Here is a 127,213-nt window from a genome sequence, read left to right as displayed (position 1 = left end):
TGACGTTTTTTATGACTTTTGGAGGTCTAAAAAAATTTTGACTTTTTTTGTCCGATTTTGACGCCATACTATACTATGACGTTTTTTATGACATTTTGAGGTCGAAAAATTTTTTGACTTTTTTACCCGAAAAAAACGCCTTACTATACTATGACGTTTTTTACGACATTTTGAGGTCGAAAATTTTTTTGACTTTTTGTGCCCGAAAAAAACGCCTTACTATACTATGACGTTTTTTATGACATTTTGAGGTCGAAAAAAATGTTGACTTTTTTTGCCCGAAAAAAAGGCCTTACTATACTATGACGTTTTTTATGACATTTCGAGGTCGAAAAAAATTTTGACTTTTTTTGCCCGAAAAAAACGCCTTACTATACTATGACGTTTTTTATGACTTTTGGAGGTCGAAAAAAAATTTGACTTTTTTTGGCCGAAAAAAACGCCTTACTATACTATGACGTTTTTTATGACTTTTGGAGGTCTAAAAAAATTTTGACTTTTTTTGCCCGAAAAAAAGGCCTTACTATACTATGACGTTTTTTATGACTTTTGGAGGTCGAAAAAAATGTTGACTTTTTTTGCCCGAAAAAAACGCCTTACTATACTATGACGTTTTTTATGACTTTTGGAGGTCGAAAATTTTTTTGACTTTTTTTGGCCGATTTTGACGCCATACTATACTATGACGTTTTTTATGACATTTCGAGGTCGAAAAAATTTTTTACTTTTTTTGCCCAAAAAAAAGGCCTTACTATACTATGACGTTTTTTCTGACTTTTGGAGGTCGAAAAAATTTTTGACTTTTTTTGCCCGAAAAAAACGCCTTACTATACTATGACGTTTTTTATGACATTTTGAGGTCGAAAAATTTTTTGACTTTTTTACCCGAAAAAAACGCCTTACTATACTATGACGTTTTTTACGACATTTTGAGGCTGAAAATTTTTTTGACTTTTTGTGCCCGAAAAAAACGCCTTACTATACTATGACGTTTTTTATGACATTTTGAGGTCGAAAAAAATGTTGACTTTTTTTGCCCGAAAAAAAGGCCTTACTATACTATGACGTTTTTTATGACATTTCGAGGTCTAAAAAAATTTTGACTTTTTTTGCCCGAAAAAAACGCCTTACTATACTATGACGTTTTTTATGACTTTTGGAGGTCGAAAATTTTTTTGACTTTTTTTGGCCGAAAAAAACGCCTTACTATACTATGACGTTTTTTATGACTTTTGGAGGTCGAAAAAAATTTTGACTTTTTTTGTCCGATTTTGACGCCATACTATACTATGACGTTTTTTATGACATTTCGAGGTCGAAAAAATTTTTGACTTTTTTTGCCCCAAAAAAACGCCTTACTATACTATGACGTTTTTTATGACATTTTGAGGTCGAAAAAAATTTTTACTTTTTTTGTCCGATTTTGACGCCATACTATACTATGACGTTTTTTATGACATTTCGAGGTCGAAAAAATTTTTGACTTTTTTTGCCCGAAAAAAAGGCCTTACTATACTATGACGTTTTTTATGACATTTCGAGGTCTAAAAAAATTTTGACTTTTTTTGCCCGAAAAAAACGCCTTACTATACTATGACGTTTTTTATGACTTTTGGAGGTCGAAAAAAATTTTGACTTTTTTTGGCCGATTTTGACGCCTTACTATACTATGACGTTTTTTATGACTTTTGGAGGTCGAAAAAAATTTTGACTTTTTTTGCCAGAAAAAAACGCCTTACAATACTATGACGTTTTTTATGACTTTTGGAGGTCGAAAAAAAATTTGACTTTTTTTGCCCGAAAAAAAACGCCTTACTATACTATGACGTTTTTTATGACTTTTGGAGGTCGAAAATTTTTTTGACTTTTTTTGGCCGATTTTGACGCCTTACTATACTATGACGTTTTTTATGACTTTTGGAGGTCGAAAAAAATTTTGACTTTTTTTGTCCGATTTTGACGCCATACTATACTATGACGTTTTTTATGACATTTTGAGGTCGAAAAAATTTTTGACTTTTTTTGCCCGAAAAAAACGCCTTTCTATACTATGACGTTTTTTTATGACATTACGAGGTCTAAAAAAATTTTGAATTTTTTTGCCCGAAAAAAAAACGCCTTACTATACTATGACGTTTTTTATGAGTTTTGGAGGTCGAAAAAAATTTTGACTTTTTTTGTCCGATTTTGACGCCATACTATACTATGACGTTTTTTATGACTTTTGGAGGTCGAAAAAAATTTTGACTTTTTTTGCCCGAAAAAAACGCCTTACTATACTATGACGTTTTTTATGACTTTTGGAGGTCGAAAAAAATTTAGACTTTTTGTGCCCGAAAAAAACGCCTTACTATACTATGACGTTTTTTATGACTTTTGGAGGTCGAAAAAAATTTTGACTTTTTTTGCCAGAAAAAAACGCCTTACTATACTATGACGTTTTTTATGACTTTTGGAGGTCTAAAAAAATTTTGACTTTTTTTGGCCGAAAAAAACGCCTTACTATACTATGACGTTTTTTATGAGTTTTGGAGGTCGAAAAAAATTTTGACTTTTTTTGGCCGATTTTGACGCCATACTATACTATGACGTTTTTTATGACATTTCGACGTCTAAAAAAATTTTGACTTTTTTTGCCCGAAAAAAAGGCCTTACTATACTATGACGTTTTTTCTGACTTTTGGAGGTCGAAAAAAATTTTGACTTTTTTTGGCCGAAAAAAACGCCTTACTATACTATGACGTTTTTTCTGACTTTTGGAGGTCTAAAAAAATTTTGACTTTTTTTGTCCGATTTTGACGCCATACTATACTATGACGTTTTTTATGACATTTTGAGGTCGAAAAATTTTTTGACTTTTTTACCCGAAAAAAACGCCTTACCTATACTATGACGTTTTTTACGACATTTTGAGGCTGAAAATTTTTTTGACTTTTTGTGCCCGAAAAAAACGCCTTACTATACTATGACGTTTTTTATGACATTTTGAGGTCGAAAAAAATGTTGACTTTTTTTGCCCGAAAAAAAGGCCTTACTATACTATGACGTTTTTTATGACATTTCGAGGTCTAAAAAATTTTTGACTTTTTTTGCCCGAAAAAAAGGCCTTACTATACTATGACGTTTTTTATGACTTTTGGAGGTCGAAAAAAATTTTGACTTTTTTTGCCCGAAAAAAACGCCTTACTATACTATGACGTTTTTTATGAGTTTTGGAGGTCGAAAAAATTTTTGACTTTTTTTGGCCGATTTTGACGCCATACTATACTATGACGTTTTTTATGACATTTCGAGGTCTAAAAAAATTTTGACTTTTTTTGCCCGAAAAAAACGCCTTACTATACTATGACGTTTTTTATGACTTTTGGAGCTCGAAAAAATTTTTGACTTTTTTTGGCCGATTTTGACGCCATACTATACTATGACGTTTTTTATGACATTTCGAGGTCTAAAAAAATTTTGACTTTTTTTGGCTGAAAAAAACGCCTTACTATACTATGACGTTTTTTATGACTTTTGGAGGTCGAAAAAAATTTTGACTTTTTTTGTCCGATTTTGACGCCATACTATACTATGACGTTTTTTTATGACATTCTGAGGTCGAAAAAATTTTTGACTTTTTTACCCGAAAAAAACGCCTTACTATACTATGACGTTTTTTATGACTTTTGGAGGTCGAAAAAAATTTTTACTTTTTTTGTCCGATTTTGACGCCATACTATACTATGACGTTTTTTATGACATTCTGAGGTCGAAAATTTTTTTGACTTTTTTACCCGAAAAAAACGCCTTACTATACTATGACGTTTTTTACGACATTTTGAGGCTGAAAATTTTTGACTTTTTGTGCCCGAAAAAAACGCCTTACTATACTATGACGTTTTTTATGACATTTCGAGGTCTAAAAAAATTTTGACTTTTTTTGTCCGATTTTGACGCCATACTATACTATGACGTTTTTTATGACATTTCGAGGTCGAAAAAATTTTTGACTTTTTTTGCCCCAAAAAAACGCCTTACTATACTATGACGTTTTTTATGACATTTTGAGGTCGAAAAAAATTTTTACTTTTTTTGTCCGATTTTGACGCCATACTATACTATGACGTTTTTTATGACATTTTGAGGTCGAAAAAATTTTTGACTTTTTTTGCCCGAAAAAAAGGCCTTACTATACTATGACGTTTTTTATGACATTTCGAGGTCTAAAAAAATTTTGACTTTTTTTGCCCGAAAAAAACGCCTTACTATACTATGACGTTTTTTATGACTTTTGGAGGTCGAAAAAAATTTAGACTTTTTTTGGCCGAAAAAAAGGCCTTACTATACTATGACGTTTTTTATGACATTTTGAGGTCGAAAAATTTTTTGACTTTTTTTGGCCGAAAAAAAGGCCTTACTATACTATGACGTTTTTTATGACATTTTGAGGTCGAAAAATTTTTTGACTTTTTTTGGCCGAAAAAAACGCCTTACTATACTATGAAGTTTTTTATGACTTTTGGAGGTCTAAAAAAATTTTGACTTTTTTTGTCCGATTTTGACGCCATACTATACTATGACGTTTTTTATGACATTTCGAGGTCGAAAAAATTTTTGACTTTTTTTGCCCCAAAAAAACGCCTTACTATACTATGACGTTTTTTATGACATTTTGAGGTTGAAAAAAATTTTTACTTTTTTTGTCCGATTTTGACGCCATACTATACTATGACGTTTTTTATGACATTTCGAGGTCGAAAAAATTTTTGACTTTTTTTGCCCGAAAAAAAGGCCTTACTATACTATGACGTTTTTTATGACATTTCGAGGTCTAAAAAAATTTTGACTTTTTTTACCCGAAAAAAACGCCTTACTATACTATGACGTTTTTTATGACTTTTGGAGGTCGAAAAAAATTTTGACTTTTTTTGGCCGAAAAAAACGCCTTACTATACTATGACGTTTTTTATGACTTTTGGAGGTCGAAAAAAATTTTGACTTTTTTTGCCAGAAAAAAACGCCTTACAATACTATGACGTTTTTTATGAGTTTTGGAGGTCGAAAAAAAATTTGACTTTTTTTGCCCGAAAAAAAACGCCTTACTATACTATGACGTTTTTTATGACTTTTGGAGGTCGAAAAATTTTTTGACTTTTTTTGGCCGATTTTGACGCCTTACTATACTATGACGTTTTTTATGACTTTTGGAGGTCGAAAAAAATTTTGACTTTTTTTGTCCGATTTTGACGCCATACTATACTATGACGTTTTTTATGACATTTTGAGGTCGAAAAAATTTTTGACTTTTTTTTCCCGAAAAAAACGCCTTTCTATACTATGACGTTTTTTTATGACATTACGAGGTCTAAAAAAATTTTGAATTTTTTTGCCCGAAAAAAAAACGCCTTACTATACTATGACGTTTTTTATGAGTTTTGGAGGTCGAAAAAAATTTTGACTTTTTTTGTCCGATTTTGACGCCATACTATACTATGACGTTTTTTATGACTTTTGGAGGTCGAAAAAAATTTTGACTTTTTTTGCCCGAAAAAAACGCCTTACTATACTATGACGTTTTTTATGACTTTTGGAGGTCGAAAAAAATTTAGACTTTTTGTGCCCGAAAAAAACGCCTTACTATACTATGACGTTTTTTATGAGTTTTGGAGGTCGAAAAAAATTTTGACTTTTTTTGCCAGAAAAAAACGCCTTACTATACTATGACGTTTTTTATGACTTTTGGAGGTCGAAAAAAATTTGGACTTTTTTTGCCCGAAAAAAACGCCTTACTATACTATGACGTTTTTTATGAGTTTTGGAGGTCGAAAAAAATTTTGACTTTTTTTGGCCGATTTTGACGCCATACTATACTATGACGTTTTTTATGACATTTCGAGGTCTAAAAAAATTTTGACTTTTTTTGCCCGAAAAAAACGCCTTACTATACTATGACGTTTTTTATGACTTTTGGAGGTCGAAAAAAATTTTGACTTTTTTTGTCCGATTTTGACGCCATACTATACTATGACGTTTTTTATGACATTTTGAGGTCGAAAAATTTTTTGACTTTTTTACCCGAAAAAAACGCCTTACTATACTATGACGTTTTTTACGACATTTTGAGGCTGAAAATTTTTTTGACTTTTTGTGCCCGAAAAAAACGCCTTACTATACTATGACGTTTTTTATGACATTTTGAGGTCGAAAAAAATGTTGACTTTTTTTGCCCGAAAAAAAGGCCTTACTATACTATGACGTTTTTTATGACATTTCGAGGTCTAAAAAATTTTTGACTTTTTTTGCCCGAAAAAAAGGCCTTACTATACTATGACGTTTTTTATGACTTTTGGAGGTCGAAAAAAATTTTGACTTTTTTTGCCCGAAAAAAACGCCTTACTATACTATGACGTTTTTTATGAGTTTTGGAGGTCGAAAAAAATTTTGACTTTTTTTGGCCGATTTTGACGCCATACTATACTATGACGTTTTTTATGACATTTCGAGGTCTAAAAAAATTTTGACTTTTTTTGCCCGAAAAAAACGCCTTACTATACTATGACGTTTTTTATAACTTTTGGAGCTCGAAAAAATTTTTGACTTTTTTTGGCCGATTTTGACGCCATACTATACTATGACGTTTTTTATGACATTTCGAGGTCTAAAAAAATTTTGACTTTTTTTGGCCGAAAAAAACGCCTTACTATACTATGACGATTTTTATGACTTTTGGAGGTCGAAAAAAATTTTGACTTTTTTTGTCCGATTTTGACGCCATACTATACTATGACGTTTTTTATGACATTCTGAGGTCGAAAAAATTTTTGACTTTTTTACCCGAAAAAAACGCCTTACTATACTATGACGTTTTTTATGACTTTTGGAGGTCGAAAAAAATTTTGACTTTTTTTGTCCGATTTTGACGCCATACTATACTATGACGTTTTTTATGACATTCTGAGGTCGAAATTTTTTTTGACTTTTTTACCCGAAAAAAACGCCTTACTATACTATGACGTTTTTTACAACATTTTGAGGCTGAAAATTTTTGACTTTTTGTGCCCGAAAAAAATGCCTTACTATACTATGACGTTTTTTATGACATTTCGAGGTCTAAAAAAATTTTGACTTTTTTTGCCCGAAAAAAAAACGCCTTACTATACTATGACGTTTTTTATGAGTTTTGGAGGTCGAAAAAAATTTTGACTTTTTTTGGCCGATTTTGACGCCATACTATACTATGACGTTTTTTATGACATTTCGAGGTCTAAAAAAATTTTGACTTTTTTTGCCCGAAAAAAACGCCTTACTATACTATGACGTTTTTTATGACTTTTGGAGGTCGAAAATTTTTTTGACTTTTTTTGGCCGATTTTGACGCCATACTATACTATGACGTTTTTTATGACATTTCGAGGTCGAAAAAATTTTTTAGTTTTTTTGCCCGAAAAAAAGGCCTTACTATACTATGACGTTTTTTACGACTTTTGGAGGTCGAAAAAAATTTTGACTTTTTTTGGCCGAAAAAAACGCCTTATTATACTATGACGTTTTTTATGACTTTTGGAGGTCGAAAAAAATGTTGACTTTTTTTGGCCGATTTTGACGCCATACTATACTATGACGTTTTTTATGACATTTCGAGGTCGAAAAAAATTTAGACTTTTTTTGGCCGAAAAAAACGCCTTACTATACTATGACGTTTTTTATGAGTTTTGGAGGTCGAAAAAAATTTTGACTTTTTTTGTCCGATTTTGACGCCATACTATACTATGACGTTTTTTATGACTTTTGGAGGTCGAAAAAAATTTTGACTTTTTTTGCCCGAAAAAAACGCCTTACTATACTATGACGTTTTTTATGACTTTTGGAGGTCGAAAAAAATTTAGACTTTTTGTGCCCGAAAAAAACGCCTTACTATACTATGACGTTTTTTATGACTTTTGGAGGTCGAAAAAAATTTTGACTTTTTTTGCCAGAAAAAAACGCCTTACTATACTATGACGTTTTTTATGACTTTTGGAGGTCGAAAAAATTTTTGACTTTTTTTGCCTGAAAAAAACACCTCACTATACTATGACGTTTTTTATGACTTTTGGAGTTCGAAAAAAATTTAGACTTTTTTTGCCCGAAAAAAACGCCTTACTATACTATGACGTTTTTTACGACATTTCGAGGTCGAAAAAAATGTTGACTTTTTTTGCCCAAAAAAAACGCCTTACTATACTATGACGTTTTTTATGACTTTTTGAGGTAGAAAAAAATTTTGACTTTTTTTGGCCGAAAAAAACGCCTTACTATACTATGACGTTTTTTATGACCTTTGGAGGTTGAAAAAAATTTTGACTTTTTTTGCCCGAAAAAAACGCCTACTATGCTATGACGTTTTTTATGACTTTTTGAGGTAGAAAAATTTTTTGACTTTTTTTGGCCGATTTTGACGCCATACTATACTATGACGTTTTTTATGACATTTCGAGGTCGAAAAAAATTTTGACTTTTTTTGCCCGAAAAAAACACCTTACTATACTATGACGTTTTTTATGACTTTTGGAGGTCGAAAAAATTTTTGACTTTTTTTGCCCGAAAAAAACGCCTTACTATACTATGACGTTTTTTATGACTTTTTGAGGTCGAAAAAAATTTTGACTTTTTTTGGCCAATTTTGACGCCATACTATACTATGATGTTTTTTATGACTTTTGGAGGTCGAAAAAATTTTTGACTTTTTTTGGCCGAAAAAAACGCCTTACTATACTATGACGTTTTTTATGACTTTTTGAGGTCGAAAAAATTTTTGACTTTTTTTGGCCGAAAAAAAGCCCTTACTATACTATGACGTTTTTTACGACTTTTGGAGGTCGAAAAATTTTTTGACTTTTTTTGCCCGAAAAAAACGCCTTACTATACTATGACGTTTTTTATGACTTTTGGAGGTCGAAAAAATTTTTGACTTTTTTTGCCCGAAAAAAACGCCTTACTATACTATGACGTTTTTTACGACATTTTGAGGTCAAAAAAATGTTTGACTTTTTTTGTCCAATTTTGACGCCTTACTATACTATGACGTTTTTTATGACTTTTTGAGGTCGAAAAATATTTTGACTTTTTTTGGCCAATTTTGACGCCATACTATACTATGATGTTTTTTATGACTTTTGGAGGTCGAAAAAATTTTTGACTTTTTTTGCCCGAAAGAAACGCCTTACTATACTATGACGTTTTTTATGACATTTTGAGGTCGAAAAAAATTTTGACTTTTTTTGCCCGAAAAAAACGCCTTACTATACTATGACGTTTTTTATGACTTTTTGAGGTAGAAAAATTTTTTGACTTTTTTTGGCCGATTTTGACGCCATACTATACTATGACGTTTTTTATGACATTTTGAGGTCGAAAAAAATTTTGACTTTTTTTGGCCGAAAAAAACGCCTTACTATACTATGACGTTTTTTCTGACTTTTGGAGGTCGAAAAATTTTTTGACTTTTTTTGGCCGAAAAAAACGCCTTACTATACTATGACGTTTTTTATGACTTTTGGAGTTCGAAAAAAATTTAGACTTTTTTTGCCCGAAAAAAACGCCTTACTATACTATGACGTTTTTTACGACATTTCGAGGTCGAAAAAAATGTTGACTTTTTTTGCCCGAAAAAAACGCCTTACTATACTATGACGTTTTTTATGACATTTTGAGGTCGAAAAAAATTTTGACTTTTTTTGCCGGAAAAAAGCCCTTACTATACTATGACGTTTTTTACGACTTTTGGAGGTCGAAAAAAATGTTGACTTTTTTTGCCCGAAAAAAACGCCTTACTATACTATGACGTTTTTTATGACATTTTGAGGTCGAAAAAAATTTTGACTTTTTTTGCCGGAAAAAAGCCCTTACTATACTATGACGTTTTTTACGACTTTTGGAGGTCGAAAAAAATTTTGACTTTTTTTGCCCGAAAAAAAGGCCTTGCTATACTATGACGTTTTTTATGACTTTTGGAGGTCGAAAAAAATGTTGATTTTTTTTGGCCGATTTTGACGCCATACTATACTATGACGTTTTTTATGACATTTCGAGGTCGAAAAAAATTTTGACTTTTTTTGGCCGAAAAAAACGCCTTACTATACTATGACGTTTTTTATGACTTTTGGAGGTCGAAAAAATGTTTGACTTTTTTTGCCCGAAAAAAACGCCTTACTATACTATGACGTTTTTTACGACTTTTGGAGGTCGAAAAAAATTTTGACTTTTTTTGGCCGAAAAAAACGCCTTACTATACTATGACGTTTTTTATGACTTTTGGAGGTCGAAAAAAATGTTGACTTTTTTTGGCCGATTTTGACGCCATACTATACTATGACGTTTTTTATGACATTTCGAGGTCGAAAAAAATTTAGACTTTTTTTGGCCGAAAAAAACGCCTTACTATACTATGACGTTTTTTATGAGTTTTGGAGGTCGAAAAAAATTTTGACTTTTTTTGTCCGATTTTGACGCCATACTATACTATGACGTTTTTTATGACTTTTGGAGGTCGAAAAAAATTTTGACTTTTTTTGCCCGAAAAAAACGCCTTACTATACTATGACGTTTTTTATGACTTTTGGAGGTCGAAAAAAATTTAGACTTTTTGTGCCCGAAAAAAACGCCTTACTATACTATGACGTTTTTTATGACTTTTGGAGGTCGAAAAAAATTTTGACTTTTTTTGCCAGAAAAAAACGCCTTACTATACTATGACGTTTTTTATGACTTTTGGAGGTCGAAAAAAATTTTGACTTTTTTTGCCCGAAAAAAACGCCTTACTATACTATGACGTTTTTTATGAGTTTTGGAGGTCGAAAAAAATTTTGACTTTTTTTGGCCGATTTTGACGCCATACTATACTATGACGTTTTTTATGACATTTCGAGGTCTAAAAAAATTTTGACTTTTTTTGGCCGAAAAAAACGCCTTACTATACTATGACGTTTTTTATGACTTTTGGAGGTCGAAAAAAATTTTGACTTTTTTTGGCCGAAAAAAACGCCTTACTATACTATGACGTTTTTTATGACTTTTGGAGGTCGAAAAAAATTTTGACTTTTTTTGCCCGAAAAAAACGCCTTACTATACTATGACGTTTTTTATGACTTTTGGAGGTCGAAAAAAATTTTGACTTTTTTTGCCCGAAAAAAACGCCTTACTATACTATGACGTTTTTTATGACTTTTGGAGGTCGAAAAAAAATTTGACTTTTTTTGCCCGAAAAAAACGCCTTACTATACTATGACGTTTTTTATGACATTTCGAGGTCTAAAAAAATTTTGACTTTTTTTGCCCAAAAAAAACGCCTTACTATACTATGACGTTTTTTATGACTTTTGGAGGTCGAAAAAAATTTAGACTTTTTGTGCCCGAAAAAAACGCCTTACTATACTATGACGTTTTTTATGACTTTTGGAGGTCGAAAAAAATTTAGACTTTTTGTGCCCGAAAAAAACGCCTTACTATACTATGACGTTTTTTATGACTTTTGGAGGTCGAAAAAAATTTTGACTTTTTTTGCCCGAAAAAAACGCCTTACTATACTATGACGTTTTTTATGACTTTTGGAGGTCGAAAAAAATTTTGACTTTTTTGGTCCGATTTTGACGCCATACTATACTATGACGTTTTTTATGACATTTCGAGGTCAAAAAATTTTTTGACTTTTTTTGCCCGAAAAAAACGCCTTACTATACTATGACGTTTTTTATGACTTTTGGAGGTCTAAAAAAATTTTGACTTTTTTTGCCCGAAAAAAACGCCTTACTATACTATGACGTTTTTTATGACTTTTGGAGGTCGAAAAAAATTTTGACTTTTTTTGTCCGATTTTGACGCCATACTATACTATGACGTTTTTTATGACATTTTGAGGTCAAAAAAATGTTTGACTTTTTTTGTCCAATTTTGACGCCTTACTATACTATGACGTTTTTTATGACTTTTGGAGGTCGAAAAAATTTTTGACTTTTTTTGCCCGAAAAAAACGCCTTACTATACTATGACGTTTTTTATGACTTTTTGAGGTCGAAAAAAATTTTGACTTTTTTTGGCCAATTTTGACGCCATACTATACTATGATGTTTTTTATGACTTTTGGAGGTCGAAAAAATTTTTGACTTTTTTTGGCCGAAAAAAACGCCTTACTATACTATGACGTTTTTTATGACTTTTTGAGGTCGAAAAAATTTTTGACTTTTTTTGGCCGAAAAAAAGCCCTTACTATACTATGACGTTTTTTACGACTTTTGGAGGTCGAAAAATTTTTTGACTTTTTTTGCCCGAAAAAAACGCCTTACTATACTATGACGTTTTTTATGACTTTTGGAGGTCGAAAAAATTTTTGACTTTTTTTGCCCGAAAAAAACGCCTTACTATACTATGACGTTTTTTACGACATTTTGAGGTCAAAAAAATGTTTGACTTTTTTTGTCCAATTTTGACGCCTTACTATACTATGACGTTTTTTATGACTTTTTGAGGTCGAAAAATATTTTGACTTTTTTTGGCCGAAAAAAACGCCTTACTATACTATGACGTTTTTTATGACATTTTGAGGTCGAAAAAAATTTTGACTTTTTTTGGCCGATTTTGACGCCATACTATACTATGACGTTTTTTATGACATTTCGAGGTCGAAACAAATTTTGACTTTTTTTGCCCGAAAAAAACGCCTTACTATACTATGACGTTTTTTATGACTTTTGGAGGTCGAAAAAAATGTTGATTTTTTTTGGCCGATTTTGACGCCATACTATACTATGACGTTTTTTATGACATTTCGAGGTCGAAAAAAATTTTGACTTTTTTTGGCCGAAAAAAACGCCTTACTATACTATGACGTTTTTTATGACTTTTGGAGGTCGAAAAAAATGTTGACTTTTTTTGGCCGATTTTGACGCCATACTATACTATGACGTTTTTTATGACATTTCGAGGTCGAAAAAAATTTTGACTTTTTTTGGCCGAAAAAAACGCCTTACTATACTATGACGTTTTTTATGACTTTTGGAGGTCGAAAAAAATTTTGACTTTTTTTGGCCGATTTTGACGCCATACTATACTATGACGTTTTTTATGACATTTCGAGGTCGAAAAAAATTTTGACTTTTTTTGGCCGAAAAAAACGCCTTACTATACTATGACGTTTTTTATGACTTTTGGAGGTCGAAAAAAATTTTGACTTTTTTTGGCCAATTTTGACGCCATACTATACTATGATGTTTTTTATGACTTTTGGAGGTCGAAAAAATTTTTGACTTTTTTTGCCCGAAAGAAACGCCTTACTATACTATGACGTTTTTTATGACATTTTGAGGTCGAAAAAAATTTTGACTTTTTTTGCCCGAAAAAAACGCCTTACTATACTATGACGTTTTTTATGACTTTTTGAGGTAGAAAAATTTTTTGACTTTTTTTGGCCGATTTTGACGCCATACTATACTATGACGTTTTTTATGACATTTTGAGGTCGAAAAAAATTTTGACTTTTTTTGGCCGAAAAAAACGCCTTACTATACTATGACGTTTTTTATGACGTTTGGAGGTCGAAAATTTTTTTGACTTTTTTTGCCCGAAAAAAACGCCTTACTATACTATGACGTTTTTTATGACTTTTGGAGTTCGAAAAAAATTTAGACTTTTTTTGCCCGAAAAAAACGCCTTACTATACTATGACGTTTTTTACGACATTTCGAGGTCGAAAAAAATGTTGACTTTTTTTGCCCGAAAAAAACGCCTTACTATACTATGACGTTTTTTATGACATTTTGAGGTCGAAAAAAATTTTGACTTTTTTTGCCCGAAAAAAAGCCCTTACTATACTATGACGTTTTTTACGACTTTTGGAGGTCGAAAAAAATTTTGACTTTTTTTGCCCGAAAAAAACGCCTTACTATACTATGACGTTTTTTACGACTTTTGGAGGTCGAAAAAAATTTAGACTTTTTTTGCCCGAAAAAAACGCCTTACTATACTATGACGTTTTTTACGACTTTTGGAGGTCGAAAAAAATGTTGACTTTTTTTGCCCGAAAAAAACGCCTTACTATACTATGACGTTTTTTATGACATTTTGAAGTCGAAAAAAATTTTGACTTTTTTTGGCCGAAAAAAAGCCCTTACTATACTATGACGTTTTTTATGACTTTTGGAGGTTGAAAAAAATTTTAACTTTTTTTGCCCGAAAAAAAGGCCTTACTATACTATGACGTTTTTTATGACTTTTGGAGGTCGAAAAAAATGTTGACTTTTTTTGGCCGATTTTGACGCCATACTATACTATGACGTTTTTTATGACATTTCGAGGTCGAAAAAAATTTTGACTTTTTTTGGCCGAAAAAAACGCCTTACTATACTATGATGTTTTTTATGAAATTTTGAGGTCGAAAAAAATGTTGACTTTTTTTGCCCGCAAAAAACGCCTTACTATACTATGACGTTTTTTATGACTTTTGGAGGTTGAAAAAAATTTTGACTTTTTTTGCCCGAAAAAAACGCCTTACTATACTATGACGTTTTTTATGACCTTTGGAGGTTGAAAAAAATTTTGACTTTTTTTGCCCGAAAAAAACGCCTTACTATACTATGACGTTTTTTACGACTTTTGGAGGTCGAAAAAAATTTTGACTTTTTGTGCCCGAAAAAAACGCCTTACTATACTATGACGTTTTTTATGACTTTTGGAGGTCGAAAAAAATTTTGACTTTTTTTGGCCAATTTTGACGCCATACTATACTATGATGTTTTTTATGACATTTCGAGGTCGAAACAAATTTTGACTTTTTTTGCCCGAAAAAAACGCCTTACTATACTATGACGTTTTTTATGACTTTTGGAGGTCGAAAAAATTTTTGACTTTTTTTGCCCGAAAAAAACGCCTTACTATACTATGACGTTTTTTATGACTTTTTGAGGTCGAAAAAATTTTTGACTTTTTTTGGCCAATTTTGACGCCATACTATACTATGATGTTTTTTATGACTTTTGGAGGTCGAAAAAATTTTTGACTTTTTTTGCCCGAAAAAAAGGCCTTACTATACTATGACGTTTTTTATGACTTTTGGAGGTCGAAAAAAATGTTGACTTTTTTTGGCCGATTTTGACACCATACTATACTATGACGTTTTTTATGACATTTCGAGGTCTAAAAAAATTTTGACTTTTTTTGCCCGAAAAAAACACCTTACTATACTATGACGTTTTTTATGACTTTTGGAGGTCGAAAAAATTTTTGACTTTTTTTGCCCGAAAAAAACGCCTTACTATACTATGACGTTTTTTACGACATTTTGAGGTCAAAAAAATGTTTGACTTTTTTTGTCCAATTTTGACGCCTTACTATACTATGACGTTTTTTATGACTTTTTGAGGTAGAAAAAATTTTTGACTTTTTTTGGCCAATTTTGACGCCATACTATACTATGATGTTTTTTATGACTTTTGGAGGTCGAAAAAATTTTTGACTTTTTTTGCCCGAAAGAAACGCCTTACTATACTATGACGTTTTTTATGACATTTTGAGGTCGAAAAAAATTTTGACTTTTTTTGCCCGAAAAAAACGCCTTACTATACTATGACGTTTTTTATGACATTTTGAGGTCGAAAAAAATTTTGACTTTTTTTGCCGGAAAAAAGCCCTTACTATACTATGACGTTTTTTACGACTTTTGGAGGTCGAAAAAAATTTTGACTTTTTTTGCCCGAAAAAAAGGCCTTGCTATACTATGACGTTTTTTATGACTTTTGGAGGTCGAAAAAAATGTTGATTTTTTTTGGCCGATTTTGACGCCATACTATACTATGACGTTTTTTATGACATTTCGAGGTCGAAAAAAATTTTGACTTTTTTTGGCCGAAAAAAACGCCTTACTATACTATGACGTTTTTTATGACTTTTGGAGGTCGAAAAAATGTTTGACTTTTTTTGCCCGAAAAAAACGCCTTACTATACTATGACGTTTTTTACGACTTTTGGAGGTCGAAAAAAATTTTGACTTTTTTTGGCCGAAAAAAACGCCTTACTATACTATGACGTTTTTTATGACTTTTGGAGGTCGAAAAAAATGTTGACTTTTTTTGGCCGATTTTGACGCCATACTATACTATGACGTTTTTTATGACATTTCGAGGTCGAAAAAAATTTTGACTTTTTTTGGCCGAAAAAAACGCCTTACTATACTATGACGTTTTTTATGACTTTTGGAGGTCGAAAAAAATTTTGACTTTTTTTGGCCAATTTTGACGCCATACTATACTATGATGTTTTTTACGACTTTTGGAGGTCGAAAAAATTTTTGACTTTTTTTGCCCGAAAGAAACGCCTTACTATACTATGACGTTTTTTATGACATTTTGAGGTCGAAAAAAATTTTGACTTTTTTTGCCCGAAAAAAAACGCCTTACTATACTATGACGTTTTTTATGACTTTTTGAGGTCGAAAATTTTTTTGACTTTTTTTGCCTGAAAAAAACGCCTTACTATACTATGACGTTTTTTATGACTTTTTGAGGTAGAAAAATTTTTTGACTTTTTTTGGCCGATTTTGACGCCATACTATACTATGACGTTTTTTATGACATTTTGAGGTCGAAAAAAATTTTGACTTTTTTTGGCCGAAAAAAACGCCTTACTATACTATGACGTTTTTTATGACTTTTGGAGGTCGAAAATTTTTTTGACTTTTTTTGCCTGAAAAAAACGCCTTACTATACTATGACGTTTTTTACGACTTTTGGAGTTCGAAAAAAATTTAGACTTTTTTTGCCCGAAAAAAACGCCTTACTATACTATGACGTTTTTTACGACATTTCGAGGTCGAAAAAAATGTTGACTTTTTTTGCCCGAAAAAAACGCCTTACTATACTATGACGTTTTTTACGACTTTTGGAGGTCGAAAAAATTTTTTGACTTTTTTTGCCCGAAAAAAACGCCTTACTATACTATGACGTGTTTTACGACTTTTGGAGGTCGAAAAAAATTTTTACTTTTTTTGCCCGAAAAAAACGCCTTACTATACTATGATGTTTTTTATGAAATTTTGAGGTCGAAAAAAATTTTGACTTTTTTTGCCCGCAAAAAACGCCTTGCTATGCTATGACGTTTTTTATGACTTTTGGAGGTTGAAAAAAATTTTGACTTTTTTTGCCCGAAAAAAACGCCTTACTATACTATGACGTTTTTTATGACCTTTGGAGGTTGAAAAAAATTTTGACTTTTTTTGCCCGAAAAAAACGCCTTACTATACTATGACGTTTTTTATGACTTTTTGAGGTCGAAAAATTTTTTGACTTTTTTTGCCTGAAAAAAACGCCTTACTATACTATGACGTTTTTTACGACTTTTGGAGGTCGAAAAAAATTTTGACTTTTTTTGCCCGAAAAAAAGGCCTTACTATACTATGACGTTTTTTACGACTTTTGGAGGTCGAAAAAAATTTTGACTTTTTTTGCCCGAAAAAAACGCCTTACTATACTATGACGTTTTTTATGACTTTTGGAGGTCGAAAAAAATGTTGACTTTTTTTGGCCGATTTTGACACCATACTATACTATGACGTTTTTTATGACATTTCGAGGTCGAAACAAATTTTGACTTTTTTTGCCCGAAAAAAACGCCTTACTATACTATGACGTTTTTTATGACTTTTGGAGGTCGAAAAAATTTTTGACTTTTTTTGCCCGAAAAAAACGCCTTACTATACTATGACGTTTTTTATGACTTTTTGAGGTCGAAAAAATTTTTGACTTTTTTTGGCCAATTTTGACGCCATACTATACTATGACGTTTTTTATGACTTTTGGAGGTCGAAAAAATTTTTGACTTTTTTTGCCCGAAAGAAACGCCTTACTATACTATGACGTTTTTTATGACATTTTGAGGTCGAAAAAAATTTTGACTTTTTTTGCCCGAAAAAAACGCCTTACTATACTATGACGTTTTTTATGACTTTTGGAGGTCGAAAATTTTTTTGACTTTTTTTGCCTGAAAAAAACGCCTTACTATACTATGACGTTTTTTATGACTTTTTGAGGTAGAAAAATTTTTTGACTTTTTTTGGCCGATTTTGACGCCATACTATACTATGACGTTTTTTATGACATTTTGAGGTCGAAAAAAATTTTGACTTTTTTTGGCCGAAAAAAACGCCTTACTATACTATGACGTTTTTTATGACTTTTGGAGGTCGAAAATTTTTTTGACTTTTTTTGCCTGAAAAAAACGCCTTACTATACTATGACGTTTTTTACGACTTTTGGAGTTCGAAAAAAATTTAGACTTTTTTTGCCCGAAAAAAACGCCTTACTATACTATGACGTTTTTTACGACATTTCGAGGTCGAAAAAAATGTTGACTTTTTTTGCCCGAAAAAAACGCCTTACTATACTATGACGTTTTTTACGACTTTTGGAGGTCGAAAAAATTTTTTGACTTTTTTTGCCCGAAAAAAACGCCTTACTATACTATGACGTGTTTTACGACTTTTGGAGGTCGAAAAAAATTTTGACTTTTTTTGCCCGAAAAAAACGCCTTACTATACTATGATGTTTTTTATGAAATTTTGAGGTCGAAAAAAATTTTGACTTTTTTTGCCCGCAAAAATCGCCTTGCTATGCTATGACGTTTTTTATGACTTTTGGAGGTTGAAAAAATTTTTGACTTTTTTTGCCCGAAAAAAACGCCTTACTATACTATGACGTTTTTTATGACCTTTGGAGGTTGAAAAAAATTTTGACTTTTTTTGCCCGAAAAAAACGCCTTACTATACTATGACGTTTTTTATGACTTTTTGAGGTAGAAAAATTTTTTGACTTTTTTTGCCCGAAAAAAACGCCTTACTATACTATGACGTTTTTTATGACTTTTGGAGGTCGAAAAAAATGTTGACTTTTTTTGGCCGATTTTGACGCCATACTATACTATGACGTTTTTTATGACATTTCGAGGTCGAAAAAATTTTTGACTTTTTTTGCCCGAAAAAAACACCTTACTATACTATGACGTTTTTTATGACTTTTGGAGGTCGAAAAAATTTTTGACTTTTTTTGCCCGAAAAAAACGCCTTACTATACTATGACGTTTTTTACGACATTTTGAGGTCAAAAAAATGTTTGACTTTTTTTGTCCAATTTTGACGCCTTACTATACTATGACGTTTTTTATGACTTTTTGAGGTAGAAAAATTTTTTGACTTTTTTTGGCCGATTTTGACGCCATACTATACTATGACGTTTTTTATGACATTTCGAGGTCGAAAAAATTTTTGACTTTTTTTGGCCGAAAAAAACGCCTTACTATACTATGACGTTTTTTATGACTTTTGGAGGTCGAAAAAATGTTTGACTTTTTTTGCCCGAAAAAAACGCCTTACTATACTATGACGTTTTTTATGACTTTTGGAGGTCGAAAAAAATTTTGACTTTTTTTGCCTGAAAAAAAGGCCTTACTATACTATGACGTTTTTTACGACTTTTGGAGGTCGAAAAAATTTTTGACTTTTTTTGGCCGAAAAAAACGCCTTACTATACTATGACGTTTTTTATGACTTTTGGAGGTCAAAAAAAATGTTGACTTTTTTTGGCCGATTTTGACGCCATACTATACTATGACGTTTTTTATGACATTTCGAGGTCGAAAAAAATTTTGACTTTTTTTGCCCGAAAAAAACGCCTTACTATACTATGACGTTTTTTATGACTTTTGGAGGTCGAAAAAATTTTTGACTTTTTTTGCCCGAAAAAAACGCCTTACTATACTATGACGTTTTTTATGACTTTTTGAGGTCGAAAAAATTTTTGACTTTTTTTGGCCAATTTTGACGCCATACTATACTATGACGTTTTTTATGACATTTTGAGGTCGAAAAAAATTTTGACTTTTTTTGGCCGAAAAAAACGCCTTACTATACTATGACGTTTTTTACGACATTTCGAGGTCGAAAAAAATTTTGACTTTTTTTGCCCGAAAAAAAGCCCTTACTATACTATGACGTTTTTTAGGACTTTTGGAGGTCGAAAAAATGTTTGACTTTTTTTGCCCGAAAAAAACGCCTTACTATACTATGACGTTTTTTATGACTTTTGGAGGTCGAAAAAAATTTTGACTTTTTTTGCCCGAAAAAAAGGCCTTACTATACTATGACGTTTTTTACGACTTTTGGAGGTCGAAAAAAATTTTGACTTTTTTTGGCCGAAAAAAACGCCTTACTATACTATGACGTTTTTTATGACTTTTGGAGGTCGAAAAAAATGTTGACTTTTTTTGGCCGATTTTGACGCCATACTATACTATGACGTTTTTTATGACATTTCGAGGTCTAAAAAAATTTAGACTTTTTTTGCCCGAAAAAAACGCCTTACTATACTATGACGTTTTTTATGACATTTTGAAGTCGAAAAAAATTTTGACTTTTTTTGGCCGAAAAAAAGCCCTTACTATACTATGACGTTTTTTATGACTTTTGGAGGTTGAAAAAAATTTTGACTTTTTTTGCCCGAAAAAAAGGCCTTACTATACTATGACGTTTTTTATGACTTTTTGAGGTCGAAAAAATTTTTGACTTTTTTTGGCCGATTTTGACGCCATACTATACTATGACGTTTTTTATGACATTTCGAGGTCGAAAAAAATTTTGACTTTTTTTGGCCGAAAAAAACGCCTTACTATACTATGACGTTTTTTATGACTTTTGGAGGTCGAAAAAATTTTTGACTTTTTTTGCCCGAAAAAAAGCCTTACTATACTATGACGTTTTTTACGACATTTCGAGGTCGAAAAAAATGTTGACTTTTTTTGCCCGAAAAAAACGCCTTACTATACTATGACGTTTTTTATGACATTTTGAGGTCGAAAAAAATTTTGACTTTTTTTGCCCGAAAAAAAGCCCTTACTATACTATGACGTTTTTTACGACTTTTGGAGGTCGAAAAAAATTTTGACTTTTTTTGCCCGAAAAAAACGCCTTACTATACTATGACGTTTTTTACGACTTTTGGAGGTCGAAAAAAATTTTGACTTTTTTTGCCCGAAAAAAACGCCTTACTATACTATGACATTTTTTACGACTTTTGGAGGTCGAAAAAAATGTTGACTTTTTTTGTCCGATTTTGACGCTTTACGGCCGTATGACGTTTTTTCTGACATTTTGAGGTCTTACTGAAATATGTGTACTTTTTCTTAAGTACTAAGCTTCAGTACTTCCTCCACCACTGAACACAGACCCTTTCAATTTGCCTTAAGCCTGAATTATGTTTTATTTAAAAAAAAAAAAAAAGAAAAGAAAATTCAGCTCATTTTATACATGACATGTACAGGATATAAAACAAAGACAAAAATAGATCATTGCTGTTAATGAGAGTATTGAGAAGGGAGATGATTGTATTGATTTTTGAAAGGCACAAGGGCTGAGTATGAAAAGCTCTGTGAGACATGAATCTCATAACGTTTAAATGATAAATTAACCTCTCCTGGGGTTAACTTACCAAGAAAACATATTTCTACACTTAAATTTGCAGTGAAAGTCTTGAGTCTCACACTATGTTTGATCCATAATGTGAGAGTAGCTCGTGAAGTAGTCTGAATAGTCACCAGCCCATGTGCCTTTCTCAGGCAGAAAGATGGTTCTTTAGGCACCAGAGCATAGAATCCAAATCTTCCCTTACCCCTTTTCTCCAAGTGACTGACATATCTCATATAATAAGGGGGGATTTCTAAGCAAACAGTAAAGATGTTTAGAGACATCTTTTCAATCTGCAGAGATGCTTCAATGTAGTCTCCACGAGGACCATTTTATCTTAAAAAGGGACTCGGATCTGTATAATTTCAGCAGCATCAAGTGTCAAATGAAATGCCTTCAAGTGTGATTTACAAAGACCACCTCTTGCCAAACTATACTTAAGTCATATTAGGTCATATTTTAAAGAAAGCACATTTGTATAATTTAAAGCATTATACAAATAAAGATATAGTTTTAAACAAATACTGTACACTCTACAGTAAAGCACTTTACTAGAACAATGCTATGAATAATAAGCTAACATTCTGACTGGATGAAAACTATTGAAAATTACACAATTTAGAGACCAACTTTGAGTGGTCGTTATTTGTTTTGGAAAGCTTGGTTTCCAAAGACATGTTGATTTGGTCAGGAGAGAAAGAAAATTTTAACAATTAAATCATTTTGTGAACCAAGACATTTACAAGAAAACAAAAATGTAGATGCAACAAGACACTAAAAAGACAAAAAAAACAAAAAACATCCAAAACCTGTACATTTAACGCTTAAAATACATTAACATCTAAAAAGAATATTAATTGAAACTGTTGTGAAAAGGCAAAAAAGAAAACTATCCCAAAAAAACACAAAACTATAAACATTTAAATATTAACAATTCTATTAGAAAAGTAAATACAGTAGTAAAAATAAAATAAACATGATGGGAGCTCAACAGACGAAGCTGCCAAGAACAAGTTTCAATTGAAACTAAACAAGAACCATTGTGTAAAAACACTATCTTTTCACAAGGAAGTTGTATATATATATAAAGAAAGTTATGATATTTTAGTGGTGATTAAAGAAAGACAGGCCCTTGTTCAGAAATCAACCCCCTGCTCCAAGACACCAAAGTGGGTCTAACAGAGGTGGACAGATGTCAATTAGAAACTATTCATGTGTATGAACTAACTGTTCCTTGACCAAGTCAAGACGAGTCGATTAATGAGCTTTCTAAATGCAAATCTACCCTCTGATTAGGGATGGGGCCGATCCGATCCACTATCCGATCCTGCTGCTCAACTTTTCAGCACAACATGTCCGTTGTGTGGAAATAGTTTACAGTAGAAACACCCCAAAGCAAGACAGGAACGTGCAATGTTTGCAAAGCTGTTGTACCGAGGGGCGGAAGCTCCGTCGCGACCTACAAGTGGTAATAAGTAGCGATTAGCTCGATGCTAACATAACATGGAGAATCCCATTGACGGGCTAGCGCATTAGCATCGGTCGCTCTATTAACTTTTACACACAAACGATAAACCAAAGCGGGACAGCATAACATGAAAGTCGTACAGGTAATTCACACACCAGTAATATATTACTCAAAGACTTATGTACCTTCTAGGTACAGCGGGAAGAAAATGAACCGTGAGTGAGCTTCCGCCCTTCGGGATGTTTGAGATTTTAAAAACCTTGATTTGTTGCTGCTACAAGAGCCAGTATAATGAATTTGTGCTGATCAGATCAAGTAGCCCTTTTTATTTCTATTTTATTTGGAGAGGGGTAGTCTAAAAGAAGGTTACCCTTTATGGGTATCTCTCGAATTTAATAAATATTGACTGCTAACAGGATTTCCTTTTTCTGACCTTATATTTACCTCAAGTTGCCTTTTGGGACATACATGCATAAATTTGTACATATCATACCTGCCTGTGGAGAAGATTTATTACAGAATCATGTAAAATTAACAATATTGATAATAATAATATTAAAGCAAACAGAGCTCTGGTATCGGAATCGGCGGAAATCCAAATTCAGGTACCGGGATCTGATCGGAAGTGAAAAAATGTGGATCGGCGCATCCCTACCTCAGATCTACAGAAATATAGACACGCAGCTACTAAAATAATCAGAAACAGACCGATGTATGTGAATGAAATCCGGAGTGACCAAATAAACTGTGCGATATGGAGTCGTTTTGGAATAACAGATCGACGAGCTTAGCACTTCATTACATTACAGGTGAAATTTTCTTTTGCCGTTTTTACTTCAGTTTCTGGATTTTAAGGTCTTTTATGGCTCTGAAAGTAGTTTGTCACCCTTTTAGCTGCATAAAGCCTCAACACAATCTTGTTAGTTACCTGGTTTATCTGGAAACAAAGGCCACAAATACCATTTCAACAGAGTTAACAAGTGAAACAGAAACATCATATGGATAATTTCATAACATTTGAAAACTATACTGTACACATTCTTCAGGGCTGTTCTCTGGTAGCAGGGGGCACAAGGGCGATAGTGTGTTTAAAACTCATCCAGTCTGTAAAGCATGTACTTCACTCTCACATACTGAACTGCGCTGCACAACAACATCAGCATTAACCATGTGCTACTGACCAATCTGCACTGAGGCCCTGACAGATACTGTAAACCACACAACTTCAGTGCTACCCTGTTTACACGCAAACATACAGGCTGGTGTAATAACCAAGGACCAATAAACTAGACATGTAAACTCTACTGAAAGCAATTCACAAGAAGCAGCTGATTTTCATCTCTTTCCACTTTGTGAACATCGTGTTTCTTAAACAGTCTAAAGTCTAGCTCACTGATCCAAGAGTCTCGATGATCGTAAACTCACCGGTTTAGGTCGTAATATTTAGTGATGTACACAGTACAGTAGTCTCATCCACTCCTAGTGGCCCTGTGGCTCCTCACACAGCCACAGCATGATAATAACAGAGAGGGAGCAAAGAAGAAAAATAGCTAAAGTGTAACATCTTTTCCAGTTGATGGCTTCAGATAACGGAAAAACAGAACTTCATGAGGAGAACTGTGGTACTCGGCTAGATGGGTCCACTCAAAGCATGGGTTATAGGCAGGTAAATGTCTTCAGAGGGCTAAGAACAAACAAACAGATTAAAACAGACACATAGGCCAGAAAGGGGTTCTGTCACAGTGTCTAGCCATCAAGTTAATCAGCCTCCAAATCAGAGGTAAGATGTGTGTGGCGTTTTCTTGCCTCTCCTCCCTTTAAACCCAGGGCTGTGTTCCAGGCTGCCTACACTGCAGCATTTGGCTGCCAGTTCAGACTGCCAAAATGAGTGTAGCTGCTCTGCAACATTTCCCAGGTCTCTGTCAGTCTGTGTCGGGGGAAGCTCCTGCTTCCACGTCACTGTCGCTCGGAGCGCCCTTGTAAATGGGGCTCTTGGTCTGCAGCGAAGGCTTATATTTGCGTGGGGGTGACCTGTTGGCAGCTTCACTGCTGTTCTTAATACCGTAAAAGAAGTAGATGGCGAAACCTGACAGGGAGGAGAGAGGCAACGGGAAGTTACGAAACCGTAACCTGAATGTGTAGCGCTAGAAGTGAAAACAGAATTAGTGATATTCAGACGTACCTATAAGCATCCAAACGGCGAAGCGGCACCATGTACCTATGTCCAGCTGCATCATGAGGTAGATGTTGACAAAAACACTGAAGAGGGGCAACCATGGAAGAAGAGGGACCTTGAAGGGGACAGAGACAAAGTGAGCATAACGTTAATTCAAAATGGAGTTGGCTGCGCTCCGGGTAGCAGAGAGAGACAAAGAGAACATGATGTGCCAAAATTACATAGCAAATAAGAAGTGGACATCTTTCCCTTTCAGCTGCCAAGTGTCACGGTTGCTGATGGAGCAGTGCAGTTTTCCCAAAACAAACAACTTGAAAGACAAAGACAAAACAGAGAATTCTCTTCTCTGTAACTGACAGGCTGCATTCTCAGGGTCTAATAGTTACCTTGAAGTTGAGAGCCTCTTTGCTCTCAGGCTGCCTCCAGATAATGATGAAACAGACGGCACAGAGCAGAGTCAAAATGACACAGGGCACCACAACTTCTGCATGTCCGGCCAGCAGCTCTTGCAGAAAGTTGGCCAGGATAACGCACAATATGGTGATAAAAACCGCTGCAAAGAGAAGCATAGAGAAAGTTAGTTACACTGGTTGCAAATTGTTATATATTTATGTCTTATTCTCTGATTTAAAAAAAACCCAACAACCAACAAACACATTCATTAGCTGACAGGAGTCAACCACATGCTCCATCTTTATCCTCCTCCATGACATACTTACAGACAATGGCAGTGGTAGCGTAGACGATGTTCCCAGAGGTCTGAGTCGGGTTCTTTCCACTTGGGCAGAAGAGCAGCTTGGCAGTGAAGGTCTCTCGGAGCGGCCTGTTCTCCATCTCCGTGCCGTACTCGTCACTGCTGTCCACTCCACTGACAGCCTCCTTCTCCCCTCCCACCAACTCCACCAGCTTCTCTGTCTGGCTGGATGAAGTCAGGGTGCCTGGCTGGTACCTGTGGAATGAGGAAAGTTAAAAAACAAAACAAAACAAAACAAATTATTTGTAGTGGCTTAAGTGGAAAAAATCCCCCCTACCGCTAGAACACTGGCTGCAGACAGATTACAGATTATAACTATGTTTTCAAACTAGTACTTGGCAATGACAACAGCACAGCAGTTGCTGGAGAGTATTTAACACATGATTACAACTTCTGAGGACTTTGAGACTGTGCTCTCAGAGAATAAAGGTGCTTACCTGAGAATGAGGACGCAGATGGCCACTAAAGAGTATGCTAACAGAGTTCCAATAGACATGAGGTCAACCAGAGCTGCCAGGTCGAACAGGAAGGCCATGAGAGCTGTAAAGAGAGGTATAAACAGATTTCTTAGACAATTTACACTGTGACCCGCCTCTGTAGGTCAGACAGAAGAACAGAGTATTATAATAACAGACTTTTCAGCAGGGTAAAGTGTCACTGATCCTGAACAGACAGGACTGAGGCAGGAGACAGAGCTGTGGCCCAGGCAAAACTATAAACAACCACTCTCAACAGACTTAACAGCATGGGATAGACACAGCAAAGACAGACTGTTGACCTAAAGCAATGAGCAAACACGACAAGAAAGATACACAATTAAAGATAAACACACTTGTGCACAAACAGAGGAGAAAAAAATCGTGTAAAACACAAGTAGAGACAGTGAACTTACCTGCAACAACGCCAGAGGCGATGGTAGCGAGGAGAGGGGTCTTTGTGCGAGTGTTAATCCTGGACAGAACACGGAACAGCAGCCCGTCTTCTGCCATGGCGTAGATCACTCGAGGCATGGGAAACATAGAGCCTAGGAGACTACGAGAAGATCAACGGTTAGCAAAATACCGGATTTTTTTAGTGTGAAAGAGATTTACAGTGTCATGTAAAGGAAGGCATCGTGACAAGAAAACAATTTCCTTCCTCACCTGGTGGAAAGAGCACAGAGAGAGCCCACAGCCACGATGTATCTGGCAGGAGCCCAGCCGACGTAGCTGAAGGCCTCAGGCAGGGGACTCTGGGTGTTTAGTGCGTAGTATGGCATCATCAGGGTCAGAGCAGCAGACACACCAAAGTAGGCCAAAAAACAGATCAGCAGTGAAGCCACAATGCCAACAGGTATGGACCGCATGGGGTTCTTTGCTTCTTCACCTGAGGACAAAACAAAAAGTGGTCAATGAGAAAGGGGAACAGATAAACAGTCGTGTTTTTTACCGGTGAGATGCTATATACACGTAAATCCGCTGCAGCCTTCTCTGCAACTGAAAAAGACCTGAGGGTCTTGACAGATGGAGACTTCTCATTTCACTCAAAGTTACACAACAGGGCCTTTCAACATGAGCAGCAGGTGCTGCGTCAGTATGATGTGGAAATATCTCAGATGTGCTTATGTAATACGGATCATCATCAGAAGCAGTTTCTGCTCATGTATGTGCTGTCCAAATATTTGTGCCCATGTGACCATAAGGGTAGTGAGTCAACAAGAGCAAACTCCCATGTCAAAATTGCTAATTTATGCAAGAAAAAAAAAAAGGAAAAACAAAACAGACAAGTCAGACAAGTTTTTCAATTCTCATGAAGCAACGTGTCAAACAAGAAACTCAGTAATATACAACAAATAAATAGATAAACTAACCACACCCAAGATGCAGATTTTCTGCATGTGTGTGATTTATTATGGTCTAAAGGGCTGTGATCAAATCCGTCCACTGAGATGTTGTTTCTAATGTTGGCCTATTGTAAATAGGTGTCGGTTTTCTGTTCTTAACAAACAAGAAAAAGTGAGAAACAATTTGAAATACTTAGGTAAGAATTTTAATTTCTGCCAACTATTTATATAGCCTTTGTGTACACACCCTCTACATTATTTCTCAGGGAAATATTAAAAATCACTCACTTGTTGTGGCAATGCAGTCAAAGCCCACAAACGCATAGAAGCAGGTGGCAGCACCAGACAGGACTCCAGTAATGCCAAACGGAGCAAAGCCACCCACGCCAAAGTCCTTCTCAACTCTGAGTGGTGGAAGAAGAGACACGCAGTTTGTTTAACAGCCAAGAATCACAGTCAAACACAGAAGAAAGAGTGAAACTTAAGAGGTTAAATACTGACTCGAACGGCGTGCTGCGGTTGGTGCTGTTTTTGTATCTCATGAAGTCGTCCTCTGTCAGGTGCCAGTTGGCTGAGTCCCCCTTCACAAAGCCTGAGATGATGACAAAACCCAGAACCACCAGGTTGATGCCTGTGAAGATCTTATTCACCAGCGCTGACTCGCTCACGCCAAAGGCCAGAAGTCCTGAGGGGAGAGGGTACAGGAAGAAAGGAGAAGGACAGGAAGGGAGAGAGATGTAACGGAGAGAGAGAGAGAAATCGTACTTCAGCACCAATAACAACATGTCCTGATATGTGGGTGGATGTTTTCATACTTCATCACTTCCAACATACCATCAGTCAGCGACACCAATCCACCAATTATTTCTTTCTAACACTGCTCCTGGCATGCCACACTAGCTGCAAATTTAGAGTGACAATTGTTCGGGCTCTTATGCAATTTTCAGTGCTAACAATGGCCATGTTGCTTTTAAAATTATTCCATCCATAACAGTCAAATCCACGGTAGCCAACCTTTCTGGCTTGTGACCCATCAAAGTAAAGCAATGTTCATTTGACAATCCTTTGTCACAGGGTGCAATCGTCTGTGAGGTGGGAGCCATTCAACTAAAGAGGGACGTTCCTCTCTCAGATTGTTAAATACACATTTTTAGAGGTAAAACTTTCAGTTATTTCAAAATTAAAAACAAAAGATTACAGAATAAGAAAAGCATATTTTTAATTTTCTCTTTGTTTTAATCACATTTTCTGATATTTGTCCTGTATCCCCCAGAGAGGATCCTGACCCCAGGTTGGGAGCCACTGAGACTAATGACTAAGGAGAAGAAGGGCTTACTCACCAGTGAGCAGGAGGACCAGGATGAGGGCAAACAGATCGGGGTACTGAGCCAGGACCCCTCCTGGCACCTTCATTGTCATGCAGGCTTTGAAGAAGTCAGAGATTTTTTGTTCAACCAGGCTGTCAAAGGTTGAGCTCCACGCCCTGGCCACACTAGCTGTACCTAAAAGCGAGGATGGAAACAGGGGTAAGTCAACAATGCAGAGACTGGAAATAACTTGTCCTTTCCATTGTTCCTTTTATTATTACTGGTGAGTTTATAGTGATTAAAACTGTATTCAAACTGATCAGTGTTGTTGCTACATGAGAAGCACTGCAACACACTCCACTGAAAGGAGCTCACCTATCACATAGGAGAGGATGAGGTTCCACCCTGTGATGAAGGCCCAGATCTCTCCAACTGTCACATAGCTGTAAAGGTATGCAGAACCGGTCTTGGGCACACGGGCGCCGAATTCAGCGTAGCACAGGCCGGCCAACATAGAGGACAGGGCAGCGATGAGGAAGCAGAGGACAATAGCAGGTCCAGCCTTCTCTCGGGCAACCTCACCAGCGAGGACGTAGACACCGGCACCAAGTGTGGAGCCCACCCCCAAGGCAATTAAGTCCAGGGTGGACAGGCAGCGGGCAAATCTGGTCTCTTCACCGGAGAAGTCTAATACCCGGCGACGCAGAAGGGTTTTGCCAAAGTTGGACAGCTTGCTGGCCATATTTGCTGTGACTGTGCGTGGGCACTGAAGCAGGCTGTGTTTTAAATCCTTTTAATGTGGGTGTGTGACTGACACAGCTTAAACAGAACAGGTGCGAGTGGACTGAGAGTAGAAGTACTTTGGGCAGATGGGGTAGGTTAACCAAGTACTTGCTTATTATTGGTCCTTTGGTGTGTTTGATGTGTTCAAGTAGGTTTACTCAAGAAGACAGAACAGGAAGCGGAAGGTCTGTGGCGGTAGTATTTTGTAGCAGCAGATCACAACCTGTGAGGAAACACAATAAGAAAACAAAAGCTCAAAACAGGCAACTATTCAGTAACTGCCAAAGCTTGCATTTCTCAGAGCTCTCTGTTTGGCTCAGTGCAGTGGGATTATTCCATCTGTTCTTTCCAACAGTGAACATTTTCCAGGAAAGGTGTTCAAACTGTAGGAAACTGGCAAAGTTGAAAAAAAAAACAAAACAATAACACTAAAAGGATCCGAGAAATGATCAACCCCAGACCGTGTTCTCTGTAACCTGGGCTGTACAAATAAACTTAACACTGTAGCATAAATTGTCATGTTTATTTGTATAATCTGGTATCACATACAATGTCTCAGCAGGTTTTAGATACATTTCAAGTGAACGCAGGTAGCACCAGTGATGTTGGAAACTTTCCTGGAATACTCTACTGCTCTTCAGCAAAAAAGGAGAGAATCAATCAGTTGGCAGGTTTGGAGAAACAATAAAAAAGGTGTATTTCATTGCATGAGAACCTGTACAAATACTAGTTACGCAACTTCCAGGAATTCATGCCTCAACCGCTTATTGCTTGGTAACACATCATGTGACGCAGTGGGGTGCAGAAAGACCTCAAGAAGATAAAAGAAAACCTAACACTATCCTACTAGGCTTGAATCTAATCTTAATTTTGCCTTGACAAATAAACCTGCCATATTACACACCCTTATAAAAACAAAAGAATACCTAGTCTAATACCTCGCCACTCCCTTACTACGTGAAAGGCCACTCCATGACTTCTTTTATGTTTTTTCACCAGATAGAGACTGACAGAGAGAAGCCTGGGAAAAAACCAGAGGCTGTGAAGAGACAATATGGCTGAATTCAGCCAGCTAATATCAACAGCTCGATAAGGTGAACCAGCTGCACTGGGAGAAGGTTGATACTCAGATAAAATACACAATCTATGAAAACTGACCCTTATCCTATTTAAAACCGACATGAAAATGTCAAATAACCAATACACATTCAAGTGAAATTAAAAATAATTTATCAATTTATATCATCTCCTTTAAAAGAAAAAAAAAAGACTTCACTGTAACCATGCTGAGTTTGTTGACCACTGGTTGACCATGAACACTGTGCTGACGTGATAACTGTTACTGTTGCTTAATTGAAATGCAGTACACACAGTAACAATGACCATTCTGACCCATTCGTTATCAATGATATGAAGCTGCAAGTTTAGAGAATAACACACTGACAAAAATCATCCTCAAGGACAACGGCAACATGATTTACGTCAGTAGAAATGAGCTTGCCAAGTTGCCAAGGCGATTGATTACTTCAGTTTCTGCAAAACACATGCGCACAAACACACATGCACCCAAGAACAGTTCATAACAGGCCAAGGACACTTGCAAAGCAAATCTGACCTGACAGATACAATGTTTTTCTATTTGTCTTTGGAGGGGAGGATAGGTTCCTGGATGTGTCAGACAGGTTTGACACAAATCGCTAATCGAACAGAAGATTTACGCGCTGTAATATGAGAATGTGCATCAAATGATGTTGCAATGCAGTGGGCAAAAGGACACAGGTGAACTTTTGGGTTTGTTCTGGCCATGTGCAAAATTTGCACAGGTTAACACTGCACAAACGTTGAGATTAACACTCAATTTTCCAGAGCAAGTCACTTTTCCTGGCAGAAAGCAGGAGCCAAGACTCACCATGCTGTGTGTCACGGATATACTTTTTTGAAGGGAGGATTGAAATGAGTATCACTTATTAAAGTTGACTTCATAACTTTTGGACTTTCAGTTGTCCATGAAGAGCTATGGTGCAATGCTGAGACCAAAGCTTTTCACATCAAGTGTGTGAGAATGTCTGTTAACAACAATCCAACATTCATCTCGGTTAAAATGGCTCATGTTTTTTTTTAATAAATTGTACTCTGTGATTTCATCACTTCATTATCTAAACTGAAATGTACAATGATGATTATCAATGCCCTTGGCACATGTAATTACAGGCAAAGCCCTGCGTCTAATGTCAAGGGCGAGGCAGGTGTATCTTATCTGCAAATGCTACACTAGTTTTATAACTATTACTACTACAACCACAACTGTCGTGGCTAACTATTAACAATTTGGCCAAATGGACCTTGACAATGGTTAACTCACAAGTGTACATCATAAAATAACTCCACTGTCCTGCAAGGTGGGAAATACATGAGAATCAGCTTCTTAGCAAACAAACAAAAAAACAAAAACAAACACCCAACCTAACAGGACCCCAAATTTATCTAGACAAAAAGTTGTGTTCCTGATGAAATTCAGTGGTAAGGATCAGCTTTGCACTTTTTCCAACATGAGGCTTCAAGTCAGGATTTGTGGGGGCGGAGAGGTGGCGAAAGCAACGTCACACAGTGTCTGGGGCTATTAATGCATTGACACCCGATTCCTTGGTGTGAGTGCTGAGAAGGCAGATGGACATTTCAGCCCTATCAGTCACTTTACCAGTCAGGCAGCAAAGAGAAGACGTGAAACACTAACCCACCAACGCAGATCAGGCCAACTGTGTGGAACAATGTGGATGTGCAAGTGTGTCTGTCTACCTGGATCAGGGGTTGGCCAGAAATGCCCCTTCATACTCATCAAAGGTGTGAGACTAAAGACGGGAAGGGCAAAGAGTGCATCTGCAAGACCACTCCATTGCTTACTATTTTTGTTGTGCTGTTTTTCTCTACCCTTGTGTCTAGTTAAAACCCAAGTTTAAAGCACTGCTTTAGGCACAACATGAGAAAATATCGAAAGCATAATGCAACATGAAGCCGTAATCACCAGTTTTGCTTTTTGCTTGCTTTTTATAGGGCTTTTCACACTTCGGAAAAAAAGTTACAAGAATCAAATTTCATCCCTGCTCATGAGGTGACACCAATTCAAGTTCCAGGTAGTTTCAGACGGTGGTGAAAAGATGGAGCTGGAGTCAGGTTAAAGAAACGAAAGTACCACATGAAAACCGCAGGAAAACTGGATATATCACACAACAAAACAGTGCCAGGAAAACCAGGATTATCAGAAAAAAATTAAGGATAATATGAGACCATGACTTACAAAATACGAACTGGTCAGACACTGTTTTGGGTTACTGAACAGTGAGTATCTCTGAAGCTTCCTTGTTTTTAAAATACATTTGAAGACGACAAAAAAGTCTTCCAGCTGCAGATTATGTTATGGTCTAATTTTAGCCTGTTCTTTTTCATAGCACACAGGACACAAGCTCTCACAAGGTTTCAGTACAATGACTATATTCTATTAATACCATAAAATCAACATTTATCAAAGCACTTCTAGTCTTACTATTTCAAAAGAGAATATCCTGCCTAGTACAGTTAAGTGTTGACAGAAAAAAAAACACACACTGTCAAACAATGAAATAAAAACAACACAGAGAAAACCCGACAAACGCAATAATAAACAAAGCCTTCTGAAGACTGATGGGAAACTGGTACACGGTGGAAATGCTCCCACTCCCCACTTGGTGTGACATTCCAGTAGCATTTTCCACTTGCACACCAGGAACTGAGATCTGAGGCCGTCAAGTTCTGTCAATAAACATTTATAACTAAACTACTGTGCCCAGTTGGCTGTGATCTCCATGGGGGTTCACCCAACACCGCACATACATGCACTAAGTAGGGCAAAAGTTCAACTGTTACTGCGCAAACTTTAAGACTGTAAAACACAGAGAGGACTTGACGCTGGGACGTTAATTCTTAATCAAGGAAGAAGAATATTCATTTGAAGGGAAATGTCTTTTGGAACAAAAGACGATTTTCTTTCATGTCTGCAGTCTAAGTTGGGGCACAGTTCCCACCTTAAGGTTACAAAAATGCAGGCCTGATTGCTGCATGGCCCCACTTAAGGGTGGTCTCATTAAAGTGATGTTAGAGCCACCTTAACGTCAGTCGGTGTCTCTGTCAAGTCAACTGCTTGCTAATCTTTTCCTTGTGGTTACCACGAGAATGCCCCATTTGCTCGGAGGTGTGGCTCACAGATGTGCTGTCTGGAAATTCTACTGCGTAACTGCCCATACAAACCCACATGAAAAAACCAGTGCACTACCTGCAGCCATTTTCTGTTCCTGTTATTAAAATGTATTCACGATTTTCACTCACTCACTTGCTGTTCCTTACTTTACTTTCTTCATCAACAACACAGCTCAAGTATATTCAAATTCTGAAACACGGGACTATCTAAAGAGCTCTTTATCTTGCAGGACTATGACCAACAACCTGGGCCAATAGTGCTCCGGTTATAACAGGCTTCAGGGATAATGGCCCTGTTGCTTGACTTAGCGTTGCTGCAACTGCTGCCACAAACTCTAAGAGGCTTATCAGAAGAAGTAACAAGCCTGCTAACCTCGTTATAGCTTGTTGCTGTTCCTCGTTCTGCACATAACATACACAACACATGGCTTTGTTTTGACTGCCGCTGTTGTCAACAATGCGCTCATGTTGCGCTCATTATTTCTGCTATAGGACAGTGGCACTGTCAAATATATAATTATCCACAATCCATGAATCTGAATTACCCTGAAACCCTGTATTTTACAGTCCTGATATTAGCCTCAAATGTATTAAAGTGAGTTACAAAGAATTTTTTGTACCTGCTGCAGATTAAACTTTTGTTTCAAGGGTAAAACTGAAATTTTTTATTCTTAAAAAGGGGGCCCCCGACCAACCACAACCTGGCTGTGCAGAACTTCAAATATTTTACCCATGTATAAATATAGTCAAATGTTTACTTGTGAACTGCGTTTGTGTGTGTACCTAAATAAACATGTAAATCCAAATATGTAATTTGGCCACTGTCCAAAAGGATTTTTGAATTCTGTGTTTGTTCTTGTCAAAAGGTGCATAGATTCCTAATGATAACACAACAGTATCATCATCTCTGGGGAAGGCAGATGAACAAAGTAAACAACATGGTCAGTACCCTGTCCGGGGCTAAACACCTAATGAAAGGTGTAAATGTGACCTGGGAGGAACACAGAACCATGGCTGGCCGCACAGAGTCAGTAAACCATTCTTCAGGCATCACAAACACAATGGTTTCCCGGGTGTTTGAAGTTATGTACAGTACGTTTTCTGAGTCGGAAATATATGTTTGTATGTTTAAGGTACACTGCAGTTTCACACAAAGTCTGTGCGTGTGTTTTTTCTAGTGTACGCCTGTGAACTTCTGCGCAAGTATGTGTGGACAGACCGACCACTGAGACCGAACCGAACGACCCTTCAAGTCACCTGGCCGGATTCCACCACTCCTGCCAAGGAACCGGTCTTGCTGTGAAATGGAATGTGACAAACTAAGAATCTGCTCACTTTCCCATGACCAGTCCCAACACTATTGTAATGCTAACAGCATACGTTATAAGAAAAGGACAACAAGCCAGCTGGACATGTATGGGCACCAAGACTAAGCTCATGAGTATCACCGTAAACACATCGTCAGAAACGATGTGGCCACACAAGCAGAAAAACTTGATAGCAGTTTGCCCTGTAATTTTTCTCCTTTGAGTGTTTAATTATAAAGATGAAGATGCTGAAATGTTTCTTAATAAAAAAAGAAGTTGAGTAATTCAGCAGCTGACTGTTTTTTTTTAATGGTGCAATACCTTTATGGTGTTTTGGGTTGCTGTTGTCATGGAAACTCAATAATCAGCTGGTAATCGAATCAAGACCTCAATAATCGTAACCGAATCGAATCACGAAATTGGACCGATTAACCACCCCTACTCACACAACATTTCTCATTAAATCCACTTTTCACATATCACTAGAAATAACTTGTTAGCCACAACTAACCAGAAATGGTCAGCAATGCCTCCTGGAACCCCCCAGCTGGTGATGGCCGAATGCCCCAAAACTCAGTGTATTATCATGTATGCCAAAGAAAAGGTTCGAATCTTCACATCTGAGAAGCTTGAGCCCGGAAATGTTTGGTAAACTTCCTTAAAATATGACAAAAATAATTATTCAGTCATCAAAAAAGTAGCCAATTTTTTTTGTCCATCGACAAATCTATTATTTAACAAGTTGTTGTAGCTCTTGGTATAAAGCATCAGAATTCAACAGCATTAAAATTGCCATAAAGCTAAATCAACACTTCTAAAGAACTGAGCATTACAACCTTCAACCACTGAGACAGGATAATAATACTTTTATGCAGGACTTTTGTACAAGACGGTACAGTTATATTTTTTTATACCTGAGAACAGAATGAATATGTACTTAATTCGCCTCAGAGTGCATTAATAAAAATAATCTGATGTGTGGTAACGTGTGCAAAATGTAAATACCATGGGAAATGCTCTTGTCCAACTTTTCAGTTATTAAGACACTGACAATTTGTAGCTGCAGCAGTGACAGGGTGTTAGAGACAAAGACAAAACTTGACAAATCTGGCCTCTAATAAAGGACTTTGTCTCTTAACAGCGGCATCTGTAATTACTACAAAGCACGCCCAGATCTAACGTTATTATACAGTAACTACCTAACGTGGCATATGACCGGTTAGACCTGGTTAGTCTCGCTACTCCACCCAGTAGGTCTGAATTATTACACACAACATTAATTTCACCGCATTTTTTGTTAAATTGTGGAGTGGCTGATGCAACTGAAGCATGGGTAACACCCCAGCATGCCACTGAACATTACCCGGAAGGATGACTCACTGACGGGGGCATTCGCGGAGGTTGGAAATCAAGACTGGTGTAAACAAAAAGAAAAAAAAGGAAAGGATTTTTTAAAATCATCAGTTTAAAAAAAAAAAAATTACTCACAAGCAGTGCCAATTATACTGACCGATGTTCAGCTGTCCATTTGTCAGGGACTACAACACGGGCTTGCTACGTGGCTCCGATCGGCTCTCGCGTGGTGCCTTATGTGGACTTCATATTTTCGGAAACATCGTAATTTCCTATTGTGCACAACTTTACTAACGTAACTACGCGGTGTACCTCAGTATTTCTGGTGCTTGTCATGTACATAATGTTAGCAGCCGCAGATGAATGAATTTAAACTTAATGTTGAATCAGTATGTATTAAAACACACATTCAAATGCATAGTGTGTTTTACTGTTAGGATAATTCATTGGATTGTTGGAAATTCGGCGCTTTTCGCTCGTCTTTGAAAGCAGCATTCCACGCCTTGCTAGCTCCCCCTGTGCTAACCGACTAGGATCAAAACAATGAATGAAAACCTCTGGTGATGACGGAAAACTGTCGAGACGCGTGTTTAATAAATAGAAAACAGTTTAAAGGTTTTTTCCACAATGGCCACGTCTCATTGTGTTACCCGTTTCTACTCCGTTTTCCGTGTCGACTACATCAGCTGATTCCCCGCTCAAATGACAAATTTAGTCGCCTTACGAAACGTCAACTAAACCTAATAAACCCAAAATGTGTGTAAAACGCTTGATTAAAATAGTTCTTATTTTATCCTTTAACAAAAGACAAAAAGAAACTGGGAGGACACTGTGTTCTTTTAAAAACATATGTTGCGCCAATACAACTGACAACATTCAACACACGAGGGCGATTGCATCAGTCCGCTTCTACGACCAGGTGAGTACACGTTACAACCGGAAAGCTGTCGTTACAACACGACTTGGGTCGAGAAAATGTTTTGTCGTATCAATGAAACATTAAAGAAGGTTTACCTTTACGGTCTTCTGGTTGATAACAGTGAAAGGAGACAGATGAAAAGAGAGGAAAAGCTGTTGCCGTAGTCGCTGATGAAATATCCCGCTCAGTCGCCTGCGTGTGGGGGGTTTTATGGGCGGGATGTGTACAAACAAACTGACGCAAGCGGAAGTGGAGCTTTCCACTCATGAATGAAGGGCTGAGGTCGAAGGTTTTCTGGTGAGGCTGTAGCAATATGTGCGGCAATCGATATAAAAGAGAGCATGAACGACAAATAAAAAGATAAAACAAAAATGTAAAAGAACGACGCGAACACGCGCTCGAGAGAGAACGTGTGTTGTGTATACGCGCGTGCCTTCCCGTAGTAGCAATGCCCATATATGAACATTTAACGTCAGTGTCCCCGCCCCCCAGAGCTACGTATGGACCCTGGCTCCAGCCTTTACTATATCCGCTGCTGCTTTGTTCTGCAGAATAAAAGAACAGAAGGGAAAACTGAACGATTTCTTTCATGTGCACCCAGTGACCTGATCATAGTGGAGGGTCAGTGCTGGTGTCCAAACAATGTGATTTCTAACATTTCATTCTTGTGACACCCACTGACTGACGCCTCAGCATGCAAAATCTCCTCCAAAATCTGGCTGGTGATGGAAAAAAGTATTCAGATCTTTTACTTAAAAAATAAAAATACTAATACTACACTGTAAAAATACTCTTTTGTGTGTAAAAGTCCTGTGTTGAAAATGTAAACCTGTGTGGATAACATTATTTTCCAAACCATGCAGGTTTGACAACATGTAAATGAATGATCTATGCTGAAGTCAGTTTTATTCAAGCTAATGTTAGCAGGCTGAAGGTTGCAACTTGATTGTGACTGGCCAGTGAGCCTGCATGCACACCCCGAATGACAGATAACAAAGAGAGGGCCGGTATAAACTATTTTAACAGCCCACAGACTCAACAATGTTTGTTTTGAGTATGAATACAACAGTTGGCCAGTTCTTACACATTGCAATAGTTAAAAATAGTTGTCAGTCGACTAGTTATATTAGGTCTACTTTTATTTACTATTGGATAGTTTAAAATTGACAAAGCATCATATGAGCTTTTCATAAGTTTTGTTTGTAAAATCTTTTGTTTGTAAAATAACCAGTTTACAGCTCTTGTTCGTGTATGAACTCTTTGCGCGATTTTTCATAAAGTTTGAAGTTGATAGTTTTTGTGGTATTTTTGTTTCTGGTAATTGAAAATTGTAAGTCAGCACTTTTCAATTACCAGTTTCACTTGCAAAGGAACACATAATTTTAGCTGTTGTTGAGCTGTTAATTATGTTGAATTGTTTTTCTTATTTTATGAGTAAAGGTTTGAATTTTATTTTTTTTATTGGTTCTGTTCCTGGGAAAGGCTGAATGTACTGTTTTTCATGTCTTGGACACTAACGGGAGAGGTAATTTTAAATAAAATTGATTTGTAAATTGCATTTTCTCCCTTTCCACCCATCGCTTTCTGTCCGATGGTACTATAGTAGCCACTCGTCTCACCTTTTGTCCTTGCCCAGTCACACTGCTTTGGGTTGCTCTTTCAATTTACTTCCACTTTATCAAGCTAACCCAACTGGGTGTCTCTGCAAACACAACAACCGTCATGGCTGCACACTGGGCTCCAGTGTTAGAACTGCTAACAAAACACCAGCTAATCTCTGCCTTGGCCCACTGTGCCCATCCTGTCTGCCCACTTTCATTACTCAGGACAAGGCCAGCACATCAAAGCTCACTAGTTTTGTAGGTCACAGTCCTCACTGATGAGGAAGGTCAGGGTGGGTGTATGTATCCTAGGGTTCCAGCACATTTTCTAATTTCATTACTCATAGTGTTCTTGTTCAACCAGATTTGAAGGTATGTGGTCTTCTGACAGAAGCAATAGTATCAAACATTTATGCTGTACTTTACTAGAAGATTAATGACAACCACTTTAACACCATTTATTAATGGTATGCTGTAAATGAAGTTGTAGTATTAAATGCATAGACACAGAACAGCAGAATTTTCCCTACTTTGTTTCTAATTCCAAATACATTCAGGATAAAAATTCAGATTGTGAAGCCAAGGTGGGGAAAAAACTGTGATGTTTTGGGGTGTAGAAATAAACAGCTAAACCTATTTACATTTTTTTTCTCACAGGGAACCTTGTGTAGTTCAGTGCAACACAGGCTGTGCCCCGTTTGAATCAACTGTTTATAATACTTTTTTTTTTTCTCTAACTGGCTCACATGGAAGCCACAATTGTGTCCAATTACAGTTATGTTTAATTTGGATCACCTGCAGGTCAAGGTCTACATCACAAGATCACTATTCTGGGACAACTCTAATCCACCTGTGGCCAGAATTCCCCTTCCCTTGTTAATCCCTGCATTTCCTGAAGGCGAACGACAGCAAGAAAAAGATTAGAGGACTTTAAGATTCATGTTTGGTGAAACAAAAAGACCCAGTGTTGCCACTTAAGTGCCAAAACCCATACTTATTATGAGGCTTCCTTTCAGACTCATAAGCTGTATTTTTTATTTGCTGCACTAGGATTGTGTGCAGGTTAAATCCTTTTGTTTATAAGATTAAGAATTGACACTCTAATGCGCAAATTACAAACTACAAAAACTTAGTTGTGTCACAGGCAATGTTCAGTGAGTTATTCAACACACTGCTGCAGAAAGGTGGAGCATGTTATGTGCCACCCAATGCATCATTCTTGTACTCAAAGCAGCTAAACATAGGGCTGAAACATTTCAGTTTTCTTAGGGATTGTACAAAAATTATAAAGGGGGGAAGGAACTACAAAGGGTATGGAATTTTTTCTTTTGACTAAAGGCAGGACTTTGCAGTTTTTCTCACCCTGAATTTGTGTTGTATTTTAGCCTTCCTTTGCAATATGGTATGACTGCAACTAAATTATCTTTATTGTTATTATCTCTTATCTCTAAATTATTGCAATTAAAACCTATACTTAATTCCATTACTTGAGTAAATATACTTTGTTACTATCCACCACTGCACTTTACCATATGCAGATGACAACAGTTATGTCACTTCATTGGTTTTGTTCATATGTGCATTGGTGGCCACTCATTTCAAGTTCCATTAAGATAATAAGGTTTAAACACTTTGCACCAATTTACCAATGTATTATGATATACAATTATTATATTATTTTGACATGTTGTGGTGAGGGTATTGTGGTTTAAACGTATCATTTAGCCCCTTGCATTGCACCAGTAATTTTCATTCAGTCTTACACTATCTGGGCCATAAGTTAAAAAAACCAAAACCAAAACATGGTTTGCATATTTTAAACAAACACAATAAAGACTTTCTGTACAAGATGTAATATTCATGTGTTAAACTTCATGTACTTTTTACATTTCATTGTTAAATTAGGTCACCTGCCAATCTGCAGCCCCTCATCCAGCTCCCATGACTCTCTCTGATCCGTCTCACTGCCTCTCACTGTGGCGCACTAATCACCAACTGTAAGCCGAGTTTTTGTGATTTTGCTTCTACCTCCCTCTAAACTGAAACGAGACATGTAGACATGACACAGCAGGCAGCAGGAAATTTAATTGGAGGACAGAAGTAACAAGGAAGTTCCTCATCACCCATGGTGGAACTGTAATGATAACATGTATTAATACACATCACAATAATATTGATAGAAAGAATAAAACAGCTGAAAATAAGCGCAGAATAGTCCTTTTTAAGATCAATAAACCAGATGCTGATTACGCCTTTAAACAATGAAATATTGTTCATATAATGAACCTCTTTTCACAGTGCTTAGATATGGTTATTTTTTTATTTTACCTAACTTAACATTCCCAATAGCTGATTTGACAACACACAGCCAAAGTGTAGGTATGATGACAGAACTAAGACAGCAGCGTTAAAACAATTAATTGTGAAACCTTCCTGGCTAAGAGGGGAAAATATACTGAGTGGAATGGCATGTCTTTTTCATGATGCTACATGTTGCTTGACTTTGGGAGATTTTCATCAAGATCACACATCACATCTGTGCTGGCAAAAGAAAACAGGAATCAAAGCAAGAAATGATCCTCTTTTTAAACTTGATCAAATTAATTATAGAGACATTCAGAAAATATAACCATCATTGTAAAAAAAAAATAAATCTAGCTATGATAAAATGGCAAAAGGGTACATGGAACATGTTTTCTTAATCACTGATTACTGAATCAAAACAATGTACATGTAGTATGTGGAATGACTGAATGAAGACACATCAAACATTTTATACATTGGATCTCTTAGTTTTGCCCAGGAGCAATAGTTGTGTTTTCCTTACACCGGTGATACTTATCAGTTCTGACGTTTCCGTCAGCTTTATAATGACGTGATGTAGAAATAAATGTACACGGGGCAGGAGCAGCAGTCTGTATTGTCTTTGCAATGAAAGAGAGAGAAAGAGACAGTAAACATGAGAAATAATATTCAAACGTGTTCAAGTTATAAGTGGATTTTAGTCATGCTTTTTGAAAAGAATCTGTTGATGCAATGAGTATTGTAATGGCACAATATTACAATTCACAGAAAGTATCACAATATGAGAAATGACTGAGTCCATACAGTACAACACAGCCCTCTCTCCCTCCCTGTTTTCATACCTTGTGACCAACTGCTAAACTTAAAAAAAAAAAAATCCAATTCATGTTTTTGTCAATTGCATACTTTCTATGTGTGTGCATTTTTTTTTTTAATTAGATGAGGCAGTTGTTTGGGCCTTATAGTCTACATACAGTCAAAAACACTGAACGCAGATGCAACACTGCCCATGTGTATTCTTGTTTCCCACAGTGGAAAACAAATATGCAGACAGACTGATGATTGTCGCTTTTTTTAGACTTTAGTTGTATACGCAAAAGACATATTTTTTGTACAGACATATTTTGTAAATGTAATTAATTCCCAGAATAAAAGTGGACATTCTGACTCCAGCTGTTTGTTGGTGTCAGGAGGTGTAGTGCACGCACTACTCAAGACATTAAAATATACAGATCGTTGCCTCAGTTAATGCACATCGTGGTCTGAAATTTTGTTTGATCAAGCAGGCAGGTTACAAAAAAAAAGGTGCGATGACAGCTCTAATATGAGCTAAACATGGTACATTACACAGCTCTGCATGCACTAAAGTATGACATGGTGTGAGAAAACAGTTCCTGAGGGTTTGCAGCACATCATGTCACCAATAAGCATCATGCAATGCAGACATTTGCATCACTAATGTGTTTTGTCAGTTTTGTGTTTTTTTTAATTACACAGTATGCAATGATTCTTTTCTTGTTTCAAGACTTGCAATTGACCAATAAGCGGAATACAATGTTTTTTTTACTGCTGCTTTATGTATAGACATTAAATTCCACTGATGTAGCTCATTAGACATAAACTGTGTCTAATGAGGTGTAGACAGTGTTGAATTGGTAGACTCAGATGCAAGAGGCAAGTGTAAGTTGAACATAAAAATGCAGGATATAATTGGTATTTACTTCGCAGCAGAATTGACTGCTTTGTCTTTCAGACACAAATTTAACTATGAATCAACAGACTGAACAGCATGATGGTGATCACAGGTAAAATAATTTGTTGACGAGACAAACACACATATCTTGCAAAGAAAGCGTGCAAGTTTGTCATGCAGCCAATGATTAGTGCGGTTGATAATGACAGTGTATCAGAATTAGTTTGGAAAGAAATGTTTCAAAAAGAGCTCTAATCATGGGTGATAAACAGTACTTATTTCCTATTAAACAATAGTTCACATAACTCAAAACACTAGTGGTGGTTTGCCTTTCCACTGGTCTGATACTGGTGGACTGAGAAACATCTGCAAGCCAGTTTCTAAGGAACAGCCGGTTAACTCTAGTACACTCATTACCAATTAAAGGCTTTCAACTGTAAATGAGATTTTACATAAATCTTTCTCTACATTCTACATAATGGCTAATGCAAAACTGTCTTGCAGAATGTTTTTCCCTTTGCAACACACCATGATGACTCCAACATTTTTGGGGGGGGAATAACTGGTTGTTTTGTGTGACAACCAGAGACTATGTGTGGCATATTTACAAAGTACAATGACAGATTGTTGACAGATCTCTGTAATGATATGTATATACTAGCATTGTTTTATTAAGTATTTGTGAACTATCGCCTTTGGTCTTTACAGTGCCCATGCAACCACCTTTGACTTCCCGAAAGTTCTTAGAGACAGGATAAAATAAAGCAAACTTACTTCATTCATACCTAAAGAAAAAAACAACAACAACAAAAAACAAAGAGAACAAAACAAGATCAGAACTTTCATTTACAGTCGGCATGCATCCCTATGGTACACATTAGTGCCAACACACACATTTAGACATTATTCTACTTTATTCACATTATATTACAATGATGAATATATGACACTCATCAGGGAAAGACTGAATGTATCGTACAATTATCTTCATTCCTGAAAACTGTGATTAAGAGCCAAATCTTCACGATACAATCACAACTATGGAGAGGTGCTTTCCTCATTGTACAGTTATAAAACAAATGCACAAGGGAGAGAGGAGTCAAAGAGTTGTCTGAAACATTATCAACATGTCCTGATGTATAGTAAAAGAACATACTCTAACTCCAAGATAAAGTGAATATGACTTTACAACGATATACAGAGAGAGAGAGAGAGAGAGAGAGAGAGACAGAGAAAAAGAGGCAGATAAAGCAGAAAGAGAGAGAGAAAGAGCTTAAGAGAAGTTGTGAGGGAAGAGAAAGGCAAGTCAGTCCATTCCACAACCCAGAGTTTAACCCCCCCAAGCCCATCTCCCTCAATAAACCCTAGTGTCGTACTTTTCCAGGAATGTAGTTACGGTCAATGCTTTCCTCTTGCAGAAACATGTGAAGACAGCGCTCGTTCTGGGCCAACGGGTGACCTGCAATTCTACAGAAACATACACAGAGACAGACAGCAGACAAAATTCACTCACTGCTTATTTCAAATGCTTCTCACGGAGGTTGGTGAAATGTAACCGTGGATTAGTTAGTTGACATGGTGCTCCTTTTCCAGACACAGATTAGGTTAAGCCTTGTGTAGGGCTCCACATTTTTGGCAATGTCTGACTCTGAATATGCGAATATCTGTTTAGGCCAACACATTTTGTAGCTATAAAACATGCGGGGAGCACAATAAGAGCTTTGAAACATGCTTTACTAGATTTAACCATCCCACAGAGCTCACAAGAACACAAAAGTGTTCTTGTTTTTTAGCTCTTCTTTCAGAAATCCATTATGATTTCAAACTCAGATTTTCCACACGGACACATTTTTGTAACAAATGTCTGTTTGACTTATTCCAAGAAAGAGGAAATATGTAGTTTCATTTAGGGTCTTGAACTGGCTAACCTGTTGATGAACTGCTCCAGGCCTGATCGCCGCTCCTCAATGAAGGACTCCTCAAAAAGGCCCTCATCTCCACGGAATGGCAACTGTCTCTTCAGGGCTTTGCCCGGCAGAGGTGGTACTACAATCTGATGGTGTCAGAGATCAACACAAATAAGATTAAAGATGGAAAATATCTACTATATTGTGAAATGTTCATTGGCTAATTTTAGCCCCAGTTCCATGGCAGAGTAAAGGCACAGATAATCAAAGTCACCACACAATTTACAGTTACTTTTCTATATTAAAACAGAACACGAAACCTACTGACTCATCAGATCATTATAACTATTTGTTTGCACCTGCTAGCCATCTTAAATTATTAGCCTGAAGCATGCCATTGTTGCTCACTCACCTTACTGTCTCTTTCCAGCTCATTCTTTAACCACTCAAAGTCACTGTATCTTCTTCTCACACAGGAATCCTTCAGTTTGAAAATGGGAAGGTTTGTCTACACAAAGAGGAAGAAAAATAAAAAACAAAACAGCCCTTCATTTATACTAAATTCAATGATTTGAATGTGGCCGCTGTTGGAAGGTGAGAACGGGGTTTACTGAACAATCTACAACTATCAAGCCTCACTAACAGTGCTGAAGGTATTGTGAAAGAGCCTCAAAAAACAAATATTTCTTGCCACCATAATTTGACTAAATCATCATAAATGTGAAATGACAAATCCCCAATGAGTCATCTTCAAATTGCTTACACCTTACAAACAGCGTAAAATCAAAAGCTCAATTTTACAATGGTCTCTCGCTCTCTTTCTGTGGATTATTTTATGGGCTAATTGTCTCTCTTACTCTAGTTTTATCTGGCCAGAAATGATCAATAGGATACATCTAAGTGGAAAACTGAGCTGCTCAACTGTCTGTGCATAATAAACATAAGCACATTTAACCTTATTGCGCAATGTGTTTATTTGAAATGTAGATTAAGAGTCCCAACAAGCAAATCTAATTCAAAGAAATGCTGAAATGCGCACAGTTTAACCGATTATGACTTTGCATTTTCAAGGTGTTTTCAAAATGTGTAATTGACATTAATTGACAAGTTCTAATTATCCGTTGGTGTTTCAGTGGCTATAGAATAGGTGATCTCTCTGTGTGTAAACAGCCTGCAGGCAGTGAGAGAGACATTATGAAATAATAACAGAGCTTTCCAGTGAAGGTTGGTGTCTGTTGACTAGACTGATCAGGCTTTGATGAAGTTTGTCTGCAATTGTGAGACAGCTCTGTTTGGACAACTGCTACCTTACACTAGTTGACCCCACCTCTGAAACAAGAAACTATCACGCAAGTCAGTGTACCTGTCTGAGCGTGTGAATGTTGTGTTGGAAAGTAAAAGCCATTTAAGTGCTGAAAACAGTAGCTTGTGTATATTATGATGGACAAACTGCCAGGAGGCAGCCGCAAACATCACAAAATGAGCGTCTGTAATCATGACAAACCTAGTAAGTTGCAATTACAGCGTTAGTATCAGCTTCCTGAAAATGTCTTTGAACTTTGCTGTGTCAGTGATTTTCTGAATGCCATATTCTTACACGTTTAACTGACAGTCTATGAGACGAGGAAGTTGAACTTACCTCCATTCTGTACTTACTATAACTACTGTTCTTATTCGTGTGCAAATGATATAAATGATAATTTAAATGTGAGTAACAAACTTTACAGAACCACCGACACTGTTGCCGTTCTTCGATTAGTTAGATTACGTGAATGTTATTCTCGTACGTTTAATTAATAATTATTATAAGTTGACATTATCGACCAACGCACTTGGCGTTTCTCATCTAGATGAGCAAGCAACGTTAAATTAGTGCTTAATTTGCTTAAAGTCTACGTGCAGGTAACGGTTGACTAATCAGTGTCTGCTGGGACTGCCGTATTTTTGCTATCGTCGTATTTTTTCCTTCGCTTTCTCTGCATTTAGCTACCTGCACAGTAGTTAAAAAAACATAAAAGTATAACGTTAAAACTGGACTCTAGATATATAAATCTCCTTGTTTGGTGGAAGACGCTGGTGTGTTCACGAAACTTCTACAAGCCAGCCTTGCTAACGCTACACCAAACAACCTCTAAATTCACACGGTAGGCCGCTGAGAATCCCCGGTCCTCGAGTTTTACTGGCGCCCTACTTTGAGCTACTACTGCCTGCTATCGTCAACGTCACAGCCCGTTCCGTATGTTGACATTAGCACAGCCGATAAACATGCTAATGCTAGCAACACCAGTGTAATTACCAGTTAGCTTAGCGAAGAAAAGCTAGTACTGCAACAAGGTGTTCTGGCTTGCGGTTCCAACACTTACCCGCATGCGAACTTCGTAAGTTGTGTAACGGTTCCGTCCAACTCCAACGATTTGTGGATCATAAACGTCTATTTCCAGAAAATTGCTGGGGGGGCCGTAAGCATCCGTCAGGTCCTGGGGCTTGGAATTCAACCGGCGAGTGTCGGCCACCGCAGACTCTGTCATTTTGTCGGGTTGTAATCTTTGGACGACCAACGGCGAATTAGCGTCAAACCACCTAAATGCACGGTTAAATCTTAAATCTCATCTGAAGACATCAATTGATTACGATAGCCGATCGGTTCAGCTAGGGAAGTAGCTGACTTGTAGCTTCTTCTTGCGGGGGCCAGCCGCCCTGCGCCCTACCCTTCTTGAATCTGAAAAATGCGTTGACTCAGTTCCGTGCTGTGCGGGACACTGCACTCCCTCTAACGGACACAATGACAACTGAACCGGACAGATTGAATTAAAATCAATTGATGCAGTTCTGCAAATCATGGGACGGAGCTCTTAACATCAATAGATGTATTTATTTCTGAAAAAAAAAATACGGGAAAAAAATACATGAGACGATATGCAGCTAAGTCAGTTATACAAAATATAGGGGAAAAAAACCTTCAACCTTAAAAACATTCAAAGATATTAAAACAGGTAATATAAAAAATTATAGGAGTATAAAACGACACGGGTTTTGATATTAGCATGACCATGATCACTTTCTAACGAGGCACCTTTTATTACAGGGTTTATACATTTTATTATTGCTCAATAATGCATCATAGAGCAGGTGGAAGACCTTAATAGGAACACACTTTTGGGTTGCCAGGTTGTGAAAAATTCCATTGATTGGTTCCTATCCTTTGTATTTGGTAATGCGGTTATTAATATTAATAATATTAATTAACAATAATTGATCATTTTACTTTCCAATAAGCCATCAAGTCTCAAATACATTTTGCTCTGGATGCTCTGCAACCTTTTCTAGCTAGCTAAAAAGCCAAAACGAGTATCATGTTGGAGACAAAGTTTATAAACGAATCTCAGAAACCCTATATCAGGTGCCTTATTGGAAAGTGTAACTATGAATGTGAGTTAAGTGAATGCTGGTTTCTTGGTCATTATCTGCCTTGTGTGTTTTTTCAATGTAGTATTTATTTTCAGAATTCACATTAAATACCCAAAATAACCCACACTGCCATTAATGTATTTTGTCAACAATATTGGCGTATTATACACTGTCGCCCATAAAGTTGGAATAGTTTTGTTTTCTGACACATTCCTCTTTTTATTCCTATTTATACACATTTGCAAACACATTGGAAGAGATATACACTTTATCTATCAAGAATAAATCACATTGTCACAATGTCATGAGAAGAGGTAAAATATATTTTATTCTTTATGGGCAACAGTGTATTTTGTCATCATCTAACTCTGCCTGAAACCAGCACTCATGTAACTGTAAATGTAAATGTAAATGTGACTTATTAGCTAATCGGCTAATTGCAACAGCATGATGTCTTCTCAAAATGCATGCACTGCATCCCTGATTGAGGGGCCTCCTAAACCTGCCTCTCCTCAAGAGGTGTGACAGGAACTGTGGAGGAAGAAGAGGAGTAGAGGGTAGACAGGTCTTCTGGCTCGTTCACAGGAATGAAGACAGAGCAGTCGGTTTGGTCGGTGGTGATGGAGAAGTTGGAGCTGTCTGAGCTCTCGCTGTCAGACTGGGAGACATGGGTGTACTCGCGGACGGGACAGGCATGCTCATTGTAGTTAGCCTTAAAATTTCCTTTCAGGCCTTTGGAGAATCGAAACCAATCCTTTAAGAAAGATTTAAAAAATGTATGACTTGTTTTGCTGTCACCTCTCCTGATAGTACATTTCTGTCACTCACTATTCCACCTGATGGCACTATCATCAATTGAATTTGAGCACTGTGGATATTTTGAAAGGGAAATACTGCTCCAGAGCCCTACACCTTAAATATATTAACAGGCTCTCTTAAATGTTAATTTTTTTAACCATTCTCGTGGCATGGCTCTAAGAATGGCTATGTCAGCTTGTTCCTTGGTCGGTCCACCTCTTTGGTCCAGACTGAAATATCTTCAACTGAATGGATTCTACTGCTACTGAATGGATTGCCATGACATGTAGTACAGATATTCATTCATTCTAAAAATTATAAACTAGTGACACTGGCGATTCCCTGACTTTTCCTCTAGTGACACCAGGAGGTTTACAGTTGTGGTTTTCAGTTAAATGTCTCAACAGTTGTTGGCAGGTTTGCCATGTAATTTGTCATGGACCCTCATGTCCTACTCAGGATGAATTGTAATCCCTTTGGTGATCCCTTTGATTTTTAAAGCACTGTCATTGAGTCAAAATTTCAATTTGACCAGTTTGACTGACAAAATTCCTGCTTGCCTCAGCTGTACTTTCTGTTTATTGCTAATTTACAAATGTTAGCATGGTGACATACTAAACCAAGACAGCAAACATGGCAAATCTCATACCTGCTCACAAGTACAATCTCACATGGCCGCTAACCTGGTTGTAGACTTTTATTCATGTCATTTAATTCTTTCAGTGACTGCAGTTCTTTTTGGATTAGGAGCAAGGAAGACGCAGAGCGGCTGGATGCTACTAACCTCAATGTCGTAAAGAACCGGGGATGGCTTGGGAACCACAGGGATAGGGATTATTCTGAGCCTGTATGGGAGTTAGGCACATTCTTACTTTCAGACGATCACATCAGCAGCAGCTCATCTACATAACTTTTGTTCCCTATAACTCTCTTGTCTGAATGTCCCTGTACTGAACCTCACTTTCGGCATAAATCATCATCACTGGTACCTTGTGGTGATATAATCTCTAAAAAAATCTACTTTTTTGGGGTAGTGGGTAAAATTATATAAAATCTCTTACATGTCATAGAACTGACAATGAATTAAAAAATATGTACATTTGTACATTCCACTTTAAACAATTAACATTTTTAATTCATAATATGAAAAACAGAGGAAATAACCACACATTGCTGATATGCTACAATGTTCTATGCACTATAACACTAGAACTATCACCATTTATACATGACATGTGGGTCAACTCACCTTTCATGGTGCAGCAACATCATGACCAGTATGATGAGTGTGAGAGCACCCACCACATACAGCAATGGAGTCCACACAGACATTGAATTATTTATTTGATTAGTATCTGTGAGGGGGAGAGAAAGAGGGGTGGATAAGAATTATTTCATAATCCTGTACCTTTAGTGTTTTGAGCACACGTAGAGCAGCAGAATCAGAGTTGGAGCCGCATTTGATATTTTTGCCGTGTGTGCCTTTTTTAGGCCATCATATACTAATGGCCTAAGATAACTAGTACTGGCTCCCCAGTTATATTTGTGGCTTTGAAAACTTCTTTGCTAACCCCAGTTGTGTTTCGGAACAAAGAAAAGCGCACACTTCTAGCAGCAGTACACATTACGCCAGTTCTTCATTCTGTAATCCCATTCCTCATTAAAAGATCTCAGTTCCTTTCATTCACATTTACCAATGTGTTTCACATCAGAATGTGCACACTTCTGAAGACAGAACAGAAAATAAGTCATGAGACACATTTGGTCAAATCCTAGTTTTGTTTAAGCTTTCTAGCTGATAATTATTTTATCATCCAGCCTTTTGCTCCTCTGTAGCTGTACAATGTTTTTGAAAAATTGCCCACGTATTGGTTCTGTGCCTCAGACGTGTTTAGTAGGTAATGTTGCTGCTTCTACCGGTTGCCAGTCAGTGATGATGTAAGTAATTTTACCTGTACTGTTGTTGGATCCCCACACTGCAGGCTCACTCCAGTCACTCCAGAATAAAGACTGTCCACAGTTATTCCCCAGTCTGCTTCGCACTTGCAGCTCATACCTGGAACGGCTGGAGGGCAAGTTGATGCAGAAACTCTGCTTCCCAGTACTGACTTCAGAACTCTGTGGAAAATAACAAGGAGTTGAGGAGGCAGTAGGGTGGGAAGGGAGGACAAAAAAAGACAATGAAGCAAAGACTGAAAAAGAGGAGTAAGACACTGAAACATCTCCTTTGTTTGTTCTCTCAAACTGCCTACCTCCCACTTGTTGTTGTTGGTCCTGAAGCGAACCTCACTCTCCACACAGTTTGAGGAAGTCTGGTTCCAGTAAAACCACAGGTTTAAGTCAGATCCAGTCTGGACAGATACGTTGACTGGTGGATATAACAAGACTGGAGACAGAGAATTACAATATACAATGTGATGACAAGATAATGGAGCTGACATGGCAATATATATATTTCTTATATTTTTACTGCCTATTTTTATGTCAAAATGCCAGCATTGTTTTTTCTTTCTGGAATATGTATCTAAGCTTAAATATAGATCTACTCTTAAATATAGATTTAAGCTGGTTTTTGATTTTGAACAGTTCTTCCAAATATTATATAGCTCCCAGTAAATAAGCATACCTCTCTGTTTCAGATTAAGCTGCTGCTGATGAGACTTGTTGCCATGTTCCAGTTTGGTGTAAAAATCGTTGAACCTTTTGGATATGTCATTATAAGGCTGTCTACATCCAATGTTGATGCCGTTCTCTGACATATAAGTGGCACAGATACTGGGTGATTCATTGTGGAACCTGAGAAGAAATCACAATTTAGTCATTCACACACAAAGCAAGCAAAATATGCAGCCATATCAACTGCAAATGTAGCACTGAATAGACATAGGCAAAGACATAGAGCCTTGGGGCAGGATTAGCTGAACATGGTGATGTTTATCCCTGCAATTAGCTACATGTAGATATCAGGGTCTGTATTTATCAAACTTCTAAGAGTTGTGCAACCACGTTTGACGAGTCAACTTTGGTTAAAAGAGTTATTCGCTCGGTGTGAAGATTAAGAAACATTTATCAATCTCTCAAATCTCACATTTAATAACATGTGCTCTGAGCAGGAAAGGCTTGTCAGAGACAAGGACTTGCCTGTTGCTCCACTTGTTTAAAAAAGTCCTTACATTTTACTTAGCAGTAGATGCTATTCTGCAAAAAAAAATAATCATTTTAATTTATAAATTTTTTTTAATTTTGTTTGTGTGAAATCTTCAGTGCTGTCAAGGGCTATTAACAAGTTGCACTGAGAACTACCTAGTACATTTATGATATGTAAACAGGAATAGGAAATAGGATCTACTTTTAACCAACTTAAAACACCTGTGCATTTTAGGTCAAAAGAAGTTACTCAATAGCCTTCACTGTTAAGTTTGTGAATAAAAGTAAAAGTGAAGAATTTTTATTTTTATTACTTTTATCTTTCACTCAAGTCCCAAATTTTACTTGTAGCAATTTGATAAATTAAGATAACATTTAAAAAAATGTTTTATGGAGTTTCGTTAAGGCTACTGTCACCAAATTACGAACCAGCTGTAGAAGGTGTAATTGACATCTGGAGTCCCCTGCTTGTTCCAGGTACAGTTAACATGTTTCTGATGCACCACCAAACAGTCAACATCTGTCAGAGACACAAGAGAGTTGAGAACAACAGTTTAATGAAGACAGTAAACCAAAGGTCAGAAGGGTTACACTCACATATACTGTATAAACCTACAGAAAACATCAGTTGACTAATGGCAGTCCACTCTCATACACATGAACACAATGAGGAAATGGCAGCAAAATGACGTAAGGGGAATTTATACAGGAAGTAAAGACTTGCTCTGGAATTGAAAATTTTTAGTCATGTTAATTATAAAAGTGATATTATTTTCAATATTAAGACCTAATCATGTTTCAAGGCACTTGTGATACCCCCCCCCCCCCCCCCCCCCCATTCGTTCAGGTAAGTTTTCAAAAATATCTGTAAAATCACTCATACGATGTTCAACTATATATACATATTTTAAAAAGATTTTTGTTTATAACGGCTTCATAACAAATATTCTAGATATTAAAATAAAATACCAAATAAAGAAACCTCAAATCATATGATTTGAAAAAAAAAAACATATGATAAAATCTGTCAAAAGCCCTTGAGTGAACTGAGTAACTGCAGTCACATCCAAAAAGGCTAAAACAGTTATTATTAATATCATAAGTGGCCTATGATTAGAAAATTAAACACATTTTTAGTTTTCAAATGTTCTTACCAGGCGGTACTTTGGCAAACACATGTCCTGTCAGACAGAGAAGCAGAAGCAGTCTTGTCGACATCGCGGCACACAGAAACAGGATGCTCACAACTTTGGCGCAGGTCTATTTCTACTTCTACTCACCAACGTGTCACGTATTTCTTTCTGCCTGTGCTGTTTAGGATTTTGGTTCCTGTGAAACTGTGAAACTATAGATCAAGATGACATTTTTGCAGTTACCCCTCATGCTGTAAGGCTTTTCTGTCAAATAACTCACAATTTAACATTTTAAAAATTAAATGTGGGTGAAACCACAGAATACATTTATTTGTTCATCATTACCAGTAAAAGCAAGCCTTTCAACAATTGTATAACAGGTTTATTATCTTCCAAAAATAGTGCATAGTTTTACAGTGAAGATAGTGGATACCTTTATGCATTGGTGCATTGGCCATGTGCATTTGGTTTAGTGCTGAGAACAGTAAGTGAATAGGAGAACACACAGCATAAATTTAGTTTACCTTCTGTTTAAACAACATAAAGCTCACCAGGTGTCAGGTTTGATTCCTGTGAAACTGTCACAAAAGAATTACTTTATATTTATCTTCTTAATGAAAATTTTAATGAAAAGTATTTGCTCCCTTCCTGATTTTTTTTTTTTGCATATTTGTCACACTCAAATGTTTCAGATCGTCAAACAATTTTAAATATTAGACAAAGATAACCCAAGTAAACACAAATGGTTTTTGGCAAAAGTGAAACGAGCTTTTTTATGTTCTTTCTGGTCAGCAGTGGTTTTCGCCTTGGAACTCTGCCATGGATGGCAAGTGATGCCTGCAGTTCTTCAGATGTTGTGGGTTCTTTTGTGACCTCTTTAACGAGTTGTCACTGTGCTCTTGGGGTAATTTTGGTAGGCCATCCACTCCTGGGAAGGTTCATCTCTGTTCCATGTTTTCTCCATTTGTGGATAATTGCTCTCACCATGGTTCGCTGGATGGTGTCCCAAAGCTTTATAAATAGCTTTGTAACCCTTTCCAGACTGATAGATGCCAGTTACTTTGTTTCTCATCTGTTTCTGAATTTCTTTGGATTGCGGCATGATGTCTTGCTGTTTGAGATCTTTTGGCCTACTTCACTTTGTCAGACAGGTTCTATTCAGCAGGTCTGGAAGTAATCAGGCCTGGGTGTGGATAGTGAAATTGACTTAAGCTTTCCAAAAAAATTGAAACTGAAACTCTGTTAGAGGGACTGTTGGGTTCTTGGTCATCTTGGGGGGACCTTGTATATACAGGTATGTCACTTTCTAAATTATGTCCTGTCAGTTCACCACAGGTAGACTCCAGTCAAGTTGTAGACACATCCCAATGATAGTTAAAACAAAGGGTGCACCTGACTACAATTCAGAGCAAATGGTCTCAGTATTTTTGTAAAGGGGAGATTTCAGTTACTGATTTTTACTGATGTCTAAAAACACATTTTTACTTTTAGTGATGGACAAAAATGTCAAATTTATCCATTTAAAAATTAAATCTACAACAGAATAGAGTGCAAAACGTGTAAAGGGGTCTGAATACTTTCTGAAGCGACAGCATGTCTAACATCATGGCCAAGCTGAGCTAAAATATGAAGGTCATATGATTCTTGATTTGTGTGTCACATTCTGTGTCTGCTGCTCCAAAGCTGGGTTTTGTGGGTTTTGTTTCCTGTTAGAGGAAACTGTTTCAAAAATAAAGATTGTGAGCGTATACCTGCATCTGAAGGGGAACTTTTCATGTATGTGCTGTGGTATGTTGTACATGTATACCAACACATACACAAATTGTTAGATCAGCTTTGTTGAAGAATTATTTCAAATGACCACATGCTTGCAACGTTTAAGTGTATCAAAATCAAACACAATATGGTTCTTTAACTGGTTTCAGTGGCAAAATACACAAATGTTCCACAAAATCAGAACACCATTGTGAAATTTAGCTTCTAATATGTCCCAAAACACAAATAAATTGGCAGTGATATTTCTCCAATTACCGGTATTACCAGCTGAATTAGTTAGTATCATGGTAATTTCAAAAAGTACTCAGCCCACACAACCGTAACTAACTTTTAACTTGACATTTGATCTCTGAAGCCTGAGTCAACAATTGCTTCATCTTAACTGATTTCCAGTGAATCGGACAGCGGTTTGTGTGCATACATGTGATAAATTACTCTTAGCTCGCAGCTCTTTTTCCTGTTTTCTCAGAAAAAAAGCTACTGACACAGCCAAACTGAATACTGACTTCAAATAATAATTATTCAGAAATATAGATATGTGACCATGTGGGTGAGGAAGTATTAGATGAGCATTATTAGACCATTATAAAATGTATAAAGAGGAGCTGAAAAAATGAAGATGTAGACTGTATTTTCTTCTAAGAGATCATTTTGAATTTGTTAAATATTATAACAAATCAGTCTGTCAGATCCTAGATATTCAAACAATAAATGTCAGAATGAGACTGTGAAACTGATTTATTCATCTTATGTATAGTATGCTGAAAGCAAAGGAGTCACTAGTCCTTAAATGTGTCCTCTGATTGGCATTTGATGGACATAATGACTGGCCAGTTGTGTTAACTACAATTACAGAGACATGATAAATGCAGTAAATGAAGTAAATGCATTATATTTAAATTTACTTTCAGAATAAAATAATGAACTTTCCAAGACAATCATGAACAAAACTTAAAATTAGCTCTAAGAAGGTTACGTAGTAGATTTGCAACCCATGTTGAGCTTTGCTGTGAACCTGATTCTGTATATGTGAGAGAGCTGTTCACATCAGATGGGATTAAGAATATGGCTGAGCTAAAGCAGTGCTGTGAGGATGAAAAGTCCAGAATTCCTCCTTAACACAACTCCAAAGGGTTCAAATAGGCCTGTTTTTTTTTTTTTTTTGCTGTTTCTTATTCTAGCTCAGTGCTCTTTTACCTATTTTTATTCCTTTTAATTGTAATTTGAATGATTATTTGTCTGTTTTTTTCTCTGAATATAGTATCTTTAAAGTGGATTTCATTGCGCAATCATGCGTTGTGTAATGACAACAAACTTCAACCCTCACACCTTTAAACGCCATGCAATGTCGCTGTTGGTCCCCTAACTACCGCTAATCGTGGGGTGACTTTTATTTTGAAGAACCGGAAGTTCCAGTGTTTTGATAACGGTTGCGGAAGGAGCTGTCATTTGCTTTGGCTTCGTCCAAGCTTTGGTTTTCCCGACAAAGCCGATAGGAATTAAACGACAAATGTAACCGTTTCACAGAGGGCCACAATGGGAATTACACTGAGACACGTTGTTGGTGTCAAGCCGTCGAAAGCGCTCCTGCTGTTGCCTTTTCTGTTGACATTCGTGCTCGTCGGGAGCCAAGGCGAGAGCAATTCAATGGACAACGTCGCAACAGAGAGGATGGCTGAGGAGAGCCACCGGCAGGACAGTGCCAATCTTCTCATATTCATAATGCTCTTAACACTCACCATTTTAACTATATGGTTGTTCAAACACCGACGATTTAGGTTCCTACACGAAACTGGACTCGCCATGATCTATGGTAAGATCACTAACGTTAGCTAACGGTAATGCCCATCAGTTAATTTAACTTAGCTTTAAGACTAGCTGGCTGTGACGGTGTTAGCTCACTTTGACAGCTTATTTTTAGGTTTCATTGTACATGGAGAGACTTCCTGAGTGAGACAAAAGCTATGATGGAGATGTAGGCATTCAAAGGAGTATTGTTTACGCGCTATTATACCTTCTGTATAACTGTGTAATAGTAACTGTATTAGGATTGTGGAATGTGGTGGCCTTTTTTATGGAGTTTGCCATTCTGTCAGCTGTCCATTTAATAACGTGTAAGGTAAGTGTAAGGTAATACTGGTAACAGCTGAAATCAATTGGAAAATGCAGGATATTTTTGTTATAGCAATGAGAATAAAAAGCAGCCACTCTTCCCTTTTAACTGGCCAGACACCTGCACCGTCATTCATTTTCAGCTTGCAGTGAGAGGCTGCTTTACTGAATCCAGGTACAACACCTGGGACTCACTCCCCACCAATAAGTTAGCCCTGAAGAAGCCTTTTGGATGAGAAGTGAAATCTCCTCAAGAACCTCCCACAAGTGCATCTGCCTTCGTATAGCACTTAGTAAAACACTCAAATAAGTCAGCGCAGGTGTTTTAAATAGAACCCCACCCTAATTTGCTGCACAAGGGATATTTACTCAAGATCTTTGGCTAACTGCTTTGCCTTCGCTTCCTCTCTCCTCTTCTTCTTCTCCACCCTGAAGGCCTGTTGGTGGGTGTGATCTTGCGGTTTGGCATCCACGTGCCACAGAGCATGAGTGACTTGATCCTCAGCTGTGCCGTCAACGCCAGCCCTGCCACTCTGTTGGTCAACGTCAGCGGCCGATTCTACGAGTACACCCTGAAGGGGGAAGTCAGCCGGAGCAAAGGTCACCAAGTGCAAGATGATGAGATGCTGAGAAAGGCAAGGGGATGAATAGATGGAACATATTAATTTACCAACTGCAAATATGTCTTGTGGAAATACTGATAGAGGTTTGACAGTAACTGTTTGAAATGAAAACTTTCACAAGCTGTGATTCGATTCAGTTGAGTTTTGTCCTTGTGACTGTATGTAGAGGGATAAACAGTCTTGACAAACTTTGATAAATAACTTACCACTGTCTTCAGGTGACCTTTGACCCAGAAGTGTTTTTCAACATTTTGCTGCCTCCCATCATCTTCCACGCTGGTTACAGTCTGAAAAGGGTAAGAGGGTCATGAGGATTTGTGATGTACTATTCATAGACATTCACAGTCAAATACAAATATAGATTTAGGTTTTTCACAATTAAGATTTTATACAAATAGCATATAATTTAAAATTTGATTTTGTTATTCTGAAAATTACCATTCAGCACAATTATTTTGTCTTGTCTATATTTCTACAGCCAAACAACCATTACTAGACAACTTCACTTTTAAGAAACTGCTGTCTTTGTTTGTTTCAGAGACATTTTTTCAGGAACATCGGCTCCATCTTGGCCTATGCTTTCATGGGAACAGTTATATCGTGCTTTGTTATCGGGTAGGTGATTTGGTCATATCTAAAATAACCTCAGAAATTGTGGTGCTTTGATTTTGCTGTTGTGCCTGACATTCAGACCCAAATGCAGATTTTGAAGAAGATTTTGCCTCATATCATCTAAAAAGTGTGTTGTGCCAGTTTCTCTTTTGACTTGTACACCTGTTCTTCTTTCTTTTTAGGTTGGTCATGTATGGCTTTGTGTCCTTCATGAAAGTTGTGGGTCAGCTAGGGGGAGATTTTTACTTTACTGACTGCCTCTTCTTTGGGGCAATCGTTTCGGCAACAGACCCAGGTAGGTAGTGCCACATTAGATTTCAGTATCCATATATTCAGTAACAGTGGACGCAGCTTATTATTTGAGGACTTTCCTTGCTCCTGTTGTCCTGTACAATATTCATGTGAGTGTTTTTGCTCTTTTTTGTATGACAGTGACAGTGCTGGCTATCTTCAATGAGCTCAAGGTGGATGTGGACTTGTATGCTTTGCTCTTTGGGGAGAGTGTACTCAATGATGCTGTGGCCATCGTCCTTTCTTCGTAAGCACTGATAAGATGCTACAGAAATATACAAACACAGGAACAGGGTTTCCCACATCTATTTCGCCCCAGCAAGAGTTGTTCCACAATAAAGGATAGGTTCACATTTTAAAAAATGTTTTATCTCAAAACAATATGTACATTTCAAGAGTTATTAATTGCTATACTTATTCCTTCTGTTGATAGGGGCCTTGAAAATATCCCTTCTTAACATGTCTCCAAAAGAGGTGATGGGGGACAAAATACATTGTTTTATTTTAGTGCAAAATGTGTTCATAAGTTCAGCAGTCAGAGTTAGATGAATCAAGTGGGTGTTTTTACAAAGTCGCCAACTTTTTGGTGTGAAATTCAGCTTTTTGTTTTCTTACGCAGTGTTTTCCTGCTACGCTGCAGCCGAGGGATAGTACAACAAAGAATTTTGTACTAAAAAGACTGAAACTTTCTCTGCTTGCTTTTCCTGACTCTGACTGTTGAATATTTCCTTCTGTTAAAATTATTTTTTACGCAAAACAAGGACTGTGGATTTCACCTCCCATCATTGCATTATTAAAGGATCCTTTTGTGGCCAGAATGGACAGGAGGAATAATTACAGTGACCAACATCTTAAAAAATGTGCATAGGGGTGTGTGAGTGTTGTCAAAAGACAGATTTGAAAAAAATGGGAACCTGTCCTTTAATCCTAGTTCTGTGTTGTTGACCTAAATGTAAATTCCGCTGTTTGTGTTGTACATTGCACATGAGTGGACACTAATCATACTAACATCAGTCCCTGTCATTTCACTGCTTGCCTTCCTTCACCCACCCGTGTCATTCATCACCTGTCTGCACGTATGTATGAAGTGTTCTCCTCCGGCTGGAGAAACAGGGTAGGCGGGGAGCTGAAGTTATGCATTCCCCAGCAGACGATGGTTCAGTCTTGCCCGAGGGGGCAGAGGAATGGCTGGGAGAAAACCAGACATTGAGCCCCCGGTGGGTGGGTGGGTGGGTTGGTGGACTGTTTGTGTGGTTGTGGTGGCAGAGTTGTAGTATTAGAACCTGATTGTTGCCCTCCCTTAGCCCACCCAGCCACTGCAGCCCTTTTATATCCATTCCTTGTATCATTTTTCATTTTTCTCTATGTTCTACAGAACTTGCAAATAGCCAGACAAAGCTTTTCTATTGTTTGGATCTGTTTGTGTGTGTTTAAGGTTTGTTAAAGCTGGGTATTAGTGCTGGTCATTTGCTTTGTTGGTCTTGAGGTCATTTGGGTGCTTCTCCTCATAAAGGGTTAGTACCTGAATTGGTTGTCTCTTTATTTATTTTCACTCTTATTCACACTGGATTGGATTCAACCAAGCAACCAGAGCTAAGAGATCCAAGATCCAATGAAAACTGGGCATGCAAAACCCTAACCCCTTCCCCTTATTGGACTGTAAAACCCAACTCCAGTCTATTTGTGTTAAGTCTTTATTACTTCTTTTAAGGGGAAACCAAAATCCCCTACATTTATACAAAGTCAGAATTGGATTTGGGTTGCTGCAGGTTTAATTTGATGCTTGACTTACAACTTGAAAAATCTTTCTGTTTGTGCCTTTCACTGAGCCCACGTGCGTAGCATTTGACCAGTTTCCCTTCCTGAATTCTCGGTAACTGTCTGTTTCCTTTTTTCATGTAAGTGTTTTTATTTCTCTGTACTCTTGTCTATCTGGCCTTCAGCTCAATTGTGGCGTACCAGCCTGCGGGAGACAACAGCCACAGCTTTGAGGCCATGGCCATGTTGAAATCTTTTGGTGTCTTCCTGGGTGTCTTCAGTGGATCCTTTGCACTCGGAGTCGCCACTGGAGTCATGACCGCCCTCATATCCTTTCAACTGTTTCTCGCCATTACATATTGTTGAATAATAATAATACTAATAATTACCACTAAAATAATAATGTATATTCACAGGTGTGCATTAGTAGCAACAGAATTACAGGGATTAAAACAGGTGTCCGACTTCTAATTTAAGAAAGCTGCAGCTGTTTAATCATTGTATGGGCTGCTTTGAGTCATATTTGACTTAGAACAAGAAAAACCCCATTTGGTTGTAACCTGAATTGTAGCCTTGCATAGTTAAACTAGAACAGTGCTTATTTACTTCTACAGTTTTATTTGTTTGATTCCATCTGATCAGATTTTCTCATCTTACTTAGACAATGTCTTTCAATTCATTCATATTTACAGATGTCTGTGTTTCTGTTGTCACTTACAAAGGCTGCAGGTGTATCGTGGATGTGCCAGTACTTGTTTTGTCCTTGACTTCCAGTTTTTATCACGTGACCAAGTTCACAAAGTTGAGGGACTTCCCCTTGCTGGAGACAGCTCTCTTTTTCCTCATGTCCTGGAGCACTTTCCTGTTGGCTGAGGCCTGCGGGTTCACAGGTACACCTGCATCCAGGGCTCCTGTGATTCAGATTTTTGACAAAAAATATAAATTACTTGTTATGACATCTTGGTGGTTTGCTTTTGTGTGGCCTAAAGACAGTATAGTCTAGTTTTAATTATTATTTGATAAGATTCATACTAATACAGTGATGATACATTGAGCAACCTGGTATTTCAGCTGCCTTAGGTTTTCTTCCAACTATCACCTAAAAGTGATGACACTGTTATTAACACAGTAGGGCCTTCACACCAGAACACTTTAAATCATCAAACCACTTGAAGCACTTCCTTTTCTTAATGACAGAGACTAAAGGAATATTTTTTGTCCTCATTTCCAGTGTGGACAAAATGAAAATGCTGATTTTTAAATGCTTTTGAACCCCTCCACTAACAAATAATTTGTGTTTAGAGTGACACTGAAGTGAAATCTCTGTATCTTTGTTTTTATTCAGGTGTAGTAGCTGTGCTGTTCTGTGGGATCACTCAGGCTCACTACACCTACAACAATCTCTCCCCTGAATCTCAGGACAGGAGCAAACAGGTGAAATGCAATCCCAGTGATCCCATCCCACTGTGTCTGCTGTCTTTAAACAGCTTTAATCATTGCTCCGTAACACATTTAGGAAAGACCAGTACTGCCACTACCAGTATTACTATAACCAGTATTATACGTCATTTGTATTTCCATTTTAAAAAATCTAGTTTACAACGTGCAGTAGTACTCAGAATAGATGATGTTTAACAAACAACAAACGTCAGTTCTACTTCTGTTAAGCTGCAGAAAGTTCTGAGAAATCTACAAGATATCCTTTACTGAAGCACAGAGTTGATGGACCTGATGGCTGCGGGTCCTTCATACAAGTAGCTCTGTGTCATATGAGCACAGCTGAACACAGTTGTATTTAATAAGTGTATTTAAATATATTATTTCTTTTGCTAGCTCTGTGTGATGGTGGACTAATTGTTGTTGGCCTTTATGGCAGTAACTTTACTTTTAAAGAATCAAAATGAACATCACAATTTTTATTTGGGCAGGGTTTATATGAGGTTTGGAGGAGTTAACATGTCTGTCAGTAGGTGAGAATAGCAGTTGACCGTTTGGGAAAATGTGGGTTGTACTTCCTTGTCCATACGTGACAACTGTCCAACATACAATACCTTTCATATAAACATCTAGCTGCCATTTTTCTGAAAGCTATACAGTTAAATAACCCAGCAGTAAGTGTAGCAGAGCAATATAGCATATTGATAATTACTGTTTACTAACACCGTAAACATATTTCTCTATGTTGGAAACTGTAATTAAGAAAGAACTAGAAATCCTGCACACCATAGGTCAGCTGCACTCTCTTTATTTAGATATAAATCTTTCATGCTCTCTGGCTCCTTCTCTATTTTTAACCTTATCATTAGGATTTTATGGTGTGCATGAACGTTGCTGAAGTTTTAAAAGTTGAAGTTATCAATATAATCTCAATATAAAAATGTGTGATGAAGTTTAAATGTAAATCTGATAGAACAGCAGAAAACATGTTTCTTTATCGTGAATCAGTAGATGAACAAAGCAAATGCATGCAAAGTTTACAAGAAACATGTTTCTGCTCTCATCCAAAGTGCCATGAGTGCAGTGTAAACTTTTCAGTTTCAGTTGTCGTCCTGTTTGTTTTCAGTCTGTGTATTTGTTTATCTCTTCCCCCATCAGTTGTTTGAGCTTCTGAACTTCCTGGCAGAGAACTTCATCTTCTCCTACATGGGTCTGACTCTCTTCTCCTTCCAGTCACATGTCTTCAACCCTTTGTTCATCATTGGAGCCTTTGTATCCTTTACTCTGATTAGCGTTAATGCTCCACACAAACAAATCAAGGCCTTTCTGATGCTCCGGAGATGAGCGGCTGTCTGACAACCAGTTTTGCTGAACACAGCCACTGGTTGTTCATTTGGGCTAGTAAATGTTTGATCCTGTTATTTTACCATAACACGTTCACCTGCTAAACTTGCCGGCATCAGCTAAAAACTCCAATAAATCTGTGAAACTATGTCACGATACTGCAGCTAGTTTTACTGCCACCAGTACTATTATTAATGATCAAGAATGCAGTATATTCATACAATATATGTATTTTAACATATATTTTATTTTGTGCTTCAGGGAGCCCAAGAATAACATGGACAAGTAGAATGAAATCGAGAACACGTAAAAAACAAAGTTCAGTCGGCCATGAGACGGAATTTCCGCACTGCCATCTACCCATGATTATTTTCCATTCCAGCCTGCCTACACTGTATTATTATTTCACTGTGTTGTGTCCTTGACTTTCATGCGTGGCGTAGGTGGCAGTGTTTCTGGGGAGAGCAGCAAACATCTACCCCTTGTCCTTCCTGCTCAACCTGGGCCGCAAGAACAAGATCGGGTCCAACTTTCAGCACGTCATGATGTTTGCAGGTACATGATGACTCTGGGGTCTCAGATTTTCAAATTGTAAAGATGAATAAAGTTTCTCTGGCTCTCACTCGGGACATGGTTCCACTCAGTGGAAATTTAACAACATTAGCATTAGTCGAGATAATGTGCTAAGACAGTCCCCTTCTAGACTAACAATACTCCTACTCACAGTACTGTTATGAATAACAACCCCTATGGCAGCTGACATGTGCTGTTGAAAGAAGCTAATAATAGAAATCCCCTTCATGTTTCTGATGCTTATATGAGCAGCACTGAGAAGGAAAAACACCCTCATCAACTGACTGCAGGATAATCTTGCCAAATAATACCTGCAGTAATTAGGAAAAAGTGACCCCAGTGTCAGCCACGTAGTGTTAGGTTAATGTATCTTGCAGAATTTCTTGAGTTGATAATAAAAGTTGTTGAAACACAAATACACCCTTTTCTTAATCTTTCATGCTATTGTGTCTTCTATCACCTGTAGGTTTGCGTGGAGCGATGACCTTTGCTCTTTCCATCCGAGACACAGCAACATATGCTCGTCAGATGATGTTTTCAACCACCCTCCTAATTGTCTTCTTCACCGTCTGGGTTTGTGGTGGGGGCACCACACCCATGCTGTCTTTCATGAGCATACCGTAAGGCTGAGCATCTCTTTGTATGCATGCATCTTTCTGTTTGTTACATCCCCTCTACTGAATTATTTTTTTTTTTGTCAAAATCATTGTTACTACCTTTTCTATTTCAGGGTGGGTGTGGACTCTGATCAAGAAACCACTGTAAGTAATCATTACAGAATAAAATCTCTTGTTTCAGCAATATTTAAAATTCTTTTTTTTGGCTGCATCGTCAAGTATATAAGTATATAAATAAGTTGTACGTCTTAACAGAGTTCTGCAGTGTTGGATGGGTCACAGCGGAGGAACACCAAACATGAGAGCGCCTGGCCCTTCAGGATCTGGTACAACTTTGACCACAAGTATCCTTTGAGCCATGCATGGCATGAAATCTTGCCTTCAGAACCTTAGAGGTTAATTTCAGCTTTGAACAACAGAGGGCGCTCTTTACAAGCTTTAATATGCAGGAGTAAGTTGATCGCTCTGTACAGGAGTGTTACTGAGGGAACCATAGACTTAATATTTTAAAACACATACCTACTTTTTAAAAAAAATTGTTTTATAGTTTTAATAGGTGTTTTTTATTGCTTAAACATTAAAGAACTCTTAGTAAGCCTTGAACTGTGTTTAAATTTGGTGATAAGATACTGATAAAGTTTCCACTTTCGAAACACATCAGACTGTTTGCTAACTTGTTTAATTGAAAGTAGGTGTGTTCAAATTGTTTAGTCCTTGACAGAAGCTTGTTCACCAGCTACCTGAAACCGCTCCTCACTCACAGTGGTCCTCCTCTCACTGCTACTCTGCCTGCTTGCTGTGGACCGCTGGCACGATGCCTCACCAGCCCACAGGCCTATGAGGTTTGGACATAAATCATCATTTAATATAGTTAAAGTGTCTTTTTTTTTAAATGCCCAACTTCTGTGACCATAGGGAAGACATAAAGATTTACCAGTATTGAGATTTGGTGGTGGGGTTTCCCTATTGTTTGAATTTGGATTGCGATTTTATACCAGCTCTTCTCTCCTTCTCCTGAATTCATCTTCATCTTTTCCTTCCCTCGCAATTCTTTTCTTCCCTTCCCCTCTCCACTTACCAGAATGAAGGTCAGCTGCATGACGATGACTCTGACTTCATCCTGAACGATGCCAATGTGAGCTCCATGTATGCCGATGTCACCGTCAGCACGGACGCGTCCGGATCCCACATGTTCAACCGCAAGCGCTCCTCCACCACCAGCACCGGGGGTGGCCCGTCCGATGAAGGTCTGGATCACGAGCTCGCCCTGGCGGAACATGAAGTGGCAATCAGGGGCACCCGCCTGGTCCTGCCAATGGATGACCCAGTGGAGCCGCCGACCACCGTCACCTTGCCTCCGCCACCATCCCCGCCACGCTCCGACCCTCGGAGGCACAGACTGTAAGAAAGGTTTCACTGTCAGGATGCAGTCTGTTTCCAAAATCTTAAATCATCTAAGCTGTTTTGTCCAATGTTGACGCAGCCGCTCCTCTTGTCTAATATTTTTTAAATAGTCTCAGCTTTCTGACAAACTTTAGGTGCGCTTGATGTAACTCACCCTTGAGGTGGATTACTGTAATCTTGAATGTGAATGCACTGTATGTAAGGTAAGGTACTGTAAATTTAAGTTTATTGGTTACTTAAAATCTTTCAAGATGCATATTTAGCTAACTAAAAATGGGGTGGTACTGTTTGCTCCCAAGTTTATACTGCTGTGGCAATATGCCATGTTCTAAAAGCCCCAAACACCCTCTGACTCTGAGACCCTCAAACACTTTAATATGCAGTTTACCCTTTTCTCTGTGGTGAAACTGCTCCTGACAAACAGTCCTGTATCCGTCTAGCTTCCATGAGCTATTTGTATGATGACCTGCTGTATCTAACATTTAGGGCCTGAAATGCTGCCCTGTTAACACATACTAACATTAAGTGCTGTTGAGGAGCATTTGGACTACAGTTACATTACTAATCTCACTAGTGTATCTGCAGAGGGGTTGACCTGACCTCGAGTTATCTTTCCCTGCATCCTGTGTGTTTACCTCCTGCTCAGTTGGTGGAGGAGGTTCAAAGAGGTGAAACCAGGGATTTTGATTGGCCAAGAAGGAAGCAACAAGACTAGGACACTGACATCTGTGATGGGAGCAATACTGGATTTTTAATTTTAAAATACAACAAATATTTTCTACAGCAAGATAGTGGGCAAATTAGAGCTGCAGCGGATAGCCAATTCATCGATTAGCTAAACTTAATTGGTGAACTGTTCTGACATTCCAGTCATTCGATCAGTTATCTCTTACATAATCATAATTTTTCAGGTTAAAATGCCAAACGTTTTCTGGTTTCAGCTTTTTAAATGTGAGTATTTGCTACTTTTGTTCTGACAGTAAATAAAATAAAAAATATTGTTGGGCTTTGGACTGTTGGTCGGACAAAACAAATTGAAGACATTACCCTGAACTTTTTTGCACAGTTGTCTTATAGGCTAGACAATTAATTGAACATTCAAAAAGAAAAAAAGCTGTCAGATTAAAGAGAGTAATCTTTGGTTGCAGCCCTAAGGTACTGCAGATACTATAAGGTCAAAAACACAACCAAAACACTCAAACTGCTTCCACAACAGTGTCCGGGAGCGTCTCCGTTATCTTAAATTTTAGCACTGCCTCTTCTCTCCTTGAACAGTCTTTTAACATATTGATTTATTTATTTAACACAAAATGACTTATTTATGATTTATTGATTGATATGATTTATTTTATTTGTTTGTATTTATTTATTTATTGTTTTGTAGTGTGATATTAATGATTATCTGGCCCTGTTCTTAGTAGAACTGCTTGGCTGTCATTACGAACCTTTTCCTAAGAAGCATTATGACTCTTTCCATTGAAGGTACATTGTACTGCATGGAAGCCATGAGGGAGGTGGATATTCATTCCAGGAGTTTGTCGTCCTCTACAGTGTGTGCATGTTAAAAAATATCTCCTTCCCATACTGTAGCAAATGCCTCTACTTTATACTCGGAAACTAGAGCTTCCCTGTGTGTGCATTTTACATGTATGTATGTGTGTGTGTGTGTGTGTGGCTGATCTGGCCAAATCTACTGATGTGGTTATTAGGGCTAATGTCTGTTTTGGGGTTTTCTGTCATCAACTGGTTTAATCGTCTTTCTTCCAAAAAAAAAGAAAGAAAAAGAAAAAGTTAACTGCTGTGTATTTGTGATGTATCATCAAAGATGACTCTGAGGGCTGGCTGAACTGTTTTGAATTAAAGTGCCTATTCAGAAATTCAATTACCTAATGTAGATTTGTATATATTTGATTTGCTAATGTGCAGTAAGATGATCTTTTTTGGTTTTTATATAACACTAAACCTTTTGATGTTTAATATTGTATTCCCAGGATAATTGGGCCATTAGGTGACTGCCTGCAATTTACTATTTGTTTTTAGAGTGCAGACTAAAGTATTGTACTAATTAATGGAAAATAGCACTAATATTTTGTCTGATATAGCCATGTTGTGAACAGTGTACTTATGGAAAATGCATACTTTGTCAAAAAGTATATGTGGCTTTTTAAGTTAGCAATTAACAATTAGGAGCAGAATTTGAATTTGAAGGTCAAGGAAAAGATTATAGTACAAAAGAGCATGTCACCGACCTTTTATTGATGCTTTGTTTCGTCTTGTTTTGCATCCTTTTTGGCAACCAACCTCGTCTGCTTTGTTCCCAGCCTCAGATATTTTGCACAGTGGCATCTCCTAAGATCCTTGTTTGTCCTGTTTCCTGCTGAGCTAGCCCAACAGAGGTAGAAATTAATTCCCAGTCAAAATTACATTTTCAAATATGAAAATGTTTGTTTTCATTTTGTCAAGCTGCACAAGTGTTGTCACTTTGATCTTCAAGCAGTATCCTTAATATGAGGTTTGAGTATTATCATCTGGGGACACTGACCTGAGTGAATCTGCTTTTTTTTTTCTTCCAGTAAAGTACCATTTGATTTTCATTTGTTGCTAAAATGCATTTGAACCATAAACAAACATACTTCGTTTATGTGGAAATCTTGAACAAACAATTGTAATCTTATAATAGCAGCCACAACTAAAACTAAACATCTGAAAATGTTAAGACTGTGTTTCTACTGTTTGCAGAGACTGTTCATGACAGTTGTATTTGTGAAAAGTACACCTGCAATAGTGTTTTTAAAATGTGAATTTATGTTGAGGGGAAAAATAATCTGAGATTACTGAGATCAGTTGATTAAATGAGTCACGTCTGGTGTTGGAATAAAAACCTGCAGCCACATGGCCCCTTTGCCCTCTGCTATACAGTGACAACCAAGCAAACACCACCTGCAGATAAACACAAAGCTCAGGATGAAGCTAGTTTGCCCTATTTCCAAGTTCAAGAATGAAGATTAGCGATCCATTTTAATTAGCCTAAAATTAGGTAGGCAACAATAAATATGTACCAGTAACGCTAACATTATTACAAACAGGCAAGTATTTTCAAAGGCTGGTGCTTGTACAGTTTCGCAAATGTCAGACTTTTATTTTGAAGCTACATTCCCTCCACTTGTTTTCGAACCGCACAATTTTTGTTTTGAAAGTAAATGACGGCACTTCCGGTCTGAGCCCGGTCGCTTGTGTGTGTGTGTGTGTCTGCAGCTTGACGCAGCCACACACTACGGTATTTAAAACGTGTGAGGGTCGCGTTCAGGCGGAGTTCCGCTGCGCCCAAGGAGCCGCCGCTCATCCGCCGCTGCAGACATCACCCTGACCCCGGTAAGCTGCCTGACCAGGTTCGCTGTTTACCATCTGCAGTCTAACCAAAGCTCATTCTCCTTAAACCTGTTTTTAGAGAAAACCGTCCAGTCATTGCTGATCTGTTTTGCAGTTTGCACTTTGAGAATCACGCCTTATGAGACTATCTCCGAACTTTTATCTTTTTATTGATCTACTCTAAAGGTGTGGCGATATCAAGTTATTGATCTTTATGAAAAGGCAGTTCAGAACAAATCACCTGTACAATATGTCCCCTCTAACAAACTGTGCTGTAGCTTGTTATTGTGCGCACACACACATCACATTCTGAGATTTCACACACACTTCATTTGCAAAGCAGCATTTTGATATCCGGAGAGGAAACTTACTTAAAGTTGTCTGGGGCGTTGGCTGTGTGTCTGTCTCTGGAAGTGTGTGTGTGTGTGTGTGTGAGCTACAGTTACATGCTGACTTGTGGAAGCCTTGGCTGCTCCTGAAATCTGTTTCCAGTTAGGAAGTCTCCTTTTTTCACCCAATGATGGAACTGCTGAGGCAAAAGAAAAAAAAAATGCATTACAGAGGTCAATTAAAATTCCTGTAAGGCTATTTTTCATTGTCCTGTGTGTGTGTGTGTGCTCACATTCATGTAAAAGTGGTGCATATGGCTTCAGGATTTACCAGCCATTGTTATTCTGCAAGCAGTTGTTGAATAAATTTAAGATCCATATGTGTGTGACTGATCTCTTTCAGCTCAAGTCTTGGGTTTTTGGGGTTATGAGTCCAACTGTGACACTTAAGTTGTAAAAGAAAAAAGATTTGGTTATTCATACATTGCTAAAGGAAAGGTCATCTATCTTTCAAATGACTAATGGCGAGTGAAAGGGGAACGAGTTATTTTTCAGTGAGATTACAAAACGAAGCACCATGTTGGACACTTTGAAATAACGCTCACAAATGTGGCAACATCTCAAAATGTTTGTATGTAGATCAAATATCACTGCTGAATTGATCATGAATTGGTCATATGGAAGTACTTGTAGTATCACAGTTATTTCTAACAGCACCCACAAACACATGCAGAAACACAGAGACAGTAAATAAACCAAGACCCACATGTGTGACTGACCTCTTGCTGAAGGCCGTAGGGAGTTTTTAGTCTGAGCTGAAGCCGGTGCCTGCATGTTAAAGAAATTACCATGAGCTCAGTGCCATAAAATACATCACGGGCTCATAAAACTTTATGCAATTTGTCTGACTTCATGTCATGGTAACTCCCTGTTGTGTTTTGCCTGTTGTGATTTTAACAGGATAGATTGTAAATGGGATACTGGCACACTGAGTTTTTCTTTTCATTGATCCCCAATGGTAAACTCATATATTTTTAGGGGCGTTTTTAAATGGAGACTTTAATGGACTTCTGCAGTTTTAGCATTCTGACAACATGAAGGTGAAACAGGCTTTCACCGAGAAACTTGGCAGCGTTTTATCTTGGACCTGCAATCATTAAAGACCTGTTGTGATGTGTCTGGGTGTGCTGGCGTTAATCAGTGGCTGTGAAATTAACGGAAACAAAAAGCTCTTGTGTTGCTTTGTTTTATGTGAAAAGAAGGAAGCAAAGCTAGATAACTGGGGCATTCTGGGGCGTCCAAGTGTTTAAATGTCTTTGAGAAAACAGGCAGGAGCTGCCCGACCAATTAAATGGTCATTTGCTACAGATATGTTTGGATTTAAAGAAATAGTTTAACACTTTGGGAGATTTGCTTTGTCACTTCTTGCCAAGAGCTACAGAACAGCATCAGTACCACTCATGACTGTTTGTTAAAGCCACAGTATGTAACTTTTTTCTCATATATATATATATTTTTTTTTTTTTTACTTGAAATATACTCCTAAACATATTTTAATGTGGAGAGGTGCTGTCAGAAGCTTCTGTGGCCCAGACTCATTGGACAGCCTGACGCAGTGCAGAGATATTCAGAGGTGGGTGCGTAGGGTTGTCGGTCGATATATGAACAAACTTCCGGTCTATTGCTGCTCTCGCATCCGATGTTGATCGACGTTGCTATGGCTGAGTCACAGGCTATGAAGCTCCTACTTCCTGCATTAGCTGAAACAGCGACCACAACAAGGATGTAGGGGAAGGGCTTGGCAGAGCGCAATGCGTCAAGGACAAGATACGAGAGTGACACATATTTCATAAAATGATAAAAGAAGAGAGGGGTAAAATCACCCATCTGTGAGATCATTCAGCCCCATGGTTTAACCATTAAACCAATGGCACTAAAGTTTGAAATTTTATAAAACTATTTATATTTGAATACAGAAATTGTTATGTTTGGCATTCATTTAGAAATGTTTCTGTTCAAGTGTGGTCACTGTTAGGGCAAGAATTTAGAGATCTGCAGGCATTTAGTTGGTTGGAGATTTATCAAGGGAGACTGGAATGGTCTGGAAGCACACAGGCCTCTGAGACAGCGCTGAGGGCTTAAATGTCCCAGGAAATCATTTTTATCATTAAATTTTACAGTTAGCTTTGGACCTTCAGTAGTTCTTCAAATATAGACCTCAACAGGACTGTGGGGAGGGTTCACATGCACGCACGCACGCACGCACACAGAAAATGTAATGGATATTAATGGACATGGAAATTGGTCATACACTGCTGCTGAAGGTTTTTAGTTTTGTCAGCTGCTCTGCTCTGAAAAGCATCCCAGTTACTGAGCTGAGAACTGAGGGGGGAAAAAGGAGGGAACAGAAGACTGTGCAGAAACAGTGTGTGTGTGTGTGCAGCTCAGGACAAAGTGAGTTAGGTTGAGTACAGCTAAGCAGCTTCTGGTAAAACCATCACGTCTGTCCTGTTGTAGTGGGACATGCTGGGCTTCTTCGACCTCACTCTACACGACTCAGATCTGTTGTATGGGCTTTTATTTCAGTGTTTGGAATGTGGCTGACCAGAGCCAAATAAAACAATTATCTTTCTTTGTAGGCTGGTGTGGAGTAAAAATGTTTAGCTGTGCTCGCTGCTCAGTTTCAAACACTGATGTGTATTTATTTTTGAGATAGCATGATTGGAATCAGGGGTGAGAACGCTCCCGGAGTGATGTTGTTGCAGTTGGGCCATGATAACGTGAGACTGTGACCTTTTAAGCTGCTCCAAAGAATTTTTTTACATTAACAATGGATCAAATGACTGCATGTAATGTGAAAGGTGCTGCTCGTGACAAAGGAGAAGAAAATTATCACCCGACAGTTAACCATGGCTCTACAGAGCTTTTCAGTGGCTTCCAGCACATTGTTTTGGTCTTAGGTTTAAGAAAGTTAAAGAAAGTAAAAACTGTCTTGATTGGAGTAAAAAGCCAACTAGATTGTAAAAGTTAAGGCCTGTTTATGAGGGCAGCGTCTTAATCACAGGTACCGGTGATGCAGTGCATTCTGGTCCTTAGAGGCCTTTGTCAGTTCAGACGTCGGTGTGTCTCTGTTCCTCGTCTGCGATGGATTTCTTTCTGTGGGATCGAGACAGAGTTGTGAGTTTAGGATAAAGCTCTTGCTGATTCTCTCTGAAAGACAAAACTGTGAAACTTACTTCAGACAAGTGCATATTTTTGCCCTTTTAAATAAACTTTAAGGTGCAAAATGGAGCTAATGTCGTTGAGCTGGAACAATTAGTGATTATCAGTTAGTAAAAAAAAAAAAAATCACTATTTTCTGACATTTCATAGAACAAACAATTCAGAAAATAACTGACAGAATAATTGATAATGAAAATAATCAATAGTTGCAGTCATAATTTCATTTTTATTTAACTTTTTAGCTTATGTTTTGGGTGTATTTTCCCTTTAAATATTATCCCTGAAAGCAGCTGAATGTCTGAACACAATCACAAGTCCGTTGCTCAGTTACAGCCAAGAAACCCTCAGACTTCCACTATTTAAAGGTCATTTCTTTCCCAGCCATCACAACAGCATGTCGTCGCTCGTGACTTGCCTTGACGTTTAAACAATGGGTGACCCTTTACACTGACGGGGTGAATCCACTTAAAAGCCATTATTCCTTATTTATGCCAAACTTTAAATCTACATTACTGGTACCGTGGGAGGTACTGTGGATAAAGAGGAACAGACAAGTTGAAGGCTATGCAGGATTAAGATGAGTATAAGACGAATATTTTGTACATTCACTGTTCCGACCTGAATCTGATTCTGAAGTCACCAGGAAGTTCCCTATTAAGAGATATTTTCTACTGGCTGCCAAGTCAATGATTAAGGAGTCAGACATTTTTCAAAGGCAAGTCTGCACTGAGGTCACACCTGCAGCACACTGAACGTCACGTTCAAGTCACGTCAAGTTCAGCCAGGGTTTATGTTAATGTGGATGTGTAGGCATTAATGAGATGCTGATGTAAACTTATGCATTACAGTACATTAAAGAATTCCCTCTGTGTGTGTGTGTGTGTATGTGTGGACTGTGCCAACTTCACCGTGCTGATGGAGACTTCCTGTTTCTCGGTTTTCCACTACATTCTTCAGCGATAAGCTAATGCCAACACACACACACACACACACACACACACACGGACATGCACACACGGACATGCACAGATGGTTGGTACATGCAGACACTCTAGAATAATACACACTATTTCAATTTGTCCAGTCATGTTTGTCCCTGGCTGATTTCTCCCCTCCCTCCCTCTCTCTCTCTCTCTCCCTCTGTCTTCGTCTCTTTCTCGTCCCTCCATGTGTTTTAAACGTGTTCATGATTTACTTCTTGTACACAGGACATGATGTCACCTCTCTGTGGCGTGGTAGGTTTGTGACTCTTACTGTCAGGTGGCTGAAACTTGAACAAAGGTGGGGAAGGATAAACAAACACAGGGAGAGAAAATGATAGAGAAAACAGCAGGAGATGAAGGGATTCAGGAGAAATTTCAAGCTTAATCGCCGGTAGTTTTGAAATCTTTTAAATTGGGTGGCTGCAGATTTTATGGAGACTTAATCCAACTTAAAGCATAAGGCTGGTGATATTTTCCTTATTGTCAACAAATACCACAACCAACAATAAACTGATACTAACAAGTGTTACCTGTGTATCTTGAGCCAGATATACCTTATCCCTCTTGGCCATAGACTTCCATTATTGTCTGTTATCTAACCATTAAAAACACATCAATGAGCCACAGCGCTGTGCTAGGTGGCATGTTCCTTCATTACCATGAGCATGAACACTGTAGTTTAAGTCATTATCTCTGACTTACATGAACCAAGCAGCAAGTCTTTACCATAAGATGTAATGTTCACCCTGTGGGACGGAGGTTTTTGCCTCCAAATGGTGGGTCGAGTCCCCATAATGTGACTTCATGAAAAGCTTTACGTCCCTACAGTGTGATTAATACAAGTGCACACACACAGAGTTTTCCTTGGCTTCCGCGCTGCCCTCAAGCCTGCCTCCAGCTTCGACTGCATGACGCAGCTTACTTCCACACTGACCCGTTTCCATGGTGATCAAACATAATAGTTTTGTATTGGCAGTTTGGAGAGAAGAAAATTATGTGTAAGTGCTTTTGCGCCGTGACAAATCAATAATATTTACTGCACAAAAACAAAGTAAAGACGTGCAGCAACGCTGTCCTCTGAGCCGTCTGACGTCAGTGAAACCTGATTTATTGTCCTCCAACCTGTGTGGATACTGGCTCGCTTCCTGTCAGCCATTGTTCAGATCCTATCAGATAACATTTTCACAATGCTGTGAGCCAGGCACCGTTACTGCCTGCACTGGCTGGCTGGACTTGATGTCTTTCAGTGGAGATGGATGAGTAATCTCACACAGTGAACAAATAAACCAGCTGCAGGTTTTTCATTAATAAGTAACAAAAATAGCAGGTCACTGAAGGGAAGATGTATGCCCACTCCACATGACGCCGGCCTCAGTTTGCAGCGTTATTGTCTGATGGGGAGGCAAGACCACAAAAGAAGTTGTGTAATCAACTCTATTAACAGTTAGAACCTTTAACCTCAGCCACATGCCTCTGTCAAACAGCAGCTGACTCTGGGTAACTAACTAAAATGTGAATTTAAAAAATGTTATTACTGTATCTTGTGCTGTCAGCCACCTGTATGAATTAGTTTCCTCCCTGACCTCATAAAAAATTATTTATACATATATATTTAGTTAAAGCTGTCAGACGACAGTTAAGAACAATTTACAGGTAATAAGGTCAGCTATTATCTGAACCCTCACACCTCTGGGTCTGTGTCCGGTTGGCTCGTTCAGTAATCCATCCATGATTTCTCCTTCTAAAGAATCAGAACTGGTATCAGCATTAATAACAAAAATGTCCATACCTGTTGAGCCTTGCCTATAAAAACTAATCCCTGACCCATCTCTGACGTTTGCTGAGAGCTTAAGGAAAGTTATTAGAAAAGGGAGGATCTGAATCTTTGTGAACACAGCCCAAACTCGTGGAAATGCCTGTCCTGAGCCAAAAACAGAACCTCCTCACGAGTGTGTGCTGACATGTCGCACACACTCAACCATGAGGCCAACGCTATAGTTTGTGGTCTTTGTGGTTTCCCAGGGAGTGGTCCATGTATGAGTGTGAGTGGAGGTTCTGTCAAAGAGTTGTCGACGTTCCACATCTCACCACATTAGTCATACCAGGCATTCCTTCATGTGTTCACCTCATGGTGCACACACACACACACATGCACACACATACACACTCAGCTCTCTCACAGCAGTTTGGGAGAATTCCTCATGGGCAGCCAGCGTGAACTTGATGTGGGAAATAATTGAGTGAACAGACTTTATCCATCTCTTCCTCTACATTTCTGTGTGTTTGCGTAGCTGTGATTTTGCCGTCATGTTGTGTATTGTTTACCATCTGAAATCCTGACCCTGTAATCACAGCTCTGTGATCAGAGTTATGGTGATCAACGTGGTGATTTTGGTTCTATGTTTAGGAAGTTTATGTGCAATGTATTTTAGGGAGAGTGATTTTTTTTGGACTCTGCGGTGTGAGAAATCAGCTACGTATGGACGCCTAGGACAAAGCTATAACTGAATTATTGAGCGCAGTCCTCTGTCCAGTTTTGGAAACTTAACTGCCTGATTATCATCTGATTAAGTATGTACATGTAGCCTGACATTATAGGGAAGTGACAAAACAGAAGCTGTATCTTTATATCATAATTACGGCTCACTGTTTTTTATTTTAATTAATATTATTAAATACATTTTCACAGGAAAATACCTCGATTTTTTTTAGGAACAGATCTTCACAAACTGATCCTTAAACAGATTTTTTAAAATCGATTTTAGAGGTTGTGGCATGACCTACAAACTTGAGATTTGGTGAATTAACTAATAATCAAGTCTGCTTACAGCACAGGGAGAAAATTAGTTTCTGCCTCTCAAATCAGCCATGAAACTTTTATTGTTCGTTGTTATCGGGAAGAGATAAGATGCGAGGGTGAGGAGGAACATATCACAGTCTGGCATGAACGCTATGCACATGCAAACACAGGTGGACACACAAACACAGATATGTGTAACTGGTTGCGGTGTTTTTACAGTAAACATATTTCAGTGTCAGCTTCAGAGCGAGTGATGAGAGGTATCAAAGCAGCAGCCATAAATATCACAGCGAGCATTTCTATGAAACCATGTTCTCTCGCTTCCGTCACATTAAGTTTACCAACAGCGCCCCCGTGTGGTGGTTTTAAGTATTAAATAAATATTACAGTGCCAGAGGAGGTGAAGAAGAGGAGCTAATCAGCAGCCTGCAGCAGCAAATATCACAGCACTTGGAAGGATTTCTCAGAAACCACCTGTGTGGTGGTTATTGGTAGCCTTCTACAGTGTGAGAAAGATTTGAAATTCAGCCGTTTATCAAGTTAAAATGCCAAACATTTGCTGGTTTCAGCTAAACAAATCTCAGCTATAAAAGTGAATACCTTTGAGTTCCACCTTGGGGAAATTAAGATAAACATTTTTCACTTTTTATTATTAGTTATTATTAGTTGCAGTCATCAAATCAGCATCAAGTTTAACTGGATTTCTACATGCTGACTTTATGCTGAGCAGGATTTTACCTTCCCTCTCCTCTTCCTCTGTTTGCTGTAGGTGCCAGTCTCCCTCGGCGTGTGACGATGGCTGACAGCTCGCACTGTTTCTACTGTCGGGAAGACCTTGGGGGGAAGAGGTTTGTTCGCAGCGAGGGCAGGCCGGTGTGTGTCCGCTGCCACACCAAGTTCTGCGCCAACTCCTGCGCCGAGTGCCACCGACCCATCTCTGTGGAAACAAAGGTGAGATGGAATGTATTTCTCATTGGGTCCGTTCGGTTTGACAGTGTTGCCCCCTGAATTTTCTTTCCACGTACCTGTGAAGAAAACCTCCCTCTCTCCCTCCATCAGGAGCTCAGCCATAAGGGCCGGTACTGGCATGAGGAGTGTTTCCGTTGCGCCAAGTGTTACAAGCCTCTGGCCAAGGAGCCCTTCAGCACCAAGGACGATCGCATCATGTGTGGAAAGTGCTGCTCCAGAGAGGATGCTCCACGCTGCCACTGCTGCTATAAACCCATACTGCCTGGTGAGACTGATGACCTGCGAACCCAGTTGGAAATTGCAACTTAAAATCTTAAAAAAAAAAAAAACTACAAAGTCATTCAAATATTTGTACACGATACCTGTATCGTGTGCACATTGTTTATATTTATCATATTGAGTTTTAACTGTAATGACCGCCTGCAGATTGTAGTTACTCCTCACTTGTTTCTTGATCAATTCTTCTCGCCCCCTGTAGGCACAGAGAGTGTGGAGTACAAAGGCAACTCGTGGCACGATGAATGTTTCACCTGTACCGACTGTAAACGACCAATAGGGTCGAAGAGTTTCCTCTCCAAAGGAAACGACATTTACTGCAGCCCCTGCTATGACAAGAAGTTTGCCAAACACTGTGTCAGCTGCAAAAAGGTAATTTTTTTTTCTCACAGGGAACAGACCAGCCTTCTTCCATCATTATTCCTAAAAGCAAATTTAATTTATAATTTACAAGTTATTTTTGTTATTTTTTTCCCCCAGATATATTTCTTTATATTATATATTTTTTATTATTTTTGAGAGACTAGAATAGTATGGGAAAGGGAAGTTTAAACATTAGGGTAATGTTCATGTTCGTACACTTAGCTCTTCTCTGTCTCCAGCCTATAACCTCTGGAGGAGTGAACTACCAGGACCAGCCGTGGCACAGCCACTGTTTTGTGTGCAGCACCTGCTCAAAGCCTCTGGCTGGGACAAGTTTCACCAACCACCAGGACCAGGTCTTCTGTGTCGATTGCTACAAGAGCTGTGTGGCTAAGAAATGCAGCGGCTGCCAAAACCCCATCACAGGTAAAACTTAAAATTCAAAGCTTCTTAAAATTAAAATGAAAACTTCTCATCTGTCTCTCACAAAGCCAGTAAGAGTAATTCCAAACAGGGTGACCCCGTTAATAAATTCCAATGTAGAACATGTAAGTGACAGTGTGTTGAAGGAGTTAAAAGTTTCTGAGACAGCAGTAGCTGAGCCTCTAACCCCGCTCTCCTTGCAGGTTTTGGTAAAGGAGTGAATGTTGTGAACTACGAGGGCGGCTCCTGGCATGAATACTGCTTCAACTGTAAGAGGTGCTCCCTCAGTCTGTCCAACAAGCCTTTTGTAACCAAGGGAAGAGACATCCTCTGCACCGACTGTGGCAACAAGTAGTGACGCAGAGCCCGATCACTGTCTAACAGCAGTTCATGCAGTGGTTACGTTTTTTGTTTGTTTTATTTTTGCATTGGGGCAGAGTCTTCATTTCAATTTTCTGTTTATTATTACATTGCAATTTTGGGAGATCACTCATTAAGTGATGGGAACATTGAGACCAAAATATAATTTGTGCTCAGTGTTGATTGTCTGCTCTGATGCTGCATGCTAACGCTGCAACATACACCGTGCTGCGTGATAATAGTGACTCGCTTTGTCCTAAACATTTGCGGTGAGAAGCTTGAAAGATAAATAGTACGTAGCTAAGTCTGGCAGTTTCCTGTTGTATGCTAGACTTGGATCGACCTGCAGGTGAAATGAATGCGCATCTAATAAGTGTATTACTTACCTGAAATGCAAAAAGTAAATCTATGCTGAGGCACTGATGAATCTACAGGTCAGATTTTTAATGAGCCGATGGCTGTGAGCAGTAAGTGTTGGCATAACGTCATTTGTATGTTTTAAAATTCAGAAATCAATGCATTTAAAATTAATACGTAAATTACGATCCTTATAACTGAATTTGTCATCGTCTTTTAGCACAAAAATGCATGTAATACTTATGTTAGTGACTTTTTTCTATGTTTTAAAGGTAATATTTTCCTGTGACCAAAAAAATGTTTTTGTTTTTTTTTAAATAATCAAAATTCTATCTGTATTTGTAACTTTTAATTGCCAAAGGATTACTATGCTTATTGTATTTTTTTAAGCAAATCAACTTTTATGCACTTTTTCCAAACCATTTTGAGATTCAAAATAAATATTAGATAGGAATATATGCTGCAGCTTGCCTTGATGTGTTGCTAAAATGAAATAAACATTCTATAAAACTGAGCATTACATTGTATGATTTTACATACATTTTAAGAGTCTGTGTTGTACAGCAAACAGTTAAACATTTGCACATTATTTGCTGCTATTTCACATGTTGATAAAGACCTTCTGTATGAATCTGTTCCTCGTGGAAATAGGAACTGGGAACTTAACTGTTCACTATATTTTGACTTGTATAAAAGGAACAGGCTTTTTGTGGAGCCTGTTGACAGAAAGTAATTCTGGTTTTACTGCAAATTTTGAAAATATAGATGGCCTTTCTTTATGTTCCTGGCTAGTTATATTACTCACAGAGACATATACCATCTTGCTGAAGGTCAGATTTTTATGTGAGCTTTGAAGAGTGATTTAGTTTTACATGCACAGGCACAGTGTTTACAGAAAGCAGAGAATGTTTGTCATAAGTAATTACCTTTCAGCTAAGGCCTTTGTGTGGGAGTCAATTAATCAAACTTTAATTTGATTGACTGGTAAGATGATATTCAATATGTACATACCCATTTTCTCCTTCTCTCTCCACCTTTCTCCGTCTCGCCAGTGTCTGTCTCTAACCTGCACACAGCCAAAAACACATAATTACACAAGTGCACCAATCACAGCTGTAACACACTGGACTCCAGTGTGTACTCCACACACAGTCATACTGTCTTTGCTTGCAGGGACAGGTTGGTGGTTCATCCTGTGCTCTGTCTCAGAGCTTGCTGGCTGAAACCAGTATTGTACTTTGAAGTCCTCTGCAGGATTAAGTATTCTGGACCAGGATTTACCTTTACAGTTCTACTTTGCATTTAGGATTATTTTATTTATGCAGGTAAGTACTTCAGTTCTTTCAAGGCTTGAACAGTGTTTTGATTAAATGTCCTACTTTTACTTCAAAATAAATGTTCAGGCTTTTAAAACTCCAAAAATAATTGAATGGAGGGAGATTTAATACATTTGCACAGTTTCTTTTTTTGCATATTTTAAATGTAGAATTTTTTCAGTGAAAGCTCACAGACACTGATACTGAAAAACACTGAAAAGATTATGAACTTTTTTTTTTCACATTTCAGGATGATTTTCCCTGTATTTGTCTGTCTGTCTCTGCTGAGCAGCTCTGCCGCCACTGTTGAGCGAGGTACGTCTAAAACTTTAAATGGTTTTAGTTTGATACTTTGAGTCACTGTAATTTAATGTGAGTGGAGGAGGGGGTCACATTGAATCTCATCATAATTCAGAGTTGTGGTTACACAAGAGTAAGACAACTGAAAATGACTGACACTGGCAGAGATTAGGTTTCAGAAGTAAACGTCTATTTCTCATTCTAAGTTTTAGTTATTTTACAGATTTTGGATCCTGTGTGGCTGAGCCCACAGTTCTGTGAGAAAGTCTCTGGTGTTGATTGTAAATAACATCTAAAACAAACACAGTTTACGGTAGTTAAACACTATGTGGCATTTATATTACATAAATGATCTAAGTTAAAAATGAAATGCTTGAAGCCAACATTAGAAATAATGACAGCTGAATTTTAAGTTTTTCCAACAAAATGATTTTAACACTAACAGACTCAATGAATGAATGAAACACTCATGAGAATAACTTTTTTTTTTCCAAATTTTTTAGTTCTTGGATTTATTGCTGTAAAATTTTCACAAACAAAAAAAGCAGCTTCAGAGAGAGATAACTATCTAGCCCCCATTCTCGTCTCAGCTGCTCTACAGATCTATTCCTATATGCTGCATGTCAGGGATTTACGCTAAATTGTCTGTTGCTGTCTTCAGTCCGTCAGCTTAGTCTATGGGGGAAGGTGGCTGACTTCAGCTTCGAAAACAGCTACTGGAGACTAAAGCCTCAAGTCTCCATCCCCGCCCTGCAAGACTTCACTGTTTGCCTCAGTCTGAAGTTTGAGGTATTGATAGCTAATCATCTGAGATAAATTTAATGGGATTGCACGCTGCAAGTCTTTATGGATCACATTTTGTGTAATATTCCATCAACCATATCTAGGTCCAGACCATCTCACCATGGACCGCCTTCATGTACCGTCATCCTGATGTTCAGTATGCTGAGCTGGGCTTGGGCTGGAACTGGGGTCGTCTAGTGGTCTGGCTGTTTGGGACAGAGTGGACAGTCCTGCACATCAATCTTCGCCCGTTACAGTGGTACTCGCTCTGCCTGACGTGGTCACACACAAAAGACAAACCTGCCCTATATGTCAATGGGAACCTGGTGGACATGACAGTAGGTGGGTTTTATTTTGCTTTTCCACATCTCATCGTCTGTTCTTATTGTGTTATTTTTACTTCTCACAATTACATTCTCAAAGCTCAAGTTACCTGGGGGCGAAACGTTCTTGTCCCCAAGAGAATACTTGAAAAACTGCATTAAAACCACATCTCATATTTATATTATATATTGTATTTTCAGTGTTAAAATGTGTTGACGTTTCAATGCCAATCACTGGAAGATCTTTAGTTTCTACCTTATGTTGTTATGTACTTTTCTTCTCTCCTAGCTCACACTTCTCCAACCTTTCCCCCCCTGCGCCGCAAACTGGCTCCCAATGGAACGCTTACTCTGGGTGCAGCACACCTCCTGAATGGCGGGAACATCCAGATTATTCCATTCACTGGTCTATTTGGCAAATTAGCTCTGTTTCGACTGTGGGGGCGAGAGCGCAGCGAACAGGAAGTCACTTCTCTGATCTGTACAGAGGGCGACCTGGTGAAGTGGGAAAGGGACTACTGGGACACTTCTTTGGGCACTCTGCACCCTGATCCCAGCCTGCAGTGTGGTGAGACAATGCGGAATGTACTTTACATTAACTAGAAAATGTTTTCTCTGATTATCTCTACTGGAGATAAAAGTTTTACTTAAGCTACATTTATGGCAGCAGCTGCAAGTTCTACAAATATTTTCTCCCTTCTTTGCCTCCTACAGTGTTTATACCACAGTCAGTGGCTGATTCCCTTTTATGCAGTAAATGGTCTGTCCGTTTCATCAAGAGTTTTACAGCTGTTTCCTACGTTTCTAATGGCCACAGTGGCTGCTATTCTATGTCCCCAGTCCTCAGATTAAATATTGACCAACCATCTTTTTATTAGATAAGTAAATATAGAATCCACTCTCCGATCAATCACATTAAGATCAGAAGCATTAGTCACACAGCTGTCAGAGGTTGTTATTTTGTCGCTGCAAGAATGGAGCAGAATTTTCACCTTAAAATTGATGTTAACCCTCAGCCTTAAAGAAACCTAAACCTCATGGTTTTGATTGAAAACCATGTTTATAACATAGGGTCAAAACCATTGCCATTTCTTTGAACTTTTTTTTTTTTTTTCAAAATATTTTTTTTGATCATGTTTTCCGATTAGGCAAAAGCAAATATCCTGTCTGAGTTCCACAAAACTTGCAGTAGTTGATATGAACCCTTAAGTTTTGCTTTTCCAGCAAAGCACCAGCTTTTGGGTTTCATTAAAAAAAAACAAAAAACGTTCCTGTTCTCATCCTAACTCTGTGTCTTTTGTATATTACAAGGCATTTCTTCATGATGAGAGATCATTTAAATAAAATGGAGACAAAACTGGCTGGGAAAACTTTAAACACAGTTTTAGTAAAAATACTGAGTTGTACTGCATTTTGATGTACTTTTTTTTACATTCAGACATACTTTCTCATATTCACTGTTTGGCAGAATGGTCCTCTTACGAAGTGACACTGATAATTTGCATCATCTGTTCCAATGGGATCAACACCGAGCCCTACACGGCCAGAGACATCGCACATCGCTGGGTAAAAGAAAATTAAAAAATAATGATAAAATGCATATATTATCAATTAAATTGTAAAAACTCACAAATGTTCTGTATTTTACTCTTTGAACATGGAAATTATTTATTCTTATTTATTCTTAAATTTTATTCTTTGGGCTGCTAAACACAAAATGTGCCTAGTCCAGTAGATTAGATTAAGTTCCGGACAATTTCAGATTGCATTATATTGTACAGATGTTCTTTTGACGTTGTTCACCTGCAGTACATCTGAGCAGTTGTAACGCTGCTATTTGATGTTTGTTGTTCCTGCAGCTCGAAAAGGTACTGCCGTCCAGCATCTATGTACACAGAGTGTCTGTGTTTGAACTAACCAGGTAGGAGAAGCTTCGGTTTTACAACACTGACATGACTCAGGAGATTTTGTAATAAAATACCAATGAATGTCACTTTGAGTCACATCAGTTAAACTGTATTTTACAGTATATGACAGAGAGAGAGAACCAATGGGCCCATAAGCACACTGGGTTTCTCTGATCTCTTTCACAGATCCAGTGCAGAAGGCAGCCTCGTAGGAACATCACATGAAGACAGGCTGGTAAGCAAGCACATCACAGCCGGCCTGGTAAATTAACCAGGCCGATACATATCAGCCGATATTAGTGTACTGCAATCATAGCTGTATCATAGCCAGTGAAACTGCAGTGCAGATAAGTTGAAAAAGTCCATGTTTTCATCATGAAAGTAAAAAAAAAAAATGCACTGGTAAATAATGTGTCTTTTACTCTACAGGTGCGGAGGGCTCACTCTAATATTAACAGGTAACATGGTTCAGGTTTCACTTAACACAGTTAACTATAGGATGCAAGATCAGTTTCTAGCTCAAAAGATAAACTCTTATTATAAAATGTATCTAAATGTAAATGTATAATCATAAACATGTTGTATTTTTTTAGTTTATACACACTAAGGTTTCATCAGTACTTCACATCATTAGTTGTGACAATGACAAACCAGAAAAAACAAGACTTCTGCACTTTAAGGGGCCACAAACCAAAATGCCTGGAAACCGCTGCTGTGGAGGACAATAAAACCACTCTGTGCAAACAAAAAAAACCTTTAACTCTCTATCTTTCCTCTAGGTTTCGCTGTCTGGTTCATATAAGTGTTATTCCCAGCTTGGATGTGGCGGCTGTGCAAAATAAGACGTACATGTACCTTTGGACCCCCTACCATGACCCCAGTGGTCTGCTAGAGCTGCAGGCCGACGTAGACAGCATACACACCACACCTGTTGGTAGGAAATAGTTCTCACTATGCATGTGTGCAGAAAAAACTAATTCTAGTTGACAATAACCCTTTCTGTCTCTAGAGAGCTTCTCCACTGCCACCACCAGTCTCCCTGATGTGGTGACAGAATCCTCTCCAGTCACCATCACCTCATTTACAACCACATCACCTTCTACTTTCTCACCTACCACCATGCTTAAAACCACAACAACCAGCACCACCACAGGTACTTCTACTACTGCAGCCACAACAACCAGCACCACCACAGGTACATCTACCACTGCAGCCACAACAACCAGCACCACCACAGTTACTTCTACTACTGCAGCCACAACTACCAGCACCACCACAGGTACTTCTACCACTGCAGCCACAACAACCAGCACCACCACAGTTACTTCTACTACTGCAGCCACAGCCACCAGCACCACCACAGGTACTTCTACTACTGCAGCCACAGCAACCGGCACCACCACAGGTACTTCTACCACTGCAGCCACATCTGCCGCCACCACCATAAGAGGCCCTACAAATATCTCTGGTCAGTCTGATTAGTTACAGTCATAGAAATGTTTTGTGATGTTGCATTAAGAAAAAAAAGTTTCTTCAAGTTAAGTACCAGATTGCTTGTTTTGTCTCAACCTTCTCTGCAGAGCTGTACTTTGAGGTGAAGGTGAACGTGTCCATAACAGGAGACTGTGACCCGGAACAGATTCTTTCCACCTGGGTAAGTTTCACAGAAAAGAGAGCTTTGGCTTTACCCATCTGAAAAGTGACCAGTTAAAGAGTCTGTATACAAAAATGGTAAATGTAAACATATAATGCATGTTACTCTATAGAAAAAATTGTTAAGTTCACTGACTCCAAATCTCCTTGTACCTAATGATAACCATAAATAAGCATGATAATGCTGTAGTCAGTCGATATTTTAGTGTCACAAAAAATGGATTGTTCGTGTCCATGTGCATTAATCAGTACATTAATTTTGGTGCCTATTTCATGAACAGCTGTGAGACTGGGTTGGAAATATTTAGCTCAAAGTAATGAAAAAATAACAGCTGGGATTTATGAAAAACAGTTGAAATAGTTGGTTGAAAGAGAAAAAAGCTGAAGCAATTCATAAATACAGCTGAAATAGTTAAGCGATGGATAAATAAACATCCTGACCAATACCCCAATATCCGTTTTTATTTAATTAATAGTATTAGAGATCATCCAGTTTATAATTAATCCATATTTGGAACATGGAGCATGAAGTGTGGCGCTGAGAAAGTAATACCTGAGCTCATCTGACAGTTCTGAGCATATCAGACAGATGGGTTGGGAACCACGGTACTCGTCTTTTAAATCCTCAGAACTCATCACACTGAGATTTCTCTGACTCCTGACAGCTCAACTCTAGTCTACCCGACGACAGGATGATAGTGCTCGACCTCCAGCTGCTCCCCAAAGCTCAAAGGTGCAGCAGCAGCCACACCATCAGTTCACCCATCTATTTTCAGAAATATCGTACAATCTGACAAAAGTGGAAAAACTTTGACTGAGTTTTTGATCTCGCTTTCAGAGCTCATGCTAGCCTGCAGTCAGACCTCGGTGCCTCTGAGGGAGTAAGTAAACATGAAAAGCTTTCAGGTTCAACATGTCACAAATTACACTCACATCTTTTACACTTTTAGTTATTTAATTTTGATTTTATTACCAGCACTGTAAAACCTGTGAGATTTCAGATTTGACAAACTGCGGGTTTTGATAACTGATATCGATATTAAACATCTTTAAATCTTTTCATGGTATGGATGGCACTGACTAAAACTGGTTTAATACCTGTATGATTTCTCTTGAATTAAAACACAGTTTCTCCTCCTGAAAGGTGTGTCAGTGTTTTCATTCTTTTTTCTTCCCAGGTGTTTGTATTCAGAGTCTCAAGGTATGGATCATGCAGCTCTACACGATTTCACTTAGTTCAAGTACAGTAAACAGACTGAAACTGGAAGATACTCTGTAAGGCAATAATAAAATGGTGCCCAACAGACATCTTTACTTTTACAACATGAATTCTAATTTTAGGTTCTAATTTCATACGTGAAATTCAGCTATTCTGGAAAAATTCTGGTTGTATTTCAAAAGCACTTAAATCTAAATTCATTATATCAAGAGTAACTCATGTTAACTGCGCTGCTGTCTGCAGAGAGAGCTGTGTTTTCCAGGTTCAGGTTATGATGCCGCTGTCAGACACACAAGAAATGGAAGAGCAGATACGGCACCGACTGCTGATGCCTTATAATGACGGCGCCGTCACTATAGAGACCGAGGAGATCACGATAAGCCGCATATGTGAGTGAGTTTTTTTTTTTTTTTTTGTAATGACATGAAGTTACTTTTAAGTTACTGATTTCAAATTCTACAGAAAAAAAAATAATCTGACTTTGTGTGTCTGTGTTGCTGTCTCACTGCCTTAGTGATACTACAGTGCAATGCAGAAACCCACCAGACGATGAAAGGCCTGTTTGAGTGGCCCGCCACTCCAGCGGGAAAAAATGCAACTCGGCCGTGCCCAAAAAATCCTCACCGCTGCGCCACCCGACACTGGTGAGGCCTCAGTTCATTAATCAGTTTTTACTAACAGCTTGATCAGTGTTTCAGACTAACATAGATAATTATATGTTCACAGTTTTGTACACCTGATTGGATGCCTTTGCAATATGCGAAAAGGCCAAATAAAATAAATGTCCAGAGTAAAACTCTGAAACTCTGTTACGGGTCAGATCCGGGTTAAACTGTATTTCGGTCCAGATTTACACCAGAGTGCACATTATGAGTATGTGGGCTCTACGGTACGTTAACACTTGCCTGTTGATTGCATTCTCTAGTTGACATGTACTGCGTCCTATTATCACTGAACCCATGACCTGCAAATAATTAATAACACAGCCATGTTGAGAAAAGAGTACACGTATTTAGCTGGGCGACTCTGTCAACACGAATTTTACACATGAATAAACGCGGGCCTATTTGAGTTGTGATTACATCCGTTGGCATATATTTACATGGTTGTCTCACTGCGTTCAGGACTATTTCTGTGTGTTGACTCAAAGTGACAATAATTACCGATGGCTGCTCGTGAGCTGTGTGAGGCTGTGCTGTAAAAGCATTAATCAGGAGGTCGGTGTCATTAACGAGTGGAGTTAACGGATTGGTGATTCCCAGATCAAACGTCTCACAGCTGTTTAAGGTTTTATCCATTTTTCATAAATGAGCTTCTGCCAAAGTCAAACTTGAAAAAGCATAGAAAGTAGAAATTATACAAGAAGTAGCTATTTAAAAAAAGGCAGTCAGAAGTTTTTAGTATCAGGAATAAAAGATACCTAAGTTTTAAAATCAATATATATATATTTTTAATCTTCCCTCCTGTTTGAATAACAGTAAGCTGTGTCTCAGTACGTACTGGATGGCCCCGGACTTGGAAGACTGTCCTCTAGTAGTGGAGACCATCCCTGATCTGGACCACGTCGAAGTCACTGCCGGTTTGTTAAACACTTTTCGCTTCAGTTGTTTGTCTCATCTTGTAATTGTTAATTTATAGATCACCGCACTATTCGGTCCTAAATTTATGGCTCAAAATGTAATGTTAACTGCTGACAAGTAATTTTATTTGCCACCTTGACAATGCTGCCCACTTGATTCTTGTTTCACACATTTACAATCCCCATACCAACAAACCAGATATCTGTAATATAACACACAAAGTTGTATCATTTATCTCCAGGCAATGCACTGGATGTGGTGGAGATGATTGAGGATTTACTGAGCAACCATTCAACAATCAGCTACGACGAGCTGCTCACAGTCCTCAACAAGCTGGAGGACGTTGTTAACCTCAGTGTGGTCACACCAAACCTTGGCCAAGCTCTAATCAACACCATCTCTGACATACTGGAGTCTGACAGCAACCTGCTGCCTTTTACTAACAAGTGAGCACAGAAAATAGAATCCAAAATCCAACCGGAGAAAACTGTTTAACTTCTCCTATTTTGACAACTGTTTACTAACCCCTACTACAGGATCCTGAATATCACAGAGGCAGTGGGAGACAGGATGGTGGGCTATGAGGGCTCCTCCACCCTGGTTGCTCCGGCCATTGCTATCTCAATGGTGGATGTGGTTCCTGGACAGTTTAGCAGTTTGACATTCGGAGTGTCATCTGATCGCACTGGCACAAAGCCTGAGGTTGGTAACAAGTAGATCAAGAAATTTATTTTATGTGAATAAAAGTTAGTTAAGCTACTTGTTATACAAATTAATCCCCTGGAGGTGTTAATCAACATTAAATTCACACAGGAAACAGCCTTTTCTAGCAAATTTGCAAATTAAATTGCCGTGGTATTTGACAAAAATACCATTTGTAATCTGTAACTAACTTCTTTCAAATCTGCAAATCTGCTATGTAGTGAACAGCACTGCTTAAACTCCATCCTTCAAATTTTTAACATTCATATTCTTGTCCCACATTGAATCTAAAAATCACTTTGACTGTTGATAGCAAAATGCTGAGTCTGAGTTTAAAAGAGAGTTAAGAAGCTTCTCTTCTTCTTGTAGATTTTTATCAACAGGCATCCCTTCAACGGCACAGTGGCTTTCATCTCCCTGCCGTCTGTCCTGCAGCACAATTTCCCCCAAAACAGCCTGAACCAGAGCCTGCCAAGAGTCCAGTTTCAGTTCTATGGCATACCGATGCTCTTCAAAGTATGATTTTTGTATGATTCCTTCCTAGTGTTAATTTATACTCAGTGAGTACGGTTACATTTAAAAAAAAAACACACTTCTCAATTTTCAGAGCAGCCAAAAGGATCAGATCCTCAACACCTTTGTGGTGTCAGCCAGTGTGACCAACGCCAGCTCTCCGGTCAAAGACCTTGATGAAGACGTCAAAGTCATGCTCCACCATCTTATACCCAACACGGTAGGATCAGCTGTCCTTTAAAAATATGGTTAACCACTGTCACTGTCAACCTGTCACAGAGGTACAGCTGCTAATATAATACATGAAACAGTTGGTAATGCCTTTGATGAACAAATTTCATTTTCATCTCTATTAAAGCTTTACGAGGACGTACAGTGTGTGTACTGGAACTTCAATAAAAACAGTAGGTCCTGATTTAAACCACTTTTCTCACATTTTCATCAACGCCAGAAGAACTGTGTGATACTAAATATCTGTATCATCATCATCATCTAGACGGACACGGAGGCTGGGATGATTACGGCTGCAGAAAATACAACAGCAGCTCCGACTACACAACGTGCTTGTGTGATCATCTCACGCACTTTGGAGTTCTTCTGGTACAAACCTTACATATATTACTGTCTGACCGTTCTCTGGAAAGAGATGATGATGATGATGTAGTAAAAGCCAGGCGATTCTACAGATTTCACCAGCAGAGGGCGTTCCAAGCACAGCAAATAAAAATGAATTCCTGCCAAGTTGCACACAGATTCATTGTTTCTAAAGTAATTACAGAGGGACATGCTTCCTGCTCGCTGGACTTTTTACAGATATCAAGGGTCTTGACCCTTAAATGTTATTACGGCCCTCTGACATATTATTTTGACAAATTTTAACTGAACATATCCCGAAAATGCAAAAATATCACGGCTATAAATCTTATTGTTACTGAAATGGACAGTGAGGGAGGCAATTTCCTATATTTTTGTTGCGGTCAAAATAAACTCTATGAAACCACCAAATCTAACAACATCTTAGTCTCTCTCTCAGTACTTTCTGACTTCCATACCCCCGTCTGTGGCTCTCATCCCCCAGGCCATTAGCTCCTACTGAGAATGTGAATCTTTAAAAATGGATCACAAATATAGACTTTTATCTTTTAAAAACGGCTAAATAAATTCTAAAAAAGCTGGAGAGTAGTAGTGTAGGTTTTAGCAAAATGGTCAACAGTCAAAAAACAAAGAAAAGCAGCAAATCCTCTCATTTGGGAGCCTGGGGGTAGAGAATCTTTAGCCTTTGCTTGACAATGATAAGAATAATTAATCAATTACCAAAGTAGTTGCCAATTAATCGACTCATCGTTTCGCCTTCATACTATTTGAAGTTGGGCACAACATGATTTGCTCCTCCCTCTCAGTATCTTTTTAATGCATCTTTTAGCCTAAATAAGCAAAGGCATCATTTTTTAAAGTCAAAATGTGGTAAATCAAAGAGCCTACGTCCAGTGAACATCTCTCATTACATGGTCTGTAGAAGGAAAGTTACCTGTAGCTTGCTGCAGTTATTTCTTATACATTTAGCAGTAACTAATGCATTTTTTGCAGCTGACAGAGCGCGCTGGTCAATTTTTACAGCAGCAGGACGGCAGATGAGGGACTGCCTAAAAGTAAACAACACTGCACATGTTCATGGTAATAAAAGAACATGTCACCCACTGCAACAGTGCAGTGGTTTTAATAGATTTTGGACAACAATGGAGCTATTAGTATTAATATCATATATCAGATTTGGACACACAGACAATACGTGTTAGTGGAATTAACTGATTGCTGGTTTTGTTTAGTTTTGTTTTACATGGGATTTGATAACAGTTTCACTGAGAGAAAAGAAAGATGCAGGTCTTCATGATAGTTTGTACTCAGTAGCAGGGACAGGATCAGTTACTTTTATTACTGTACATGACTTATAATGTGTGTTGTTGTCGTAGTTATTGGTGACACTCTGGCATATAAATACACATGCACTCATCTTAACATCATCTGTGCGTGTCTGTGTCTAGGATGTCTCTAGGACTCAGGTGGACCCGGCTAATGAGCAGATCCTGACCATTATCACCTATGTAGGTTGTGGAGTCTCGTCACTGTTCCTGGGAATCACTGTCCTCACTTACACAGCTTTCGAGTAAGACTCCAACCAGCAAGATGTTATTTTATAAGTGTTTTCTACTTGCCATACACTGACTGTGTTTACATGCTGTAGGATGTCATGTCATTTAAACACAGTTTTTGTGTCCAACTGTTCCCTGCCCATACCAAGCTATCTGTCCCTAATTTCTTTATATAACAATCGATATGTGTTACGCCACCGCACTTGCAAATATTTCAAATTCAACGGCAAATATTTGTCAGACATATGACTACATTTTCCATAAACCTCACTGTTTCTTATTGCAAAATCTGCAGGTCCACTCAGCTTTATGGAGCCTCACAGTGAATTTCAGCTCACTGTTCAAGCTCTCTGCTCTCATAGCGCCACTTTTGCTTGAAAAAGTCCAAAAACCCACTCTACACTATCTGCTCAGCACCAAACAGCAGACAAACAAAGTTAGAGTCTGGCTGATGAACAAGTAAATCTGGACAATTCATCCATATCTGAAGCCTATAAGAGATTTTGAGAGGGACATAAATGGAAGTAGGAAAAAAAAACAGTTTCAGTGTTGTGTTCATTACTTTCCAGAGGCCAAAAAAAAAAGATCAGTTATTGCAGGTTTAATGAAGCAGTCCACATCACACTTTAATTAAAAATTACACGCTGTTGCGGCTAATAAATAAAAATCTCTTATTTACGCTGCTTGCAGTTTATGTTTTCACTGTTTTACCTTTTTTCTCCCACGTTTTGTCTCTGTCTCAGGAAGCTTCGTCGAGACTACCCCTCTCAGATCCTCATCAACCTGTCCCTGGCCCTGCTTGGCTTGAACCTGGTGTTCCTGGTCAACTCCTGGTTGTCCTCCTGGGGTCTGTACGCCCTTTGTGTCGCCGCAGCATCCATGTTGCACTATTTCCTCCTGGCCTCTTTCACCTGGATGGGATTAGAAGCCGTTAACATGTACTTCGCCCTCGTCAAAGTCTTCAACGTCTATGTGCCCTCATATATCCTGAAGTTCTGCGCTCTGGGATGGGGTGAGTCATGTGTTCAGCTGACTGACTTTAAGTTAGCTGCTGGCAAAAACAGTGTCAAGCTTAAACACTTCTAAAAGGAGGAATGCCGTTATACCAAAACATTGAGATGAGGCTCATGAAAAACCTTTAAGCAGGATGATTGTGATAATTACCACTTCTGAAGCTGTGACACATGCTGTAAAAGAATTTAAACTCCTCCTCCAGGGCTTCCCCTGATGATCTGCATCCTGGTGCTCGTCGTGAACAGGGAGGCCTACGGCAGTCAGCTCTACACAGATGCTCAGTCGAGCTCACTAGACAACTCTGACAACTTGTGAGTTTCGGCTTCCTCTTGTATTCACTTGCGGTGTCTTGATGCATCTGTGAAGCACAAGGATTTCAAACAGGAGTGAGACTGAAGATCCCTACTTTTTTAGTAATTACTTTTCTCACTCGATCTTTGTTTCCTCAGCTGTTGGCTGCAGGACAATGTGACATTTTACGTGTCTGTGGTTGCCTACGCCCTGCTGGTCTTTCTCGTCAACATTGCGGTAAAAAAAAAAAAATTTCCTCTAAATTCACAAACATAAACTTCATACAAAAGTTCAAACTATTAAAACACCTATGTGCACATATTATTAGTTAATGTATGTCAGTAATCTAGCTTTATTAGCTTTCTGATTTTCACGCAGCTTTAGAATCGATATCTACATAATTTATCAGACAGTTCTTATTTTTCTTATTTACTTCAAATTCTTCTAATTTTCTTTTAGGTCTTTGTGGTGGTTTTGATTCAGATTCGCCACATGCGCGTCAACAGCCCAGCTGGAACCCGCAGCGGATTAATGCATGACCTGAAGGGAGCTGCCAGTCTAACCTTGTTGCTTGGACTAACATGGACTGTTGGCTTCTTTACCTGGGGGCCAGCCAGAGTAGTTATGTTGTACCTGTTCTCCGGACTCAACACCCTGCAAGGTTGTTGTTCCTTTTTTTGTATAGAGACAGTTACTGAAAGCTGAAAGTTGGATAATGCATGCGTAAAAATGTGAGCAGAGAGAGAACAGGCCTCAAATAGATTTGTTCTTAAGTGACATGTATCACTGATTTAAGGGTTCAACACACCTCAAGTGTTTTCACTTCTTCTGTCTGATTAGACTCCTGCTCATGTCAAAGGTGAGCAGAGCTATTCTGGACACAACAGGAGGTCAGGAGACATCATGTACCAACAATAAAGATAAAAGTGTAGTGCAACAAAGCTAACAGGAGAGCGAGGAAGATGCCACAGTCTACACAGTCACATTTCTGAGAAAAGCTCTAATCATCCAAAATAAATGGAATTACCTAAGTGGGTGTACTATTTGGTGTGCAGAGCTTTTAAGATAATGTGTGGAATCCACCAATTTTCATGTACTTAGAATTTTCTCTTGGGTACAAACAAAATTCACATGTGGTTCAGACCTGTTGTACAGCAAAAAAAAAGGGAGTTTAAAAATGTCAGTACCTAAAATAGTTCACCATATCATTATCTTCCTCATGGCTTTACTGAGTAGTTGGACAAAATTTGAAAAAATCTTTTTAGATTTTCTTGTACTCAGTATTTTAGCCCTGCAACTTATACTGTGCAGCAGAAAACGGCTGGGTCAGGGTCTTTGTGCAGGAAAAAACATCCCCTGTTGCCTCCAAAAGTGTATAGACTAATGTTTTCTCATCAATCTCTAAGGCTGTTGGTCCCCCTAATACAAGCAGTGCTTGTTCATTTGCTCAAATGGACAGCAGGACTTGAAGCTTCCTGGTATAAAGCTCAGTTTTCTTTTTATTTCAGGACTTTTCATCTTCGTCTTCCACTGTCTGATGAAGGAGAATGTCAGGAAACAGTGGAGGATTCACCTCTGCTTTGGACGCTTTCGACTTGAGGAATACTCAGGTACGACAGCCACACACAGTACGATGTTACTGATGTCAACCTCATCAATTAACTCTTAAATTGAATAAATAACTAATTAAACATCTGCACATGATCAATTAGCCAACTGTTACAATCCAAAGATTCGAGATCACTAGTTATGAACAGCTGCTTCCATGAAACAAATCTGGCTTTCCATTAGTTTGTTCCATTGTGTGTTGTCAGTGTGTTGTGTTGTTGGGTTCCACTTGTGAGGTTAATCACTTACAATAAAAGCGATTGCAAATAAACTACGGGCTTCATTTCTGTTGCTTGTGTTTGGTGCTGTCTTCCAGAGTGGAGCAACTCGGCCTCCGCTGGGGTTGTGGCCAAATCCAGATTAAATCCTCCAAGACCGTCTGCACCATCGGTCCACTCAGTCAAGTCCAGCTCCACAGAAAGCACATCAGCTTCCTCCGACTCCAGCCAGAGAGACTCATCGTGCAAGAGACCAAACCTGGGTGAGGAAACAAAGCAGAGTCGTTCCAAAGCAGCACACATCTGTAATAAATTCACAATGACAAAAGATAATCCAAGATGAATTAAAAGTTCAATCATAATAAGAATTAATTACAAAAATAAAAGCAAAGCACAAGTTTTGTTGAAGGTTTTGGCTTCAATTATAATCCCTAATGAGTTCTTCAAAAAAACATTTTTAGTGAGATATTCTTCATTTTCCATTGCTCTATCTGCATTTAACATTATACTCTTAATGAATTCCTTAATCCTCATCTATTGTAAGACATTTAAGGTTGCAATTAGAAGGTATAATTCATCTTATTGAGATTCAGCCTCCTTCTCATGAAATGATCACAGATTTAGTCATCGCAGTCCCTCGGCTGTCAGAACCACAGTGAATGTCACTGCATACATTAATGAGGCTGCACTGATGTTAAATAATTACATGAAAGCCTTGATAATGAAGCCACTTTAAACGCAACCAACAGGAGATAACTGTTATCTCTTACGGATTTCCTTCAGCATCTGACAGCTAAATTTAAGTTTAACCCCCAGCTCCCAGGCATATGTGAGAGAATGACTAAATATCGGTTTTTCACACCTCTAAATTGTTCACAGATGTTTAATTACCTTGCAGGCCTTTTTATGAATTCCCTGGCTCTCCCTCGAGCCCAAAGAGGCCCCTCAGGTACAGGAGCTCTGCCTTCCCAGAGGGGGACGAACCTGACACCTGGCTGGAGGAATCACATGCTCGACTAACAAGAACAAAGACGTAACACCCAGGACACACACATATGCATACTTGCATTTACATGACATGACATGCAAATTGCAGAAACTGTCATAGGAAGACTTAAAACTCAAACAGGGGCCTTAACACAGAGATGTGTAATCAATGCAGTGTAGAGATGAATGTAACTACAAAGCACCATTGTATTCCAGCTTCATTAGATAATTTTATAATACGATTCTACTGTTTTTTGTTTTTGCTAAATATTGTAAAAGAGCCTGCAATTATGAAGACATGAGTGGTTGCATCAGTTCCAAGGAGTTGGTTGCCAAGCAACTGGTGAGTGGAGCCATGGCGACAATGAACCACGGTACCCACAGTTTGTAGGGAAATAGATAAATAAATAAATAAAATTTTAAATTCGAGATGACGCAAGTCTCCCTGTGTTCCTTCTTTACCCCTGTTTCCGCCTGTCTACATCAGATTAAACCAAATAATCATTCTACAATCATTCCTTAATTACTTCATGAAATGATTACCACTCCATCTTTGAGTGTGACGGATAGCTTGCCTCTGTGTGTATGTGTGTTCTGACACCTTCTCTGTGATACACATGTAATGGTGCAACATTTTCTAATTTAGGTCATATCTCTGTTCCACACAAGTTTTAAAACTAATGCAGTCTTGGGTCAATCTACATTTGCTGGCCACTTTACTTGGCACACCTGTACAAGCTATTGCAATTCAATGCAACAGTGTTGCCATAAATCTTCATTTCACAAATCCTATAAATGATCAGCTTTCGTTGACAGTTAGAAAAGTGATAATAGTGAGGGGTTCGATTAAGTCCCACAAAACTTCTCTATTTTTATTTTTAGAGTACCAGAGAGGTCCTGATTACATTTTATGGCACAGTTTGAAGTTGTATTTTTATGGATTGCAAAGGTTCTAGATGAACTAATACACAGTACACGAGGTAAAATCTGTACAGCGTTCTAATAATGCTACACAATGTTGTGTGAATTGATCATAAACAGAAAATGTGGAAAGATCTCAAATTTGAGACTAAAGAAAAATGAGTATACCATTTTAATTCTAAATTTCTATTCACTATTCTTAATTACAAAGGCTTTTATGTATTCACTATTTTTAATTTTGCACCAGCAACATCAGATGGGACAACAGAGAACATTTGAAAAGTTGAAACTTCGAACTTGGTACCACATTTTTGGTTCTTCAGCTAGTGATCTGACCTCCTGACATTGAACACACTGGGTTTGCTGTCAGTACAACTGTAAACACTCACGACAAATATGGTTAAAATCTCAAAATGTTTAAAATCATATCATAGTGATTTAAACAAAGTTGTAGAACAGAAAAACTTTCTCTGTTCACGAAGGCTCTCTCCATACCAGTGACTGGTTGCATAATTTGAGTGGTACATCAACACAACTTGCTTTAATGTTAATCAGTCTGAGCTTTTGGCAGAACGACAGGGTGATAATGCTGCTCATTTCTACTTGACAGGGCAGCAAAAATGTTCCCTTTAAGCTTTAGCCTTTAAGCAATGTGTTTCCACCCACAACTCATTCAAACTGACTACTTCACTGTGGTGCATAACAGTAGGGTCTCGTTTATTTTCCTCAAACACCTACACAGACTGAAAAACAACACCAACTTTATACATAAAACAAAACTGGAATAACTGTTCAGGGTAATTAGTGCAAAGAAGAACACTCAACAAAATCTCAAGAGGAACTTGGATAAACTTCTACATGAGTAGTCTCTGGTTTTCAAACACTAAAGCAATCCACCGTCTTTTTTGAATTCCATGGACCCGCATGGAGACTCAGAAACTGTTGCTTGACCAGATCTTTGACTGTCTGGTAGGCGACGGCTTCCACCTATAAAACAACAAACCATAAACATCATCACGTCCGTCTAAAAAAAAAAAAACTGCATTGAAGCAAAGTTACAATAGACTCAAGCAGTTGTGGAATGGACTGCACATTCACCATAACCACACCATGCCACAGGCCTTTGAATGAGCACAAACATTAATGTACTAATCTATAGCCGACACCCACCTTGATCCTGTGGTAGGTGGGAAGATCCAGCAGGTAGCTATGCCCGCCCAGCTGTGCAACTCGGAGGAAATAACTGTAGAGGGCTCTCTTGCAAAGTCTGCTGGAGAAGCCAGGCCCGCTGACAGAGGGAGAGCTGGGAAATAAGGAAGTGCACCATAACTAATAATCCACCAGTGGACGTTTCATTAAACCTGTATGGATTGCCTTATATTTCCTGCATTATGTATTAGTGCATTCCAAATATTCCAGGTTAGACCACAAGACAACAACTAATGGATTATTTGATAGAAATATTTTTATCTTGTGTTCAACGAAAACCTTTTAACCTGCACATTTTTCACAAGACACAACACTGATATACTCACCTACTAGCTTTGCCGCCCCAGTGACGTAGTGCAAGAACCAGAAACGAGTAGAGCAACGTCAACTGTACAAGTCTATATGTTTTTGCTACAGTCATACTCAGCACGCTTGCTCATAAAAATGCCATCACCAGTAAAACAGCAAGCATGGATAAGGTTTTAACATTTAGATGCCTGACACCAGACATGGAAGAGGGTGGGTTGGTATATGTGGTATATGAATTTGAATGAATTGCGTGCTGGTTCGAGCTCAATTACAAAACACCAGTGAGGGACTTCGGTGGATGATGTCCCTTCCAGTGTTCACATGTAAGACAAAAAATTGTAAATGTAAAATGTGTGTTCATCTGCACTGCATTTAGTGATGTCTGCTCATTTTTTAGAAACCTTCAGAAACCATTTTTAGAAAACTTCACAATGTTTCCACCTCCAATACTATTTTGGAGGATGAAGTCTCTTTAGCATTAGGGGCTTAGCTGTGCTGGGGAGTGGGGGGGGGGCTTCGACAGTGGATCAGTGGCGAGACCCCAAGTGTAAATAAAGACAAAGTTTGTGGGGTGGTAATAAGTGTGAAAGCATTAAGAGAAGCTGGAATTAGCAGACGGCTGTGCAGAGTGACTGATATCAAATCATTTTAAGGTTTCTCTCCACCACCACTGCATTGTTCACAGACCATGGTTATCCTCATCCACTCAAAACTTCCTTCATTTTTTTTTTTCATACTAACACATTTTCCACATAATGGACCCTTCTTAGCAGAATTCAAGAGATGTGGGTGCAAGCCAAGGTTTTTAGGAAACTATTAATCGCTTCAGAGCTGAAAACCACAGAAGCTAGGAATAATTGGCATGCTGCTTCTACATCACTTAATTAAAGAAGTCTCATGTGGCACAAGCAGCATCTCCTTTCATTTTCATGCTTTAATGTAGTTTTTTTTTTAAAGTAAGTGTTCTTGCCATCCTTTCACTCCCTCTTCACCTGCCTCTGCACACTTTATGTCCTGTATTCTGGCCCCCAAATCAATTCTCTTCTCTCCCAGGAGACTATTTTTGTTTTTCTATTTTTACTTTGTTGTTTGGAACATGCTGCAGACCTCAAACTGACACTTTAACCCATAGTGTCGCCTAAAATGAACAGTTCAGGCTGCAGGACAGAAGCTGAAATACGCAGCAACACTGTGAGCGCCAAGCAGGATCTCAGATCTATTTTTGGCTGTAATCTCTGCTCAAGGACAGCACAGCCTCCAGTGAGAGCCGCGTCTGTGTCACACTCGAGCTACTGGACATCAGCAGTTGTCTGCAGCTCCAAAGCCAAGAGATGGCAGGAGCCCCAGGCCACACCGAGGCTGTCAAACAAACAAACTGCATCAGGCTCTGCCAGCAGTTCAGCTCTATCCCTGGAACTGGCTGCAGCAGTGTGAATGAGGGAAGCTACAGTCAGGTCAAGAATTCTCTGCAAGAGAAGTACAGGACATGATAGTGGTCCTACCTCTTTTGATGCAGGGACAAGTTTCTGCATTCTTTTCCCCACTTGGGATTGCTGAAATTTAAATGCCATGCATTTTTCTAGAAGACCGTGTGCAGCAGATAGATTTCTTGTACAACGATTCTGCATCTTACCCATCAACGATGAAGCCTTTGCTACTGTCCAGAACTTCAATATCCTTGTCGCCGAGGCACCAGTTGATGCTGAGGTCGTCATGGCATGGGGTCCCAACAGGTCCCACATAGGCAGCACTGAGAAAGATGATGTGTTTCTTGTAGGATGGCGGCAGAAGGTCTTTCCATTCATCACCCAGTCGCTTGGTGGTGATATCACACACTTCCTTATTAAAGAGCTTCTGGCCCCCTAATTAAACAGAATTATCTCAGTATGTGCTCTACAATATTTCAGGTATTTACAAAGATACAGGGGAAAGAAATTAACCCAAGTAAAATCTGAAATATTCCTTTAAGTGCCCATTAACATGAATTAAAACAAGGTTTAACAGTGTGTTATCTGCCAGACTACTTCTTGGCTGAGAGCAGGATGCTAATGGTTGTAGCTTCACATTTAGTGGATAATTATCAATTTTCTCGTATTACTCTTGACAAGAAAGCAAATAATTAGTCATGCTTCCTTTTCGCAGAGCAACTGCTTTGAGGCTCTTTACCTAGCACCATGCTGGTGATGTACAGAGGCTGAATGAAGTGGCTCAGTAGTGCACCCTGAACCCCGGTGACAGTCCAGCGGCACAACTTGTCACTACCAGACATGCAGCAGACTTTGGCACCCCAGACACTCGGGTCAAGGTAGGTCACAGGGACCAGCAGGCCCTTGGCATGATACTGCAGCTTCACTGTAGTCCAAGAGTTGTCAGCAGAGCCCCTAAGCAGGACAATTAGAGAGTGTTTTACTCACTTAGGCACCATAACTTAGGGCAGAAATTCAGTATTACTTAGAATTCTGAGCACACTTACTGCATCAACCATGAGAAACATAAACTACAGATTTTCAAACTACTGATGCCAACAGTTTAGTAACAAAATATAATATTAATTTATACAAATTGAAGAAGTAAAATATGACTTAACTCAAATAGATAATTAAATTTCCCTTTTAATGATACTAATGTGCGTTTTACAACATTAGTAGGATGCCACAGTTCTTAGTAGTCAAATCTACAGTTTTGAAATTAAATCCTTCATTTCTATTACACAAAGACAGTAAAGGTGTACCAAATAAACTGGCCACTTAGTTTATATTTAAACAGTCAAAACAAGGGAATAACAAACTGCTGTACTTGAAGTAGAAGTTCTTGGCAGCTCCTTCGGGACACTGATTGGTGTAGAGATGCAGGCTGATCTTGGGCTTGAGCTGAAGCTGATAGCTGTCTGTGCTACTCTCAAAAATACAGTTCTCTTTGGCGTTTGGATCAGCGTCAAAGAACAGCAGAAGCTGTTTGTACAGAAACCTGAACAAAAGCCAGAAAATACCATTCTGAATTTGAGCCATACCAGCATTTGTTTTTTTTAAATGCAACAGAAGCACTGTCAAATGGCACAAGGAAGTCAGCGAATCGATCCAGGCTCCCTACTCTAACAAGTAATGAAAAGGCATGTTATGACTTCATCTTCAATATTAATGAGAAACATGAAGCATTTATACATTTCATTAGTATTTGAAATTAAGATTTTGTAAATTAGAAGGTGGGGCATATTCAAATTCAGCAATTCCAGTATCTAATGCGTAACTACGGTCCAGATCTGTGTATTTGGGCAGTTACAGATTATTTGTTCTTCAACTTCTGGGACCTGGTAGCCTTTTCAATGTCTTGTCAATGACTGAAAACTCATTTGCATGGTGAAGAAAAACTGTGTAACTGTCCAAATGCACACAGTGTGGAGTGTATAAACATTCTTCAGATTTGAGTGAGGTGGTTATTCATCCTATGCGTAGGCTGTACCTTAGTAGAGCCCGCCTGGCAATGACGATGGCGTGGCAGTCATGGACCATCGTCCCATTGTAGCAAAGCCACTTGCTGCAGCTTGAGCGGCCAGCTCCCACTGCCACTACCTTGTACTGGTCACATGGACGACCTGCTGTATCCAACACTTCTGTAGAGCAAATTAAACTATTTTTAATTCAACAATATTATTAACTTTCTGCTTTAGTTAATTCCAACTGCTTGAGACAAGACAGCAAAGACAGAATTGACATGAAGACATGACACGTGTTTAACAGTACATTTTAAAAGCCTGGATAGAATATAAAAGGGCTAGAAGACAGCATAAATAAAATGCCATTCATATGCTATCCTCATCAGTCTCCATTCAAAACAGCTTGTGACTGTGAACTCACGGGTCACAATCAATCAGGCAGGTTTTCTTGAATAAGAAAAGAAAGAAATGACCATCTGGCTGCACCACCAGCCGAAAACATTTCGTTTTAATTCATGTGAAATGTTTTTTCATGCTTGGAAATCTACAGGATCTGCACTACAATTCAAAATGAACATGTCCAGCCATTCGCAGTTGGAGTAAAAGATTTTTTGTTCTCTTCAGCAGTGTATAGATACAGCAATTATAATAAAAAAAAAGTAAAAAGAAATGAAAAATTTGGAAAATAAACTGGTTGTTCAATAAATCAACTATTTTTCTGACCTAAGATGTACAGGGAGCTTACCTCTTATCAAGACAAATGCTGCCATGTGGCTCTTGCAGCCATGGAAATCGGGACACATCTTCAGGAGGCTGTCAAACTTCTCACTACTTATTGCTGCCATGTGACTCTTGTGCCAGTCAGTTCGCCAGACTGGGAAAGAAATAAGAATAAAACCGTAAGACAGCTAGCAGCAGTGGCAGCTAGCAGCGAGGAGTTTATCCCGCCTCTGTGTGACCAGGACAGAGAAGAGCCTTGACCGAGATGAGTGACCACAGGGTCCTCAGAATGAGGGGAATGTCAACACTTAACACGACAAGATGCATCAGAGTGTAGGGTTTGACTGTGGTTTTGTGGTAAGGAGGGAGCAGTTCTTCACTGCCCTGTAGGCTACAGTAGAACCAGAGTTGAACTTGGATGCAAGATGCAACAGGGAGTCAGTGTAACGAACAGAAACAAAGAGAAGTGTGGGAAAATGTGAGAACACTAGACAGGCAGCAACCTCCTGGACAAGCTTCAGAGCTCTGTTCACAGATGGAGGAGCAAAATTCATGATGATTAAAGCAATGGTGAGACTGGGAGCCCCAAATTTGATTTTTGGCATATCCAGACTACATGCTGACATCCCACAGTGTCACAACTACTGCACCTTCAGGCTTTTCGCTCTTGTCTTGATTCTTCAAGTCCTTGATCTGGTCCAGGAGGAGCTCTTCATCCAAGGGCAAGCTTTCAGTGGGTGACACATCAGGGAGAGAGCAGACAGCTGGTTCATCATCTGGGTCTTCACCCTTAAAAAAAGAAACAAAAAAACAAAACAAACAGAATCATAGTTGTAAAAACTGGGACTGTGTTTTTCTCCTCTTATCAACCTTGAACATACATTTCTCTTGTGTTGATTTAGCAAAGCATGTTGCTGTCAAGACATTATCGACGCATGTAAACATACAGTTGGAGAAATAATGAGACAAGAAGGACCACGTAATGTGTGAGATAAATACTGAGAAAGCTCAGTATCTGTTGTTCACAGCTTAATTGACAAGGTGGGTGGCTGCAGATGGTTCTGAACTCCTCCAGTTAGCTGGATAATGGTATCAAACACTGCTGTACTTGGCAGTAATCTGCTGTTAATTATCACAGATGTTGAGATTTCACTTTGATGTCAGATTTTCAAATATGGCTTAATGCCATTAATTCCCATTTATTTACCTCGTCTCCCAAAAGGGTGTCGCCAGAGTCAAGTTTTTCACTGAGTCTAGAGATGGAAGCCCTCTCCATTTTGGGTCTGTCACCTCCATCAGAAAGTAAAGCCTCGGTCGCTCGTTCACAGTCTCCAGAAGCGTGTACATCTTTCCTAAGATAATAACTTAAACTTAACCACTGGAAAATGAGGGGCTGATGTAAATGAACATTTGCACATCTCAATGTGACACAAGAACAACACAATAAACAAGTTAAATAAGACACAAACATGGATGCTATTATTTTCAAAATGTCCCCACCACTTTTTTCTTTAAATCAAAAGTAGCTGCGATTCTGAACACATTTCAAATATGCTTTCCACAGTTGTGCAAATAAAGTTCTGGAAGTGCCAAGCAGGGAAGCAGGGTGGGGGTTTTAAGGTGAGATTCAAGAGCAAGGCATCATAACAAGGCATCACCAGTGGCTAAGAAACCATTTTCTCTACATGCATGTTTCAGTAGAGGCGTGAAGGAATAGCCTGTGTCCTCACAAATGAGATCACACTGCTTCATTTACACACACTGAAAAGATTTTGGGAGATATTTTGGTCCTTTTAATCAAAGGTAGCGTTTTGATTGCCAACAGACAAAAAGAGAAGAAAACGAAAAAGAAAAGGAAGCATGACTAAGGCAACAAAGGCTTAAAGCAGATTCAAACCATGTACATGACATGCATCACAACCAAATGAGACAATGGGTTTGCCCACTGTTCTGAAACTATGGGTGCACTTGTTAATGAGCTCCGGTAACTGACAGTGTATGCGCTCAATTTGGACTGGACACACTCGCCAGGAGGCTCCTCACCTGCCCTCTCTGAAACCTTAGTAACAAGCAGCCATGATACAATAAAAGCCAAATTGCTGTTGTTAAAGAAACATTTACAGCTTGATTTTATTGACTTGAGCGTTACAATGCACTCCTAATAATTTTCTCTGAAGTGAAACAGATAACGTTTAGGTCTGTCCCAATGCAAGAGTAAGAACAGTGATAGTCCAACTTAATTTGTCACCACCGTAATGTGCTTACTCTGATAAATGCTCTACAGATTTTCGGTCAATTATGAGACCAGGAGGGTATCGGGGATGTATTACAAAAAAAATCCAATCTTTTATCCAGACCAATGCACAGTTAGCAACAACCTGGTTGTTCTGGTAGTGTTACTGTAACTGCAACTGCCAAACAACAAAAAAAAACTTTTTCATTACCTCAGCTCAGACGCAAAGCTATAACTTGTTTCCATATCTGTCAGGTGGACTCGAGGACGGTGAAGGTGCAGGCTTGGCTCAAAGTCTGGCAAAGCCTGGAAACAAGCAGCGCCTCTTCTTGGACTGTATTTGTCTCGATCCTCCATGCTTTTCAAGCAATCTGTAGCAAGATGAGATAAAGTTAGTGTGATGGTTGTGCCAGTGAAAGTCAATAAGATGCTTCATTTTAAAACTGTCCCACGGCTTCCAATTTTTGTTGTTATTGAACACTTACTTGCCCCAGATTTGCTCCCTATTTCATTTTCAGGGGGCTTCATTGATCATTTCTGATATGTTACTATTGAGGAAAACTGATTGCAATGATTCGCATTTGGATAGTGTGGTAGGCATAGCTACCATTTTCTGTCAGTCTTGATAATAATGAATAATTATTCATAATTAATTATTAATTATTATTTGCAGGCCAACATTTGACCGTGTCCCTGTTCCTGACCCAGTTTATGCTAATTCATTAAGCTAATGTAGGCTAATCAATCAAACGCCTGCTTAAACGTTTCATCAGTGCCAAAATTTATAAAACAAAAACAAAGTTAAGTGAAGACAGTTTTAAGACAAATCTGCGAAACAAGACTGTTAACTAAAATGGCCTCCATTCTTTTGTTTTCACCCTTAAACACCTTAAACTAAAGTTACGTTGTTTAGCTAACAATGGCGTGTTGCTGACGAACCACAGCGTCTCCAGTAGCTTTATTAACACAAGAAACACAACCACTGAATCGTGTCAGGTCGACTTTGCTTGAGGTGAAGCGATTTTAATTTCCAAACAAACTCTTGTCACATGTTGCCCGACGCTTACCTTCACTCCACACCGGAAAAGAAGAGCTGCGCCTGTAGCCGCGGTTATGTCCACCTGTCTGAATCCAGAGCCGTATACAGGATGTGTTGTGTTGAAACTAACTCTGGAGAAAAGTGAACCTGGAAACAGGAAACATGTTTTGGTGCTGCAGTTATTTTAAATCGCTGACAGTTCAATAATAAAAAGAAACTTTTTGGCGTGATGTTTCACAAGGTGTGTATTAATGCCAAAAGTATGTGGACACCTGAGAATGCCTGTCATAGTTTAGTAAAAGAAGTTTAATATTATGTAGTTGTTGTTGGTGTCCCAGACCAAAAGTCCACAAAAATATCCTTTTTGACCATATAAAGCTGTGTAAGTGATGTGCAACTATTTCACAAACCCTAAGCTATTTTAGTGGTGTCACTTTACATGTTCCACACAACTGATAGTTATAATGGGTTGTCAAAGGATGGATGTGCATGTAAAACGTAGTAAATATCATAGTTTCAGATCTGTTCACACTGTGATATGTGTTGATGTCACCATCTTGGTGGAATTTAGACTGAATGTGGGGAATGTGAGGAAATGAAAGGGCAGAGCCGTCATGTTTTATGTATAGATGCAGTAAATAAGCAAATAGGTACAGAATGGTTTGATGATTTCTATGAATTTTAAATTCCCAGTGCTGCACACACACGCACGCACTTATTCATACCAATATAAACACCAAAAGCATAGAATGGAAAGCTCCCATGATGATATGAATATATGCAGTTGTTGAAATTAAACCTCTCTCTATCTCTCTTTCTCACACACAGACACACACGTCTAAGCCACCACCTAACTGTGTGTCATTATTTGCAGCGGAGAAATGTTCCCCTGATCATTGTGAAACTCGAGACTGAACTCTATTTCGCTTCCCCTCACCTCAAAAGAAAGCCTTCAGATCTGTCTTTCCTGAGCCAAATGAGGCTGTCTTATGAGTGTGTGTGTGTGTGTGTGTGTGTGCATATGTCTCAGTGTGTCTGTGTCTCACATGAGACTGTGAAATGTTAAGTCACTCCCATCTCAAGAGAGCCTGCTGAGGCGCAATGGAAACTATCCCACGTGTCATCTTCATTTTAAATACCATCTATTCCCTCCCTGGCTCCCCTCTCTTTGTCTCTTTTTATTCCCCTTTCTCTTTCCAGCTTTGTCTCTCTTTCTCTCTGTTCTTTTTTTTTCTTTCACACCCACATACTCGCTCACAGGCTGAGAGATTTCCCTGTTTATTTTTTAATGGAAAATAATGAAACAGTGGTGGCATACAGAACACAACAGAGCTCAATACAATATGTTTTTGTTTTTTGTTTTTTTTTTTGTCTGCTCAGGGACGCCGTTTCCCAAATACACTGTTGCAGTCTTTGTGTTGGAATATGGACAAGAAAAACTGTGAAATATTGAGCCCATTGACAATTTTTCTAAACATATGTTGCTGTGCGCATGAGTGTGAGAGTGCGATTGTGTTGGTGTGCTTGCATGTGTGTGTCTATGTGTGAAAAGAAAAACACCACTATGCACTGTCAGGAATAACACTGTGATGTATTAATTTATGTTGCTTAACACTGAAAATGAAAACTTGAATTTCAGCCAGTTAGATTTTTCCTCTGCGCTTAACAATAATTTTCCCACTGACATCCACCATGTGTAGCAGTATGCTCAATACTGAGTGTTGTTGCTGTATACGCAAATAATACCTTATACAGCAGCCAATACACTGATAATTCAGCAACATAAACCGAATTTCCATCTATTGTCTGCAGCTATAAGATGAGCTTTATATTTCAAATGTAGATGTTTGGTGAGAAAATAACTGGAACTCGTTTTATTTTTGGACAGTATGAGTTTATCTCATGGATGCTAAAAGTCATCCTTATGGTACTTCTTCTAATTCTCTGACTTTTGTGCAGTGTCCATTTTCATGATGAAATAATAAGGCTCCCATTTATGATGATTTATGGCATATTTGCCATTATTTACCATATTTACCGGGTGATATTTTATGGACAATTTACTCAAGGCGTTCCACTTGTCACTGACCTTTGTGGTCCCCTGATTTGATTGTTTACCATGAATCATGTATACACACATAGAACTTTATGGATCATTAATACTGAAACACAACTACTGTAAACATACCAACTGTAAGCGATACAGTATGAATTTTCTGTCGCCAGTTTAATTCAAATTAATGCATTTAATCATTTATGGCACAAGTAACTGCACAGAGAGGTCATAAATTTTTAAAAATCAGGCTTAAATTTTGAGGATAGTGAACATTTTAAAAGCATGATTAAAGAAAAAAAAAAGAGAGGGGGGGGGCTTTTAGAGATCTGTAATGTCATGCTTTTCACTGGAAGTTAAAATTCCTAGCTCACTAACATCTCCGTAATGCAACATGAGCAGCTGCATCTGATTCAGTCTGCTCTTTTTATTCTGCTGGGAGCTGTTTGGTGCAAGAGTGACATCAGTCTGGGGGATTGTGCACTCTAAAAAAGAAAAGTTTGACGTACTTGCACAGCACATCACTCTTCTTCACACTTAACTGTATGAGACTTGCTGGTGAATAAAATATGAAATTTGGAAATCTGAAACTGATTTCCAACTGGGTCACTGCCTCCATGCACAACTGAACAGGGATAATTGGACATTCATATTTTTTTCCTAACTGAATTTGACAGGCCTTTCCCCAGGCTCACCACTAGAGGGTAAAAGTCCCTTGCTCACTCTCTCAGTTTATCTCTGATACTAACACATGACCTACAAATCAGCAGCATCAGACAGAAGAAAGGGAACAGAGAGGGAGAAAGAGAGGGGTCTGGGATCCAGCACTGCTTTCCTCAAATGTTCTGAACCAAACACCATCATTTTCCGCTTACACTATCCTCCAATTCTTTCTCCTCTTTATTATATTCTATATTCTGTACTAGTCAAACACTATACTGAGCTAAGCTATGAAACACTGCAGGGTATTGGCTATTTCACATATCAAAAGGCAATAGACAATGATGAGAAGTGACACAGAATTGACACTGCATGTAGGAAACATTTTTAAGTACATATAATTTCAAAACATTTCGAGTGGATTTTCTAGTCATGGATCATCAAAATACATCAAAATTAATGTTGTGTCACATTGTATGTCTGTCTCTGAAAACTATGCAACATGTCATCAACTCAAAGATTTAAAAAATGCAATAATTTCTAAAAATATATTGGAAATGTATGTGAAATGGATAAATAAAAAAATAGTCCCCGGACAATGTGTCTTGATGATTGTAGTGATCCCCTGAGTTAAATACTTCACCAGCTGTTGGATGGATTGCCGTGAAATTTGGTTCACACAGTCACCTCCCCCTCAGCATGAATCGTTAAAACATTTTGAAGATTATAAAGTTGACAACTTGACATGAGTCTGGGTTTTTTTAAGCTGGTTTGAAATTCATTTAAAAAAAAAGTGTTGTCACAGCAACAAGTCCCTAAATCCAAACCTGCAAAAGTACAGCTCACTGACATTTAGCTGGATCATCACCAAGACATTTTAGGATGAATCCCATACGTGAAGTCATTTTCACATACAAACTGCTCACTTGCCTACAGACAGAGAAAAAAAAAGTAAAGGTTAGAAGGTGAGTGCGTTGGTAGAGGTCACTTTTGTCTACAGGGAGATAGTTGAGTCGTGGCAGATAATTGAATTCACCTCATACTCATAAAACCGCTCCATCTTTTGGGGGAAAGAAATTAAAATCACTTCTCATGTGAGTGTAATGCTGTGCCTCTGACATTTCAACATGTGTGACAAAGACTATCACATGAAAAAGACAAATATATATTTGAATTTCAGAATGGTGTATTTCTGTGACTTATCTATGTGTGTGCGCATCTGTGACTGTGTGAACAGAGAGCAAGACAGGTGGCTGAATGCACACTCAACACAACACCTGTGTTGTCTTTTAATCTCAGTGGATTGTAGAGAGAGACAGAGATCAAGCTTTTTCACCAGAGCATGAAGACAGAGACTGGTGGTGTTGATTCTGGTTTTTTTTTGTGTTTTTTTTTAATGTGCTGCCATCCAACTGTGCCAGGCAGAATCTCAAAAAGGAGGTGGATACTGATATCTGGGTGCACACAGAGGTCGTAATATCAGCTACCAGAAAGAGATCACTGACACATACTGAGTTAATCAAATCTAGGAGGGGGGAGACAGAGTCAGAACAAAAATTGATTATGCACTTATTTTCATTGTTCTCTCCTCCACGCCTTTTTTGTCTTCAACAGACAGAAACTGAAAGGTTGGGAGTTTATAAGGAGCTGTAGGCTATGTGTTTTAAACAGTAGCGGACCAGTGCTGCTCAGCGCCGCGTTTTTCTTTATCTCCTATACAGTCTCCCTCTGACTCTCTGTAGCTGCTGCTTCATGCATCTTTAAAAGATGAGAGGGTGGCTCCACTTTCTCACGCCATGTATGACGAGGAGGGAGAAAGCACGAGAAAGATGAAGGAGAAACAGAAGGCAGCGGCATGCTGAACCCACATACCGTACAGGCACACTGTACTACTGTATATTTATATAAAACTTAATCACCCTTTGTCTCACTTTTTTTTCCGTGTCGTGAGTTATTCCCCACGACATAGAAATTTCGTGCCGCTCTCGGTGAATCTCATCAGGATAATTATTCACACACAGGCATCCGAGGCATGAGCATCTGCCTCTCCTTCTGTTGACCTCCCCCTGCCTCCCCCTCAGTTTTTTCTTTTCCATTCTCCTCTCTCCCCTGCTCCTCTCCTCTCTTCTCCTCTCCTCTAAAGCACACCTTTCATTTCTTTCCCATCCTCATCCTCTTTCTCCAGTTCGTCTCCTCTCCTTTTGCTCAAGCCATCTCTTTGTTAAACTAGAGCATCTCTTCCATTTCTTTGCAACTCCACTGTCTTTGCAAATTGCAAACAAATTCTGCATATGTTCACAAAGGAGAAGAATTAGTGCAAGAGGGAAATAAGGCAGAGATGAAAAGGGGCAGGGAGAAAAGGGCAGATTTGCAAAGACTTTCAGAGAAAATATGTCTTTAAGAATCAGAAACAATGGGAAAATATTCACATATTTGATAGGTCATACCAGAAATGTTGCAATCAAAGATGCATTCGGTCCTTCCCTGCTGGTGCATAGTTCGTATTAGAAAACATGTACTCTCACAGACATGAAAGAGTAAAAATGGATATGAGATGTGCAGTAGCCTGTGCTACTGCACATCTATATGATCTGTGATCTATATGATCTGTGCATTAGCAGAACATCCGGCTTCAGGTCATAGTTGTATCATATTACATAGAACATATACACTGCCTGGCGAAACCTCTTATCTCCAAAATGTAATTTCTTGATGGCAAAACATTTTTGATATTAGAAAAAAAAGGTTCTGAAAGGGATTCATAAACTTAAGAGACGATGCTGCTTTCTCATTTCCTATGTTTATCTCTATATCATCTAAGGTGAGGACATGGAAAGTGGAGTTATGAGGTTTACGCACAACAGATATGATGGCCATCGCTGTTTAACTCAGTGTATGTGTGCCTTTAAATGCTTTAATGGAATCAGCACTGCTGCAGAGGTGAGTAGACTCCTATCACTGGATCACAGTACTTCCCTCAGAGCATATGGTCAACAGATGCTGACCTTTTATTATCACATTTAAGATGATAGATGTGTCTGTGCAGGTAGGACCAACACATTACTGGCCAGAGACATCGCCAGGAATCCAGGAATCATATTAACGGGTGAAGTGACTCCCACTTATGAAACCACATGTACTCTCGCTGGCCTGAGATAAAAACCAGCCCGCGCTGATGCCATCTCAAGGTAAAGCACAAAGCTGATCGAAGAAACAGCGAATGATGTGACACCTTAGACAACAGACAACATACTCTTGGTCCACCGTCTGTATCACTTCTTCCCTGTTGCCACTGCAAGCTTTAGTCTTGCTGTTTTATGATCTGTTGACACTGCACAAAGCAATATGAGTAAAAGTCAACACGGCCATCCTGCTGTCAAGCTGGCAAAATTACAACAGAGATTTGCTGATGATTTAAAAAGCGTGTTTTTCGGCATGAATCTGTGCACAGCTTGTACCTTGAGAGTGTGCCTTGTAGTATTTAGTCATGCTAGTAGCATGGCTCTAGGGATGGCAATGATGGTCCACCACTTTTTGGTCCAAACTGAAATATCTCATCAATTATTGGATGGATTGGCATGAAATTTTGTACAGACATTCACCGTCTCTGGAAGATGAATCCTAAATGTGTTTGGTGATCTCCTGACTTTTCCTCCAGATCTACCTTGAGGTTCACATTTGTGGTTTTGAATCAAAAGTCTTGACGCCTAAACATCAGCTGACGTTCAGCTCAAATAACCACTGTAAGAAGCCTGCAGCCTCACAGAGCTACTTGCATGGCTGTAGACCGAAGTCATGTTTTGTGTCTCCTCAAGTGTATCTCTGAGGCCACATAACAGCCATATATTTCAGGCCTGCTCTAAAGCATCACTGTCTTCACCTTCCATACTTGCTGTATGTCCTTGTTACACCCAGTTGCATCTGTTGGCACATTTCTCTGGCACATGTTGTGCTATAAATAGCAAAATGGCATCTGCAGTGAATTTGCTTCTCTGTCATAGCGCTTTGAAACAATTGGAAGATACTATACACTGGGATTGGATGTGCATTTATGACTTTCACCGGGCAGATGGCCCTCACACAGCCACGAAATCAAAACAAAAGCTGTTGAGTGACAGATTTAGTTCTGAAAGGATTGGTTGACTGGGAGAAAATTCAATTCTGATAATCGGTTAATCATATAAGTCATTAATCAATGGAAAATACCAAACTTCAGCTTCTTAAATGTGAAGATTTGCAGTTCTCTCAGTTTTTCTATCATTATAAAATAAATATTATTGAGTTTTGGATTGTTGGTCCAAGAAAACAATAAATGTGAATATGTCAGAGCTCTGGGCAGTTATTATGGGCATTTTTCATGGTTAACTAAAATGAATAATCAATTTAAAACTAATTAGTTGCCGTTCTAGATATTCAGGATAGAGGGTTGTTTTTTTTTTCAACAGATTCTTCACATACATATATATATCATCCGTGAAAGCTGAATTCAAAGGGTTTCTCAGATTCATCTTTGTCTCAAACACATTATGATATAAGACAGGAAGGGAAAGAGAGACATATGAGTCTTAGTTAATAGAAGGCACAGCTAATCAAACATCTAATTATATGCCCATAAAATGAACAGAATGAAAGATAACATTACAGAATAGGGGAAATCTTTCACGCATGTGCAGAACAGATTCACATTACACTCTGGGCAAAATGTGGGGGGATGGGAACTCCTCTTCATAGCCTCAGTGGGGGATATGCAAAATGCATATTCAGATGGCAAGAACGCATACAGTATGGCATACTGTACGCATATAGAGGCTTTTCAAGGACATGCATTGCACTAAGGTCTACTGTCCAACTCAAGCATTTTTTTAACATCTAGATACATACCTGAATGCAAATTTTAACGTAGATATGAGTCATTCAAGTGTATGAAGCAGAGGCAGTACAGAATGTTTGATATAGGGGTTTCTGAGTTTATATTTGGTGGAAGCGAGACTGGGGTAGAGAGAGGGGCATCTATAAGACATCACCCTGGCTCAGACGTATCAATTAAACATCAATGGCCAGCAGGGCATCATTCGGGCTGCACCGAACCTACTGCAGATGAATTCCAGCAAATTTCTCATGTTCAGCCGAGACTTTATGTCCAAAAATAGGACTGTGTCGATTAAACTTGAATGAATACGTGATTGTTTGATGGGTTTTGTGTGTGTGTGTGTGTGTGTGTGTGCGTACCGGGTCTTTCCCCAGAGCGGTTCTGTTCTGTTCCTCTCCAAGGTGACGCCCGTTACCATGGCAGCAACATCAGCTCTGAATCTCCCCCTCTTCCTCTTCCTCCCTCTGTCTTTCTCTCTCTCTCTCTCTCTCTCTCCCTCTTTCTTTCCCCCTCCTTTTCCTTTTTTTTCTGCCTCTCGTTCTCTCTTTTCTCTCTCTCTCTGCTGCCTCCATCACACACCACAGTAAGCAGGCCACCAGCCATCATTTACACGGCACAGTTGGTCCTCGGCCAAGGCTCTCTCATCTCTGGCAGGCAGGAGATGTATGTAAATTATGGAAATGTTACACATATCACCACAGTTCTATCCCACAATTCCTCCATAAACACAGTGAGTAGATCCCCTTATCTCCAATCTTAATTTTACTTTTTTTTTTTTTGCTGCAGTCCTTCATGTCTTGGCTCTAGTGACACCAACATTTCTATGCAACACCAGACCTACAGTATTTCAAATGGCTGATAGCCTCTCTAGCTGCGCATTAATTCACCATTCACTGGAGTTTTGGTCCACTGTTTCTGCGAGGCAGGGCAGTGTTTTGCATATTTTCTCAGAGATCTTCGTCATCCCCCGTCCGTTTGTCTTCGCTCTTCCATTTAGTTTGAACAATGTAATGACATATGTCAGATTGAAGACAAAAAGAACTGAAAGGAGAGAGCAGATAGAGCGGTGTAATGTAGAGGAGTGATTTCCATTCCCAGCAGAAATCAATAGACTGAGATCTGACGCTATGTGAACGTGTGTGTGTGTGTGTGTGTGTGTGAACACTTTATGTGCATGTATGCACATGTGGGTATATGAGTCTTTGTACAGTATGCACCTGCATGTCTATTATCAAATACGTGTGATTAAATGTCTTTTTCCATTTGCGTGTGTGTGTCTCTCTGTGTGTGTGCCTAAAACACAGAAGGCCACAGCTAGAGGGTAATCAATACTGACTGTAAATGATGGCTATAATGGGACCGTGCCTGTGGTGGGACATTGCGGTAGTGATGTGGATGGAGCCTGTCTCAGTGTGTGTGGAGGAGTGGGCACAGTGCTGGTATTTGATCCCATGTGTGTTTGTGTGTGAGTGTGTGTGTGAGTGAGTGAGTGAGTGAGTGCGTCTTCCAATGCAGGGCAAACAGAGAGGGTGTGGCTGGTGGGCAGACAGGGTCCCACTGTCAGTCCTGGGTGTACGATAACAGTAATTCAATTGAGCTGGCGAGCCCTGGCCAGTGGGATTCACTGCCTGTGGGTGGGTGTGTATGTATTTGTGTGTGTTTGTGCCTGTGTGTGTGTTTTAGTCATTAGGCAACCTGATCCTCCAGGCTCTCTCCTCAGGTCTGAATGAATAAGTGATCAAGGTCTATAACGTGTGTGTGTGTGTGTGCTTATGGATGTGTGTCTTTACTTCCATCCTGCTTCCTTCCCTTTGTCCTTTCCTCTTTCCTTTTCTCCTATTTCTATGCTTATTCCAGCTCTCTCCCAAATGTCTTTTCTACTCCATCTTTTTTCTTGTCTTTATTTTTGTACTTATTTGTACTATATTTGTACTATTTTTGTAATATTTTTTCTCTTTGTTCAGCTTCTCCTGTTCTAACTTTCCTTCTTTCTTTTCTGTTTTTAGTTTTTAAGTATTTTTCATGGAACTACCGAGGACCTCAAACTAAGAATTTCATTGTCTTTTGTGAATTATTGTCTCTGTGCACAGGATGATAGCTTTAAATCTTGAAATCTTTAGTTGTTAATTGTATTTTCAACTACCATAATATCCAGCGTAAGGGTCACTTCACCCAAATTACAAAAATATTTTCTCACTTACCTCTAGTGCTATTAGCAGATAGTTTTGGTGTAATTTGTTCAGGTTTTGAAATATTGATTTCTGATTTCTGCCTCTACTCCAATACAATTTGATTTTTATTTCCTTTGCCTCTTAAAACAATAAAAAAATGTCAATTAAAAAGAAAATCACATTGTGAACAGTTTTGTCAGTGACTATTTTTGGACATTAAACCAAATTATCTGTGTAGCTTGATACCTTTACAAATAAATGAGATTATCTTTTCTATTTTTGCAGTTTGGGTGAAGTGACCTTTACATTGCAGTTTATCTAAAAGAAAGCCGCATAAAATAAATGTTTTCTCATCCTTCTTATCCCCATTAAGATCCTCTCCTCAACTCCTCCCAACTCCTGCCTCTTACCCCCACTCTGCTGAGACAGTCCTTGGCAGCTGATTGTCCTCTGTGGGCCAAGCACAAACAAATGGCAGCCTCCCTGGCTGGACACGGCCTGATCACGCACCCATGAGCAAGCAGAGGCACATACAGTACTGTGGATGCAGCACGCCTGCACATATCTCATATGAGCAATCACCCATGCATGTGCACGGCAGCTTCATGGCCACACACAGAGAGACGGAAATACCTCATGGACACGGACGCGCACTGCTCCGCCCAGCCCTGTGGCTTTATATCAGCATAATCCTTGGTTTAATATGAATCCAGACCTAAGCTTTGCCTATTCCCCAAAGGAGATACTGCCATGGCCTGGTTTTACTAGGACAAAGTCATTTAGCCTACACACACACACACACACGCACGCACGCACGCCCGCCCGCCCGCACACACGCACGCACGCACGCACACACACACACACACATACACACACACATTCAGGGTGGGATCAGGCTGTATTCATGCCAACTAGTCCCAGATTGGGCGCTCATGGTGACAATGTAATGAGTGGAGACCAATATGTTGCCTGCCTTTCTGCCTCCCTGTTTTCTTTCTGCCTCTTTCAGTGTCAGGATCCCTTTTTCCTTCATTCCCTGCCTTGGAGTGTCTGACAAACTCCCACTGTGCCCACTTATGTGTCTCCCTCTTCTGTCTTACATTGTCTGTCTGACGTGTTGCTATTCTGTGAAGTCTACATAGAATATCTATTCTTACTGCAATACGACATGTCAAAAGCATTGTGACGGACATGCTTTAAGTGTGCCATGTGTTTGTATCCAGAAGTATCCATGAGTTTGAATAATGATCGGGCTGAGAAAACTGTCATCTCTGGTGCATGTCACTGCTTTTGGCCCAATTTCAAAGCCAGAGATGAATTTTGCAACGGGGTGAATTCAGCTCATATTCACTCGTTCAGTCACATTTAACTTGCTCAAATTAACTGTCACAGAAATGTAAGAGACTTACAGTAAAATCGTAATTTTCAAATCTTTCTCTGTAGGCACCTGATTTGTGGCAAAATGCTTATAGCTTTTGAATTTATGTGCGAGTTGCTTTGATGTTCACATAACTACCACTTTGAATTGCATTTTCTTTTGAATGAGGGCAATGAAATGCCTGTATCGGAGCCTCTTTCAGTCATGAGTTTTGCGCTTTGTGAGCCCACATGACCTGATACCTATTTCCATCTGCTTTCATCACACAACTGTACAGTTTTCAATATGCTGCACTAATCTAGGATGTGAAACACTTCCTAATCACCTTAAACTCTAACTATACATCCTTTAGTTATAATTGAAACTAAATTACTCACTTCAAAATGTGAAACAGATGCATCTGGTTCTTCCTCTAAAGGAAAGAATAATTTAGTAAATGATTCGCTCAGCACATGCACAGAAACAACTCAGCTCCCCCCACCCCAGTTTTTTGAAAAGGATTGCTATACACAAAGACTGATTCACATACAGAGCCACTTTTCTTTTGTCAGCTACATAGTAATCAAAAAGACTATGAAGTCTACCACCACACTATATGCTCTGGTAGGCTGTGCTTAGTACTAACACCACTGAACACTGAAGGTGTCCACGTGGGGATACTTTGAATGTGCAAATGAGGAAGTGAGGAAACTGTGTTTTGCATGATAATAGTATCCGTTGCTCATGAAATTCTGCCTCTCATTCTCTCTACAACCATGCAAACTAATCACTGGAGTTAATAACCATCATGGGATGGCTGCCGTACTGTCACAGATCCACCATCTTGTCGTGGCAAACATTGTGGCTTGATGGCATTATTTAGTATACCTCAAATGCGTTGAATGCAGGAAAATGGCAGACATTGAAACAGTGTTTTCTCTTGTGCAGTGGTCCACACTGTGCACTCTGTACCTCAGGATGTGCATATTTGCGCTCTGGCTTTGGATGTTAGGACATAAGCAGTTTCCCAGTGCTGCTACTGCCAATAAATGCCGGCTTTGTTGAGTTGTGACCCTGCAAAAGAGGAGATTAGACAATAGGGTTAATTTTTCAGACATTCAGCTGTGCCAGTACCTGTCTATTTATTTCCTGATGTGCTTTTCCTTTAATGATTTTCAAGACTTTTGCCACATTCATCTGTTGTACCTTTTCTGACGTTCTGTTTTCTGACGATCTGAGTTACTTTAAAAGTGCTGACTCACAGACGTCTGCCTTCATACCCTCTCATTTCATTTTCATGTTTAATCCTTTACCAGTTTAATAGTCATTTTGTTTTCATTTTAAAATTGATTTCTGTTCCAAGATACAGTCCATGTATCGCACAGTCATTATAGCAATATATCATGTATCATATATCATGTATACATCATATATTTTTGTCTGTGTCTGTCACACAAGAAACAGATTTCACCATTTCTGATTTTTTAATAATAAAACCAATATTCCTGGATGAAAACGTATCGTCCGTTCTATTTCCAAAGCACTCCCTCTTGCCTGACGTTTAATTGAGCTATTCTTCATTGTAATTACCGTGACATGATGGCCTTGTGCTGATCTCTTCCATTGTTTCATTACTTGAGACCAATGGGGCTTGAGTGACATATTTGGCCCGGAGACGTATTTGTCAGTTGTGTTTGTAATTATCATATTAAATAATAACATATTTTAATGTAGAATGACGTCTGTGGTTTTGAATCCAACCTCTTTACATATCAACTCAGCTCAACAAATGCTTTCAACTTATTTGGCAGCCAATGTTACTACTATAAGACTGTCAGACCATTTTGCTCCATTAAAAATAGCTGGAAGCACTGAAGTAAAAAAACACAAGTACAGCTTCCAGAAGTCAAATCATGAGAATTGTATTCCCCTACACCCGTCTTCCTGCACCTTAGATAAAAACAGAGAATAGCATTTAAAATTAAACCACCCTTACTTAATGGTGCTTAATGTTCACTCACTCGCTCACTTACACGGACCTGCATCAAGAGTGTAAGAACAAAAAAAGATTAAACCACATCCACCTTTCTTTCAGCAATTCCTGTATCATGTCCCCACTCTTTCTCCTCTCTCCCTCTCACTTTGTTTCACTTGTTTCATAAATCTGTCCGATGTGGCTTTCACACGGAGGCAGATTATTGCTTTCCAACTAATACCACAGACATTTCATGCTCAAGTATGAAAAGGGATTTATGGACAGAAATCTAATCTACTGTAGTGTGCAATGATGAAATATCAGTGTAATATCTACCGAGAAGCTTGGGAAACCTCAATAGAAAGCCGGTCCCAGATATGATGGAGCATTTCTAATCCTATTTGGTCCTCACCACTACCCTTCTACTTTCCTTTCCTTTCCTTTCCTTTCCTTTCCTCTACTTCCCTTCTGCATAACCCAGGACATCATAGCAGATTGTGGCTGCATGGGAGGCAGCAGTAGCAGGTGTAATCTTAGGGCAGTGCATCTCTCATCTGCAGATCTCCCTCTGCAGTCTCTCTGATGCTATTTATGGCACACATGCACATGCAGCAGCTTGGCTGAGAATGAGGCAGGGATTGGGAGAGCCTTGAGGGGAGGAGGGGGTGGGTTGAGAAGTGCCTTCATCGGAAAGTACTGGTCTATAATCTGCCTGTGCACTGCTGTCAATGCTTGAATTTGGGCAGTTGAAGCTGCGTTAGACTGATTTGAGGTGATTGTTGGGCATGTTAGGGTGGATTTCCACTGGCCACACACTAGATTAGATATTGTGAATCAAGTTGAAAGAGCTCAGGCTGTGGCTGAACAGCCTGGTCTTAAACAACGCGGTCCAAACAGGGTCAGACAACATTCCTCTGCACCACCAGTAGGACTGTCTACTGCCTAGCATGCCACATTATCTTCACAGCTCCAGCCAGCCATGCATGTGCCTTCACCAACCCTGGAATGAGAACAGCACTATCAGCACTTTGTCTCCACTCAGTTGTCGTGGTGGTGGCGGCGGTCGTGGCAGTGATGTGTGCGCGCGTGAGCAGGGGAGGCTGACTGTGGGTCGACACGTTAACAAAACACTGTGAATCCCCCTATCTCTGCTGCTCTATCTTCGTCTCCACTCCTCTGCTGTTCTGCTGCTGAGTTTGTTTGTGTCCAGCCAGCAGTCCTGAGAGCGAAAAGCTTCATCAGCTGAATTACTGGAAGTTAGCTGTCTCAATCAATTAGGTCGTGCTGGCTCGAACACATGGAGTTGTAGAGCTGCAGTTCTCATTCCTCTCCTTCTCTAACCTGCCATCTTGTCGCCCTTCATTTAGCCTCCTCTCCTCTCCTTCCACCACTTTTCCTTTCCCTCTGGTAAGCTGCTAATCCACATACATATGCAGCAAAATACATTATCCATACAGAGCACACGTCAGCCTTAACTTCCTCCCCCTGCACTATAAGACAGTCAGTTGTTTTGAGGACAAGCCCTATAGGTAAAAGTCCCCTCACTTATCAAAACAGGCTATAACACATAATGGGAGAGGGGCGGATAGAGGAAGGAGCAGGGGAGCAGAGGGAGAAAAGGGATAGGGGGATGAGGAGGCCCTGAGGTCCAGAGATAAGCAGTGATCCCTTTCTTTCATTCTTCACATCCTCTAAAAGTGCTCAGAGGATACTCATAAGGGCAGTGTCAACCACAATATCTCTCTCTCTCTTTCTCACACACACACACACACACACACACACACACACACACACACACACACACACACACACACACACACACACACACACACACACACACACACTCCTGCAGCTACACATCCTGTCATGTGGTCAACTAGACCCTACAGCCTTAACTTAAGGATTTTCCCATTTATTGCAAAGACTGTACTGACAAAATACAGTAATTAGTAGAAACTGAGCAGAGCAGCTTGAAGGTTATTTCAACATTAGTTTTTTTTTTTTTTGTCAAGCACACAGCACTGTGCAGGTATGAGGTGCAGTATGACCTATTTTTTCCCTAATTTTAAAAATCACCCAGTCTGCAATTGTACAAATGACCTATAATCAATAATTTAAAATGATGGGGTGAGGGAAGATGAATAAAAACAGCCAACTCACATGTAATAGATTATTTTGTGAATGCAGAATATGCAGAGCGCTGTAATTTGGGGCATAGGCCCTGATCTCAGTGGCAGCAGTAGCAGCCAAAAGAGACGGCATGGATGTAACAAAATGTGTGCTGGCAATTTATTAGGAACACCTAGGTAAAACTAATGCAGTCTAATACAACAGTGTGGCGATAAAAAAAATCTGTTTTTATTGAAATCATTTTAGAGACGTGTTGGTTCAACACTGCAGGCTGAAGTTTTTGGTGCAGGACAGATGGACAATATGTCTCAAAGATAAAAAATAAACTGGGACTTTTTGCTTCTTTTCACTTTTAATATTTAATCATGTTCATTCAAATCGTTCCATCTTGACAATCCACTATTCTTCTTCATGATATCTTAAGCTCCTGTCACAAATGTGTTGGCACCTCTGAATATATTTCACATTGTCACATTGCTAGTGATAACTGTGTTTGTGTATGTTCCATAATGGTTTTTTGGATTGTTTGAGTGAAAGTTTTGTGATTTGAATTTATTTTTGCACTGTGCCACAATGCCTCTGTCCCAGTGTTTTTTTTAACACGACTGTGACTTCAGCACATGATCCTCAGCACACCTGGCTGGTGGAGTGGAGATAAAACAATGTGGCATTTAGCTTGTTTGGGAGGATAATAATTAGCTTGGCAAACAGTGTGTAGAGATGGTCATTTGGCTTGTTTCCAAGACGACGAGTTAGCTCAGCCTTGTATTTTAAACACAGTGTGCAAGCAGAGGGTGCGTGTTTATTATGCATTGAGATAACTTTGACCTAAGAGACAGAGAAGGCAAAGTTGGTCATGTGATCAGTGTCACATGAGTATTTCTGGCCAACAGTGAGTAGATGTGTGTGTATATGTGCACAGCTGAGGTCAAAGTTTAATCTGAGTGATCTTATGTGCGTTTTTCAGTGAGTGTGTGACCCATATGTGACTTTCTACACTGCTCTATATATATATATATGCTGCTTTTACAGCACTATACAGTATATCCCTCTGACAAATGTGTGTATCAGATGTTCGGGTGTTCTGTATCCTCAAGCCTGTAGCAAAGCAGATGTGCCTCAGAGACAGAGAGAGAGAGAAAGGGAGAGAGAGAGGGAGTGTCACATGGATAAGGTCACATGGGCTCACCATGTGCTGCTGCTTGAGGCCTGGTGAACTGGCTTCACACAACAATCCTCTCACTGTGTGTGTGTCAGTGTGTGATTATGCTGATAAAAACAGTACAATAAGTGTGATTCAGTGTGTCTTGTTTGTGCGACTGGCATTTTTGCCATTTGTCTGACAAAGAAGATTGAGTCCAAAAAGGGGCAGGATGTGTCATTTTGTCTTTATGAGGTCAGAAAAATATGTTTGGAATCATTATACTAATTTCAGCAGTAAGACACAACCCATAGACTTAAGTGAAACACTAGGATAGTTTTTTTCTTCTTGGTCTGAAAAGACATATTTGGAAAGAAAATTAGTGTCACGCAGAACAATTTCAGGTTTAAGAGAGGTTTAGTTTCATTGTCCATGGCATTAAAAATAAATAAATAATTGTAGCATCATCTCCAAAGTAGGCTGTTCTCCCAAGAAAAATAGCGGCAAAATGGTTGCATCAGTTGTTTCAATGAATTCCCAATAAAGACATTTACGTTCAAGTGACAGAGCCCTCTAATGGTCCCTGTAATTATGAATCTCGTCTGTCGGGAGCCAATGAGGACATAGTGTGATGTTGTTACAGAGCCACAAAGTTCACACAGGGAAGAACTTGGAGCGTTTGAATGAGTCGAGTAAACTTAAACATGGGGAAACTGCTGTTTGCTTCTCTGTTTTGTGGTTTCTATTAAACATGACCACAATTAATCATTCCCTAACCTTTTTGTGCCTCAAACTAAGCAAACCTTAACCACATCGCACTGTGAGATTGGAAAATGTTGACAGATGTGAGGTACAAGGAATGAAAACTAGTATATTGTTTAAAACTATTGAAATTGCAGTTACGTCTCCAAACAGGTGTAAGGCGCTAACCTCAGGAGGCCTAAAAGACACAGCTTGACCAAACAGTTGCTGGTCAACTTCCTCTGGCGCACCATTTAAAGCAGAGTCACTTGCTGTATTGCATTGTGGTAGTATTGCTGCAACAGCAGGTTAGCAGAACTGCTCGAGACATCAGTGGGGAATATGATTTAATGATAAACACTATAATCAAAACAAAGCATCCTAGTGAAGATAACTTTTTCTGTCTGTGTGTCAGTCTGCACTACATGAAGTATAAATCACTTTGAAATAGCTTCAGATCCTGATTTCTTTGGACAAAATAGATGTATCTTGAACTGTTTTACATCTCTTTATATGCCTCGTTATCAGATTGCCCTTCTGTGGCACTGTATCTCTATGATCTTGTCTGACTCCTTTGACAATGTCCAAAGGATTGGAGGAGACGGAGAGGAAAAATAACTGCAGAGAGACGAGGGGGGTGTGCAGACAGTCAGAGGCCATGAGGGACAGAGAGGAAGACGAGGAAGGCAAGAGAAAGGAGGGGAAGGAAGGTCACAGGTGTTTGAAAAAGATGCTGCTGTGAACAACATTTCTGAGTCACATTATACAGTCTACAGTAGGAGCTGAGAGAGCGTGACAGAAAGAGGTTGATCGATAGCATAGCACAGACTTTTTTGTCCTTTTAATTTGTGTAAAGTAAATGTTGTAAACTGCTACATCTGTGTTCTTTTACTGTATTGCTTATTCATGAAATGTCCCTATTTTATCATCAAAAAGAGTGAAAATAACCATTTACATTATTGTGGGGGAATTCAATATGTATTGACCGTCCTTTGAGCTCTGTGCAGACACCTGAACAAAACTTTGTACGTTCTGACAAAACTACTAAGTTAACATCAAATACTCAGATTCATGCATGATAATGGGATGATGTGTATTAAACCAAAAGTTAATCCTTCAACTACAGTTAACAACTGATTTGCCTAGAGTTGTTTAGCTAGCTCGATTGCTAAAGCTGCAAGCAAAACAAATCTGCAGGCCTACCGAAAGAAGTGGGTCGGCTGGATCCACCATTACAGTTACTGACCGTTGAACTTCAGGTAGTGTTGCTTCTTCTGTTTCAGATGTCAGCTCTTCAGCTGTTCGGCTGCATACTCTTCCAGGTCACAGCGGCATAATCCTAGAAGAAACTGAGAGTAAGAAATGTGCAGTTACTTAGGCTATATTGTTGTTATAGTGTTTTTGTTTTTTTTTTCTTTTTCTTCTTTAAAAAAAAAGAGAAACAGCAAACCACGCTTTGTTCCTCCAGGTGCTGTGTAGTTGCTAGGTTTGGAATCAGTCAGTGTTCTGGATATTTGGATGCATATTTGTGTGTGTGTTTCTGTGTGTGTGTTTGTGTGCCTTTGTTGTTTCCCTCAGCTGCTCTGTGGTGTCCTAATGGGGCAGGAATAACAACAGGAGATCATAAACAGCAGCTGTGCCCGGTCAGACCACACAGTGCTCTCTACCAGCATGATGATCTTGTGAAACGCTCTCTAAGATGACAGAGTGCAGCAAGGAAAGAGACAGAAAGTGATGAAAGGCGTGGGACTGTGTTTTATACTATCTATTTTACAGGCATTTTATTGAATTCTCATCCATGCTTGTGTTGGAGCAGCATGCCTGTTGGTCGGTGCAGACTGAAATATTTTAGAACTATTCGATGGTTTCCCAAAGAATTTGGTTCAGACACTTGTGGTCCCCAGATGATTAGCCCTAACCCTAAAGACTTTTCTTCTTTTTGGTTGTGAGTGAATACTCTCTACAACTGTTCGAAAGATTTTCATTAAATTTGATGCATTTGTGTTCCCCTCAGGAATCAACTGTGATAACTTTAATGATTCCCTGACTTTTCATCTTAAGCAGCATCAGCGTCAGCAACAGTACCATTATTGTTATGTTGATGTCAGCATTTAGCTCAAAGTGCTGGTTTGATGGTTTTTAATGGGAGGACAGTCTCAGGCCAACTGCCTCCCTACATCTACGACCTGTGCGTCAACACATACACGAAGACGAAATGTCTCAACTGACTCCCATGAAGACAGCAATTGAGAAACCCTCCCCCAAATTGTTGGAGTAATGGAACAATTTTAGTTTGACAGCAGAGAAATATTTATTTATGTGTTTTAATATGTGTGTTTGCTGCTGTGTTGAAAGTTGAGGAAATGTGAAAAAGATGTCAGAAAATGAGACTGAGAGTTTGTGGATCTTTTGCCAGAGTTTTGCCTTTGGTGCACATTCGCAGTGGTATGATTAACTTACATGTTTTAGAGAAAATGTTTTTAAATTTTTCATAATCTACCTTTCAAAACTGGCAAATGTCTTTAAACATCCCATGAGAGGACCCAGAAGAGATGGTAAAAACTAGCCTTATCACCCTGCTGGTACTGGCAATAAAAAAAATCTGGCACAGGCAGCAAAAATATGTTCAGTATTTGTTTTGTTTAATCTTTAAGCATATTTTAATAAGTCTGGCTTGAAAAGACAATCACTGAGGAGTCCTAACAGAAAAAAATAGTAGGGTTTAGAAACAGATAAAGAAAGGCGGATGAGGGCTTGTGAGAGTAAGTGGAAAGAAAAAAAAAAGAAGAAGATTTTGCCGATAGGATGGGATTAACTGTCCAAACCAGGCTGTCATCATCGATGCAGATTTGGAAATGCAGCATTAGCGTTCGTTGCTACGACGACAGTAACCAGAGATACCAGTGTTGGTGTTCAATGGCATGATGAGGTCACCCATTGTCCTGGGGAATCAGATCACCCGTTACAGCCAGCCCTCTGTGAACTGGCGCATTTGCACATCAAGCTGTCCATGGTGACGAGTTTGCATCCCTGAAATTATTTACATTCTTCACAAATGATCACTCAAATGAACTGATGATATTTAATTTGCTGGTCTGGAATCTGGAATTCACACACATCTTTTCACCCAACTATGTCATACAATATATACTTTATTGGCAATTCAGTTTGGAATTGCTACACAATAACAAGCCTGTGACAATGAAAACTGATTATGATATTGTTAGACATAATAAAACACAAATACCAACACATTCTGACCCGTTACTATGACTATTATAACAGTAATGTGAGCAGCTGACCCCAGGGCTGTGCAGGAGAACGGATCTTATTATTGCCTGCATGTAAAATAGTGGTTGATGTTTGTCAAATTGTTGTAGAGGAAAGTTTTTTTTATGGTCTTCCAGCTCTGCCAGTCCCTCACGCTGTACATTAGCTCATACAACTGATCAGATATTTGATCAAATGTTGGCACAAGGTGATCACAAGCAGCAAATTTTAATCTACACAATTTGACACTGAAGGTGTAGATGCAAAATTAACAAACAAAATAACACTTTCTTAGTGCACTTCCTTGTTGATTAAATGCATAAGGTCAACAAAGGACAAAACTATAGCAGAATTATTTCATGACGCAACTCACGATGACAGTGGTTGGCAGGAGCACAGTGGAGATGTGTGCTAGGAGATGATCTTTATACATTATTCAGTTACATTACCTACATACACAATGTATGGTGATCTATAAGTCCCTTGAGATGTCAGTACTGGTGTGAATGGGGTTAACAACATGTCTAAGCCACTACAAGGTGAGATTAGGAAACTAAAGCATAATGCCAGCAGGGAAGGTGTTAGCTGGGTCTGCTGCAGCCTTTGTTCACTTTGTGTCTCCCGGCTCTCAGGGAAATGAAAGGTGCCTTTATAATACACTATTAGGGCAAAGGAAAATAGATCCAATCATTTGAGGTTGATGGTGGTGAAGGAGTGTGTCAGGTAGCACAGCGGTGTCCCAGATATCAGGGGGTTAAGTACAAGTGTTGTTCCTGAGAACAATGTGCGTGTTATGGAACCAGGTCATTAAAGAACACTATGTGTTGACACCGGAGTCAGAACTAGTGAAAA

At 38.6% G+C, this 127,213-nt stretch overlaps 7 protein-coding genes across 10 annotated transcripts; 3 read left to right on the top strand and 4 right to left on the bottom strand.

The window, feature by feature from the left end:
- Window positions 1-23,278: 23,278 nt before the first annotated feature.
- Window positions 23,279-37,775, bottom strand: slc7a3a (solute carrier family 7 member 3a). Of its 2 annotated transcripts, none has more exons than XM_041051180.1 (12): window positions 37,672-37,775; window positions 29,360-29,990; window positions 29,018-29,179; window positions 28,179-28,362; window positions 27,966-28,081; window positions 26,998-27,220; window positions 26,748-26,887; window positions 26,293-26,395; window positions 25,821-26,050; window positions 25,488-25,654; window positions 25,108-25,216; window positions 23,279-25,011 (listed from the first exon to the last, which is right to left on the bottom strand). In XM_041051180.1, the coding sequence occupies exons 2-12, from the start codon at window positions 29,724-29,726 to the stop codon at window positions 24,848-24,850; spliced, it is 1,965 nt and encodes a 654-aa protein (XP_040907114.1). In that variant the 5' UTR covers window positions 29,727-29,990; window positions 37,672-37,775; the 3' UTR covers window positions 23,279-24,847. The 2 variants fall into 2 exon arrangements, with proteins under 2 accessions (XP_040907114.1, XP_040907115.1); XM_041051181.1 differs by lacking the exon at window positions 37,672-37,775 and adding an exon at window positions 36,793-36,812.
- A 3,467-nt stretch (window positions 37,776-41,242) lies between these two features.
- Window positions 41,243-47,819, bottom strand: snx12 (sorting nexin 12). Of its 2 annotated transcripts, XM_041051720.1 has the most exons (6): window positions 47,445-47,817; window positions 45,494-45,589; window positions 45,103-45,227; window positions 44,551-44,641; window positions 43,949-43,959; window positions 41,243-42,101 (listed from the first exon to the last, which is right to left on the bottom strand). In XM_041051720.1, the coding sequence occupies exons 1-5, from the start codon at window positions 47,607-47,609 to the stop codon at window positions 43,954-43,956; spliced, it is 483 nt and encodes a 160-aa protein (XP_040907654.1). In that variant the 5' UTR covers window positions 47,610-47,817; the 3' UTR covers window positions 41,243-42,101; window positions 43,949-43,953. The 2 variants fall into 2 exon arrangements, with proteins under 2 accessions (XP_040907654.1, XP_040907653.1); XM_041051719.1 differs by lacking the exons at window positions 41,243-42,101; window positions 43,949-43,959 and having other exon boundaries at window positions 44,524-44,641; window positions 47,445-47,819.
- Window positions 47,820-47,922: 103 nt separating this feature from the next.
- On the bottom strand, window positions 47,923-53,712 carry LOC121191211 (cytokine receptor common subunit gamma-like). Its single transcript, XM_041052346.1, has 8 exons — window positions 53,589-53,712; window positions 52,864-52,954; window positions 51,914-52,083; window positions 51,540-51,673; window positions 51,240-51,405; window positions 50,537-50,642; window positions 50,072-50,132; window positions 47,923-49,243 (listed from the first exon to the last, which is right to left on the bottom strand). Exons 1-8 carry the CDS (start codon window positions 53,650-53,652, stop codon window positions 48,986-48,988), a joined length of 1,050 nt encoding a protein of 349 aa, XP_040908280.1. The 5' UTR covers window positions 53,653-53,712; the 3' UTR covers window positions 47,923-48,985.
- Window positions 53,713-56,767: 3,055 nt separating this feature from the next.
- On the top strand, window positions 56,768-69,009 carry LOC121191210 (sodium/hydrogen exchanger 6-like). The gene is made up of 16 exons (XM_041052345.1): window positions 56,768-57,156; window positions 57,891-58,090; window positions 58,297-58,374; window positions 58,617-58,693; window positions 58,873-58,985; window positions 59,123-59,228; window positions 60,925-61,066; window positions 61,524-61,629; window positions 62,085-62,173; window positions 63,335-63,448; window positions 63,964-64,075; window positions 64,560-64,713; window positions 64,824-64,854; window positions 64,966-65,054; window positions 65,447-65,552; window positions 65,792-69,009. The coding sequence occupies exons 1-16, from the start codon at window positions 56,880-56,882 to the stop codon at window positions 66,113-66,115; spliced, it is 2,118 nt and encodes a 705-aa protein (XP_040908279.1). The 5' UTR covers window positions 56,768-56,879; the 3' UTR covers window positions 66,116-69,009.
- Window positions 69,010-69,333: 324 nt separating this feature from the next.
- On the top strand, window positions 69,334-80,080 carry LOC121191212 (four and a half LIM domains protein 1-like). 2 transcript variants are annotated; one of them, XM_041052348.1, is made up of 6 exons: window positions 69,334-69,486; window positions 77,587-77,768; window positions 77,877-78,051; window positions 78,265-78,434; window positions 78,665-78,851; window positions 79,052-80,080. In XM_041052348.1, the coding sequence occupies exons 2-6, from the start codon at window positions 77,613-77,615 to the stop codon at window positions 79,201-79,203; spliced, it is 840 nt and encodes a 279-aa protein (XP_040908282.1). In that variant the 5' UTR covers window positions 69,334-69,486; window positions 77,587-77,612; the 3' UTR covers window positions 79,204-80,080. The 2 variants fall into 2 exon arrangements, with proteins under 2 accessions (XP_040908282.1, XP_040908283.1); XM_041052349.1 differs by having other exon boundaries at window positions 69,397-69,503.
- An 8,489-nt stretch (window positions 80,081-88,569) lies between these two features.
- LOC121191029 (adhesion G-protein coupled receptor G2-like) lies at window positions 88,570-96,517 on the top strand. The gene is made up of 15 exons (XM_041052079.1): window positions 88,570-88,645; window positions 88,888-89,092; window positions 89,183-89,348; window positions 89,718-89,864; window positions 89,956-90,081; window positions 90,220-90,265; window positions 90,358-90,461; window positions 91,904-92,025; window positions 92,755-93,023; window positions 93,228-93,336; window positions 93,475-93,553; window positions 93,776-93,977; window positions 94,825-94,926; window positions 95,241-95,405; window positions 96,041-96,517. Exons 1-15 carry the CDS (start codon window positions 88,570-88,572, stop codon window positions 96,160-96,162), a joined length of 2,040 nt encoding a protein of 679 aa, XP_040908013.1. The 3' UTR covers window positions 96,163-96,517.
- A 1,409-nt stretch (window positions 96,518-97,926) lies between these two features.
- adad2 (adenosine deaminase domain containing 2) lies at window positions 97,927-105,311 on the bottom strand. The gene is made up of 10 exons (XM_041052076.1): window positions 105,166-105,311; window positions 103,929-104,073; window positions 103,372-103,510; window positions 102,747-102,875; window positions 102,028-102,178; window positions 101,365-101,535; window positions 100,735-100,949; window positions 100,202-100,430; window positions 98,221-98,353; window positions 97,927-98,037 (listed from the first exon to the last, which is right to left on the bottom strand). Exons 1-10 carry the CDS (start codon window positions 105,309-105,311, stop codon window positions 97,927-97,929), a joined length of 1,569 nt encoding a protein of 522 aa, XP_040908010.1.
- Between the last annotated feature and the right edge of the window lie 21,902 nt (window positions 105,312-127,213).

The sequence above is a fragment of the Toxotes jaculatrix genome, chromosome 12 (genome assembly GCF_017976425.1).
Source record: "Toxotes jaculatrix isolate fToxJac2 chromosome 12, fToxJac2.pri, whole genome shotgun sequence".
NCBI lineage: Eukaryota > Metazoa > Chordata > Actinopteri > Toxotidae > Toxotes > Toxotes jaculatrix.
The sequence above is the reverse complement of the archived record's forward strand: the minus strand, read 5'-3'. Positions and strand labels throughout refer to the sequence as shown.

Excerpts from the sequence above, each read along its gene's own strand:
- slc7a3a (XM_041051180.1), bottom strand. The coding sequence starts at position 29,726 with ATGGCCAGCAAGCTGTCCAACTTTGGCAAAACCCTTCTGCGTCGCCGG. Across the intron at positions 28,363-29,017 it reads CCTGGTCCTCCTGCTCACTG|GACTTCTGGCCTTTGGCGTG; the intron begins GTGAGTAAGCCC and ends CTCTCCCCTCAG. Across the intron at positions 26,051-26,292 it reads ATCTGCGTCCTCATTCTCAG|GTACCAGCCAGGCACCCTGA; the intron begins GTAAGCACCTTT and ends CTCATTCCACAG.
- snx12 (XM_041051719.1), bottom strand. The coding sequence starts at position 47,609 with ATGACAGAGTCTGCGGTGGCCGACACTCGCCGGTTGAATTCCAAGCCC. Across the intron at positions 45,228-45,493 it reads AGCTGGAAAGAGACAGTAAG|ATTGTAGTACCACCTCTGCC; the intron begins GTGAGTGAGCAA and ends TGACACCATCAG. Across the intron at positions 44,642-45,102 it reads CTGGAGCAGTTCATCAACAG|AATTGCAGGTCACCCGTTGG; the intron begins GTTAGCCAGTTC and ends ATGTTTCTGTAG.
- LOC121191211 (XM_041052346.1), bottom strand. The coding sequence starts at position 53,652 with ATGTCGACAAGACTGCTTCTGCTTCTCTGTCTGACAGGACATGTGTTT. Across the intron at positions 50,133-50,536 it reads ATGTTGCTGCACCATGAAAG|GCTCAGAATAATCCCTATCC; the intron begins GTGAGTTGACCC and ends ACTCCCATACAG. Across the intron at positions 49,244-50,071 it reads CGGTTCTTTACGACATTGAG|GATTGGTTTCGATTCTCCAA; the intron begins GTTAGTAGCATC and ends TCTTTCTTAAAG.
- LOC121191210 (XM_041052345.1), top strand. The coding sequence starts at position 56,880 with ATGGGAATTACACTGAGACACGTTGTTGGTGTCAAGCCGTCGAAAGCG. Across the intron at positions 57,157-57,890 it reads TGGACTCGCCATGATCTATG|GCCTGTTGGTGGGTGTGATC; the intron begins GTAAGATCACTA and ends TCCACCCTGAAG. Across the intron at positions 65,553-65,791 it reads CCAGCCCACAGGCCTATGAG|AATGAAGGTCAGCTGCATGA; the intron begins GTTTGGACATAA and ends TCCACTTACCAG.
- LOC121191212 (XM_041052348.1), top strand. The coding sequence starts at position 77,613 with ATGGCTGACAGCTCGCACTGTTTCTACTGTCGGGAAGACCTTGGGGGG. Across the intron at positions 78,052-78,264 it reads CTATAAACCCATACTGCCTG|GCACAGAGAGTGTGGAGTAC; the intron begins GTGAGACTGATG and ends CGCCCCCTGTAG. Across the intron at positions 78,852-79,051 it reads CTGCCAAAACCCCATCACAG|GTTTTGGTAAAGGAGTGAAT; the intron begins GTAAAACTTAAA and ends CTCTCCTTGCAG.
- LOC121191029 (XM_041052079.1), top strand. The coding sequence starts at position 88,570 with ATGGCCCCGGACTTGGAAGACTGTCCTCTAGTAGTGGAGACCATCCCT. Across the intron at positions 89,093-89,182 it reads CTGCTGCCTTTTACTAACAA|GATCCTGAATATCACAGAGG; the intron begins GTGAGCACAGAA and ends CCCCTACTACAG. Across the intron at positions 93,024-93,227 it reads GTTCTGCGCTCTGGGATGGG|GGCTTCCCCTGATGATCTGC; the intron begins GTGAGTCATGTG and ends CTCCTCCTCCAG.
- adad2 (XM_041052076.1), bottom strand. The coding sequence starts at position 105,311 with ATGGAGGATCGAGACAAATACAGTCCAAGAAGAGGCGCTGCTTGTTTC. Across the intron at positions 102,179-102,746 it reads AGCATTTGTCTTGATAAGAG|AAGTGTTGGATACAGCAGGT; the intron begins GTAAGCTCCCTG and ends TTTGCTCTACAG. Across the intron at positions 100,950-101,364 it reads GCCAAGAACTTCTACTTCAA|GGGCTCTGCTGACAACTCTT; the intron begins GTACAGCAGTTT and ends TGTCCTGCTTAG.